General features: G+C 57.3%; 1 protein-coding gene across 1 annotated transcript; it reads right to left on the bottom strand.

The window, feature by feature from the left end:
- Positions 1-16858: 16858 nt before the first annotated feature.
- EFNB1 (ephrin B1) lies at positions 16859-69583 on the bottom strand. Its single transcript, XM_074882627.1, has 5 exons — positions 69322-69583; positions 39008-39285; positions 23663-23755; positions 22545-22673; positions 16859-21635 (listed from the first exon to the last, which is right to left on the bottom strand). The coding sequence occupies exons 1-5, from the start codon at positions 69435-69437 to the stop codon at positions 21247-21249; spliced, it is 1005 nt and encodes a 334-aa protein (XP_074738728.1). The 5' UTR covers positions 69438-69583; the 3' UTR covers positions 16859-21246.
- Positions 69584-119378: the final 49795 nt, after the last annotated feature.

Below are 119378 nucleotides of genomic sequence, written 5' to 3' on the forward strand. Positions count from 1 at the left end.
GGACCCCCCCCGGTTGCAATGCGGTGGCGACGTTGGGCTCAGCTCCCTGGGCAGACCCAGGCGTCTCGCCGGGCACAGGCTCCCACAGCTGCCGTCGGGCGAGAGCCCAAAAGCCAGCCTGCCCCATGCAGAGAGCAAAGCCCGGGACGGTCGGAGCTTCAGGCCTGGCTACCACGGGTAGAGTGTGGGGTTGAGACAATAAAAAAGTAATTCATACAATGAGCAAATTACCAGATCCTTCAATCTAACAGGTCAGACACTCAGATTCCTGTCAAACCTCCCTGTCTTTTAGTTCAGCAGCACAAACTCCTCCAGAAACCCGCTGAGCTCCCTCCTGGCCCCAGCCAGGGTCCTGGTCCCCGGCCAGCACGTCCCCGTCCCCAGAGAGTACTCCAGACTTTCACCCATCAGCTGGTCAGAAACCTTTTCCTGATCTCCAGCTTAAATTAATTCTTCACTAATTTACAACCATTAGATCTTGTGCTGATACTATCACTTAAGGTAAACAGTTTATCTCCCTCCTTGGCATTTTCTCCCCCAAATATGTTTATGAAGAGTCGTTATGTCCTTTCTCAACCTCCATTTGGCGGGGCTGACCAAACCGCTCTCTCTTCATCTCTCGTCTTACGGCAGATATGGTAGATACAGAGCTCGAAATCGGCTATTTCAGCCACAGGCAACTGCCTTCAGCAGCCCCATCTGAGCAAGGTCACGTCCAGAGCTGCTCTGAGCATCACACTGCCCTAGTTCTTCTCTTCACATTTATGTCATTTGCAACTGGGCATCCAATCCAAATGCAAACATACCCCAAACGGCCAGTTCAGTGTACCCAGCTTGGGGTCTTTTCCTCGTGACTGTGTTGCAGAATGAGGGTCTCTGGTTAACAGGGGAGACAGCAGTAGCTGGGGAGGTCCAGGAAGAGATAAAACACTATTAAAAAAACCAAATGATCTAAACGTTAAGGGAGGAAAAACTTAATAAATTAAATGTAAATCTATTTTTATTACATCTGTTCAGATCCTTTAAGGAGCTTTAGGACAGCTGTTCCTATATCCCATTTAATCTTGATGTTATTGTAATGAGCTAAGTCTTGGGGTCTGAGCTGATTGTCTCTCCAGGCAAATTCTTGAGTACCCGTGAAAATGCTGCTCCCAGCCAGGGGCTCGGCGTGTGAGGGGAGCGGGGGTCCCGCCGTGTCCCCGGGCAGCCCTCGGTGAGGGACCTCGGTGAACGCCGGTGCTGAGCATTGCAGGGACCTCGGCGGAGTGAGACTTGGGCCTCCCAGGGCTTTTGGTGGCCGGCAGACCCCCAAGGGGATGGTGCGGAGGGGACACACCGTGCCCGGCTGATGGAGGTGGGCAGCAGAATTGTAGCACTGGGGTGCTGGCAGCCCCCAAAACAATGCCGGCCCCCCGCCAGGACCCGGGGGTGAGCTGCAGCTCGATGCCTGCTCCTCGCAGGCAGGGAGGCAAAGGCAAGAGCCGCACCCCCGCGCCTGCCCCAGCCTGCACGTCGCCGAGGGGGACCCGGAGCCGAGCCCCCCCGGCTGGGCTCTGCCTCCCCCCTCCCGCTGCTCCTCCATCGCCCCTCCCGGGTCTGAGCAGCGGCCACTCCTCTGATTTCCTCGCCCCGAGTTGTCACGTCCCCCTTTGCTCTTCATCTCTTCCCCTTGTTTGCTGGCATAGCTATTACTCTGACATTAGAGGCTTTGTTTTTAATTTCCTAAATTACAGCATAATTTAGGCTAATTATTGCTTTGTCCCTCTGATCTTATTAAACCTTTAATCCCTCGGTGATTCCCCACCCAGAGCAAAGTCTGCTTTTCTCACATTCATTCCTGCACTGGGTCTGCTCTTGCCTCTTGCCTGAGGCAGCCTCACCTCCCAAATCCAGATGCCCTGGATCTTCTCTCCCCGGCGCCCTTCCCTCCAGCGCCACAGGCAGCCCCGCTGCGGGCAGAGAGGGGCTTGAGCACCTCGGGAAGGTTGTGCCATCCTGCCAATATTTCTGTCACTGGAGCTATAAACCTTCCTGGGTTTTAGCTTGCGTGATGTTGTCCTGCTCCTCAGCACTTCGGCAGTCGCACGTCGCACCAAGGAGCTACACAGCATCTGTCTTGTGATGATGGGCAACCACTGGCCCCTCTCCCTCCTGATGGCTTTTAATTACCCCTTCCTGCCCCCCACCCAACTACTACTGATGTCCCATTTGCAGCCCCAAGGCCTGGAAGGCTCCTGTAGGCATCATGTCTCCCAGGCTTCTCTGTGCCGTGGTGTGCAGCATGTGTCCCCCATCCCTCAGCACCCCGCAGCCACCCGAGCCCCCACTCCCTGTGCAGGAGTCCTCAGCAGAGCCCAACATGGGGGTAAGGACCCCACCTCGGCAGCGGGGGGAATCCTTGCTCCCCCAAACCACCACATCTCTTGGGTCCTTGGGTGCTTTCAGCATCTGGGGGGCATTTATCAGCAGAGATAAGCATGGAGCAAATCCCCTGGGAATAGAGCAGGGACTGGGACGGGAGGACCATGTCCTGGGTGGGTGCTCGACACGCTCCCCCCACCTCTCACCTTCTGCCCAGCTCCGCTGAGCCTCCACTCGAAGTGTTTTCACCCACCGGGACTCCTGGCCGGCAGAGCCCAGCGGGGACCGAGCCAGAGCAGAGGGAGGTCCCCAGGGACGGAGACACGGGGACACGTCGGGAGCCAGCGTGCTGCAGGCACTGGGCCACATCGCTCAGGTGATCCACAGACCAATAGAGCCGAGGCGCCAGCCACGAAACGCTCATGTTAATTTTCTTGGGCAAAACGGATTATAGAAATTTACTTTTTATAGCTACAAAGTTGAAGGATTTTCTGACCACAGGCTGCAAAAATCCCCTTAATGAAGCCCCACAGCTCTCCAGGGCTTTAGGAAGAGCTCTGGCCCTCGGCCCCCCTTCTCCACTTGAAGTATTGTTTCTGTCTTCAGTCTCCTGCCAAGAATCTCTTCAACTCTGCAGCTGGATTTGATACAGGGGTGGGGAGAGGAGCTTAATCACAGCAATAAAGAGAGCGGGAGAGAAGCTGTTCTGGGGGAGTCTTTCAAGGAGCGGGGTTTAAAGAGTCCCCGAGAGCAAAGGGGGCTCCCAGATGCACTGCCCAAGCTGGAAAAAAAAACACCCAGAAAGGCCAAACAAAACCTCTCCCAGGCCTTTTCTGCCTCTAATTTATCCCAGTCCCCAGATTAAAAGTAGGTCATTAAAGCGGCTGCAGGGAAGGGGGTGAGGGTAGCACTGCTCGTGTCAATTAAGCGATGGTAAATCACAGCCCCCAGTCTCGGCGGAGGCTCGTGCTGCCTGGAACGGAGCCAAATTTTCAGGCGGGTGCGAGAGGTGCCGTGGTGGCACCAAGCCCCGGGAGAAGGGGCAGGCGGGTGCAGCGTGGCATGGCCAGAGCCAGTGTTCCTCCGGGGAGAGCTGCCAGCACCCACCGTGGCGGACAGGGTGGGAGGAGGACAGGCAGGCCCAGGACTCAACTGGAAGCAGGACAAGGACACGGGGACCCATTTTTGAGGACTGAATTGGTGGCAGGGCTCCGGGGAGAGCTGTGGTCACTGCTGGCTCCGCACCGTTGGTCCCCGCATGGCTCCCATCCAGGAGCCATGCCATCGCTTTGGGCATGGGGATGGGGTGCTGCCCAGGCACCGTGAGAGCCCCCCCAAACCCACTTTGTGGGCTTGGCTTCTTTTATTTCATTATTGTCCTTATTTGTGCAAATTAAAGGTGGCAAGAATAAAAACCTTCCACGTTCAGGCGTAAATAAGTGCAGGGAAGCAGCCGGGTCTGCTCCCATCCACAGGGATTGAATCGGAGCTTCCCCAGAGGCAAGCGGCACAGGCGGCGAGCGGTGGCCAACGTGCCGGCACTCCTGGAGCCCGGAGCAGCCCGGCGCCCTCCCTGCCACAGTCCCTGCAAGTGTTTCCAATTACCATCTCCGGAGAGCCGGCGAGCGCGATCCACCTGCAATTACCAGGCAAAGCGGCTCCGAGTGCGGAGGACAGCAGAGCTCGTGTTGCTCCCGACTCAGCACAAAGAAGCCCTTACATCAACTCAGCAGCCGACGTGCGCTGGAGAGGGGAACAATTATATTTTTATTCTCTCGTTTCGGCACTTATTAACATTCCTTCACACGGCAGCCGAGGGCCGGACCAGAACAGCCAGGAGCTGCAGCGAGGACGGGCACGGAGGCAGATGTCGAGTTTGGTCCAAGCATCTGCTGACAGCCCCTCCGCTGGGCACAGTCCTCACAGGGCCACTGCCGGCATCCCTTGGGCAGGGGGTCTCCCTGCACCCCCCTCCCCGCATGCAACGGCGGGGAAAAACCTCCCTGCCAGGGCTGGGGGAGATTGGGGGATGGCCCTCCCTCTCCCCCCCCATCTCTGCTCCTCCACATCCCTGCCTCCAGAGAGGAAGAGCTCCCTGTGCCTCCTCTTCAGTTCCCAGCAGAGCTTTCCCAACTCCCTCCCTCCTTGTGTGCCGTCACCCGTGATGGGCTTGGGGACAAGAAAGTTTCTCCGCCAGGAGCCCACATGGCCTTGGGAGGCTCTGTGCTGCCCAGACAAAAGCTGCTGTGCAGAATCACAGGATGGGATGAGCGCAGCAAGGAACACGCAGCTTTCCTCGGCAGGGTGCCTGGCACTGCCACTTAATGATTTCCAGGCCCAATTAGCTCCTGCTCTTTGGCTTCGGTGCTGCCAGGCAGGTGGGCCATCACCCAGGGCCAGCAGCACCCAAACCCTGAGCTCAGCTGCCCCACGGCCAAGACAGTCTCTTAGCCAAAAGTCCCTCTCCTGCCCCCAAAATCACAGGGAGAGCACGGCTTCCCTCCCCACAGCCACTCCATCACTCTCTGCCAGCTTTGTGCTGCTTCTCCTGTGATTTGCCTGCATCTGTCCTGCCCTGAGGGTACCGGGCAGCCGGGAGGGACCTGTGCCAGCACCTGGTCCTGGTGCCATCCGTCCTGGAGCGGCAAGCCCGGTGCCGGCAAGAGGGCAGGGTTAGAGGGTGGCAAGAGCACATGGCTGCATCACGTTCATTATCGCCACCAGAGCTTTTATGCTCCGGGAAGGACCGTCACACGTTTACAGCCTGAAAAAGCCAAGAGAGAATGTATTTTCTGTGGTCCCTGTGGTGGGGAATGGCACCTTCCCCACAGGTGGCTCTTGGGAGCAGGGGCTCGCTGGCCGCACGCAGAGCGTGCCACAGCTCTGCTTCGCCTGCAATGAGCAGTCATCGTACAAAACCCCGAAGGGAGAGGAGGGCGGGGGGGTCGGCCCCAGCTCTCTGCTATAAATAATAATAAAAGACCTGTTTGCATCAGCCTTACAAGGGAGTGCAAGTTGGAAGCCATCAGCTGCAGATCACGGAGCCCAGACATGCTTCACAGAGCAGCGGGGAGCGGAGGAGAGGTTGAAATCCCCAGTAACACTAATTACACCAAGCACGAAGTGGCATGGGGCTCAGGAGCTGTCACAGTCTTCCAGGGGCTCCTCCAGGTCTCTTGGCCTCCTCACCACATGCCGCAGCATGCTCTCACCCCGGGCTCCCGCTGAGCTTGGAGATTTGCTGTGAAAGCGGCCGGCTGGGGCTGCTGGGTCTTCCCAGGGGCTTGGGGTCCCGTGGGGGTGGCAGGTCCTCAAGGCACAGCCTGGGAGCTGGAGCCAGCAGCAGAAGGACCAACAGCCCCAATGGCACAGACGGACTGTGTCATGAGGCATCCGAGCAGGAGCATCCCACTCATCACCTCACATGAGGGATGTTGGCGGGGCCTGTTTCCACGCTTACAGGCTTGTTTTGGTCCCAAGCTGGTGGGGACATGGGACAGAAACGTGTCACCATCACGCACCTCCATCAGCCACTGGAATCCTCTGCTAAGGGGAGAATGAGCAGGGCTGTGTCCTTCCCGTACTGCCCCTTCCTTCTCACTCCCTTGAGAGAGAGAGGTCTGAGCAGGGAAGAGAGGCTCAACCCCACAAAAAAGGTTGGGGTGACCCTGTCCTGGGGCACGATTGCCACCAAATCCCCCCTTGGCAGTGACAAGCAGGACCCGGCCCCCCCTCTACCCCAGTGCATGTGCAGGAAGACGGATGGGGTGTGGAGAAGGGGTCTAACCTGTTCCAAACCAGGCTGACTCCCGTCGTCTTCCAGGTGGCCGAGCTGCCAGCCAAGGAGGATGCTGAGAGCTGCGGGACCCTTCTGCTCCTCCCGGAAGGAAACCACCGTTTCACACCAGGCGTGAGCATTTGGAGGCCGAGGAGGAGGAGGAGAGCCATGGGGGCTCGCCGTGCCCACAGCACCCGGTGCCATCTCCCTGTCCCCGCAGCGAGGACTGCAGCCCCTTCCCACCACCATTTCCATCCCCTGCCAGCTGATGGCTTGTCCCGTGGCCAGCGGGACAGAGCTGAGCTGCTGCCTCCAATTAATATTTTATGCCTGCAGCTCGGCCAAGGTGTTCAAGAGAGAGATCTTCAGCTGTCCACGAGCATCTCCCCCACTGCTCCGGCTCCCTGCATCACCCGCTCGCCTCCTGCCATCAGCTTGGGGCTGGAGAAGAGCAGACATGGGGACAGGGAGGATGGAAAGGGCTGTAAATGCTCTCCCACACCTGGAACGATTCAGGGATATCTCTGCCCCCTGAGCCCAAGCACCCCAGCCTGGGGGGTTGCTCCCTGCCTGGCTCTGGGGCCCCTTCAGACCATCCCAGCTGGCGGAGGGGAACCGTGCCCGGGCTCGCCGTCACTAACAATAGCAAGGAAGAGCCGGCTCCCGCTGGCGCCACAAATCCTGGGCAGCCGGGCTCACCACCCACGGCACAAAAGCAATTAAAAGTTGCACACAGAGGCCACGGTGGAGAATGAGGGCATGTAGCCATGTCACTGCTGCAGCATTCACGCCTGTCACACCAGCAGAGCCGGTCCTGGGGGACACAGCCGGCCCAGAGATGCCGGGGAGTGTCGGTGAGGTGCCGGTCTGGTGGTGCTGAGGCCTGGGCAGCTGCATAAGCCAGGCACAGCAGAGCTTCCTCCTCCACCATCCTCTCCATCAGCCGCGGCTCGGGTGGTCCCAGCCCATGAGGCCAGTGACTGGCCTCATCCTCATGGACCATCACATCATCCTTACAGAAAACCCCACTCAGAGGAGCAGAAAGCCAAGCAGCCGGCCAGGGCGATGCACCCCGGTTTGCAACCCGGGTGCGGGAAGCCCTCCCATTTTCCATGTTTGCAGAGGGGGGCCCCGGTCCCCGCAGCACCCCGGCCCCCCGCCTCCCTGCTGCAGCCCATTGTATAAGATGGCCAAGCCGTCAGGCTGCATCTCGTCAGCCCGCGCGGCCGCTTCCCCCCAGGGAGCCGGCGGTGGCAGCTGCCAGCACGCATTAGGCAGCACTGCCTGCGCCCACTGAGGCGGGGAGGGTGCAGGCAGGGGCAGGGCAGGGCAGAGCAGGGAGATGGGGGTCAGGCTCGATTCGCATGGGAGCCCCTTGTTTCCTCCCCATGGAGCATCACCCACCACCCACCCTGCCACCCTCCCGGCCCCAGGGGTGCTGGCGGGGAAGGGGGGTACTGGGGAGCCCCCCAAGGAGAGAGGGAGAGGCAGTGGCGAAGTGGGGCGCATCCCTAGGGACCCCTATCCCCACGGCCTCCACCGCTGGCGCCAGCATCTACCCAGCTGGGACGTTTCACACACGGTGGGGACAAAACGCTGCTCGCCCTGAGACTTCCCAGCATCCCTCCGCCCTCCAAAAAACAACCAACCGACCCAAAAGGAGCTGTTCATGGGAAGTGATGCACCGAATCCCTTTTCCTGCTGGAGGGTTAAAGCAGGTGGGACAGTGTGGGAGAAAAACCCACCGCAGCAGTAACTCTGAAAATAAGTGATTTGGCATTTCCTTCAGCAACCAAATAATAATAAAAGCCGAATCATTCTGAGTTACCCAGAGCAAACAAGAACCACCACAAAAGCGAACGCTGTTGTCTCCATGAGGGTAAACAAACAAATGCGCACTAAATACAGCCAAAGAAAAAGCAAAGTTTATTGGGGGAAGGGAGAGTTATCTTTTAAAAAATATTTCCTATAGCTTAACCTGATCTCCCAGTTTTGACTCCAAAGGCAAAGCCAAAATATTTTATTTTAAAAAAATGTCAAAGTGAGACATTTTTTATACTTTTAAAAATCTATTATTTTGGCCACAAACCCAGAATGTATGAATAGTTTAGGTTGGTCCAAAACTGCATATTTTTGTCAAGCAAAGCATTCATCGGAAATGTTTCACCCCGCTCTGTGAGAAACAAAAGCGGCTGCAGCAAAGCCGCTTCCATCGTTTCGCAGCTGTAAGGGGGGAGCTGGGCAAGGGACCCCCCAGTGCCGGGGCAGTCTATCGTCTGCGCGTCCCTGAGCGAGGAGGTGGGTAGTGACACGGTGACAGGGGCTGGTGGGAAAGTTTAATATATGTGATTTATATGGCAAAAGCATTTTTTTAAAAACCTGTTGGCGGAGGAGGGAGGTGGGATGGGGGACCGGGGCTCCACTGACATGCCCAGCCCGGCTGGCCTTTGCTTTCAGCCCCGGCTTTGTGTGCAGGGAGGCTGGGGGCAGGCAGTGGTGGGGACGTCGCTGCCAGAGGATGGAGTGGGGTCACCCCATCCGCAGCAGAAACAGCCCCGGTGCTGAGTCAGGGTGCTGCAAAGCACCCAGCGAACCCATGGCGGCTAAAAATCACAGGCCCCCACCTTCCCTCAGCGTGCAAATTTTCCTCACCCTGGGGCTCACAAAATCCTCTCAGCGCATCCAGCCACAGTGCAGGCTCAGGCCCGGGGATGGCTGCACTCCCTGAAAAGCCTTTTCGCTCCCATTCCCGCTGCGCACGGGCCCTCTCTGGCTTCACAGAGCAGAAGGAGCGCGGAATGCGGGCAGTGCAGGAGCATCTCGTGGAGGCAGGACACGCTGGGAAACCCACCACCGCTCCTGGGAAGGCTTTTTGGTGGCTGACAAGCCCCCTGGCCCATCCCCAGCTCAACGATGGGGTTGCCAACACCCAAACTGCAGTCACGGGTGGGGTCTTGCTCCCAAAAACCCACCTCCAGCAGCTGGGACTGCCTGGGAAGGTGCAAAACCAACTCTGGCAATGTATAAACCCTGCAGAACATGGGAAAAAAACCATCTTCCTGACCCCCAAGGCTTCGCTGCCTTTGCTTGAGTGGTGAGTGAGATGCTTACACTTGGGTGTTTCATCGGGGAGCAGGATGAGCCCCACCAGCCCTCGGCTGCCCCACGGCCCCCAGGCACTGCACACCCCATGGACACCCATCCCTTCGGCATGCCCGCCAAGGCTGGCTGGGCTCATCTTTCCCTTTTATTAAGAGCTAATTATCCCTCTATTAGTTTGGGGAAGGATAGTGGCGATGTTTGTAAAATCAGCATTCATTAACCCTTTCACCCCAGCCTGGGATTAATTTCCTGCTGACCCCGTGCTGGGCGATGCGCGCCCAGGGGGAGCGTGGCCGGCCCGCAGACAGTGGGGCTTTGTTCGGCCGCGCAGGCTGCGGCTGTTGACGGAGTATCGCCTTACTTGTCGAACGCTCCAGCCCCTCTCCCAGCGTCCAAAAGCAGCAAAGCCCAGCAGGCACCGGGATTATTATTGGAAGTCCGGGGAGGGCGAGGAGAGGCGTCAGGTTTTGGCAAGGCTGCGGCCACGGGTTCGCGGGAGGGAACTCGCCGGTGGGAGCGGGAGGGGTGGGGAGAGAGACGGGCAGAGCTGGGGGGTAGCATGTCACCCTCACACCCCCCTCTGCCTGCCCAGAGCTGCCTTCTCCCACTGGGATGCCGCTCAGCCCTCCCCATCCATCCGCTGGGAAATCTCTTCCCTCACAGCCTGGCTTCACGCCTCAGCCCTCTTCATGGTCCAGCCACTCGCTCTTCGAGGTTCCTCCCCAGGCTGGCCTGTTAAACCCATAATTAATGGCTGACACCTTATTACATTAAGCAGCAGGATGCCAAAGTTCATCATGCATATTTCTTACAAGCTGCTTTTTCTTTAGACCCCGTCAAAAGAGATGCAGGGACGGGAGCTGCCATCTGTGCAAGGTCCCACTGTCCCGGTGCAGAACGGGCATGTGTAACGAGCTGGGCATCAGCCGAGGTCACACAAAAGGTGAAATGGAGCTGCTGTGCTCAGGCACACACCGAGACATCTCTTCTTGGGAGAACAAGCCACGTGGCTTCCTCCACTGCCCTGCCCCGTGCCGTGTCCTCCGCTCCCCATCCGTGCTCAGGGCCGCGGCTGCTGCCAGGCACCGTCTGGCATCCGTCCATCGATTTCTTGGTGGCCCCAAGGCAGCGAGGAAGGTTCCCCAAGGGGTACCACTGCCCCGGAGATGCTGGTTTGGTGGCAGGAAAGGGTGGCCACCAGTGGCCAGCTCCAGTGCCCACAGCTCAGCACCAGGACCACGGCTGCTCTTGCAAGAGCATCGTCCCAGGGGCCGTGAGGGAAATGGCACCTTCTTCCTCGGAAGGAAGTCTGGGCCCAGATTTTCCCATCCAAAATGGGCAGCGCCAGCCTCACCCTCTGCCCCAGAGGGACCCCGGCTTTGCTCATGTAGAAGAGCCCACATCCACAGCCAGAGAAACCCCAAGGGGACAGCAGCTGCACCCCGGCTCCGAGGGGCCGAGCCGCAGGCAGGGCAGTGGGCAGGGCAGCGGGCAGCACTGGGCACAAGCCACCTTCCTGCAGCCTGGGCAGCCCGGGCTGCAGGGCCGGGGCAGCAGGAAGCCTCCTGGCACTTTCCTCTCATTAATGCAAAGGAAAATAAACCCGGCAGGCAGCTGCCTTTCTGCTCTGGGCTCCGATCAACACGCTGCCATTTTACCCGTCATCGGCTCATCTCCCCAGATTTCCCCTCTATCCCCCCACCCTCCATCCATGCCACCATGGCAAAGGATAAAGATCCTGTGGAGAGGAGGGGAAGCCCACCCTGAGCCAGGCCGTGTGCTGGGGGCACAGAGAAGCCCTTTGCCTCCTGCTGCTGGGCAGGCCTGGCACCCCCGGGCATGCCATCCCCTGCCCCATGCCTCAGGGCCAGCCCCACTCCAGCTTCTGGCAGGATTCGGGGCTTTTTCCACCCCACACCAGACACCGGCTGGGCCATGTCCCCACCTGAGGTCCCATGTCCCCGTCCCCACAAGCTGGGTGGAGGAGAGCAAAGCTCCCCCCAGCCCCTGCCCTTTTGAATCGCCGGCTCTCTTTACTTTCTGGCTCAGCTTCCTTACAAAGACCCCAGAGCCACAGCAAGAGCCAATTTCCAGCAGGAACCTGGCGCTGGGCTCACTGGGGAGGATTACACCAGGCTGCAGGAATTAGTGGGGGGAAGCTCGACTGAAACCGAAGCCTCGCTCGGCCCTTCCCAGGGTTGAGGCTGGAGGCAATTGCTGGGCCGGGGACAGGGGCTGCAGGAGACCTGCCAGGCATCGCCCCGAGGCACAGCTCTTTGTCCTGGCTCTGCCCAAATCCCATCCACCCGCTCTGGGCGCAGGCCTTGGGGCTGCGGGAGGGGGCAGGGAAGGCTCACCCGCATTTCTCCATGGGGTGGGATGAAGCAATGGGTGCATGGCTCACACCACCCCCCCAGGACACCTCCACCCTTATCCCCCTGTGCCCCCAGGACAGGTCACTGTGATACAGGCAGAGGTGCAGAGCAACCAAATAAATGGGGTAACCCCCTCGATGGGGTGCCTGGGCTGGCTGAGAGGCAGGATCCCCCCCCAGCTCACGGGGTGGCTGCAGTGCCGACATTTCACATTGACCTCTCATTCCCCTTCAAGACAAGAAAAAGGAAAAGCTCCACATTTCCTTCAGACCGTGTTCCAGCAGCCAGGGGACCCTCTCCAAGGGTTATGTTTCAGTAACATTAAAAGCTTGCACGTAATTAATTTACATTTGCTGTAGAACAATGCTTGCTTTCGTTCCTTTTTTAACAAATGAAAAACTGGATTTGTCACAAAGCTCCCTGTTTTGCCAGGCCTCTCCCCTCTGGAAGAAAACTCCCTCCAGCACCCTCCTGAAGGTCCTTCACCCCTCCCAGCCCTGCCATCCTGGCAGCCCAGCCCCTTCCTCGTGATTGTCCCAAGAAGCTGTTGGCAACCTGGGGGGTCGTGCACGGGAGCCCCAGCACGGCTGCATGGGTCCCGGCTGGTTGGTTCTTCCCTCCCTGCCAGGATACATCCAGGGAAGAGCTGTTTCAGGATGTTGGAAGCCCTGCCAGGGCGACAAGGCTGCAACCATCACCCTGGCTTCGGGCCTGGCTTCGGAGAAAAAACCTTGGCAGCACGTGACGCCTTTCTTAGAGCACTTGAGATCAGCTGGTTTTAGCTACAGAAAACTGCCGGTCCTTTGTGTCGGGCCTGGGCTGGGCTTTTTCTCGTCCCAGATTCGCTCTGCCTTGGGGCATAGATGGCTTCACTAGTGCGGACACTGCTGGCTGCTGCGCATAAACCCAGAGCAAGCGCCGGATCCCGACCCGCTGCCTCGGCATCCTGAGCCACGTCCTCCTCTTCCTCCTCCTCTGCCTTTCCCCTGAGGAGGGCAGAGGCACAGAGCAAACCAGCATCAGCAGCCAACCCCGGGGCAGGGACCACCATCCCGCACACCATCCCCCCTGCCTGTGCGATGGGGTCGGTGACAAATATCCCCCCCTCCCACCCCGGTGCATCGCCGTTGTTGCTCTCACGGCGGAGCCCGTGGGGCTCGTTGCATACCACGACAGCCTAAATGGATCTTCCAGGCTCCTCTCGTGCGAGCGGGGAAACCAGGTGCGGCTGTGTCGGTGGATGCCGCAGAAACCCCGGCTGTGGGAAAAGCCCATCTCCTCGACCAGGGGAACCTGTTAGTTATTTTGGATATACTACAGGGAAAACAAGGGTAAACTTCCCAATCCACGTTCAGCAGCTGGCCCGGCCAAGGTTTATTAAAAGGGATTGCTGTTACACAGCCTCTCACAGGCTGAGGTTTTTCAGATGCTCCCCTTGGAGTGGATATGGAAATGCCGGAGGAGGAGGCTGGGCGTGCTGGGAAAGGCGGCTGTGTCCAAGAAAGGGCTGCAGCGAGGGGGGAAAACGGGGTGTGATAATGGAAAGGGAACTCGGAGCAGCCCTGAAAACAGGGGTTCCACTGCCCCGCTTACCCTCGGCCCAGCCAAGGCCCAGCGCAGCACAGCCGGGATGAGCAGGGGGCTGGGGGGCTCCGTCCCTGCTGCCTCCCGGGGCTGCTGACCCCGTGGCTGTGCAGCTGCTCAGGGCCTTGCAGGCAGGGAAGGTCCAGGGGAGGCAACGCCTTGGCTGTGCTGGAAATAACAGGGCAGTAGGGAGGGTGGGTGCCGTTGCGAGAGCACCCTGCGAGCACCAGCGCCACCAGCACCGCACCAGTGCATGGAGCTGGTGCCACAGGCTCAGTCCCCCCGGTGCTGTTGCCTCCCTTGCTCGCACCCCCCGGCGCGCCGGGACAAACTGGGCACTCCTACATAACCGGAGAGATCAGAATACACCAAAAACATCTGAAAAGCATCAAGTCTCTCCCTGCGGTCTGCTTTCCATTCGGGGAGGTTGCTGCCAGGTTACATGGACCCGCTGGTATGCGAGTCTGTGGCCATGAGGCCAGAGGTGGCCCAGGGAGCTTTTGCTCTGATCTCCGTGGCCGTGACAGCCCGACCCTCCCCTGCAGCCCCGGACGCGGTGAGGTGGGAGGTGTGGGAGGTGATGCTGCAGCCCCCGAGCACGTGTCCGCCCTGCGCCCAGCAGCCTCAGCCGGTGTCCCGGGCACCCTGGGGCTGCTGCTGCTCCGCGCTCCTCAGGCCGGGGCTCAGCCCGAGCCCCCCAGCAGCCCCATCTCAGGTCCAGCCTCATCTCAAACTGCAGCTGGAAGCCCTGCAGACCCGTTAGTCCCTGATCACCCACCACTGGGGTAGGGTGAGCTTCCCGTCACCTAACCAGGTGATGCAGGTGCTTCCCATCGGGGCTGCCCCTTCAGCAGAGCAGGGCAAGCAGAGGTGGGGTCCCCCCCCGGCCGGCTCCTGGTGCACCCCAGCATCCAGCCACTGCAAACGCTCCGGCTTGGCTGACCTGGCAGCCGCATCAGACCCGAGTGGGATCCAGCCAAGGGCGAGTTAATAAACTTGACAGAAAGCTCCTTTATGTTAAATAATTAAAATAACGTATCCAGTCCTGATGGACGTCCAAAAACATCAGCAGCTTTGCAGCTTTAATGAACTTTCCAGATCTGGAGGCTCCCGGGCGAGATCCTGCTGATCCCCCTCGCTGGGAGCAGAGCTGCGCACGCTGGCATGCCCTCGGTTCCCGCGTGCCCGTGGGCACCCACGGCCCCATGTTCCCTCCCTGTCACCCCCAGGGGTGAGGATGCTCCCAAGCAAAGCCCTGCCCAGCCCAGGGGCTTTTGCAGGAACCCCCTTGCATCACGGGTGCAAGCGGGAGGGCAGCGTGGCCACTCCCCCAAGCCTCGTGCAACGGGGATGCTGCAGCTCCGCCACAGCCGTGCCCTGGGGGACCCCTCTCTGCAGCAGCCTTGGGGGGCACCAGGGGACAGCCCGTGACTCTGCCCCACCAGGCCTTGCTGTGGGTGCCCCTGAGCCGGCGCCGGGGGGAACCCACCCTGAGCAGCCCACAAGCTGGGGGGAACCTGCCACGCTCACGCTCCCCAGCTGGGTGCTGGGTTACAGGAACCTGTTAAAGTGCTTTTCTCCTTCTCTGGCAGGTCCGAGCAAGTTTGGCGCTTACAGTTTTACCCTTTGGGCATCAGGGACCAGTGAAGCTGTTCAAAATTAAAAGCATTATTTAATTCACACTGGGATCAAAGCACGCAGAGAAGAAGGATTTTCAACCCAGCAAACCACATATAAGCACGTCTGTCACACCCAAAGGCCCACTCCCCCCACCCTGACCCCGATCCCACAGCCCCTGCTCGCTCCTGCAGACGTCTTGGCACAGTCCCCACGGCTCGGGCCATGCCCCAAGCACCTCTGAACCAACCTGCTGCATTTGATCTCCTCGGCCCACCTTGCCTCTCACCCTCAGCCAAGAAGTTCATCCTCCACCCTCTCATGGTGCCTCAGCATCATTTTTTCTGCCGCCCCCCCCGATCCCATAACCGTGACCCATCCCTTCATGCACCCCGGCAGTAACGGCGTGATCCAGCCCTCCAAGCCCTGATGGGAAGATCTGGATTGATGCAGATGTGGTTTGCACCAGGCAGGCAGAGCTTCGGGCAGGCCACCAGGCAGGCCAGAGGGAAGCTGGCCTTGCTCCCCTCCTCTGGGCACCCTGGGGCACCCCGGGTTTCCCTCTGCCTGGCTGTGGAGGAGGCTCGTTCCTACCAAGACCCTTCCCCATACTCCAGGCTGGAGAGTGAGGCCGTGGTGCCCCAGCCCTGCTCTGCCACACCGGGCCCTGGGATCTGCAGGGAGGGGGCACCCGGAGGCTGCAGCCCCTGCACGGGACCTCGGTGGCCAGCACTCATACTCCCGCATCGTCTTGAGCCCAGGGGAGGTCACACCTTGCTCAGCATCCTGCTCCATCATCTTGCTCCAAAATCCTGGTCCATCATCCTGCTACAAGATCCCGCTCCATCATCCTGCCCCAAAATCCTGCCCCATCATCCTGCTCCAAAAATCCTGCTCCAAAAATCCAGCTCCATTGTCCTGCTCCAAAATCCTGCCCCAAAAATCCTGTTTCAAAATCCTGCTCCAAAAATCCTGGTCCATCATCCTTCTCCAAAATCCTGCTGCTGCATCCTGCTCCACCCCCAGCCCACACCCCACCTGCCATGTCCTGCATCCCACATCCCAGAGCCACACCAGCAATGATGACGACACATAACGGCTCCAGCACCACCCTTCCCTGGGATCTTTCTTCTTTCTTCAGCCACTCCGCATGCCCCGAGCTGCCTCCATGCTACCCGCTGCCCCCAGCAGAGACAATCCTGGGGCCAGGCAGCAGACGCGGCCAAGGGGCTGCCCTCGCCAGGAGCAGGCAGTGAGGGCAGGGGAGCTGGCCCGGCCCGGCAGCAAAGGGGTGTCCAAAGTGCACCAAAATCAGAAGTAATGGGCTCCAGGCCGAGTGACGCGGCTGAAGAAACTCAGCGAGAGTTTCCCACCCACACCCCGCTTCTCACTCTCGCTGTGCCATACTTTATAGCAACGCACAAAAGCTGGTTGTAAAGAGCAAGAGCAATGACTGCGGTGGAGCCCGTTTTGGAGCCAGCTAAAGCACCATCTGTTAAGGATTTATTACCAACCCATTTCCTAAAATGACTTTTTAATAACTTATCAAATGAAGGTACGTTGAGGAATGACTCAGGCACTAGATGGGACGAACCAGCATCGTCCTGCAGCATCCAGAAACAGCTCCTGCGAGGCTCGGCCCGTTCCCCAGGGCAGGAGCAGCCCCTCGAGCTCACCTGGGGGGAGCAGATGGCCTCCGAGGAGCCTCCAGCTGCAGGGACAGTCACAAAACCACAGAATTATTTAGGTTGGAAAAGACCTTTACAATCACCGAGTCCCCAGCCACATCCATCAGGTCCCCAACCGTACCCAGCGCTAAGTCCATCAAGTCGCTGGGGCCACGTGAGGTGTTGCAAGCGTTAAGACCAAAATCTCCACATTTTTAATGCTGACCAAAACAAAGCCAACGGCTCCCTCCGACACCAGCCAGAAAAGCTGACGATGAACAGCGTGAGCTAACTTGTCCCAGATCTCTTCAGACCAGGCTGCGATTTCAAAAGACAACCTGGGGCAGCAAAAAAGCACACGGGAGACAGCCGGGTTTCCATAGGAAAAAAACCCTTTTATTTAACAATATATCAGGTTCCATCACGGCTCCATGGAGTTCAGATGCCACAGAGCTGGTTACCGATGCCGATGATATGCTACTGGGCGGGAGAGCTGGGGAGAAGGTGAAAGGAATCAAAAAGAGGAACATGACACGAAGAAACAAAAGTCTGTGGCGCCGGGGAGTGCGGCCGACGGGACCCCGGTGCCCGGCCCCACCGGAGCCCCACCGGGAGCCGGGGATGATCAACCAGCACGGGGTTGCTGAGCCCCACTCCGGGACGTGCCCCTGCAGCAGCTGGGGGGACCGGACACACCCTGACGAGGTGCTGGCACAGAGGGTCCTCGCTCCCCCCCTGCCATGCCACCGGTGTCCCCCTGCACCACCAAACAGTGCCCAAACGGCGCCCAGTGGCTGCTCCAGGCCCCTCGGCCGAAGCCCCTGTCCCGCGCATCCACATCCGGGCTCCGAGTCCAAATCCAGCTCCCGGCTAATGGCAGCGGAGGATGGACAAGGAAAATCCAGCAGCCCGGATGCTCCGGAGGTGCCAGTGGCCGGGCAGTGGATTGGGGCGGGCAGCAGCCCCGCGGCTGGTTGATCGCATGATGCGGGGGCCGCCCAGGAACACGGGGACTTTCCCCCCTCCTCGCCCTCCATCTCGGGAGGTGACACCGCGGGATGCAGATGTGGTCACAGCTCTGAAATGGGGGAGCGTGCAGGGCGGGGGGTGTGCTGGTGCGCGGCACGGCTGGGAAGGACGGAGGGAGGGAGCACCAGCCCTGCTCCAGCACCCCTAAACCAACCCCCAGGGCCGATATAATGCAGATTCACAGGCAGCTGCCCAGGTCCTGCGAGCAACTGGGGCTACAAGGAGCTCCCATGGGGAAGGGCCAGGCGTGCCGGTGCCACCAGAGATGGTTTGGGTGGGCATGGCCCCCCTGCCGAGGGCAGGGAGCCCCGGCACTGCGCTGCCAGAGGAGTGAATCATCCCCAGCCTGGGCACCAAGCAGAGAACGGGCTATGGAGTGCTTACGGTTGGCTAGTAGAAAATAGGGATAGTTGGGGAAAGGGATCTGCAACAGGAGCAGGTCCACAGGTCTGGGAAAGCAGATCAGGGTCTCAGGACGCAGCACTGAGCTGCACATCCCAAGGTTTGGGGTTTTTTTTTGGTTAAAGATAAAAAAGGAGATCTATTTGATGCTCCTTTTGTTCACCTTGTGTTACTGAGCCTCTTGCCGGGGCTCAGCGAGGGGCCGAAGGCTCTGCCCAGACCCCAGATGGCCAGAAACTCGCTGGGAATGAGCCAGGCCCGATCCTGCCGGGGCTGTGCCGGCAGCGAGGGGCATGAGTGGCCCCCCTGCACCACGCTGGGGGCAGAGCCGGAGCTCCCAGCCTCGCTCTCTGCTTGGGGCCCGCCACATCCTGCATTATATCGAGGGCCTGGCCCCCCCAAAGGGGACTGAACCCCCCTGCAGCCATTCTGCCTGGCAGTGCCCGCACACCAGCACAGCCCCGCGGGGCAGCTCCGGGCTGAGCGCAGTATGACAATGTTTTACACCCGTTCTTGTGGTTAAAATTTCTTTTTTTTTTTTTCTTTTTTTTTTTTTTTTAGTTCTCATTTGTTTTTCTAAGAAAAAGCAACCAGAAAATAATTCAGAGTTTATACAAAACATCTTTACATTATTTCTTCCAAAAAAGACTAGTATTTACACAAACAAAATGAAAAAAAAAAAAAGAAAAAACCAACCAAACTTCAATGCTTTCAATGAAAAGAACCGAAGGGACACACTCCGTTTCAGGACCCAGCAGACCGAGGTGCTCAGCAAAAACCAAGAGTTCAGATTTCACCCTTTCTTCACATATTTACAAGGTTTCTCAGCTGCCCCCAGCAGCAGGAGCGGGGCTGAGCCGCGGCCCGGCTGGGGGATGGTCACAGCGGGAAATCACCCGGCGCCTTCGGTTTGCTTTCGGTACGACCCATGGCCAGACTCCTTCCCTTCTCCTCCAAAACTGAACCAAAACTAAATCATCCCCCAACTGCCTCCTCCATGCCAGCCATCAATGAAGGATGCTTCACCACCACCCCCACCATCTCCACCGCCCAACCAGGGCTCTGGCCACTGCGGAACTGGCAGATTTTACTGATGGAAGAGGGCACCCGTGAGGGAAAAGGGGATTTTCTTTAAGACACGATTTTTCTGTGATTTCTGAGAGCAGACCCCGTGTCCTGGCAGGAAATTTGGGGTCCCAGCTGGGGCAGCCCCAAGTCCTTCCACAGCCCAGGGTGGGCAGCGCTGGCACGGACGCCGTGGGGGAAAAGGGGGGCTGAAAGGTGCTTCGGGGGGGGGGCTGGGGGAGCGGGGAGGAGGGTTGGGCAGAGGGGAGCACCCGGTTTAGGGCCCTGGAAGCCGTCCTCACCTCGGGCTGCCAAGGGCGGGAGGAGAGCTGGGGCAGCCTGCTCTGCTCCAGCCCAAACTCCTGCCTTCACAAAAACCAAAATCCCAAACCAACAACACGAGCCCAGAGGATGCTCCCAGCCAGCTCAGGACTGCAGGCAAACCAGCCCCCCCACTAAAAAGCCTAGCCCTTGGGTTTCTCCTGCTCTGCCCCTCCTGCCTGCTCCTCCTTGGTCAAGGCACTTTTGCAGAGCAGCTCTCTCGCTCTTTGGGCGCTTCCTACCGCGGGTTCCGAGGCTCCAGGGAGCGGCGAGGACAAGCCAGGCCAGGCAGCCCCGTGCCACCGCAAACCCAGCCCGGGGGGGAGCAGCACCGCCCGCCCCACGCTTGCTCCCTGAGCAAAAGCAGCTACTTCTGAAAGGAAAAGAAAGCGAGGAAGGAGAGGGGCGGCCGGCGGCCCCCGGGCTGGGACAGGGCACTGCCAGCCCTGCCGGGCTCGTCCTCCCGGGAAGGATCCTGCCAGGAGAGCCCAAGGCTCAACCCCTTCCACTTTTTGGGCAGGAGATGGGCAAGGCAAGGGCAGGGCAAGCCCAGGCAGCAGGATCCCCGGGAGGTGGCGGGGCTGGGGGACACTCCTGCGACCAGTCCCCGAGGGCAGGGCCCGCAGAGGGGCACCGCGATGTCCCGCTAAACCCAGCCGGCGAAGCCTTGGGCTCAGCTCCCAACCTCGCCAGGCCCGAGGGTCGGCTCCGGGGGGCTCCCAGCCCAGAGCACCGGCCTCCTCCTGGCACCCCCAGCTCCCCCCAGCACCAGCTGCACATCAGGAACGTTTGTTTTCCAGTTTTCCTTTCCAAGGACAGCCACCCGCAGCATCGCCGGCCAGGGAACAGGACTGGGGGCTGCGGCTACCCCCTGCCCTCCTGTCTTTCCCCCTCCAGCTTTGCTTCCAGCAGGCTCAGCCCCAGCCTGACGGAAGATAAAAACCCTCAGCAAAGGCTTTTCTCGGCAGCAGGGGTCGGGGAGAGCTTCCCAGCCGAGGCTGCTGCTCCACGTGGGGCAGGAGGAGCACCCGGACTCTCGCACACTGAATGCTTGAGACATGGTATAGATAAATTTTTTTTTTTTCTTTCTTTCTTTTTATAAAGAGACTAAAACAAGAGTCAACAGCTACGAACACAAAAGTTTAAAAGGGCAGTGGCGGGAGCAGCGGGGTCTGCCCCGCAGCCGGCGGGACGGCGTGCTGGAAGGAGGCGACGGCGTGTGCCCGAAGGCGGCGGGCGGCGGGCCGGAGTGCCGCCTGGAATTCACAAAAATAAAAATGTTACAAAAAAATTAAAATAATTATAATAATAATAATAGTAGTAGTAGTAAATCGGGTTTGCCAGCTTCCTCCCTGCACAGTTGTCTGCATCTTGGCACCTAGGCAAAGCATCCTCCTCCTCCCCACGCGGCTGCTCGCTGCTCCTCCTCGGAGCGAAGCTCCTTGCCGTGGCCCCGGCGTCGCTCCAGGCTCCGGGACGCAAGCGGCAGCTGACGCGGCACCAGGCGCATGGGCACTTCCCGCAAGGACGTGGGGGTGATGCAGGGAAATCCCCAAATGAAAAAAAGGGTGGTTGGTGGAGTCTCCGGGTTTGCCGGTGGTGTCCGAGCGAGCGCAGAAAAGGCATGGCGCCCGCCCCGCCCTGGCCGGCCGCAGTCTGGAGAAGAAGAGGAGGATGCTGAAGGCTCACCCTCGAGTCTCGGGATTACAAAAGCTGAGAACTACAAAACTAAATACAAAGGGGAGAATCAGCGCGCGAGCGTGCGAGCGAGCCATCCGCTCTCCGGCGCCGGACCCCGGCGCTCCCCCACGCCGTGCCGTGGGGTTCGATTCGCTTCCTCCCTCCCGGCGCCAGACCGCCCGTGGGGAGACCCGGGGGGGCGGCGGCTGCCCCCCGCGCTCAGCGCTCCCGTGCTCCTGCGTCGGCGGCTTGCCCAGGCTGCTCCTCACACCTTGTAGTAAATGTTGGCTGGGCTCTGGGGGGGCATCTCCTGGACAATGTAGACGGGGTGCCCGTAGTCCCCGCTCACCTTCTCGTAGTGCGGGCAGTAGTTGTTCTCTGTAGTCCGTAAGGGGATGATGATGTCGCTGGGCTCGGAGCCCGCGTTGCCACTGCATTTCGGGCTGGCCAAGGTGCTGAGGGACAAGGCTGCGGCTCGCTGCTGCGTGTGCTTCCGGTGCCGCTTGCGGATCTTGATCAGGAGGACGACGAGGAAGATGATGATGAGGATGAAGATGACGCAGCCGGCGCCGATCGCCGCGAAGACAGCCACCTTGGAGCTCAAGAAGCCGTCGCTGGGACCTTGGGTCTCCTGGCCGTCCTGGTTGACGGAGCCTGCGAGGCAAGGGGAAGGCGGGGGGAGGGCGGTCAGAGGGCCTGACAGCTTTCTCCCAGGGTGCCTGGGGAGGGGAGCAGCCCCCCCACCTCCAAGGGCATGGCAGCATCTCCCCACCCTCTGACCCATATATCCCGCTTTGGGCAGCGGGCGCTGGGCAGGGCAGGCCCTGGGCAACCGCAGAGGAGGGACCACAAGCCCGCTCCCCCACCCTGTATTGTTGCCCCCCCCCTTTTCCATCCCCCGGCCGATGGAGCAGAGCGTTGCTCGTGGCCGGGTGACGACCGCTCCGGACCCCGGGAGCCTTTGCTCTCCGCGACAGACCTGGATGCTCTGGTGAAAGCGGGCTCTGACACCCGCCTCTGACACCCGCGATATCCGATTACTGACCCCCCGCCGCCTCCTGACCCCCGGGGCTGGGGCAGCCCCAGCCCTGCAAGGGGAGGGCGCTTGGCTGGCTGTACCGGGCGAGAAGAAAAGAGCAACTCTTCCCTACTTCATCTGATTTCACTTTTCTCTCAGCAGGGTCAGGAACTCAGGAAACCACCTTCAAAGGGCTTTCACACTGGCTCAGCTCAAAAACCTGAGGACCTCGCCTCCTCAAGCCCTCTCGGATGTACCGTGAAGAACAGATGGGCAGCGAGGAGGAGGAGGAGGAGGAGGAGGATGAGGAGGAGGAGGAGGAAGAGAGTGCTGAAACAGCACTTCCCTGCAAAACTCCTGCCAGGACATACTGGAGCGGGGAAAACAACCCCAGGCTGTGGGACACAGCGACTGGCACAACGCATCCCTGGGATCCATGCAACAAACCCAGCTCGGAGCAGCTGCCCGGCAACCTCTGGCCCCCCGCCCTGGCAGGCAAGAGACCCCCATCATCCTTCTCCTGGGGTGTCCCTGGCAAAACTCACCCGGCTTGCCGGGCTCCTCCACCGCGGGGACTTTGCTGCGCGGGCTCTGCGTGACGATCTTCACGGTGTTGTCAGACTCCTTGCTCGGCCGACTCGTCGTCAGCTGCTCTGGGATCACCGCGTTCGGGTCTGGGGATGAGAGGGATGAGAAACCTCCATTTAGCCTGGACAGCAGCAGGTCACTCCCCTGCCTAAACAACAATCATCCCCCAAAATCCCAGCCAGCCACCCCCCATGGGGCGCACAGGAGTCACAGGAGCAACGGGAGATGCTGAGAGCAACAGAGCTGCTTCAGGGCTTGTAGGAAGCAGCTTCCCCACCCTAATCCCCCCCCCCTCCCCCGGTTTTTATGTTTTCTGAGCTCCCATGCGTGGGTTGGGGCAAGTTTCTCGCCTGGGCAGCGGGAGGAAGGGGAGGGGAAGGGAGCCTGCCAAGGCTGCAGAGCTGCTGCTTCTGTTTGTTGTAAATATTGGCCCCAAAATGAAAACACAATAATGAAAAGCAGCCACCGGGAGCTGCGCATCCGGGTCGGGGGCTGAAATGAGCCCGGGGCCCGGCTGGGGCTGGGAGGCACCCGGCAGCTTGCGTGGGAGGTGTTGGGGAGCTCCCCCCCCCGAGAAAAGCACGCTCTGCCCCAGCCCTGCCATCGCCGATGGCCTCGGTGTCCCGCTGCCACGTCCTCGCAGCGTGGTGGCCACCGCCACGAGCTGCCAGGACCACTGAGCCCAAACAAGGACGCCTGCCCAGCTCGATCCCCCTCTCTTGGGTGCCCAGCAAGTCCTGGGGGGACTGTTTGTGCCAGCCCCACCCCCCCAACTCCGGGGCGATGCACTTGTGCAGTTCAGGGGTCCCGTGCTGAGTGAGCTTCCCGCCAGGACACCGACCACGAGCTAACACGGGACAATCACTCCATTTTAATCCCAACGCACCAAACATGTGCGAGTGTTGGCAAAAGAAAAAAAGAGAGGGGAAAAAAAAATCCTAAAAAATTAAATTCTGCTGAACTAACCCAGGAGGCCTCTCAGGCTCCAGGGACCAGATCCAGGCACCCCCACCTCCACCACAGCAGGGCTGGGGCCCAGGTTCAGGGCCCAACATTTCGGCGCAGGAGGACTCACCCTGCCCCACTTTCATGACAATCTTCATGGAGCGTGTCTGGCAGACCCCTCCTTCCCGGTTCTCCAGGCCATCCAGCGTCCCATTGGAAGTGGCTGCAAGAAAAGAGACGGAACATCAGGCAGCTTTCCCACAGGCTGGAAGGGCACTGGCAGGCAGGTCCCCGCTGTCCCCCAGCACCACGAGGGACCTGGCAGGAGCTTGGCACCTCCTGACCCCCCCACTGTGGCCACTTCTTCATGCCCCAGCCCGCTGCAAGTGTTTAATACACCAAGTTCTCATTCTCTGCACCTTCGAAAGATGTCTGCGGCGGGAAGGATGGGATCCCTCCAGCCGCCCCTCGCTACCACATCTACACAAGCGAGCCATTCTCCGTGCCTGCACCCTCCTCCCCCTTTAATTCCTGGATAATTTCCTTTGCTCCTTGGTGTATCACAGGAACACATGCATATGCACAGCTTAAATTATACATATATAATTACACACTGTGCCTCAGTGAAGAATGTAAACTCAGAGCCCCAATGGGGTTGAGTGGCTTTAATTGCAGGGCAGAAGTCAGTTAAATTCACATTAACTTTTTGCTTTAGCCGGCACAGATTTTTAAGCCTTTCGATCCTGCCACACGTCTCCCACTGCCACCACGCAGAAACCTACCCACCCACACACCCGCCAGCCCTCCGACATGAGAGAAAAAAAATAACCCAAACCAAAGGATTACAGGATTAAGCACCTAAATGGCAGATTTTGCTAAACATACTCAAAAAACTGGCTTCTGACCCCAAAAGGGCCCTCGTCGCCGGCAGCAGCGAGCACCCAGCGGATGCTGACTCGAGATGGGTGATGGGCTGGGTGGCCCTGGGTTACCAGGCCAGCACCTCCATCCACCACAGCAAACATAAATCACCCTGGTGCTCCACCAAATCCAGGCATTTATTCACCCAGGGAAGCAACAAAACCTGGGAGGAGCACGGCGACGGCACAGGGCCCAAGTGGCGCTTAGGAAAGGCAATGCACTGGAGAATCACGCAGCTGCGGAGATGATTTTACAGAGACAAGGCAGGGAAGCAAAGCAGGACTTGGCCAGCACAGCGTGGCCAACACCTACCCCGAGCCTCAACGCCAAAGCTCAGCCCCAGGGTTTCAGGTTGCCTGCGCAGCCCAAATCCTGCCTCTACCCCACAAAAACTCGGGTTTGGGGAGGGTGGGTGGGGGCAAATCCATCAGACCCCGCTGGGTGTTGGCGTGGAGGTGAAGGGAAGAGGCTGGGTTATGGAACTTGCTTTCTTTTGTGCAGAAGAAAAAGACTTTTTTTCTTTTGCTTCTGCACTCTCCCTCCTGCGGCAGGACCCTTGGGTACCTCAATGAGGACTCGTGCCTGGATCATGCTGTGATGGAGGCTCGAAGTCCATCAGCTCTCTCCAAACGCCTCTGTGCAATCAAGGCTCTCGTGTGAAACACCAGCAAATGTTTTACTAATCAGGATGTCATTGGGCCGTTTGCTGAGTTATCACCTCTCCCGCGGCGGGGTTTTGCCGGCCAGCAGCTCCCTGGATGGAGCCGTACATCCACGCCTCTGGGATTCGCTGGCGGGCGTTTTGACAGGAGCACTGTCAGCACAAATCCCGACACAAACGCCTGGGAAAGTGGAGAAACGCCTCCCTACAGCCTGCACAAGCTCTTTCCACCATGAACCGGAGGCCTGAGCAACAATTCCCCATAAAAACATCTCGGGGAGCGAACTCTGGCAGAAGGCAGAGCAGCCCAGTTCTCCCAGGCCAGAGGCACTGGTCTGGGGAGGAAAAAAGCCAAAACATCCCAGCTCGTGGCCCTGAAGCAGTTCCATGAAGAGCTTCCCAGCACCATGCCGTGGGTTGCTCCATCTCAAATAGACTTCGCCCATTCCCACTGTGGGTAAAAACAGAGCAGTCTGTAAAAAACAGCCTCTGCGAGACCTCGTAAGTCTTATTTATAAGGTAATGACCTAATTAGAGCAAAACAACCTACAGAGTAAGTATGGCTTGAGCGCGGGGAACCAGGAGATCCCACAAAGGTAGAGCACGCAGCAGTAACAGGGGACAGCAGTTCCTCCAAAATAACTATGGAGACGTTGCATTCAGATACGAAAAAAATATTAAAGGTCCAGGACAGAGGAACAGCAGCTGGAGTCTCAGGGACGGACGAGGGGACGCAGCTGAGCATCCTTCCTCCCGCGCCACACACAGGACTTTGTTCGAGAAGTCTCTTCTTGTTCCGAACGCAATCATGATGAGGGGAGAAATTAGCTTGGAAAGGGAACCATGTGAAAAAAATGAAGCAGCTACTCGAGGGAACATAAAAAGGGTAAAACACTTGCAAAAGCCATGGCAATGGTCTCCAATACAGTCTCTTCAAACAAGCTGCCATGCTCCATATAGATCCAAAATGGGCCAAAGCAAAGCAAGATGGTCCACACAGCCGGCTGGGCTTCCAAAAGCCCAAATCCCATCCAAATGGCTAAAAGAGAGAGTACAACCTTTGGCGGGTTTTATATAAACATGTAGGACAGATCGAGGCATTGCTGAGCAGCAGGTCCGGAGGTGGGTGGGGGGCTGTGGGCGGGAGTCCCCACTGACCCACGGGCACAGCGGCACTGCAGGCTCCTCTGCCAGGCTTCACTGCAAAGCTCCGAGATGGAGCTGATCCTTCTGCTCCGTTTCTTGCTTTCAGGGTGGAAGATTTCCCAGCAGAAGGCCACAGGATCGGGCCAGCAGGAGACGCATGATCCGGGAAGCACCCAGGATGGAAGTCCAACACATCCGGGATCCTCGCCGCCGTGCTCGCAGGAGAGTGGCGGAGGCACTGCCACGATCCTCCGCGGCCGATGAAATCCAGCAGCAACAAATGCACAGCAAAACGGGAGAAACGGGTTAAATCCACAAGGCACAACAGCGGGCTGCGGGGCAGTAGCACGAGGCAGAGCTGTGAAACGATGAGGGAAGACAGGCAGGGAGCGGGGGACACCCAGGGGAATCAGAAATGGCAGGTCTCAAACACGGCCGCGATCTAGACAGGCAGCATTTGCAACGTGCAGCTCCAGCGCACCGGCAAGGCTCGATCCGGCCGGCCCCTGGCAACACGCAGTGTCCGGGAGCGTTTTCTTACCCCCTTTCCATTTTGGAGGGACTTAAGAGTTTGGTTGTAGGACCAGGAGAGCAGAAGCAGCCTCTGGACAGATGACTTTTACTCAGGCTTAAAGAGAAGGCAGCCCCCAGCCCCAAGAGCTATTAGATGCCTTTGCCTTAATGAAGCATTAAGCCTCAGGCTGCTGAGTGATGAGGATTTAACGTTGATACCATTAACCATGTAATTGCTTGTCAATTTAGAAGAGATGCTCAGCCTACATGGCAGCACAGGCAGGACCTCCGCTTGCTGGCACGACTCGCCCCGGTCCTCAGGCACGAGACCAGTGAAACGCCAAGTCCCAGCCCAGTGACACACGCCAGCCAACTGGGACAGATGCCTCCGAGAGCCCCAACAACCCCCTTGTTTCCACCTCCAGCAGCAAGCGGAGCCCCGTGCTGTCCCCGGTGCGTCATGCTCTGCTTCCCCACCGCCAGCACTCGGGAGTGTCACTGCAGCTTTTCTTCCTCCCTTAAAAATATTTCAAATGGGAACTTGGGTTTTGGCAGATGGGAGACTCTGGAAGTAATACCTGGCAGGAGATGAAGGCAAGGGTCTCTTAAATGGTCAGCTTTGGACAGAGCGAGACGTTTGCTTTCTCTTCTGGATTCCCTCTAGCAGGACTCCGTTATGATTTGGGCCCCAAAGCACAATTAATGTGCTGAGCCTGTAGCGAATCCAAGTCTCTTTCCTTTTATTATTCTTAATTACTCTTCCATCTGTGCACCACGGCCCTGCTCCAGACCCAGCCAGGCGCTGCGTGGACGCAGCCCGGACGCCCGCCCCGCGATCCCCCTCTCTCGCCCCCAGACCTGTCCACAATTCACGTTTCCATCGTGCAGCACCCACCGGCACCCACCACCGCTCACTGCCGGAGCCTCGGGGTGCCCCCCAGCCTGACCCCCGTCCTGCCGGAGAGGACAGGGCAGTGGGAAGGCACAGACTGACCCTGCTGAGGGGCAGCGGGTGGAGAATGGGCTCAGGTCAGGCACCGCTTGACCAGGACACCCACACCAGGCTGAAAGCCCCGCCGGGCACAGGTAAAGACCCTGAAGAGGTGCTCAGACACTGTGCCAGAAGACTCTCTTTAAAATAAAAATCTAGTTCATGCCACTTCCCTTCTCCTCCAAGACTTTCAAGTTGTTCTACGCACCTTCAGTAGGGGTGTCGCATCAGCAGAGGTGCTGCACCGGCACCCAGCTCTGTCACGGGCACCAGGCTCCTTTCCCCCCCCATCCTGGCCAGGGTTGGCACCCCAGGGGACCCACAGAGCCACTTCCAGGTCACCGAGCAGCACCCGCTTGCTCTGGGGCTGCCCTGAGAGCACAGCTTGCCTTCAGCCCCTTTTCCTCCTTGGCGGAGCTGGGAGGTGGCAGGGGCACGCAGCCCCACTGCACGCAGCCTACGCTCACAGTATCGCCATTATTATTAATATTATTATTTCCTTGCCAGGCCCCGCTGAAGGAAGGCGAGCCCACCACCCCCCCCTCCCCACGCGCACACACACACACACACACACACACGTCACCCCCAAGCCCCTTCCATCAGCTCCAGCACATCGGCTGGGTCGGCTGCCAGAGCAAGGGCAGGGGCTGTGCGGGGGGAGCCGAGCCCCGCGCTGTCACGCTGCCAGCGAGGCCGGCAGCAGCTTTCCAGCCCAGAGGCAGCTGCGCCGGGAAGGGGCCCCTAAAGCCCCAGAAATGTGTGTGCGAGCCAGCCCAGCCCCGTCCCGTCCCTAAACGGCTGCAGGAGGTGCAAGGCTAGGGTTTCACACATCCTCCTGGCAGCCCACGAGCTGCTCCAGCCTCCCAGCCCACTACGGAAAGAGAAACGCGGAGCAGCCGGCTCCCCCCGCACCACTGACCCTGAGGGTGTCCTGGGGTGCAGGGACTGCCCCCTTTCCAGCGTCGGAGGGCACTGCTGGGTCCACACAGCCAGCCAGGATCATTGTCACCGTGCCAACTGGGGTTTCTCTGTCCCCCACGCCTATCCTGACCATGGGTCAGCCTGCAGACGGCCCACGCAGGCCCCTTCTCCCCACCATCCCCTGTGGGCACCACGAGACGACCAGAATGGGCAGGGATCCCCAGACTGCTACCACCATCACCTACTCCCCGTTACCCCAAAAAAACCCCTTCCGGCAGGAAAAAGCTGCTCCCTGCATGGCGACGGCTGTTGCCATGGGGTGGGCAACACGCAGAGATACTTGGAACTGGGGGTAACCACCACGACCTTCCCGCTCTGCCCTGCCAGCTTCCAAAGTGCCCCAAGACCCAAACCTGAGTTTCACCCTCCTTGTTCATTATCTGCATCCTCCTCGGGGTTTACTGTCTCAGGGTCCCACAAACAGCTCAGAAAAATGCAGGTGTTTTCTAGAAAACAGCCTGTCCCAGCACTGCCGGAATGGGGTTTTGAAGTCCGGAATGAGGAACCCTCCTCACGTCCCAGAAATCAGTTCCAGGTTCCCTTTGCCTGCAGCACAGCATCTCCCGAGGTCAGGGGAACCCCCCGAAGGGACGCGCAGCTTGTGTCCTCCCCTCTGCCTCCACGGGGGACGAAGAGGGGTCCCGGCCGGTTATACCCACTGAGCCAAGGACTGCCACACCATCGCGCACTGGGCCACGGCGTGCCAAGGTTCATGGCCGTGCTGCTCCTCCTCCAGCATAGCCCCAAAGCCTTGCACCGCCACCACTTCATGTGCAGAGCGAGGTCTGGGCTCACAGTTTGCCTCCACCGCTCCCTCCAGCTCATGGTGGGGGCCTCGACCCCCCCGGAGCAGCATGGTCCCTACCCAGCTCCCACGGGCACAGTTGCACGGGCCCATGTGCCCAGTTGCCGGCCGACACAAAGGTTCCATTTGTGGCTGTGGTACTGGTCAGGGATTTCAGCTCTCTGACGTGCTACATCTTCCTGGGAAGCGCTGGGGTGTGGCTGGAGGGGATGGGGATGCTAATGCCCACCAGCACCATGCACCCAGCCCTGGAATTGCCTGGCTAAATGGATTTTATATATAAAAATACATAACTCTCCCCGCACCAGCCTCCCTGCCGCAACCTCGGACCAAGTCCTTCCATCAGTGGAGAGCAAGCAGCTACAGCCAAGCCCTGGTGGGTCTCCAAGCAAGGCATGAGGCAACAACCTAATGGTGCTGATTCGGGTTGAATTGGCTATAGTAATTATTTTGCGTTGTTGCAAAATCCTACAAATTTTCCCTGATGGAGGGAGAGCCCGAACCTGGGGCTTCAGTTCCATCCTCCCCACACACCTGGCAAGCAGAGGACGGGCTGCTGGCCACCATGCCCTGGGCAACCTGGCCATCCCAGCCCGCACTTCTTGCTCCAGCAAACGCCTGAAAATCACCAGGTTCCAACATGCTTCTGGAAACAGGAATGAAAACGATAGCACTGGGTCTGGCTGGGATGGAGTTCACCTCCTCCTGGCCAGGGTCAGCCCCTCCCCAGGATAATAAAAACGTTAAATTAGCCCCATCCCTTCTAAAGAGCAGCAGCTACGTTCGCAAAGCACAGCCCTGGCAGTGCCAGTCGGGTTAAGGGGGGGAAGAAGGGAGGACACCATGCACCCACACTCATCCTCATGTGCTGCTGGCCCTAAACGCCAGCCTGGGCCTGGGCAGGGCCCTTTCCTGGGGCGAGGGCAGAACACCAGGCAAACACTGAGGCACCACATGGAAAACGATACTTTAACACAAGTAACGCTTAAGTGAAAACCTAATTTCCCATTAAAACAGCTTTCCGATGGAAAAATTATAACCAATCCTAATTAGCATCATAATTTAAGAGTCACAGCTACATTTCAGGTAATCTCACCAAGGCTGGGAAGCACTTTTTGGTCGCAAGACCGCTGCTTGCTTACTCTCCCACAAGCCCTTTTGCCCCAACACCGCCGAGATGTCCACACAGAAAAACCTTGCAAGGTCCCTGCGTCCCTGTCCTGCGCCGGGGAGCTCGCGCAGCCCCACTTCTCGTGCGGCTCGGGGCAACTGGGGCACTAAATAAAGCCTTTGTCTTCAAGGCCATCCACCCCCTTCCAGAAAAAGAGAAAGGTTATTTGCACAGTCTCTGCAGTAGCCCCATGCAGCTGGTTACAGGTCAGGGAAAAAAGTGCCATGTAATTCTCCACCTGATGCTCTGCCAGAGTCATTTGTGGGCCCCGCTGGGAGCAGGAGAGGAGGAAAGCACTTATTGCGTTTTAACAGGGTGTAAATCTCTTCAGTTAGGTAGCAAAACATCTGCGACTCTGACCGAGAAATCTGCTGTGAAGGGGATGGAGAGGGGGATGGTGCCACCCCGCCGCCGGTGAGGCCGATGCCAACACGGCAAACGGGACACGGAGCCGGCGCTGCCTGATGAGGCCGCGGCGACCGGCGGAGCTTCGGCTACATCCCCGCTGCCCGGGTGCTGGGCTGGAGACAGCGCAGAGGAAAATCAAAGTTATTGGGGAGCAGAGAGGCTGATTAATGTGGAAAACTGCTGGAAGTTCAATCTGCCTGGGAGAGGTCCCAGCCCTCAGCTCCACGACACCCACACGTGGACACAACGGCCTCCAGCAACACCCTGAGTTATAGGATCTGGACTCCAGACGAGGATTTGCCCCCTCGCTGAATGAAAGATGAAGCAAAGAGCCTCTCTGCTCCCCAAGTGAGGGCCGACCCCCATTGCAGAGGGGTGACCCTGCTGCCACCCGCCAGCCCACCGCGGCCGGCTCTCAAGTAGCTGCGTTAACACCCGCGCTGCGCTGCCAGGCGGGATCAAAGAGCAGAGTCATTACACAGCAGCAGCAGAAAAATCATCATTCCTAGGGCAAAGAAACTTCAAATGGCGAGTAAAACCAATTCTCCCCAGAAAGGCAAGCTTTTAAAGGTGCCGCACACAACCTGGGCAGCCCTCCCCAGCACAGCCAGCCTGGGTGAGAGGCGTCCAAAAACACAGGTCATAAGAAATTAAAGAGATGGAAGAGGGCTGCACGTCACAATTCATTAATACGAAACCTGCTCGCACTCTAGCAGGTCTCCTGGGCCAAGCATGGCATTGCTTCTTGAAACCCCCAGCCTGCTCCTGGCCTGACAGCCAGCACCCACCCCAGCACCCACGGCCACCCCGGGCAATCGCCCAAGCAATCCCAGCTTGAAACTGAAGCTTTTCACACCAGGTCAGAGCGGCGCTGGTGCCTGCAAACCTCTTTCCGGCACCCTGGCAGCAAGAAAGCACCATAGGTGCAGGAGCAGGAGGAGATCCCAGGGGAAAAGCCCATGGAAAGGGTCTCGATGAAGAAGTGGTTATTTAAAAAAATACGCCAAGGAAGTAGGTGCCTGCACGTATCTGCTGCACTCCCTCTCCAGCCGCTCCTGTATGCTGGGATTTTTTTTTCAAGTCTTCCTCAAGCTGAAGGCTTCTTTTGCCTTTCAAGCCTCTTACTGGAGGTTTAGTCCAAAAGGCACGAAGTTTTAAGCCCTCCCGGCGTTACAGAGGAAGCCCTCGGAGATGACCATCACTGAGGAGCGGGGTCCATTGTGCACCTGCAGCTCCAGAGGACTCCCCGGGGTCCTGGCGCCGGGGGTGGGGAACTAGGGCTGGGAGGGGAGGAAGAGGAGGGGGGTCAGAGGCACGGCCACGACGTGCACCGCAAAATGCCTGCGGCGTTGGCCCGCTGCTGCAGCTGCAGAGGGAGCAGCTTTTGGGGGATGCAGGCAGGTCAGCAGCCCCCCAGCAGCATGGAGGGGTGCAGGGCAGGATTGCCCAGGCTGCACATCACCTCAGGATGTCACCTCTGGACGCCACCTCGGTTTTCAGAAGCACTGAGGAGTTAAACCTCGTTTATTTTCTACTAACGGGTCAGGTCAGCATTAAAGAAATGCTCTTGGAAATTGCTTCTCCTGGGGAAAAGCGTCCTGGGATGCAGGCAGCCCAACTCCCCAGGCAGACATAACCCGGTGCCCGGCTCCCCGTGGTGGGGAGAGCCCTTGGCCGTGCAAGAGCTGCAGGCAGCTGCCTGCCTGGTGCAGGTAGGGGCCAGGCTGCCCAGCAGGCAGAGAGTTAAGCGGTCCCGGCACCCCAGTTGCAGGCAGGGCCCCCCTCTGCCCAACCCAGGAGCAGATCAAAGCGCTGGGTATTTACCTCCTGGCCGGGTGCAGGACACTGGCCCTTTCTGATAGGGCTTTTCATCCCTATTAGGGCCGTGAAAGGCCGAGCTATGAGATCAGCTGCCAGGGGCTGTCCGGGGACAGTGCTGAGCCGAAAAGGTCAGGAGGGAGGAGGAGAAGAGAAAAGAGGCAGAGGCTTAAGGGACAGGGCTCAACAAAATCGCATTTACTGTGGTCACGGTCTTCAGACAAGCCTCCAAGACAAGGAACCGCGTGTTGTCTAAAGGCCATTATTTGGGTTTGACACGTCCAGCGCCCGGGCTTTGAAGTTGGGAGTGGGACACTGTTAGAGACCTGTTTGTCTCTGGCGCGAGGCCGCCAGCTCCCACGCAGCATCTCCCGTGGGGAGAGGGTCTCCTCCACCCTCTGCCACCAGCTCCCAGCACGATGGGGACGGAGGAGGAAAGCCAGTCCCCCAAACCAGATGGTGATGCCATCACGCTGGCTTTGCTTCACCCAGGCTTTCCGCGTCGCCACAGGGATGTCGCAAGCCGGTGGGACGAGGACAGCGTCGGCCCATTTGGGTGAAGAATGAGGAAGCCGGTTAATTGGGTTTTTATCAGCACAAGTTCATAGCTCTCATCACGGCATCAAACGGCACTTTTGCTTTCAACTCATCTTCACCAAACAAGTTGTGGGACGGAAGATGAGGAGCACATGAAAGTGGCCACATTTAAATGCAATCAGCAAAGAAAGCCAGCAAAAAGCTGGCGGGCTGACAAACCGCCCGGGGGGCTGTGCCTGGCCCACTCCCCGCCCCCCCCAGCACCCATCAGAGACGGGCAGCCAGCGTGGCACTTGCCAGAGCAGAAGGAACCGGGGAGGAAATTATTAAATACCAAAGGCTGCAGAAAGGAGCTCAGGCGGCTCTGCAGACACTCTCACACATGCTGGCATGGGCTAAAGGCTTCCCAAACCAACAGCAGCTATTTCGGAAGCTGGAGGAGTACAGGCAGAAAAGCAAGCACGACAACGTGTCCCAAAAAAAAGAAAGGAGGAGGATTCTGGCAGTTGGCAGTATATAGGTGACCCCCTTCTCCACTCTGAAGCGCAAGCTATAGAAAAATGCTGATGTAGAAAGGCCCAGGGACGAAGCCCACGTCATAGAGGCAGCAATGGTTTACAACAAATAATTCTTGCCAGGTTAAGTCTAATTGCATCTAAAAACAGAAATGCAAGACAAGGGTTTTAAAGAAAGACTCAGGGTAATATATCTGGTCTCGCTGAATCCTGCTGCCAAAAAGCGTTAGATTGGATTACGAACATTATTACATCAAAAATGGATTGAAGGGCTTAAAGACTAACAATAAACAGCGTATGTATTAGATTTATGGGGCAAACATCCACCGGGGCCTCGCTTTTACTTCAGCATTTTCATCAAGAGAGGTCTCTTTGCCTTAGAGAGGCTCACGGGAGAGGTGGGACACTGTGGCCGTGCCCAGGGACTTGGCAGAGGGACAGGCAAGAAATCCTGCCTTGAGAAACACCTCAGGGCTGCCCATCCCACCTGCAAAGAGCTGCCTGGAGAGAAGCGGGGCTTTGCCTGGGAGGGTCTTCGCTCTCCTGCACCCCATCCAACACAGGAAGGGCTGCAGGGACCACCACCACCACGTCCAAGGATGAAACGACTGCGAGGCTGAGGAAAACGTCACCTGAGGCGGGTCCCTGCCAGCCCAGGGTGGCACCAGCACCGCTGGGCCGCATCCAGAGCTCCTGCACGGCGGCAGCTCCTCCTCACACCGCCCCGCTGCCAGGACACGGGGATTAATGCATCTCTATCTAGGCACCTCATTACCAGAGATAGTAAAACTGGAGCAAGTTCAAAGAGTAGCAGCAAACGCAATTAAGAGCTGGAGTGAATTAGGAGGGGAGGTGGAAAGAGCCGAACCTGCGTGGCTGGCTAAGCCGTGGTGGAGCTGGAGCTGCCCACAAGCAGCCCAGGAGTGCAGGCACCAGGGAGGGGGGAGAAGGCTACTTGGGTGGGACGCAGACAGCCAAGAAAGCAGAGAAAATCATCAGAAATTGGTAAAAACCAAGGCCGAGGAGAAATGTTTGTACAGGCAGGCTCCAAGACTTGCAGGCACGAAGCAGGAGCCCCCACCCCACCTCTAGGACAGCACCATTCCAAAACAGTCTTCAGTTTTCCTCCTCACAGAGCCTCCTGCTCCTGCTAGCCCAAAAAGCCATCGGATGGATTATTTTTAAGCACTCGGACACATTCTTCCCTCCCATTTCAGCCATTCACAAGCAACCAACTTCTCTACCAGCTCAGCAGGGACGAAGGGAGGAGTAACTGCATGCCTGCTAATGAGCCAGAAGCACCTTCTACCTCGGTGAGGACAGTGTGAGGGATCCAAACCTCGGTGCTGGCCCAGGGAACGGCTGCAGCACTTGCATCTGCACACAGCTCCGTGAGTACAAGCTACCCCAGCGTCCCCATCGACCTTTCCGCAGCCCGACCACGGCTTTGTGCTTGGCTCAGGAACCCCTGAAAAGGTTTTCTTTTGTGGGCAAAAAGCAAGAATTCATTCCTGTTGGACCTCACCTTCCTACCTCCCACGCAGCACAGCAGGAGGAACCGCCCGGGAGAGCCACCGCCACGGGCTTCCCGCAGCGTGCAGTGGTTCCGCAGGGAGGGGACGGGACGCTGGGGACAGGAGACTCCCACCCAGACACCAAAGGCAGGCAGGGAGGCAGCCGCAGGAGACCAAGGACAGAAGAAACCACAGGCTGCCCTGAATCTAAAATCCTGCCGTGGAGCAAAACACCCAGTTACCAAATTCCCAATTCTTCGCTCTCTCAGGGCCCCGTGTTCCAGGGACGGTGCCCCATGTCCTGCTGAAGCCCCACATCCTCCACCAAACCTCTGTCTCCAGCCTGGACCTGCAGGCAGGAGCTGCCACATCTTGTTCTTTATGAAAAGGCTTCAGAAGCAGCATCACCTTCCCCTGCCCAGCCCTGGGAGAAAAGATGCTTTTAACGAAATCCTGGGGCTGGTGCAGAGGGGCTCGGTGCAAGGCTCCGGCGAGGATGCGGAGAGGCTACGTTCGCTTTCAAAAGCCTTTTTCATTGCTAAGCTGAGGGCCGGGGCCGTGTCCCTCCATGATAAAAGTGGCCCTAAATAAGTCTTGGCATATCCAAGGCGAGGGAGGGGGGAGCAGACCTGAATGGGGAGGGATCCCAGGAAGCTCCCATCAGGCTCCGGCGGGGAGGTTTTCCAGCTGCCTGGGGAAGGTGGGGGGCAAGCGGCACACGTCCTGCTGCCGCCCCGCTCCCCTCCACTTCAGCATCGCTTCCCCCGGCTTAGGGCCGCCAGCGAATGAAAAGGAAGGGGAAAAAAAAACCTTTTGTGTGTCAAGGCAAAGCTTGGGGAGAGGGAGGGGAAGGAGGAAAAAAAAAGGGAAAAAAAAAAAAAAGACAACATGTGGGTGGTCTGCTGGGGAGACTTTTGACTTTGTTTTTTTGGCTATTTTATTTCTTGGCAGAAAGAGCTCCTGGGGCTGCTCGGCAGAGGGTACGGCCAGATCACAGGAGCATCCTCGGCCCACCCAGGGGCCAAAGTTCAGCTGGCAGCGGCCGCTCGCTCCCAGCACCGAGGGGGCTCGCTTCAAAGCGCAGAGGAGTCAAGAGAAATTAAAGTCAGAAACAGTGCGAGGAGGGGGGCAGAGAGCACTGAGGCGGGGGGGGGACCCCACAGGGATGCTCTGAGCACCCCACTCGCCACACGCCTATTCCAGCCCTATCCAGGCTCCGAGATGCTGCTGGGAATAAAAAGGATAAATAGGATTTTTATGGCAGTCTCTGGGGAGATCCCCCTCGCCTTGGAATGAAAGCAGGATTGTGTTACAAATAGAGAAAAAATTTCGAGATAGGGGAGAAGATTCCCACTGCTGGTAGCAGAATGATCTAAAGGAAGGTTGGGCACAAATGTGATGAGTTTAAAAGCCTCAGCCAAACCTCCAACGGGAGCTGCGTTCGTACTCGGCAGCGCGCTGTCAGCTGCTTGTGAAAACACCACCGAAAGCGCCGGGCGGAGGATTGAACTTGAGCAAGAGCTTTCGTATGAAATGCAAAGCAGCTCCTTTTAAAATCTGGGCGATTCAGAGCCTGGTAAAAAAGCCTTCTGCTTGCCCTGCCTGCACCTGCCTGCCAGACCGCGTTGCAATGGGAGCGAGACCCCACGCTTCTCCACCCCGGTGCTTCGTTAGGCTCCTGAGCTCGTTCTGGGGAACTTTTGGGGGGCTATTTGCAGCCCGAGGGTCCTACAGGACATAGCAGAGCGGTGCAAGGCAGGACCCCGCTTTCAGCCCTCATTAACATGATGACTATACTGCTGCTTGAACTTGACCCCTGAGCACAGAGGAGCTGCTGACCGAGTGCTTCAAGCACACAAAAAGCAGACTCCCGGCCACAAATTTAGCCCCTCTCCCCCCTCTTTGCCCACTGCAGGGAAAGTTTGCTGCTGAATTAAGCCTGGCATCAGCCGAGGGACACCAGAAGGGGTGACCTTTCAGGGTCCCAGAGCCACCAGGCTGGTGCCAGCCATGGTTACCCGGGGTGAGGGAGATGGGAGCCCACAGAGGAGCTGTGCCGGGGCTTTTGGCATCGCCAGCCCATCCCCGGGGCGCCTGGGCTTGCAGCCAGCGTCACCTGCACCCCCAAGGGCTGCAAAGCGGGTGACCCCGCTGCCTGTGTCACCCCCCTGCCAGTGACTGCAGGCAGATGGCCCCAGATCGGGCCAGCGAGGGTGACCGAGCGATGGCAACTCTGGGCAGAGACTGGCCTGTGCCAAGCAGTTACTCAGCCCGGCTCAGCCCGCACTCTCCGCCGCGCCGAGCAGGCCGAGCGGGTTGTTGCACCAGGTGCTGGCCGCCATCCCCCCTCCTCCGGCCATGCAGTGCGGGATGCAGGTGACACAAACCCCTGTCAGCCCCTTCCTCACCACCCCTCCGCGCTCAGCCACGCGTTAGGAAGCACTAAGTGAATTTTACCACAAAAGGAAGCCAGGCTGGGTGGAGGGCTGACCTGCCGGAGCCCATCCCAGCTGCTTTCTGCGCCCTGCCTTTACTCAAATTATTCTGCAGCACAACTACAGGCAGCCGCAGCCCCAGCCCCAGGGAGGGCAACCCAAGCTGTGGCCCAGCAATACGGCAGAGCATCTCCTGCCCGCAGAACCGTCGCCACTCCCTCCGAGGGCAAAGATTTGAGGCTAAAAACACATTATTGACCGACTGGAAAGCACCAGCTCCCCCAGCTTGGCGCTCGCCTCGGCTGACCTCTGCGCCAGGCCGCAAGCCCACGGCATGAGCCGTGTGGCCACCATGCCCTTTGCCAGCTGCTCCGCCGTGGGTTGACCCGGGATGCGCTGAGCAAGGAGGAAATAGTGAGGTTGAGGAGAAGATTCATCCACACCAGGGCTGGCACAGGAAAATACAGCCCTGTGCAACAGTCCCCTGCACGCACAGACCACAAGCTCCAAGAAAACTTGTCCCTCCTTCCCTCTCCCCTCTGTGTTATACCAAGAAACAAGAGGAATGGGCCAATGTGCAGAATTCAGACCACATTCAGGCTTCCCGCTGCCGGGGCTGCTCTCAGAGGCCACAGCCAAGAAGGAGGACGAGCACCCCCTCCCTCGGTCACCGTTCCTCCCAACCCCAACTGCCACACCAGCAGCTCACCAGCCCCGAGGCAAACCCCTACAAGAAACACCTCCAGCAAAGATGGCAGCAAAAAATTATCTCCAGCCGTGATGGTGCTCCAGACATGCTGCCCCTCCATGCCAGGGCTGACCCTGGCTTGGGGACACTCCTGCTCCTGGCCGCGGGCAGAGCAGGGGACACAGCACAGCAGCCAGATATGGGCCGGTGACACATTCCTCCCCCTTCTCCCATCCAGCAGGAAATATTTTCCGTACGTGTCAGCTCTTTGCGCTGGCCAAGTCGTGAACAAGCGCCTGGCGACACTCTCCAGGCCTCCGCGGCCCCCCCCCGAGCCGGGGCTGGCGGCGAGGAAGAGGAGGGCAACTCACATGTGATGAAGTAATCCTGCTGCCGCTTGAACTCCAGGCCCATGTAGTTGGGGCTGAACTCCTGAAACTTGATGGTGAAGCGGATCTCCTGCTCGGGCCGGTTGCACGTCACCAGCACGTTGGGATCCATGACGGTGCTGCAGGCATCTGCCTGGTCCTTCTTCACCAGGTACAGCTTGTAGTACTCGTAAGGCTTGGACGGCTCCGCCTTGGGGCAGATAATGTCCAGTTTATCCCCAATCTCCGGGTAGATGACCAGTCCCTTCCCAGTCATGAACCTGGAAGAAAGGAGGGCGAGAGGTCAGCCACAGGCTCAAGCGCCAGCCATGCCAGCCTGTCCCACCCCCCGCAGCGCCCCGCTTTCACACCGTTTATTTTGTGCTTCAACTCTGCTGCTTTCCCTCCACAAGCTGGTTTTTGACACCAAAACAAAGCTCTCCTCTTCCTTCAGCACTGCTGCATGTGCAAGGAGCCAGCGTCAGCTCCCACCAACAAAACCAGGGGCTGGCATGGTTCCATCTCGCTCCCCAGCCCCGCTGCTGCGACGGGGGCGAGCACCTTCCCAAGACCCTTCCCAGACCCTTCCCCAGCCCCCCCCGGAGGAAATGGAGCCTTCCTGCAAAGGGCTGGGGAGCGAGCGGGCTGGAGACACCCTGGCTCTGCCCGACGGCCAGGCAAGGAGCTTCCTGCAGGGACAGGCGATAATTAGGCATGGGGAGAAATCCTGACAATGGGGCGCGGGGAGGGATCCCTTCCACGCCCCGGCTCCCCGAGGTATTCCTGTCCCTAAATGGGAGGGAGGGAAGCATCCTGCAGGACAACTTCTACCAAGCCAGGCTCAACAGCGTGCCCAGGAGCGTGGGAGGACCGGATGGAGAGGAGGCAAAAAGGGAGGAAAGCTATTTGGGGCTGGAAGGCAGGGCATTGCGAAGGGAAGGAAGGCAATATGCTGATAATTAGCATTCAGATTTCATTATTATGGAGCAATACCCTTGATTTTTTTTCTTTTCAGCGTGAAGTTAGAGGATTAGGGCAACCGGGAGGGAAGCAGCAGATCGTCTACTTTGATGTAGGCAACGTAAGGCGTTCTCAATGGAAGATAAGGTGGGAATGGATGTTCTTGCAAAGTTACCTCTGCCGTGACTCCCTCGTGTAATTTGGGCACAGCAAAAACCGAAGTGTGTGCTTTCCCCTCCCGCTCTCGGACATGACCGGGCCCTGCCCATCCCACCCCGGCAGGATGGGGGGACAGGACACCTCCCCGCAGCCAGCGGCTGCAGGCACGGTGGGAGGAAGATCAAACACACAAGCCCAACCTGCTCCGTGGCTCTGGTACAAGTCTTAGCAAGAAGCCATGGAAAGCTGAAACCTGCTCCAGGCCTCCAGCTGCGGGAGCCCCGGCGGATCGGGGCTGGGAGGAGGCAGGCGGAGCCGGAGCCCACGCACACCCCAATGCCCTTGGCAAGGGCTCCAGTGCTGGGTGCCAGCTCTAACAGCAGGAGGGACACGGCCAGGCCAGACAGACAGACACACAGACAGACATCAGCTCGCGGGGTCAGAGGGGGCAGTCCCAGCGCCCACCCTCGCCCAGCCCCAGGAGAGGAGGCAAGGCTCAGGGGGTAGGGCGTCTGTCACCCACATGGCTCCGAATGCGGGAGCTGAATTTGGACGGGTTATCTGCCCCATCCTCCCTGCCTGGCTGTGGCACGGCCTCGGCCATGCCAGCTCCAGCAGCACCCTGAGAGGCACTGCAGCCGTGGGACAGGGGGGTATCACACCAACCCCAGCACCACTGGTTCAGCGGCAGAGGCGGTTCAGCAGCCGTGCCTCTGCCGTGCAAGCTGGAGGGGAAGCGATTCAATTTTGTAAAAGCGATGAATGACCCTTCTTCCAGCAGCCTCATGAGAGAGTCGGAAACTTAACCCCTAAATAGCCCGGGCGGGTGAGATGCTGCCCGGTGCCACCGGCTCAATCCCCGCAGGTTGAGCAGCGCTTTGCCCAAACGCTCCCAAGTAGGTCAGCTGGCCGGCGGCCAACAACCGCTTCCAGAGCCTTGGGAGCGATAAAGGCCTCCCCCACCCATGGCTGGAGCCCTGACGCCATCCCAGGAGCCATGCAGCAGGAGATGCAAAGGAGCCCCTGCCCCTCCCTCCCCCGGCTCAGCCTCCCCGCCCTGCGCCAGCCCGCAGACATGCAGCACAAGTGAACACTTGCACGCTCGTTCACGGGTTCCCACCCCAAGAGGCAGCTGGATCCCACACTCATTTCTCCACGGCTGGGCTGAGTCAGAGGCTTTCTGGCACAGGGCTCCCAAGTGACTCAAATTCCCTCCTCCAGCCCCTGCCAGCTCCCTCCTGCCCAGAAGATGCCAAACAGGAAGCCACAAACAAGTCAAGCAGATGTCTCGCAACGCCAGAGCGGGAGGAGAAGGCTCCTATCCAGCCCCCATCTCCATACCGGCAGGACCTATCACACCTCCTTGGCCAAGCCTTGGCTAACACCTGCAAACCGACCAGTCCACAGGACACCAGCCCGCGCTGACGGCACAGCCGGCTGGGATCAGGTCACGCTGATTTTTAACCAGGGGAAAGGCCATAAAACAGCTGAGAATATCCCAGTGCCACATCCTGCCAGCACTGCTTCATCCCAGAAAAATTCAGAAAGAAGGCTTACGTTTGGTTTATTTGGTCTGAGGATAAAACGACAAGCCGGATTTCTTCTACGAGCGCTCGGTCTCAGCCTCAGAAGCAGGCAGCTTCTGCCTGGGAATTAGCCCAGGAACATTTTCCAGATCTCCTACGTGAACATTGAGCAAGACAGAGCCGGCAGCCCTTCATCATACCGTGGGGGGCTTTTGGGGTGTTCCCTCCGACCGCTGCTCCCTGCCAGACGCATCCCTGCCTGCGCACACACCTTTCACCCTTTTTTCCTCCCATTTCCCTGATTTTTTCTCCTCCGTTTCCCTCTTCTCTAAAAGCAGGGCTGTTCCCAGTCCACAGGCCGGGCAGCACAAGCGGTGGGGATGAACCCCTGAAGCATACACCTTCAAAACCCCTCTCGCTGCTCTTTGAGCTCTCAACCACACATCGAGGTTTTTTTCCCCCCAAAAATTTTGCTTTGTCGCCAGCAGTGCCTTATGACAGCCATCCTAGGGAAGACTGACAATGGTTCCCATCACGTGAGAGGCCAGTTCTCCAGGAAATTCTCCTTTAAAATATAGAAGGTGAAAAGCAACATTTATCACAAGAACACCAGAGAAAAAAGCGTCCAAAAATTGTCGCAAGTCGCCTGTACGCGATATTACAGCAAGTTCTGGGTGCAAGAAATTTTACTTCAGAAGGGCCATTGAAGGCAAAAAAGAATTACACTCCTGACTTGTCTTTACAAGGACACATCTTCAAATTTATCTGAACAGGGAAGAATGAACAGAACTCTTTTTAAATTAATGGGGAAATTCACTGTGCCCTCAGAGCACAGGCTGTAATTTCAGGGGGGGGATCAACTGTATCCTCCACACGTTACAGCTTGATCTCCCCATTTTAAGGCAGGGAGGGGGAAAAAAAAAAGAAAAATCAAAATTCAGCTCAACCTTAACGCTGTAACCAAGACTGACACCTGCACAACAACTCGCTCAGGGACGCAGCCCCAGACACATACTCTATCAGACAACTCAAGTTCAGGTCCAGCAGAGCGGCAGCACAACCAAAACCCCACTTTCTGACCCCGTTCCTGGGACACAAGCAGATCCCTGGCCACCAGCTGCCCCAGCAAGCCCCTTGCAATGGGAGGGGGGCAGACCCACCACCAGTGCCCCACTGGCAAGGGCCCAGCACTTTTGGGGCTAATCCTGCACGGTATGTGCCGGAGCCCTGCTGTGGAGGGCCATGAGCAGGCACCCAGGACCCCAACCTCCCACAGCACCCGGCGGGGTCCCCCCACGCACACACCTTCCCCCCCAAACCACCCTCCTCTACCTCTCCCACCACTTGAGAGGAGGATGGGTGGCTCCAGCTTTTATTTATTTAGCATCAGTACTACCACCAGTTAGCAGCTCGCAGATAACATCTCAGTATCCTTTCTCCTGCTGTCGCAGGTGCTGGGAAAGATTAACTACACCCATTAAAGTTTAAAAAAAAATAAATTTTTTGCCGCTGCTGGGCAGAGCATGCTGGGAGGGGAGTGCTGGCCTCCACTCTGGTTATCACCAGCTTCACCACTTAAAGCCCCTCGAGGTGATTTTTGGGTGGCACCTGTGGTTGCCCACCCGCAGAGCCGTGCTGGCCACCGAGGAGCATCCCCGGGCCAGGCATCCCCCCCTCCACCACCACCCCCCTTGGCCCCCAGCTCCTGGCCCCCGGCTCCCGGCCCCGCAGGTTCCTTGGGAGCGATCAGGTGGCGGCGTCCAATTTCCTCATTGTTTCGGGAGGTGTTTTCTGATGGGAAAGGTGAAAAGGGTATTTGTGAGCCTTGTAAACCGATTCCTCCGAGTTGGGTAAACAAGGGGAGCTCTGTTGGCAGCGGGATGCCGGGATGGCGGAGCAGAGAGACGGGATTAAAGAGCAGCCTCTCCCCTGCCCCGAGTTGGGGGGCCACTGGCAGGGACCCCCCAACCCCCTGCAGACCAGGCAGCCCCCCCCTCACCAGTGCGGAGGGCCAGTCTCCCCTCAGGGCTCCAAAAAGCTCCAGTGCAACCTGACAGAGTGACCCAGGGGCTACAAGTGGGACCTGCCAGGGACTGGGCCAGCGCTCGCTGTCAGAGGCGGCCGCCCTGGCATGACAGAGGCAGTTGGCTGGGAGAGGAAGAGGAATGGGGCGATAAAAGATAATAATCCCTTGAAATACGCAGCGGGGCTGCCCCTGGGTCCAGGGAGGGACTGCAGCTTCGCGGTGCGCCGGCTGCTCCTTCGGTCCAACCCCGACACAGCTGGAGACAGAACCCCCCGACAGCTCGAGGACGACCAGGAAACCTGGTGCAACTGCAGGCAGGGAGATGCCGTCCCGCCACAGAGGAGCACCCACCTCAGCTTCAAGGAGCAGCCACGTGGGAGGGTGGCGGAGCTCCCGGCAAACTGCCTGCCAGGTCACAAGCCCATGGCTTCCTGGGCTGGCTCATGGGACACTGGCCACACCAAGGAGCTCCCCGGGAGTGTCTGCAACCAGCAGACCCCAAAGGGCATCACCCAGGGGTGATCTGCTCCATCCCACCACTGCGAGAATCTCAACAAGCCCAGGAACAAGAGAGAAAACCACACTGGTTTGGTTGGAGCAAGCTCGGGACTCGTGTTGGTCACGGTATCTCCCTCCCCCAGGCACCCCCCCACCCCACGCAGGCTCCTCTTCTCCCTGTGGGCACGCACAGGCTCGCAGGCCAGGTCATGGTTAATCATGGACCAGCCAACACGTTCACAGCAATAGCTGCAAACACAAGCGTCCCGCAGATACGTGGCACCTCTACAAACACCCCAGCAGTCCTCTTCCTTAGGGAGAACATGACCGGTAAATTGCTTGAAAATATAATTTTTTAAAAGAATGGGTTGACACACATTCCAACAACCTCTCTCCCCCCAAGCCCAGGCACTCCTTGCACCACGTCAACTACAAAATTTTTGGGGCAACATCACCTTTCCCCATGCCTAAGGAACACAACACACCTCACTTTATTTCAGGCTTTGCAGAAAACAGAACAACATTTAACAACAATCTTCTCCTTGGAGAAGGTGCTCTAAAGCATTAATACTGACATACATACAAGATGACATATGCTAAATGCTGTTTTCTTCAAAGAAATCCAAAAATAACTGTATCTTACAAGGAGGACATCTACTTCTGGCAGCGAAGGCTGCCGATACCCGGCAGAGCGAGGCACTGCGAGAGGAGGGCAGCGGTAGCTGAGCTGCAGATGGTATTTTCTGGTACGCAGAAGCTGTGTGTTTTTCTGGTGTCTGGGTGGCTGAAGGCCACGATGGCACCGCTCTCCACGCCAACGGGGCATGTGGGGGCTCCCAGCAGGACCAGAGCTCCCGCAAGCCACCACAGACCTCACCAGACAGGAACCCCCTCAGACAAAGGACAAGCAATGGCCCTGCAAGCTAAAGAGATCCAGTAAAACAGCCAAAACTTGGTATACAAACTGGGCGTGTTCTGAAAAAACACTTCCAAAACCTGGGAGAGCTTTGCCGATGCCCAACCGCACGCAAAATTAAACGCCTGCCTCTCTCTGCCTCGTTCTTACTCGCCCTCCTAGGGCACCGCGGGGACTCTTGCTGCCCAGGACACTCGGCTGCCAGCTAGAAGAAAGCCACCCTGTCCCCAAGGAGCCCCCCAGTGCCGCAGAGCCAGGTCACACTCCAGCCATCGGCAGGACCCTCCAGAGCTCACACTCCGACCGTCGCTCCAAAGCTCCTCCGGTGTCACCCAACCACTCCTGCATTTGCCAAAAACTCGTATTTTCACCAAGCAAGAGACATCGATGGGTTGATAGCAAATACCGGGACCTTCCTTGGGTGGCACCTTCACAGCACCGCGGCTGAAGTCAAACAGCAGCAGCGTCAGACCGGGACAACCACAGGGTCCCCCCGCGAGCTTGAACCGAGAGCATCAGACACCCTGTTTCATGGGGACAGGGGCAGCTTTTCCCGGCGATACCCTGGGCTGGAACATCCCGGGGGGTCCCTGCCAGGCCTGCGGCACACTGCAGCCCACCACCCGTCGCCTCTCAAGAGCCAAGGACAACACAGAAATTACATACTTCACCCAAGAGCCCACCTCATCCCAGTACACCATCCCAGCAGCATCCACAGCCCTTCCCAGAAGTAGTGCCCGTGCCTGGAGGCACAGGACCCTTTCTCCTTTTCGACTCCTATTAAATTCTTGGGAACAAAGATATCCCGCAGAAGGAAGTTAATTACAACTTGAATAAAAAGGTTCCCCGCTCTCCTCTGCCTCCCGTCTGTATCTGTCACCTTCTCACTTGTTCAGTCGAGTTATTCGTCACCACAAGAGAGGGTAAATAGGAGCACGCAAATCCCCACACTTTTAGATGCCACTTCTTTTATGTGCTCTTCTATTATTAGTCTCCTTTAAAAAGAGCCTTCGATCTTTTTTTTCTCCCCCTGCTAATCTATGTATAATTATTTTCATTGCCCTTCTGCAGACCTTTTCTATTTCTGCTCCATCCTTCTGGAGCCGAGGTGGTCAGTGCCAAACCCAGCGATTTCAGGTAACTCGGAAAACGGCCTCGTATCTCCTTCACTCCTTTGGCCTCCACTGCTCAAAGAGATATTTTTCAGCTGTTCACAATGGCACCTTCCAGCCCCCCCAGCTCCTCGCCATCCCCAGGCAGGAGGAACTGCTTCTGCTAAGCCCCCATGGCCGCTCTGCGGGGCTGTCCTGTCCCGTCCCCCTCCCAGACACACTCTAAGGCCCTTTTTCCACATCTCAGGTTTAATGAGGCCCATTCAAGCCTCCCAAAGACAAAAGGCCCTTCTCGTTTCCAAACGGATTTACACGACGCATCAGTGAGGCATAAACGAGTCGCCATGGCAACGCGCACCCTGACACCCCCCCCTCCCCAGCACGAGGATGCCATTTTCTAACTCCACTGCTCCCCAAAACCCCTTTGTGGCTTTAATGCCAGCTGTAAGGCTCGTCACAGGCTGGTAAAAACACCCACCCACCCACAAGCGACCCCCCCGGGGTGCCAGCAATGCCATTTTTTGAGATGAAGTTAAAAGATGCTCAAGCCAGCACTCCGCTGGCACAGGCACCCCGGTAAGCTCTGCTCTGTGACCGGACTCCAGGTCGTGGTCAAGCCAGGGTTCAAATTAAGCAGAAGGAAACACCAGCTGCAAGGGGAAAATGACACTAAAATACCTCTCTCTGCCCAAAAAGAGGCGTGATGCTCAACACAGCACAGGCAAGTCCATGCTCAGGTGCCAGCCCCAGCCCCGACTCGGCTCCCAGAGTCTCTCCGCAGGGAAGACGGCGGCTTCAGCCATGCCAGGAGGCCACTCCAACGTTTCATGCAGAGGTTTAGCAGCCACGAGCCACACGTTCAACGCGTCGTACCATGACCCTGTCTAAGCAGCTTCGATAACTAAAGGCCAAGCAAGCGTCCTGGCTGGGAATGAAAGATCCCACCACACCTCTTCAAGCCTTGTTCAGAAGTTGCCCGGTGGCTGCTGTAACTCTGAAGACCAAGCCCTTACAAAACGTAAAGGGGGACGGCCCCATTGTACCTGATCAGCGAATGGAGAAAGACCAGGGAGAAGCTATTTTACCACGAAAACACCCCCAACTGCAGCATCTTTCCACAATGGGGAGCCAGGAGGACCCAGGTTCCTGCTGCAAACCTGCAGCTTGGAGAAGGGTCTGGTCTCCCCTCACAGAATCCCAGAATCATCTCGGTTGGAAAAGCCCTTGAAGCTCCTCCAGTCCAACCATGAACCTCACACTGACCGTTCTCAACTCCACCAGATCCCTCAGCGCTGGGTCAACCCGACTCTTCAACCCCTCCAGGGATGGGGACTCCACCACTTCCTTCCTCCAGCACAGACCCCTCTCCTAGGGGAGAAGGTAACCAGAGCAACACCGAGCAAGATCTGACTCTAAACTTCATGTTTCCACTAGTTTCCACTAGTGGAGGTGCCCTCAGCCAAAAAAGCCACAAACCAAGCAGCAACGTGGTCCCACAGCATGGATTTTGCTTTGACTGTCCCTGCCCCAGCTGCCATGGTGGGGGAAGTCCGGATGAGAGACAACTAGCAGAGGTTACACCAAGGTTATCACCAGCCACAAAGAAACCAAGCAGAAGAGGGTTCCAGCCACCAAGGATGCTGGAGAGAACGGGTCAGCACCCAGGATTCGGACACAGGTGCCCGGCCACACCTCAGCACCCACGGCCGGTGGCTGCCACTGCAGCCAGCAACGTCCCCAACCCCACGGCCACCAGCCAGGGCCGGCCCTGGTGACTCAGAGCCCTCCTGCGCCGCGGCAGGGCTGCGGGAAGGGTTTTCTCCCTGAGTTATCCCCGTAATTACAGTGTGGTGACGGTATGCGCCGCTGGAGAGCGTCCGAGCCCCACACCCCCCCACCAGCCCCACAGGCGGATGGAGATCCACGGCTACAGGTGGACACCAAAGCTCCCAGTCGGGCAGGGAACCTGGGAACAAAGCTCTGCCATTCCCCGTCCCATGTCAAGAAGCCACACGCAGGTGGCGGGGGACAAGTGGGGACCCCCAGCCTGCCGCCGCGCCGGGGCTGAGCGCTGCCAAAGGCCAATGTTTGCCTTTGTCCCCGTGGGGGCTCAGCCAGGATGCCTCCCAGTGCTCATCCGCCACTCAAGGGGATGGCTGCTGACCACCCCAATGCCTTGAGGAGGAGGAGGAAGAGGAGGAGGAAGAGGAGGAGGAAGAGGAGGAGGAAGAGGAGGAGGAAGAGGAGGAGGAAGAGGAGGAGGAAGAGGAGGAGGAAGAGGAGGAGGAAGGCTCAGAGCCCTTGCAGGAGCCAGGCACCAATGCGAGCAGCCATGTGCTGCTCCATCTTCCCGCCTCCACACAGCACCCCGCGCGCTCAGACGTTGCACCCAAACCATGCAAATAAATGATATTAATCCAATCCCTGCGGAGGGGAGGGGAAGGGGGTAAATATATATTAAAAAAAAAAAAAAAAAGAGCTGGTAATTGAGGGAGTTTGGAGGAGATTTAATTGGGGCCAGAGCACTGGCGCAGGCTGCTGCTGCCACCTGCAGCGCTCTCGGCAGCCGGTGGTGTGTGGCTCTGGGGACCCCAGCCCGGGGTGCGGATGCCTTTTTGGTGGAATAAGGAGCATTTGGGGTCCCCCGGGCTCACCCCACGCCCCAGACGCACCCCTGCAAACACATCATTTTCAGCGCAATAAGCAACTCTGCCAGCGACGGAACCAAGGGCTTGGCCAAAAAATAAAGAGGAAAAAAAGTCATATTTTCTCCCTCGAGTAATATCGTCCTGCACCTCCCATCGGAGAAATAAAGACGAGCCGAGTTATCTAATTAATGCTGGCAAGAAGTGGGGAGGCCGGGGGCTGGGGGGAGCTGCCGGCGGCCCACAAAGGCGGCGTGGGGAGCGGTCTCCCCGCCGCCGCCGCCGGCATCTCCCGTCAATGGGGCCCCACGCTGGGAGTGAGGTAAGAGGGGATTCAAAGCGGGGTTTGTCAGGGGTTTTGTTTTTGAAAACGGGGGAGGGGAAGGGGACAGGGCTTGACAAGAGCTGACAGACAACTGAACAAAACCATAAGGGCCATGAATGGCAACACGGCTCTTTAATTGGCGTAGGAATGGAGAGAGAAGTGAGACAATGAGGCGCGGGCAGCGGCGGCGGGGGCCGAGGCGCGGGCAGTGAGCGCTCACCTTCTGCCTGCCCACACCGCTGTTCCCCCAGCCCCGCTGCCCCTCCAGGTTGGCAGCAGGCAGCACCATCTCCCCCCCCCCCCCCCCCCAAAAAACCCCAACCAAAAATACTCCAAGGAAACAGGAAAGCAGAGCCCAGCACCCCAGCAGGCATCTCGATAGCCAGACGGCACCAGAAGCAGCACCCTGAGCGCGGGATGCTGCAGATATTAAACGATCCGACGGAAGCGGGTCGGGTTCCCCGCTCAGCCCCGTGCATTTTTCAGCTTCGCTTCGGTTTGGACGCTCGTGGCCTGGCTGCAGCTCTGCTCATCCGGTGGATAGCGGGGGGGGCCGGGAGGGGGAGAGGCAGGTTAAAAGGGAACAAGGTTGGATCAGCGGGGTTCCCACTCCTTCCCTGACCCCTCCGAAGTAAGACGGAGGAGATTTCATCTCCCGGTTCCAAAGCAAAGAATTACTTTGGCAGGGGACGCGGCGGCGGCTGGGCGCCCACTTGGAAGGGAAAGCGGCAGCAGTAGGAATATGCCCAAGGAACCCAAGAGCGAGACCTCCCCGCCAAGCCCCGCTAATTGTCATGCAGATTAATCCCCAGCCGGGACAGAAAGGAGGCAAACTGCAGCCCTCCACAATGCGGGACCGGGGGGTGCGGGTGAAGGCAGGGGGGGCTCAGCCCATCAGACCTGACACCAACCCCAGTGTTTTCCGAAGAGCCCCCCTCACCCTTCCCACCTCTCACTTTTCCAAGTCGGTTGGAAAAATGAAGAACCGAAAGCAAAGAGCCAAGAGATGAAATTCCAGCCGGCGGTTAGTCCTTGGGCGAGAGGAAGCCTCTTCCTCCCTGTACCCCAGTACCTGACACCCCGACTAACCCTGCACCCCACAAACCCAGTTTGCAGCTGGGAGCCCCAAACCAGGCACCTCCCCACACTCGGGTCCCTGCGGAACCACGGCTGGACATGCTCCTGGACCCTGACCCAGCCAACCCCAAGGGCTGCAAGTTGCTGCTGCTGCATCTCCAGGGGTACAGGAGGGGTCCCCAAATCCTTCAGCTCCCCAAACCCCTCAGCTCCCCACTTCACGCTATGCCAGCCATACGGCCGCCTCCGGAGCAAGGGAGAGGAGCAACCAGTCTCCCCCATTTTCTGGAGCACTTCTACAAAAATAAAGCCCATGCTTGCCCTGGGGAGCAGCAGTGGGGAGGGCCCCCCAGCTTCAGCCAGGACCCTGGGAAGCCCCTGAGAGCCCCCATCCCCGGGGAAACCACCAAGGGCACCCAACAGGTCCCCAGGTGGGCTGGGGCTCAAAGCTCACCCCAGCGAAGCACTGTTGTGGTTTTGAAGGATTAATCCCAACATTAGGAACCAGGCAGGGGAGAAGAGAAAAAAAAAAACAAACCTGCGGATGGTTACCCACAGCCCGGCTGCGGGCTGCCCTGCCCTGCACCGACAGGTCTCCCGGGTTTCGCCAGCCCCTCGGTGTCCCTGGGGAGCAGCGTCACCCCCGGCCGCGCCGCCGTGACTCACTGCCGGGCCCTTTGATCTCCCCGGGGCTCCCAGATGTGGCCAAACGAGTTGGGTCTGGAAGCGCCATCTTCCCAGGCAGCTGCAAACCACCACCCCCTCGGCCCTCGTGTCATTACCAGGAACTCGCTCGACTGCAGCCCGTCTTATAACTTATTAAAACCTTCTTAACCACCCCATTATAACCCAGGGCAGGCGTACAAGCACCCCAAGAGCCGGCCACTACACCGTGCAATAACTGCCCCGGTAACCAGGTCAGGCACACTCCTGAGTCAGCCCTACCACCCTCCCGCCGAACAGGACCTTCAGCCCCACGCCACAGGGGTGGATGGGTCCGGTTTAGGTCTAGGAGAAAAAGCTAAAGATGAGTCACAGGGCCTCAAAACGGTTTTTTATTTCTTTCCCCCCCCCACCCCCCGCCTTCTTCTCCTGCACACAAACTGCAAGCAATCGCCAAAGGCTGGTGAGCAGCTCCCCGAGAAAGTGTGAATCCTCTCTCTACCTCAGGCCATGCTCCCAGGTGTCACTCAGACGGGAATAAAATTGCCCCTTTCTCCCCAAAACCTCTTCCTAGTGCTGCCCACAACCCCTCTTTACTGAGGGGTCCTGTTCAGGCACAAAAGCTGCAATTTTCTACATATCTACAGCCTGCAGCAAAGAGAAAGACCCTCCTAAAGGCTTCACCACTGGAAGGGGCTGGGACCCGCTGTGCTGCCCCCTGCCTGACCCTCCACTGCTCCCAGTTTACCCAGTTCAGGGCTGGTCAGCCCAGCGGCAGCTGAGAGAGGGGCCGGAAGAAAGGCCAGCACAACACAAGAGTGTCAGGTTTAAACCTCTCTTTCGGCAGGAGGAGATCTGGCTCGTACTTGCTTTTATTTTTAGGCCAGATACATGTACGGCTGAACTTTAATAAAATGTACAACCTCCTGCAGGGAACAGGAGAGGGAGAGGAACCAGAAAGCCCAGTGCTGTCTCGGGTGTCACGGACGCTGCCAGACCGGGGGATGTTGGGACTGGGGCTCCTCTCCAGCCCCTTCCCCAGGGACGTCCCCAGGCCCTGCCATGACACACGGCCTCTCCTCCCAGCGGGAGCTTTAACAAGACGCTAAGAAAAGCTTGGGTTTTAAACCTAAAAATAAACCAGCCCTTGGGCCTGGGGAGGAGGAGGAGGAGGAGGGCAGAGCACCCAGCCTGCCGCCCGGCTCCAGCGTCTCCCGTCGCCCGCGGCCGGGGAGCATTCGCAATCCTCCCCCCCCACCCCAAGACGAAAACCTCCGCCTTGCCACCCACGCGCATGGCAGAAAGCTGACGCGATGCCGCAGGAGAGACCAAAGCCTCCCCCCTAAACCACTTCCTCCCCCCTCCTTCACACCCCGTTTTGCTGCCAGATGCGATTCCCCAGAGCCTTTGCTCCCAAAATCCCGCTAGCTCAGGCATTCCCGGCGGCAGCCCTCGCCCCACCGCACGCCATGCCAGCGAGCTGGGGACACGTCCCCGCCATGCTGCCATGCCAGGGGCCCGCGAGGGCTGACGCTGCCAACCCTTTTATCACAAAGCTGCATGCACAGGGGTCTGCTCTGCTCTGGGCACGGCGCTGACACCCCACTGTCCCCCCCCAGCACCCCCCCGGCCGCACAGCGGGCAGAGCCGGGGGTGTTTCAGGGCACTGCAAGGACGAGTGCTGCCTCGGTGGCACGTTTGCTTCCAACCCTGCTCACTTCCAAACCCGCTCGCTCGCAACCCCAGCACAAGCACGCCGAGCGTGCACACACAGGCCAGGACTGTTTTGGGGCATCCACCAGGAAACGGGGTTTATTCACTGTGCCTTAAAAAAATACCCCAAGCAAGGTGCAGAACTGCCCCAGCCCTGCCCTACAGCCCCCAGGGCCTGGGCAGGACTCACCCCCCCGCCCTCCACACAAACCCCACGATCTGCCCTGGCTCATCGAACCCCAAATCACCTCCTGGCACCCTCAGCTCCTCCTTCCCCTCTCCCAGCGCACGAAAGTCCTCCTGAAGGGCTCCAGCCTCCAACCATCCCACTTTACTCTGACAAGCTAAATGCATTTCAGTCTTGCTTTGCATTTAAGAGGTGCTGCTTTTTTTTTTTTTAAACTTATTAAGGAGAAAGTTCAAAACATTTGCAGTGACTGCGACGCACTAATTTGGAACTTACTGTGGTGTCGACATTGCATTAAGTATTTCTGTCAACCGTGAGGACACACCATGTCTATGTAAGAAATTACACTAGCAATTATAGCTAAAGAGGCATGTAAAATTTCAAAAAAAATTTTAATGTATTCAGAAATGATAACTGACATTCTTATTAGGATTAATCTAATTTTAGTAGAGTCATTTATATCCTGCCTCTGGATAAAAAATGAATTTCAATTTTAAAACCTGGATAAAAACTGGCGTTTAAAAAAAAGTACTTTTAGAAGTCACCCTGCATGATTAAGCATGATGATAATACGAAGAAGCTTAACAAAGAGCTTTGCCATTAAAGAAGATATTTGTTAAACAAAACGGAAACAGAGATATTTATCAACGTGAGCAGACTATTTTCAGGCTAACTCACGACCTGGCACAGTCGGGCGTTGCTTGTGGTCGCAGGTTAGGGGAGAGCAAAAGTGCCACTGGATAATGGGGCTGGGCCAGGAAGATGCTCAGGGCCGGAGCAGAGTTTTGCCTCTGGATGAAAAAAAAGTTAGATCGGTTTGGCTTATCGAAAAAAGAAAAACCAAGAGATTTCACACCAAGGCCCTTGGCAAGGAGGAGCTGCAGGAGGCCGGGGCTGCGAGCGCAGCCGGGGCAGAGGGAGGGCATCGCCCACGGCACTCCGGGAGCCGTGCAGCCTCCTCCGCGGCGCTGGCACGGATTAGCTGTCTCGTAGAAAAATGCTCTGTTGGCCTTGTGTGCTGGTCTCGGAACTGTTGCAGCTCGATGGGAATTGATAGTTGGAGTGATAAAGGTCCTGGCAGTCTCCGTTTCCCAGACGCGGACACAAGGAGACTCTTTGCTCCCTTTCCTGACTGACCCAGGGAGGACGCCTTTCCACAGCATCTTTAACAACAACAAAATGACCTCAAAAAGCACGTGTCGCTCATCGGGCCCAGCTACCCCAGGCAAGAAACCAGCTGAGATGCCTCCTCCAACCAGCCACGATGCTCCACGTCCCCCTCCTCCACCCACGGCCACCATGTACCGGGGTACGGCAACTAGAAGATGTTCAGCTGGTCCAGGATGGGGGGGACAGGGAGGCAGGAGAGCCTGTGGGGATGGGACAGGAACGGGGAGCCTGCTCCCAGCCAGGGATGGGACCTGGGGTGCCCAGCACTGAGCTCCTCTCACCCGCAGCCCCCCATTAGAAAGGCATTAAGCACATAAGGCAAGACACTAAGTGATTTAAGAATATGTGGAAGGAATCAAATCCCAAAGAGGGGAAAAAAAAAAGTCCCGGACTGATTATTTTATTTTCTACTGACAGTTTCAGCCACAATGGCCAATAAATCCCGATTACGGATTTTAAAAACGCTTCCTGCAGACACTTGGACCATCAAGGTAATTCTGGGCTCCCATAACTCCTGGTTTATGATGGTCATACATGTCAACTCTTCACAGAGCCCAGCGTTTCAATAAAGATGACCATAAACCCAGATTAGAGATTAAAGGACTGAGTCAGAAGTTTGTCAGAGGAAGAAACAAGTTTCCCTGCAATCGCCTTGCCATTTTTGCCAACTAACAGTTCTGGTTTTTGATGGTTTTACACCAGCAGTAAATTTTCGGGCTGCCAACAGCTCGGTGCGCAAGACAACAACTCAAGGAAGGCGAAGGCGGCAGCGGGGAGGCACAGGGAGGACGCGAGACCAGCCAGGGGCTCAGCCGACAACACGGAGATGAGAAGTGACAGGTCTCTGCGACAGCGCGGGGACGCGGATGCCAGAGCCGACCGACCTTCCCGGTTCTCCCCTCCCAGCCCCCCGACCTGTCAGACTTCTCTCCGGGGAGCGGCATTGTCCTCATTTCTCCTCCTCGCACCTCGGCAGGGTCAGTAGCTGCCAAGCAGAGCACAGGGGAAGGCGACAGGAGACCAGTGACCCCCCCCAACGGGTCCCTGCTGCCGGGCAGGACTGGGGACCCTGGGGCCAATGCGCACCGGGAGCAATCCCAGACCCCCACCACCAGCACCCGCCTCTCACCTCCCAGTTTGTCAAAGCAGCAGCAACAACCGCGATGGAAACGCCTTTTAAACTACAAATGCCGTGCGTTTATTGTGCTCGCGCTTCCTGGATGAATATGCTGCTTCCTTTTAATAAGTGCTCTCTTAGGAGAGGGGAAAGGGAAAAATAAAAAAGCAGCAGAAAGGAAGATGACTCACGGCAAGGCCACGAACACGGGAGAGCTGGGAGACGATGCCCAGGAGGAGGGCTGAGATCAAAAGGATGAAAACAGATCAAACACGCGCCCTCCTCAAGGAGGGGAAAGGTTTGAGGAGCTGCTGAGGGCAGGAGGGTGGGACGGAGCCGTGCCCTCCCAGCTGCCCATGGTTTGCCTGCCTGGGTTGCCAGAAGCCACCTCCTTCCCCAGATTCAGCCACTACTTTCCCATTTTGAACAGGCCTCTCTAATTTGATTTTGTTAACATGGGTTCATGGGGCTGCCCCACACCAGGACGCGGGTGGTTATGAGGATGCGGAGGACCAGTAGGAACTGTGGGTGCACCCAAGAGGAGATCAAAAAATGCCGTTTTCCCCAGCAAATGAAAGAGCCAAGCCCGGAGCTCAGCACGCTGAAGGGGGCCGGTGCCCTTTCTGCCGGTGTCTCTCAAAGTCTATCAAAAAGTCCCATTTACATCAGAATGCCCTTCCAGACATGCTTCAATTTTACTTTTCCCCTTTCATCTCCTTCCATCCTCCCACCCCACCTCGCAGCCCTATTGTACTCGCAGCATCTCGCGCGGCAGAGAGGGCCAAGCGGGCTGCCAGGGTGAAAGAAACGGGAGAGAAAGAAAAAAAGCTTGAAACTAAGGGAGAAGCCGGAATCGCTCCTGGTCGTGCTCCAGCGGGAGCTGTGACCCCCTCTCCTCACCCGCTGCTTGGCGGCTGCCCCGGGGGGACGCTGCTGGCCATGTCCCCACCGTGGGGACAGGGGACTGGGACTCGGGCTGCCCCAGCCTCCGCGGCCGCCCGGGCTTTCTGGTCAGGCTCTGGTAACCACAGATGGTTTTAATGAGCTTTAACAAAAGCCTCAAGGCAAGGGTTGCAGAATTCACAGTCCTGCGCCACTCAGCACCCTCCCCTTGGCACCGCTGCCGTCCCCGGCCGAGCGGCACCCTGCACGTCCCGCTCCCAGCACAGCAGCTACTGGGGGCACTGGAACAGCCCCACAGAGTGCTTTGGGCACAACTGCGCATCCCAGCCGGCAACAAAGCGGATGGAGTTTAAGTCTCTCCCTCTCCAGATCAGTCCTAAAAAATACCAGGGGAGCTGGAATGTTTCCACCCCGTGCCAGGCGCTTCTCTGCCAAAGCCGGGTCCCACCTGCCCTCCTCCAACAATTAGGGTTTAATGAGCTGCTTTCCCCGCCCAGCCCTGGCCCCACCAGCACCACATCCTTGCTAACAAACTTCTGCAAGACCCTTCAAAACAAAAGGCACTTTCCCCGGGTTGGCTGACTTGACATCCAAGCCCAAGAGCGAAATCCACTCCAGGTTACAAGTGCAAATGAGGTTTAACTCTAGTCTAACCTATTAAAGCCCAGCTCTAGCAGTGCACAACCCTGATGCCTTTCACCGGGCTCTGTCCACCTCCCCTGACACGGAGCTTTTCCAGTCCTCCCTTCCTATTGTCAGCGTCTATTTTTAACCCCAAGCATTATTTCTCCCTGCGTGACTTCAGACACTCTCTGAGGACGAGGTGGAATTGCTGAGCTGGTACCAGGCAAAGTGACTCAACTCTCACCTTCAGAAGCACCACGGAAATCGCAGGAGTAGTAAGTTTTCCTCCGTTCACGTTTTCCTTTCCCCTGCCCACCAAGCTTTGTCTGGGGCTAAAAGCAGGGGAAAACTGCAGGGAAGTAAAACCTGTGTCCAGCAGCAACCAACACGCCAGCAAGCCATTTTGCTCTTTTCTTCCCCAGAACCTTTACCAGCTAGATTTACCTCTAGCGCCACTACCTCGGGAAAAATCCTGCATCGACACCCATTGCCGGTGTAAATCAAGGTCAGAACCATAACCTTAAAATAGGCCTTATGAGTCGAGGCTCCGATCTGCCAGGCACGGGGAAAGCAGCTCGATAAATATGCAGAGAGAGGCACACATCCCCGGTGCGAGAGGGAGGAGGTGTTTTCCTCGCGGGGCCCTGGCCGGGCCGAGCGCGCCGGATGACAACGCTTCATTACTCCCTTTCAGCCAGTCCTCCCGGCGCTGCAGAGCAGTAATTAATGAGAAGGTCAGCAGCGAAGCCCTTCAAGAATCTCTACCTTCAGGGGAGTTTATCAAAACAACCCACCATTTGCCGCCTTCTAATTCATAAAGTGGGTAAACCCAACGCCAAACCCTCGGCGAGGCCTCACTGCACGGCCAACGCGTGCGCGGCGTTCGCCAGATATTTGCGTTATTTGGTGTGGAGAACCGATAAATAATCGTTAATAGTATTAAATAATCTAATAATTCAATAAATAATGCTATCAAATAATTGTTACTGGTATTGCTAGCAACAACGCTCTCCGCAAGAAAGCCCGGATGCCAAAAAACGCGGTGTTTACAGCAAAAGCGTAGCGGGGAAGCCGAGCGCAGCGGAGGCGGCCTCCCCCGGCGCGGATCCACAAAGAGCCGCCTGGCGAGCACCGCGCTGCCAAATCTGGATTGCACCCCCGCTCCCGCAGCCCTCGGCGTTCCCCACAACACCCCGGCGCGGGGGCTGGCGGAACCGGGGCAGCCCCAGGCGCAGCTCGCCAGCCAGCCCGCTGCCACGTCCACGCAGGATGGCTGCAGTCACCAGAAAACGCGGTGAAAGCGTTCAGAAATCCGGAGCCGTGGCGGGTTGAGCTGAAACCACTCGGGCCAGCACCGGTTTTTGGGCTGACTCCTGGGTTTTGCTCGCCAGAGCTGGTAGGGTGCAGGAACACACACGGCACCGGCAGCAGCTGGAAACAATTATCCCACCACTCTTGTATCTGTCACCCGCTCCCCGTCCTCGCGTAAGGAAGCCATTCACACTACCAACAAATATCTTTAATAAATGAGGAAAGGTATTCGCACCCCCCTCCCCGACGAGCAGCCGGCAGGGGAGGCTTTCCCAGCAGAGGGCACGGGGTGGGCAAGGTCCCTCCTGCCAGGTCTCAGGCACACGGGGTAAACTGGGCGCACCAGGGATGGGCACCTGTAAGTACCTTACGGAGAAAATACTCTGGGGTAAGAAATACAAAAATTTCCCTGCTCCACCTGCGCGCTGGTATGAAGCCGCGGCGCATTAATGCTTTACTTGCAAGTTTGACGTCCTACAAACCTCCAACAGCTTTAGGGGCATGGAGGAACTCCTGGGAGCACTGCGGGATGGTCCATGTGCCTCCAGCTTCAACCCCCACAGCCTCCAGCCTCAACCCAACGCAACCTCCAGCCTCAACCCATGTGCCTCCAACCTCAAAGAGGAAAAATAAGGAGGAAAGGGCCTTGCCTGGGAGAGCAGGAGCCCGGCGGACGTCGCAGCCCTCGCCCACCCCTGGATGCCCCCACCCCAGGCTGGGGACAGCAGCGGGAGTCCCTGTCACTGGCCCCCATCCCGCAAGGCACCCAGGCACAACATGCAGCCTGCACCCCAAAAGGAGCAAAGCCCAGCCAAAACAGGATGCTAGGCGGGCACTGGTGCCCGGTGACACGACTGGCAAACCCCCAGCCCCACTGACCCGGTGGCACCTTGAAAGGGGGGGGGACACGGACACCTCCACCCACCTCCCCAAGCCTATGGGCTCCATGCGCAGCAAAGGGAGGTGGTTTTGGAAGACTTTCGTGCCTCTCCTGGATGTTATGAAACCAGCCAAGGAGCATGAAACTGCCTGCCGTGGGTGGGAGCACCCAGGGCTATGGGAAGAACTGCAGGATTCCTGCGTGGTATGGGAAAGCACGCGGCGCTCCCCCACCCCGCACACGCCCTGCCAGGGTTGTGGGTTTTTTTTTTTTTTTCTCTTGAGAGAGACCGGGTAAGCACAACCAACCAGCGCAGCCTCCCATGAAGGGGGTAATTAGGGAAGCAGCACCCAAGTCAAGGCAGAGATCAAAAGCATCAAGTGTTAAACCTCCCTGGGATGGCGAACCGCTTCTGGGAAGGGACTCAAGTGGGACCCCCCCTTGCCCCGGCTGTGCGGGATGGTCTCCATCTCCTATTACCAGTAATGAGTTTTTCTGTAGCTCAGACAAGGGGAAAAACGAAAATAAAAATAGGAAAAAGTTATTCTAGTGCAGAAACAGGCACAACGCCACGGTGGGGCAGGATGAAGGGGTGGGGGGGCCTGGAGGCATGGCCACATGATGGACCCTCCTCTCCCTCCACGAACCCCGGCCCAGCACCGCTGCCCTGCCAGGCTATGGCTGTATGGCTGCCCCAATTATTTCAGCAATTAGCTACAGGCAAGGCCCCTCTAACGGAGGGGGTGCAGGGGAGAGCATCCCACCACCAGAGAGGGCACGGATGCGCAGGCGGGGGCGCGCAACCACCCCGCATCCTCGCGGGAGTCACGTGCAAGAAGAATACAAATTTAAAACCAAAGGCAGCTGAAGGGGAAATTCCAGCTGCCTCCAGCTCTTCACACCTCCGAGCGCCTTCCTGAAACCCCAACCCAGCCAGGCGCCCCCACAACTCCACAGCCCCCTCAGGCGGTGGGGACCATGGGGCTCTGCCCAGTGAGAGGGGAGGGGGCTTGGCCCCCCCCCCCCGACATCACCGGGACAGCCCTTCCCCACCTCCTGGGGAAGCATCTCTTCCTCCTCCTCCCACTGCGAGGTAAGCTAGGAACAATGGGATGCACCAGTGCCAGCTGGGGAGGGGATGCTCAGGGACCCCCCACCTGGCTGCCTGGGGACAAGGGATACGCTGGGGGGTGGGACAGGCAACTGCCAAGGCCCCAGATCTTGCTTGGTGCAAGGGGCAGCACCCCATCTTACCAACATGGGGTTGGGGGCGACGTGCCAGAGCTCTGCGACTACAGCAGGAGCCCCCCCAGCTCGCCCCCACCCCAGTGCTTCCCCCAGGAGAGGGGTTGCTGGCTGATGCCTTGGCCAGACCTTCCCCTAATAAAAAAAAAAAAAATAAAGAATTTCTTCTAAAATAATTGGCTAATTGGCCAAGCCCCAGTTCCGTGCTGGGAGTGGATCCCAGGTTCGCTCTTGCATGAAGCGTTTATTAAAGCCCTCAGAGGAGAGGAGGGCAAGGCAGAGCCCGGCAGGCGGGGGGAGCGGGGCGGTGCCCACACCCAGGTGGAAATTTCCCATCGCGCCCAGAGGGAGGAAGCCCAAAAATTAATCCCAGCCATCCCCCGCAGCGCACCTCTGCCCCGGGCAGGCCCTGAGTCAGCCAGGGCGAGCATCACGGCCCCCGCGCCCTCGGGAACGCGCCAGAGGGAGCAGGAGCGCGCGGGGCTGCGAGGATGTGAGAGGGAGGGGGTCCACAGCCCCCCCGTCCCCTCCTCTCCTCCCTTTAATCCCCAGCCCCAAAGCAGAGCCCTTTTAGGGGAAAGTGTAACGCAATACCTGGAAAATTTCTCCCACCCGCTCTCCACTGCCGGCTGCCAAATTTAAAACATATTTGCTGCTCGGCCTTGAAGAAATGTAACCTGCTGCTTAATTCCGACACGTTTATTCTTTGGGGGCAACAAAAAAATTCGCACTGCCGCTGGTGGCTCCTCTCCTTACACCCTGCAGCCCTCGGGGGTGGGAACTGCCAAAAAGCTGCCTGGGAGCCGTCCACCACCAACGCAAGCACCGCAACGCCAGGGATGGGCAAGAAGCTCACTCTGCCCATCCTGCCCTGCCCACGGCACCGGTGCGGGCAGGGCAAGCAGTTTTTTGATGGGTGATTAGGTGCCCTTGAGCCCCGAGCATCAGCTGGGGGTGCCACCGACTTGAAATCCCTTGGAATGTGCAAAGTTCGGCGCAACACAATGCTCCGGAGCGAGGGGAGGGGCAGGGACCACCACCACCCCCCCCCGCCGCAGGGAGAGGACCCCTCCTCAGAGATGGGGTCACCCCATCCTCCCGTCGCCTTGTGGAGCCCCCGGGGAGGGGTCCCCATGCAGCCCCCCAGTCCTCGCCCCACGGCCCAGGCTCCTGGGCTGGAGGAATTTTCCAGCGGGGTTGGGTTTGCGAGGGGAGGCCGGAGCAGTGGAAAGGGGCCGCGGCTGCTCGGGGCTGGGGGAGGGCACAATGTGTTTAGCAGACTGAGCGATCCGACAGGGCCCATTAAAGGAAACAATTTGTAATACAATAATTATTATGTCGTTTCTCTGGACTCTTTCCTAAGCCTCTCTTTAAACAGTTAGAGGCTTGACGTGCCTGTAGAAAGCAGACGTGATCTGTAGGGCTGAGGATGCTTAAGTGCCCACATGTGCCGGGACGAGGCAGACAAGGCGGCCGCTCTCCACGCACTTGCCCAGAGGGTCGGGAGCTCATCCCAGTTTGCTCACAGCCCTTGAGGGGATCACCGGGAACACAGCAGTGCTCCCCAGTTGCAGGGTACCCCCCAAGCATCACCAAACAAGGGGTCCTCTCCCCGCACACTGCTGGGTCTGGAGCTCAAGCTGATGGCAGGGGCCGCATCCTGGCAGCGCGGCCGGGACCCGCAGCTCCTCCAGCTCCGCTTTTATGCTCTGAAGTTCTCGGCCGCACATCTGAAGAAAGCGGCGGTAGCGAACAACAGAGCGAGAGCAAGCAACACAAATCCCCGGGATAATGAGCCCGGAGGAGGGAGACGGTGGGCTCTGTCTGAGGAGGGAGCCGTGCTTTTATTGGAGAGGCCTAAAAGGGCTATAAATCCTCAGATTCAAAGGCGAACTCGAGCTCTTTCAAGTCTGAGGAAGGCCTGGGATGTGTCAGCCGGGAGGACTAACCACGCCGCGTCCCCTGCTGAAGTGGCCTCTTCAGCAAAGCCGCGCTGCAGCCCGGGATATTACACCCAGATCCTTTCCATATGCTGCCCGCCCGGCTGCAGGCAGGGCACACCGGCATCCCCGCCGGCACAGGGGGGAGCCCACCCGGCCAAAAAACGGTTTTAAGGGGGGGGGAAAAACGCCTTTACACCCATTCCCCTTTCCCAATGCACACGGATTATTTGCCCCCCGAAACCCCGGTGGGGGCTGTGGACTTCCCCCTCGCGTTTGGCTGCGATACTACAGCAAGCCCAGACAAAGAACGCCGGAGCCCAGCACCGCCACATCGCCGAGCATCACCGCACCGCCGCCAGACCCGAGGCTGCAAACCCACACACCAGACTGCGCTCGCACGTTTCAGAAACCCATTAAAACGTTAAAATCAGCAGCAAAGAGAAGACGGCGTCGAGTCTCAGCCTTGCCGCTAACGCGTGTGCGACCGCAGACGTTACCCAGCCTTAATGAGAAGGAAAACATGCAAACGCTCAGTGATCAATATTAATGGTGTGAGGGTATTTATAGCTGATAAGACATGAAAACACACTTTGCTTTTTCTGAACGCAGAAGCTGTTGGATGGCAAAAGCCAGGCGGGGCAGACAGTCCCCAAGGCTGGGCTCACGCTGCAAGCCAGGGTGCAAGGAAAGGGACTGCCAGGAAACGGGACGCTCGTGTCCCACCATGGAGCAGAGAGGGACAGGAGTCACCAAAACCAGCCGGAACCCCCCTGGAAGGGAGGGCACCCACCCCAGGCCTTTGCAAAGGAGCAAGATCCAGCACTGCAAGGAGGGTGCTTCCAAAAATCCTTGCCTAACTCCAGTCTGAAGGAGCAGGGACACAGAGCTCGTGCTGCGTCCCCTGCGCATCCCACCTCAGCAAGAGCCAACCCACGTCAAACTGGGCTGACGTGAAGCCTCTCACCGACAGCCCAACGCCGTTGGTGGCTGGGCCAGCACACGCGGCACCCATGGACCGACATGCAGACGCAGCCCTCGGAAAACACTGAGGGAAGTTCACGGCTTGGGCACTGACAAACCTCCCTGCTCTGGTTCCCAACTCAGGCCCCCCGCCCCCCCCCCGGCAGCTCCACTGGCAAATCCCAGTCCCACGGCCTTGGAAAGGGGCAGCAGCCCACCTGGGGAAGGCCGGCTGTGGGGAGGAAAAGGTTATTTCAGAGCTGCCGAGCCAGGGTTATAAATAGCTGGCATTTTTGACGTGCAGCTGCTCGGCGCGGCCGGGACAGCACTGCCACGCCGGCACCTGGGCCAGGCCGGGTCCCCCCCAGAGGCGCCGGCAGGGAGAGCTCACCAAGAAGCCACCGCTCACTAGAACACCGCGAGTAGCCCCCCAAACTTGTCGCCTCCCCCCATCCTCTGGGCCCTCCCCAGGGAGGAGGGTGCTGGAGGCCCCCCAGTCCACCCACCGCTCCCCTCCAGGCATCACCCGCAGCCTCAACAAGGTTTGGCTCCAGCCCCAGAGGGAGAACCCCGCTCCCTGAAAGCGCAGGGGCCACGCAAACCCCACCCCGTGCACAAGTCCAGCCTAACCAAGCAGGATGCTTAGCCCTGGCTTATCCAACTCATCTGGGACCGAGCCTGGACAGGCTGGTGGAGCCAGGAGCGCCAGGATCCCGAGGCTCCAGCCCAGCCATGAGCAGAGCAGCTGTGCTCCAACCGAAGAGGACGCACAAGGGACATGAAAACCCTTCCGGAAGGACACAGGGTGGGCACCGAGGCTCATCGCGAGCAGGCGAAACATCACCCACAGCCCTCCTGCTCGCCGGAGGAGGTTTCTCTGCCAAGCCACCAGCCCCAGAGCGAGGGACGGGGAGGAGAAAAGCGTCGGAAAGCAGCAGGAAGGACCCCAGCTCTTTCGAGGCGAGCACAACAAAAGCCCCGCAGCACGGCCGCCACATTCCTGCCCAGATGTGACGCCCAGATAGCGCCGAGCCCAGAGTCCTCCTCCTGCTCTCCCGATACAAGCAATCATTAATTAGACACAGAATGGATTTCAGCTTTGTTTCTCCCCACCCTGTTTCAGCTGCCAGACTCCAAGTAGCATGTGCTACTGATCGGGACAAGATGTTTTCCCAGCGGACCCCAGCGCTCCTCCGGCAGAGCTGCTTCCCAGCAGCACCGTCACCGCTCTGCCCAGACTGGAGAGTCGCGGGGAAGCTGTGGGGCAGGTGGGACCCCAAAATCCTCCGTGGAATGGAGGGCTCACCCCTACAGCTAAGCCCTCGCCCAGTTTCCAAGGGACAAGCCAAACACCTCCCGACTTGCGTTGTGCGAGGGGCTGCATGTGTATTGTGGCTCTTCGCAACCCCCATGACCTGTACAAACACATGGGGGGCTTGGGGGGGACCCTGCCCCCCCAGTAAAGCTGCACAGGGGGGGAACCTACCCTCCCAGTAAAGCTGCACAAGGGGGGGGGCCCTGCCCTCCCAGTAAAGCCGCACAAGGGTGACCATGCCCTCCCAGTAAAGCCGCACAAGGGTGACCATGCCCTCCCAGTAAAGCCACACAAGGGTGACCATGCCCTCCCAGTAAAGCTGCACAGGAGGACCCTGCCCTCCCAGTAAAGCTGCTGGGGGACACCCGTGCCTCCCCAGCCAGGGCCATGCCATACAAGGGCACATCCCACCCTGCTGTATGCAACCTGTCTGGGCCCGGCTTCCAAAGGAGTAGCTCCAAAACCCAGAAGCGATGCAGGGGCTCAGGTGCGGCGGAGGGCAGCAGCCCCCCACCAGGTCCCTCCCAACCCTCCACCCTCAGAAATGGCACAAAAGGCCCGTCCCGGCCCCGCTGCCACGCGGCCCCGACTAGCTGCAGCAGCTGTTTTGCTCTGGAGAAAGCTCCGGCTCCTTTTACAATCAATCAGCCACCCCATCACGGCTCTTTTTTTCTTTTAAAGGAAGCAGTTAAATCCATTTTATAGAATCCAGTGGTATTTACCCAGCTACTGCAATAGCCGCAGCCCTGCCTTCACTATTTTTTTTTTTTTAATTTAAGTTAATGAAGTCATTCCCAAACGACACGCAATGAGCCCTGGGTGCTGCTTTCCCCCAGGCACAGCAGGAAGGGTAACCTGGCCTCTGCAAGGTGGGCCAGGCACTGAGGTTTCTGCTTTGGGGGGAGCAAAAGCAAGACACCATCACGCTGGGAGGGCACTTGGCTGCTTGGCACCCAGCAAAGGATCCCCCCAGCACCCCTGGAAAGGGCTTCTCCCTGCCAGGGAGAAATTCCAACCGGGACGCAGACAGTCCAGGCTCGCTTAACCCAAACCAGCCTTCGGAGATTAAGCAAAACCCCAGGGCCATCGGATCCCATATGGGACCATCCGTGCCCCCCGCTCCTGGGGAGCCCCCACCTCTCAGCCCCAGGCGCTCCCCAGGAGGAGGGAGTCACCAAAAGCTCTGCAAGCCAAACGCGGCTTTTAATTAAAAATAAGCAGCGTGTTTTCACTATTTCCCAACTCCTTATACTGCAAAGCGCCTCATGCGCCCACTGGTACGGTAATTAAATTACATCTGCTCCGACAAGTGTGAGCCCACCGATGCAGAGCTCCAGGCCAGCCATTCCCCTCGGAAACAGCCTTCCCGCAAGCACTTTGTCCCTCGTAAAAGGCATTAAAAAAGGCAAAGATACGCCAGGCTTCAAACTCAGCGCTTGGAGAATTCAACAGGACACCATAATGTCATTAAAGACAGAATAAAAATACCACAAAGGATTAGACTTTTGTCTGGGGGGGGCGGGGGGGGAGTTTCCCCTCTTCCCCCACCTATTTTTTTTTTTAATTTTGTTTTTAGAAAACTGCTGGGTTGCTCTGCAGAGCTAGCGAGCGAAGCCGAGTAAAACTTTATACAAGGGAAAGAGAGAAAAGCAGAGCCGAAATGACCCGCTCCTCAGAGCCGCGCGGATGATGTGTCCCATTTCCCCCACCTCCTTATTAAAATACTTTCTGGAGAGGCGGATTCCAGCCTGAAATGAATTTTCCAAACCATATTTTATTAGGAATGCTTCCTTTTAACGGTCGGCACAGGAGCCCACCAGGGTCAATATTTCTCCAAAATTACAGCCAAGGGAGTTCAAAATGGATTTAGCCAGAATTTCTCCTGCAATTCCCGGCTGTCCAACAAGAGCACGCTCCCACCAACCCCCCAGCTGAGCAGCAAAAGGGCCGATTAAATCCCCAAAGCACCCTCCAGCCCCCCCAAACCCCCTTCGGACACGATGGAATCAAATTAAAACCACATTGGCTCCCCGAGACCCCTTCTGAGGGGCTCCGCAGACACCCCGGGGAAAGCTTGCTCGAAGGGGATCTAATTTAGCCTGAGCTTGTCCCAAGAGCCCGTTTGTGACAACTAACAACCTTTTATCCAGCAAAAGCATTTCTAGGCCTATTTTCTCCCTTTAAAGACAGAATTATTCACGATAGGAAGACGGCGGCGATTTCTCTGCTGGCTTTTGAACACACACCTAGGAGGCGAAAGGAAACGTCTCCCCGACGCAGCACAGCGCTACAGCTTAAGCCAGTCTTAACTCAATTAGGAAATCATTCCTTCTATCGGCTGTGTTATCAGCATCCCTCTGATCACCACCACGAGATCAGGAACCTGCTGGTGACGCCCTGGTGAAGTTAGAAGCCCATACTTTGTAAGCGCAGCCCCAAGCTGCCCAGGGGAGGAAAGGGCAGAAAAATATTTTCGTTATTTACAGTGACACCAGCAAGGCCAGACGGCCCAACACGCAACGCTTTCTCCTTCTATCTGTTGGAAAATTCCACTTAGCGATGTTATTTTTAAGGGCTTTAGCTCTCTTTACTCTAAAAACAAGAGTTAAAGCTCGGTGGAGCGGGGCAGAGGGCTGGCACAGACATGGCATCGCCCACGGAGCGCTGGAGGAAGGGGCTGGAAAGCCCAAAGTAGGGTGGCGAGAGCGCGTGGGGGGATTTGAATCCAGCCAGCCAGGAGTAAGCCCAGTCTAACAAAGAGCACAGATTTTCCTCAAGCTGGAACCGGACTTTGTAGAGCAGGCGGTTCCCCAGACTAGTTTGGTCAACCCATGTTCGCAGGCAGGAGCAGCCGTGGGGAGGCTCTGCCCCATGCCACACAACCTGCAAAAATGGGGAGGCAGGAGCATTATGGGATAAAAGAACATGAGGGACCCCAAAGACGAGGGTCTGGGATCAGGCCACAGAGTGGGGGCACGGCTGGGCACCCACAGCCCCCGCCACAGCAAACCCCTACCACAGCTCCTGCCCCATCGCTGGGATCCCCCCCAGCGGTGCCGTTTCTGGGTGGGAACGCCGACATTTTGGGCACTTCCCACCATCTCCCATCCCTGGGGGGACCCAGGGCTGGGTGCCCCCGAGCCCCTGCCCCACGCCAGGCACCCACGGGAGCAGCCCCCACGCGGGATGGCACGCACTCTGCGCCGAGGGCGGACAACCACTGCGCTCCAAACTGGGGGAAGAACCAAGAAAACACTTCAAGCTACTCCCAGTGGGGATGGACACCCCCAAACCCACCGCATCTGGGGCTCGGTGCCAGCGCAGGCAGACGGGGAGGGCAGTAGAAAACCCCCCCGGCATGCCCACCGCACCGCCACCGCCTCCTCCCAACTTCCCGGGCCTCAGCAATTTAATAAAAGCTAACACTAATCAAGCGGGTTGGAGTGCCATGGTGTCCCCCCGACCCCACCGAGCCATTTCCACCTCCAGCCGCCCTTTTTCCAACTACAAAAAAAAAAAAAAAAAAAAAAGGTGTTTTCTGGAACCGATTTGCCGCCGCCTCGCCGACATCGCCGCCTCGCCGGCGCAACGGATCGATTCCCGAGGGTAAAGGCTCTTTCTGCTCCCAGCCAAGGGACACAACTCCAAAGGCAAGGAAAGGGAAAAAAAAAAAAAAAAACACACCGAGGAGGAGCACGAACTTACAGGAGCCCTCGTCCCAGAGATTCCAACACGCTGGACTGGAGCTTGGCAGCGTGTGTGCACACGCGGGTGCCTGCAAAGTTGGGGTTTCTTTTTGCCCCCCCCCCCCCAAAAAATAAAAGCGTTTGGTCGGAATATAAGCGTCCAAGCGGGAAGGTTGTCCAAATGGCTTCGGTTCTCCTCAAAAACTCTTTTGGTTTTTGGGTTGGGGTTTTGTTTTTTTGGGGTTTTTTTGGAGAAATGTAGGGGGGGGGGGGAAATCAGGCTAAAAGCAAGACTTTTTTTTTTTTTAAACCGAGAAGGAGCTAAAATCAACAAACACTCCGCGATCTACAAGATAAAACCCAGCCAGAGGGCTACCAAAACCATCCTGACACCACCAGCAGCTCTGCCGAGCACCTTCCACTCCTCCGCCTCTCCTCCTCCTCGCCCTTCATCCCGGCGCGCTGGAAAAGCCCCTTCTCATTGTTCCCGCACCCCAGCCGGGGCAGAGACACGTCCGCAGACATACAACACACACATATATATATATATAATTTAGCTGTATATATAGGCGAGGCAGCGCTGTGGAGGAGCCCCGCCGCCGGCTTTGTTCGGAGCCAGACCGGGGGAGTCCCACCACCGGCCGACCCTCACCGCGGCCCGCTTTTAGAAGAGAAAACCCAGAAGAAAAAAAAAAATAATTAAAAACCAGGTAATAAATCCAACTCTAGCGTCGGCGTGGTAGAAGGGAGCGGCGATCCAGCCCGGCGGCGGCCCCCCCCCCCCCCCCGGCCCCCTCCCGAGCACGGCCAGGCGAGGGGCGGCGGCGCCCGCGGAGACTCCCTCAAATCCCGGGGAGGGGAAAAAAAAAAAAAAAAAAAAAAAAGGTGAAAAAATTAACAATCGTTCAAAATAAAACACATGTGAAAAAATCGAACAGCAATTTAAGGAGAAGAAAAGCTTTAAAAACCAAAAGGATTTTTAAAAATCGGGAAAAAAAACCTTAAAGTAGGTGGGTTTTTTTGGAAAAAAATAAAAAGGGAAAAGCCCGCAGCAGCCAAGCGCGCCCCGGAGCAGGCGAGGGGTCCGTACTCCAGCCGGGGGTCGCTCCTCTCCGTCCGTCGACCTCAGCCTCCAGCCGCTCTTCCCGGTGCCCGCTCCGCTTCCCGGGCGGGGATTTTTTTTTTTTTCCTTAAAAATCTTGCGGTTTTAGTTAAATTTTTTTTTTTGTTCAATTTCCCCGCGTTTAATTTTTTTTTTTTTTGTCTGGAAAAGCAGAGGTGTGGAGGGGGGGGGGGGAGGAGGTGTGAGGCGGGTTCCCCCTCCCCGTTCCCCCGCGCCCCCTCCGCCGCACGTACTTGGGGTTACCGGCGCTCCAGGAGACCGGTTCCAGGCTCTTGGCGAGCGGCGCGGCCAAGCGGCACAGGGCGAGGAGGACGCCCAGCAACCACCGCCCGCCGCGGGGCCGCGCCATCGTCCCTCGGCGGCGGGCCGGGCCGGGCGTCAGGCGCCCATACCGCTTCCCCGCCGCCTTCCTCCGGCTCCCGTCCCGCCGCCGCCGCTGCCGCCGCCGTCCCTTCCCTCACACAGCGGCGCCGCCCGCCGCGACCAGCGCTCTACTCCTCGGCACAGGCAGCGCCACGGGCAGCCCTCGGCGACGCGGCCAATCGCGGAGCGGCGCGGGGGGGGGGCCTTGCGGGGCGGGGACACGCCCACTGGCTCTTCTTAAAGGGACAGCGCACCCTTTTCCCGCCACCCCCCTTCTTTACCCCCGCGCCCCACAATCGGTGACCGGGTAAAGCGCGAGGGGGGGACGGGGGTGGGGACGGGCCGTCGGGGCGCCGACCGGCGCCCCGACGGCCCGTCCCCACCCCCGTGCCCCCCGGCTCTACCCGCCATTCAGCCGCGATCCAACAGCGCCCCCCAGCGGACACCGGCGGCCCCGCCCCTGCCTGAAAATCCTCCCCAAACGCGCCCTTTTGGGGAGTTTTATGAAGTTTTTTCGGCGCTTCCTTGGAGTTTTGTTACGTTCTTTAGAGTTTTTCGGAGTTTTTCGAAGTTTTCTTGTAGCTTTCTTATTTTTTTTTATTTTTTTTGGAGCTTATTGGAGCCTTTTTTTTAATTTTTGGAGGGTTTTTTGAAGGCTTTTTGGAGGTTTTTTGTAGTTTCTTTAATATACTTTAATATATTGTTATATATACTCAATATACTTAATATAGTTAAACTTTTTGGGGAGCTTTTTGGAGGTTTTTTTGAAGCGTTTTTTGAGATTTTTCATATTTTTTGGAGTCTGGGGATTTGGGGGAAAAAAAAAAAAACTAAACAAAACAAATTCCAGAATCAGTGCGCTTTCTATTAAGAAAATTTTTTTAAAACCTCCGGAGTCAGCTTGTTTTCTATTATAAAAATAATAAAAAACCTCTCTGGAGTATTTCTATTAATAAAAAACCCCTCTGGAGTGTTTCTATTAATAAAATTTAAAAAAAAAAAATAAAACCCCCAAACCTCTGGAGTCAGTTCACTTTTTATTAAGAAAATTAAAAAAAAAAAAAACCCAGCCCTCTAGTCAGTTCGCTTTAGCTTACCAAAAAAAAAAAAAAAAACCAAACCAAACCAAACAAACCTTTGGAGTCAGTTTGATTTGTATTAAGAAAGTTTACAAATAAACAACTCTGGACTCACTTCACTTTCTATTACAAAAGTAAACAAAAAAACTCCAGAGTCAGTTCTCTCTCTATTAAGAAAATATAAATTAAAGCTCCTGTCAGTTTCTTTTCTATTACAAAAATTTTAAAAAAACCCTCGGAGTCAGTTCAATTTCTATCAAGAAAATTGAAAAAAAACCTCCAGAGTCAGTTTGCTTCCTATTACAAAAATTTTAAAAAAAACCCCACACTGCTCTGGAGTTGGTTCACTTTTTATTAAGAGAATTAAATAAAAAGCTCCAGTCAGTTTTGCTTTCTATTACAAAAATTGACAAAAACCCGCCTCTGGAGTCAGTTCACCTTCAGCTAAGAAAATATTGGACACCCTCATTTTGCAACACCCCAAGACACATTTTTCTCCGTTCCTTTTTTATTTATTTCCACATTTCTCCGCCGGCACCTTACACTGCAAAACCTGGCTGTCAAATTTGGGTGGAGATTCGTCCGGTTTCGGCATTTTAAAATAAAATCCCGCCGCGGGGTGCAGCGTGGTGCTGCAGCGGTGCGGAGGCTCCCCCGGGCGCTGGGGCTCGCGCTTTCTGGTGGTGCCCTAATTCAAAAGAGATAAAAATACTTGAAGAAAATACAAACAATAAAAAATTTTCATTTTTGGGGAGGGAGGATTGGGGGGGCGGCCTGCTCTGGCCCGGCTGGAGTGAGAAGTGGTACCTGTGCTGCCTGCCCTCCTGCTGCCTGCCCATTCCTCCCTATTCCTGCCCCATCACCTCTGCCGATGACATCACGACCGGTTGCCATGGCGATGCCGGCTCTCCCGGCACAGGCTCAGGTGGGGATCCCTCAGGAGGGGGATGCTCATCGTGGGCGTCCCCTGCGCCCAAACTGCACTTTGGGATCCCTTTGGGATGGGACCCTCTCACCTCGAACCAGTAGAGACCAGTTTGGGCACTGGTACATCCTCGGGATGAGGGGGACCAGCGTGCGAGCACCCGCAGAGTCACCAAAGGTCACCCAGTGCCACTTCACCGGGGTTCAACCCTTCCCAACCCTTCCCAGTGTCGCTCCCACAGCGGGGAACGCCCGCCCAGTAAAGTCACGCAGGGATAAAATCCTGCTTTTCCCGCCCAAGCTCCCCGGGAAGGAAATCGGTGGTATGGAATCAGGGCGATTCCTCAGGTGGTTCTGGGTAAAAAAAAACCAATAAATTGGAAAATGGTTCCCTGCCTCAGCTGCACTGGTGACACCGGTGACGCAGGCTGAGCTCCAGGTGGGAGCAGCTGCAGGGGAGCAGCGACCCCCCATCTTCTCCGAAAATCCTGGGCTTTGGGGGCGACTCTCGTGCTTTCCCAAGGAGCTGGATGCAGGACAGACATCACCAGGAAGCTGTGGCCCTGCTCATGCCCGCCTGCCTGCCCAGGGAGATGGGGAGTCACCTGTCCCGGAGCTTTTTCTGCCCTTCTGCTTCCCCGGCGCACTCCCAGCGTTGGCACCGACGTCCCCGTGCGCTGCACCCGGCCACGGGGCCCTCGCCCAGCCCCTTCCCCGGAGAGCAGGGGAGCGTGCGGGGAGAGAGCACATGGAGAGAGCACAGGGAGCGAGCGCGCACGCAGCTGGGGATACGGGAGCAATTCGGGGCCCGGCCCGTGCTCCCCGCTCCGGCGGCTCTGGCCGCCTTTGATGTCCTGAGCAGGACGGGTTCAATGCCCACGGGTGTCACGAGTTTCCAGGGACTCAGCTCCCGCACAGGCTCCCTCTGCGGCGCCCAGCAGGGTAACGCTGTGCTGGGGTCCCACTCCGGGAGGGGCCTCCAGCCGCCCGCAGACCCGCTGCTCCCCCAGAGTCTTTGCCTACACCGGGGGGGGCCTGCAGGAGGAGAAAGGACATCACTTAATTTCTGAATTCTTCATATTTTTGGGGCCCGGGAGTGAGCACCTTAGCACTTCCCCAGCCCGTAGATCGCGCTGTCCCCTCCCCGCACCATCTGTCCCTGTGTACTCTGGTCTCTCATCTTCTACCTTCCTCTCTTTTACCTCCCTTGAAGCAGAATTTAAAATAATAATACAATTTTGGGGGCTGATCAGGGGGATTGACCACCACCTGCTTCATCCTAAAGGTACGAGGCGAGACAGAAGCTTTTGCCCCTCTTTGGTAAGACCCAGCATCACCCCAATCTCGGCGGTTCTTTGCGTCACCCCCCTCCTCCCGAGCAGCTGCGGCTTGCAGGTTCTTCCCATGCACAATCACACCCTCATCAAATGATGATCCGCATCCCAAAATACATTCCACAGCCACTTCATATTTAAATTACCTGAGAAATTTTACAGCGAAAGAGCAATGGGATAAAACAGAGCAAAAGAAAATTTGGGCTGAACACCAGGAAAAACTGCTTAGTGCTGAAATCTGTTCGGCTGTGGGATGGTTCCCCCAGGGAAGCCTTTGAGTTATTTAAAACTCACCTAAATAAAAATCGGTGGGGAATAAACTTCACTCATCCCACAGGCATGAGCACCGTGCGACTGGGTAGATTTTCGCTCCCCCCACAACTATTTTTTGGGATGAAACAGGTGAGATCTCAGCAGGCCGAACCCACAGAGCACATGTAACCCAAACAGCTCTGCAGAGAGACGCAGCCCCGCGCAGACCGGGGCCAAAATTCATGATTAATCCAACGTTCTTTAAAAAATAAAAAAAAGAAAAACACAGGGATTTTTTGAATCGCTGGGACATCGGATGCGTGGAGATGTCTGACAAGCCTTGTACCTATTAAATAGCAAACAGCCAGGCAAAACGGGTGCCAAAAAGCCAGCACTGCGCTGCTAAATCAGAGGATCAAATTCAGAAATGAAGGTGATGTCAAGGATTTGCCTTCACCGTGATTTATACCATCATTCTTGCGCTCAGGCTCCTGGAAACTTGCACCTTCTGCAGATGTGCTGGCTGATTAAAATGATGCAACACATTCGCTAGCTGTGTAATATGATTTAAATTAAAAAGCCCATATTCTAACTGAAAATCTGCTACGGCTGCCTGCAGCCCTGCCACTGCCTCCGGTGCTTCCCACCTGCCCGGGGTGCCGAGGAGGAGCGGGGGGAGAGGCATGGGGGGACCTGGGGGGCAAGGACCGAGCAGGGAAATGCAGCAACACAAGGCGATCGGGTTCCAGAAGGCACATTTTATGGGGCTGAGAAGTCTACTGCATAATGGTCCGGGGAAGGAAGTATTAAAATCTTTAACCAGTTTTCAGAGACGCGATAATTAAGGTGGTGTAAGCTACAATTGCCTGGAAAAAAACCAAAGGCAAGGAATAAGATTTTTATCACTTCAGAAGTGGCCACTCATGGGTTTGAGGTATTAAAAAAAAAAAAAAAGTGAAGAAAAAAATCCCTGCAAGAAGAAGAAAATACAAAAGGCAACTGAAGAAGAGTCTGGACAGGGGCTGTGGGGATGAAGAGCAGCAGAATTTGGGAGCTGGGAAGTCAGGGAACCTGGTTGAGGAAAGTGCTCAGCATTGTCCCGGCCCGGCCGTTCACCGCTTTAATCAGGCGCTTTAATGGAACTTGAGCACAGGCTTAATGCTTAAGCATCTTCAATGGAGTTGTTCTCTTTCATCAGGACCTCTGGGGAGGAAAGAATATTGGCTTAAATTAATGAGGCCTCAGAAATGGGTGAGAGAGACTGAACTGAGCACTTTACCCTGCGTTCTGCCAGAACTGAGCGGAGGCAGAGACGGCGGCATCCCCAGGGCAGGACAAATCGTTTCCCCCTCTCGCCACGGCGGGAGCAAATTCGTTTCTTTGGCTGTGCCCCGGACGAGGGGGAGAACAGGGAAGCGGAGCTGGTGGGCTGCCAAGAGGGAGGGGGCAGCGACGTCGAAAACTGCATCCCTGGCAGGTGGTTGGCATCGCCTGAAAACACGAAGGGAGGGCGACCCGGGGAGCAAGCGCTTGAGCATCCCGAGGGTACTGAAAGCCCTGAAAGTTCCTGCCAGGAGCAGATCGCCTTGCTCTTCTGAAGAGTGATGGCAAGGGGTGAGAAGTGGTAGGCAGCTATTTTTAGCTCTTTGAACAATATTGTAGAAAACATAATGAAAATGAGTCGAATTGGCTGGAGCATGAGCAGCCCTAAACTGCACGGTAATATAACAGCAAGATGGTGGGAATGTATAATATATATATTTTAAGGTAGCGATCCACTGGTGCAGAGCTTGCTGGAGGAGGCAGGAGGTGGAGTCGGGAGCATCTAACGGGCACTGCAGAGGTCATTCGTTAACATCTTCCTTAATGACCTGGCAGAATGTGTAAACAGCATGTTAATGACCTGGCAGAGATGATAAGCAGCTTGTCGATGAAATTCCCGATGTGCGGGGCTGCGCGTACTTCCACGGTCAGGGGAACATGAAAGGGGCCTAAATGGCTAGAAATGCGCACAGGAAACTTAATGATTTTGTTAGGGGAGGAAAAAAAAAACTAATCAGATCTATCTGGAGTGAGTGATTAAAAACTTGTCGGAGGGGGGAGAGCGGCAGCTCGAGAAAGGCTGTTGGGGACGACAGCAGCGACAGGTCGGGTTTGATATGCAGCTATGCCAGAGCTCTTCTCATCTAGCTCTCCCAGGGAAAACATAAAGTGCATTTTCAGGTCACTGATCCACCAAAAGAAGGAAAATCCCCAAAAAGGAGCAGAAGCTGGAGGAATGGTATGTAAGCCGAGATTTTAAAACACATGGATCTGTTTTCTTTGGACAGGTAGCGGCTCGGGGAAGTCACAACTGCATGCAAATATCCCACACGGTTTTAACACCAAAGGAAAAATGATTGAGGGTGGCAGAAGAACAGAAGGTGACCTCGGGCCGTATCCTACCCAAGGGGAAACTGCCGGGAGCCCAGAGGCCATGCTCTGCACCATGCCGGCGTTGTGCCGGGGCACATGGCTGCCCGGGGCATCGCACCTCGGCTGCTCTCCCGCTTCCTGCAGCCTCTGCCCTTGGCCGGGGCAGCAAATAAAAGTGTTGCCGTCCCCAAGGTCAGATCTACTGTCCCCAAGGTCCATCCCCAGGGCCAGAGCCCGTGTCTGGGCGTGAGAGTGGGTCTCTGCTGCGGCTGGGAGAGGTTGGGAGAAGGCTGTGCCACATCCTCACGCCGCTGCTGCAGGAGGGACCTGGAGAGAGAGGGGCTGGAGGGGCTGAACTCCTCGCCCAGGGTCCCCGCAGGAATCCCAGCACGTACCTACCCGCGCAAGTGCCCCGAACAAGACGGTGATCTCACGTGAATGAGCTAAGAGCTGGCTGGGTCCTGCCAGGATTTACATGGGAGGCTCCAGAGAGTCTGTGTGTACTCACAACCCTCCCGCCACAGCTCTCCCCGAGGGGAGGAGGAGTGGGGCTCCCTTTCCTGCTTCCCCACCCTGCCCTGCCCGCTCTGGCTCCCTGGCAGCGGGCCTGCGCCGGGCGGCCCACGCTGCCTCCCTGGGCGGCTGCATGGCCCCGGGCCAGTGAGCTTCAACACCCTGCACCCCTGAATCTCCATACCCCTGCACCCCTGCATCTCCACACTCCTTCATCCCTGCATCCTTGTACCACTTCTCCCCTGCATCCCTGCATCCCTGCATCCCTGCATTCCTGCATCCCTGCATCCCTGTACTCCGGCATCCCTGCACCCCTGCACCCCACAGCCCATCCCCAACCACCCAGGCAGTCAGGAGGGGACCCCAGTTTCCCACAGGGCACCAAGGCTATAAAACCCTCCCCCTTAGGCAGATCGTGGTGTCATGCTGCCTGCCCCAGCCCTCGCTCCCTGCCCCACCGCGGGTTTTGCCGATGCAGCCCCGGGGAGCCCATGGCAGTGACGTTGCTTTCCCAGCCATGCTGAGACACTGACTCCTGGCACGGAGCGGGACGGGGCGAAAGGCAGAAGAGGAAAGCGGAGAAATGATGCTTTATCTCAGCAATCGCAGAAGGGATAAACTGACATCATGAGTAGTTGCACAGCAGCGTTTCTTTTGTGGGGCTGGTAATTTGTGACAGTGAACATCACTGGAAATATCTTAATTAATGTTTATTTTGATGGCTGTGTAGGTTTGGGGTGACGTGTCCCTGAGACTGGAACGGGGAGGGGGGAAGGGTGGCAGGAAAAAAAAGCAGATTTTTTTTGACTTGCTGCCCAGAACCACAAAAATGCCTTTTAAAGACTCCCTCCCTCGCCCTAACAGGCTCATCAGGAGCAGAGAAGAGATCATGGAAAGAAGAGAGATAGAAAGATAGAAATTCAGAGGAAGGGGGTGAGGGGCAAAGACATGGGAAGGAGACAGACAAACACACACAGAGCAATTTGCATGTTTTATGAGTCTTTGATTTCAGTGTATTTACAACCTCAGTGCTAACACCCTGGTGGGAAGTTCTGGAGATTACTGTATTTACCCTCTATTTTGCTTTACATCTTTATCAAGTGATCTGTCTGTCTCGCCTCCAGCCAGTCGTTTAACGAGCTGCATCTACGGCAGGTACCGGCCCGGTTCAGAGGACCCCCCGTCCGCGCCAGCCTCCGGCAGCCGTTCCCATAACCGGCACCCCGCTGCCCTGCCGCGAGCCGAGGGACGTCCCCACCACCCCCCGGGCACTCGGCAACCCTCTCACCAAGGGTCCCCCGCATCCAGCCTTGTGACGCGGCTGGGAGCCCTTGGGGTGCCGTGGGGTGCTGCATCCGCCCCGCCAACCAGGCCCGGCAATACAGGAGGTTTTGCTGGGATGCTGCTGGAAACACAAAGATAATTGTAGGAAACAGCAGAGATGTTGATGTCTTTTTTTTTTTTTTTTTTCTGGAGGGATCTCATCTCTTTGTTGCTGTCACCGGTTTTGCCCAGTTTCAAACACAAGTGACAGCATTTCTGGGATCAGGCCGGACGGTTTCTGGTTCAGCACAGGGCAAGGGGAGCCCCGAGCCCAAGAGCATTTGGATCCTAAATGGGAGAGATGCTGAGGGTGCAGAAGCTCCTGCCCCACGAGAGCGCCCCAGTCTTCTCCCATTTTTTTCCCGTTTTCCTCCTCTTTAAGCCATTTTCTCCCTGCTGAGTTCCCTGCTGTAATCAGCTGTGCCACAGAAATGGCATGGCTGGTGAGACCAGTGGATACGGCGGGCAGACACACGCCGCCAGCTGCTTTGTGTTCATTCCATATGTGAAATCAGAGAATCATGGAATCCCAGGTTGGAAGGGACCTCAAGGATCAGCTGGTCCAACCTTTCTTGGCAAAAGCCCGGTCTAGACAAGCTGGCCCAGCCCCCTGTCCAGCTGAATCTTAAAAGTGTCCAGTGTTGGGGAATCCACCTCTTCCCTGGAGAGATTATTCCAGTGGCTGATTGTTCTCATTGTGAAAAATTTTCCTCTTGTGTCCATCGGAATCTCCCCAGGAGTAACTCGTACCTGTTACCCCTCGTCTTTTCCATGGCACTCCTTGTAAGAAGGGACTCTCCATCTTCTCTGTAGCCCCCTTGAACTACTGGAACCTGGTGCTGAGGTCTCCCCCCAGCCTTCCCCGTCTCAAGGCTGAACAAACCCAACTCTCTCAGCCTCTCCTTATACAGCTTCCCAGTCCCTTGATCGCCTTTGGGGCCCTTCTCTGGGCCCTCTCCAGCCTGGCCACAGCTTTTTTGTGTAGCGGGGCCCAAACCTGAACACAGGATTCCAGGTGTGGCCTGACGAGCGCTGAGCAGAGTGGGATGATGACTTCTTTATCTCTGCTGGTGATGACCTCGGTGATGCAACCCAGCATCCTGTTGGCATCCAGCTCCAGAGCAACTTCTAGAAACCTCGGTGTGGGAAGCATCTTTTCTACCAAGCACCTTTCTGCTGGGAGAGACAACTTTTGGCAGGAATTTCAAGCCCTGGGTGACTCTGCCATCTCGCCAGAGAGTCCCCATCACCCAGACACAACTGTTTGATATAGAAAGAGCATTTGGCTCACATCGGGTTTTGCAGCACCATCCTTCCAAAAATCACGCCATGACCCCAATTAGCACTCCGGAGAAGCAGATAATGAGTGCGTCTTCTAATGCCCTTTTCAGCATGTTTTCTTAGTACGAATCTTATGATCTGCCTTCCTCAGTCAAGGCGCACCCATAATTCATCCCTTACTCTCCGACCCTCCGAGCGCGCCGAGCTGTGATCAAGGGAAGTTTTTCCGAAGGATTTTGGCTTCTTCTCTTTCTTGGATTTCCCCCAGATAATCGTGATCTTTTTTCCTCAGCTTTAGACACCCACACGCACACAAGAAGAAGGGATGTGCCAAGAGCAGAGCGAGGGCAGTCCTGCACCCGGCAGCGGTTTCTCCCTGCCTGGCAGGGTGTTTTCTACCCAGGCTCTGCCGTTTGAACCGCAGGAGCTGGCTCCAGTTGGCTGCAAACCCCCCCCAGTATCGTTTCCACTCCATAATTGGGCAAGCACTGCTCTTCCTATCAGATCTTCAGCGCAAGCACTAACTAGTGTCTACAAGTCTTCAGTGAATAATAAGGAATATTCAAGGAAAATCTTGTACTTTTTCTCATCTCCTTTCTGCCAGGAAACTCATTTTTTGGGATACCTGTGGGAAGCGAAGGCAGCTGAAGCACAGGCAGCTCACAAGCACGGGCAGTTCTTACATGACTATTCATGGGCAATCTTTGGAATATTTGCTTAAACGCAAAACAGATTTGGAGGAAAAAAAGGAAACCTGCAAGCCTCCGAAAGGCAGCGCCGGGGGAGCGGCACAGCGAGCCTTTGCCGACGACTCCTCGCCGTAATTCTCTGCTGCTGCTAAGCCTCATCTCGGCACTACGGGAAGCTTCTCTGCCAGCTCCTTCAGCTCATTTATATTGCTCCCCCCCACACCCCCGACATTATTTAAATCTTATTCCTTAATAACTCTACAACTAAAAGCAATTAAGGAGTTCAGTGAGCAGCATCCATTTCAGCAGTGCTCTAAAGCATGTCCAGCCCAGATAAGCCCTGCCTGGAAGGCAGCAGGAGGGCAGGGGGAGCCCAGGGGGGTGACTGGCTGTGCCAAGCCCCACTCCACGGGGGGCTTGGGGGGTCCCTCCTGCCCTCCAAGGTGTCCCCAAGCCTTTTGCTCAAGGGATGAATGGGTGGGGGGGGGCATGGCCACACACCCCTTCGCCAGAAGGTGCTGCTCCTCCCATAAAATGATGCTTAAAAGAAAATAAGGAGAGAGAGAAATGGGGTTTTATTTTCCAGTGAAGCAACAGATCGAAAGCAACTGTATCCACGAGGTAGATGGTAATTACTGGCAATAACCTACCTGCTACTGCTGGGAAAGCAATGCTAAGCGAGACACGGGAGGCCAAAGGGGTCCTCAGGAAGAAGGGACAGACACAGACAGGGGCGTTCAGCCCTAAAAAGACACATCCAGCTTCCCATACGGGGCAGCTCAATTAAAAGCCAGTTCATCTGTAAGCCAAAACTGCAGAAGGGATGAAGCAGTGCAGACCTCAGGGACCAGGGCAGCGGGCAGGGACCCCCAGGGCTGGAGGGGTCCCCTTCCCCACCCTCCCCCCACCAAAGGGAGAAGCCTTTGTGCCACTGTGGAGAGCCGATATGGACACAGCCAGATGCCCAAGTGCCCTCGCCAGCATACCCCTCCAGCCCAAACTACTCTACATTCTCTCTGACAAAGGGCTTCTGCTTCCATCTCAGCAGTAATAACCACCGAGGCAGGAGAGATAACCTCTTCCCACGGCATTTTAATGAAGAAGACACCCACTGAGATGCAAACGGCAGCCGCAGCTCACTGCCTGACGATCTTCCTTCCGCCTCGCCTCACGCAGGGATGCGGTTAACCGCCCTGCCGCAGCCGCACGCAGCACCCCGGCAGCAGGGCCGCTGGCTGCAGCGGGCGCTGGCGACTCAGAAAGGGGGCTACAAACCCGGCGTGGCGGGACTTTCGACTCCCCAGAGTAGGGCACCCCCAAAACAGGGCACGGGCGGGAGGGGAGCGGGGCGACAGTGCCCAAAAAGAGGGGAGGATAGCTGCATAAATTAGCAGGAGGCAATTTTCTACTCATCTTCTAATCACCCGCTGCACACGCTGCTCCGCAAAGCTAATAACAAAGCAGGGTGGTTTTAGTCCGTAAGCATGCTTAAACAAAAGAGATACCGGGCTTTTAATGTCAACACATCCCTAATTGCCAGGGAGCAGGTACCTGATCCGGATAAGCCAATGCCAGCTTTCTAGTAACAGGGCTGCGTGCCCCGGGCAGGACCAGCCTCGCAGCGCAGGGCCAAGCACCCGGGGCTGGACCCTGCTCTACCCCTGGTATCCGCAGCCCTCCCTGGGCCTGGCTTATCAGCCCACGCTGGTCTGGGCTGCTTTTCTTTCACAGCCCAGTCTCCAGAATTACTCCTGCCTGCCTCCATCCCCACCAGCGCCGAGATGCCAGCTGCTGTTCTAAGCAACCTTTGCTGAGGGGCAAACGCCATGAATTTTATTTCCTCTGGGGCTCCAGCCCCTGGGAACCCCATCCTGAGAGCTGAAGACCTGCTCCAAGCCACACAAGGATTCCCGATGCGGCTCGGGTGTGCGATACGCAGCTGCAGTGGGTGCTGGCGACCGGCTGTGCGTGGCACGCGGGTGGTTGTGCTGTGCTGGTGGTGCTTCGAAGGACTGTAAAGAGGAGATGGGGAAGGTGTCTGCTGCCAACGTGACCCCGCCGCTCCCTGGGAACTGCTGGTGTTTCCCTGCAGCTCCCTCAGCCTCAACAGACCCCAGCTCAGCAAACCCGCTGCCCCTGCTGATGGGTAAATCTGACTTGTCTCCAAAACCTGGCAGCTATGATGCCAGCCTTCAGTATTGTCTGCAGAAGAATTAAATAAAAATGAGAATGATTTATTGAAATGTTCCAATTTGCACTGAAAACACAAAAGATTTTTCCTCCTGGAAATGTGGTTTGCAGGTGGAGCTTTCTTTAACTGACAAAAAAGTATGAAAGACTATTTTTTGGGGAAAAAACACCCAACCTGACAGCCTAAATATCTATTGGAAAACCATTGCTGGGAAGTTTGGAAAACCCCCTAACAACAAGCACCACAAAGGCTGCCAAACGCTTGGGTTAGAGCTGGCAAATTCACTTCTGGCAGAAAGCCAGCCCCGGCAGAGGGGCTGGGGAGCAGCAGCCTGCCCGTGCCCCCTCCCCAGGGTCCCCAGCACCCACAGTGGGCTCACCCCTAACATGCAGCTGCTGCACCCAGGACACCTGGGTCCCTTCGGTGCTGTCCCCACATCACTTCATCTAGTCGACTGCAGTCACCCCACTGTCAGTACAAACAAGAAGAAAAGCTAAATTGACCAAAACACAGATATTTGGCGCAAAGCTGATGCACCCTCAGCTCTTCTGCACAACCGAGGAGGAGAAACGAAAGCCACGAGCACGCCAAGTCCTTCCTGGTGAAACCAGACCCGGGTTGCAGCATCACTAGGGCTGACACTGTCTCCCCAATGACTCCCTTTTACCTTTTTTTAGGGAAAATCCAGGCTGTCAGAGTGCTTTCCCGGCCGCAGCTGGGGACCGTGGCCCTGAGACTCCCCGCGGCAGGGAGATGCGGCTCCCGCAGAGGAGCCCAGACGGGTGAGGCTCGGTCCTGTCAAAACATTTCAGAATAATAGTCATAAAGCACAGCCAGATCAAAACAAGTTAAAACAGAGCCGCCAAGGTCTGGTCACCTCATAAACTACAGATAAAGCCAGAAAGGCCTCGCTAGAGCAGGTTTGATCTTCCTCCCTTCCTGTATCTCTTTCATAAACATCTTTGGGAGCCACAGGAGAAGAGTCTTATTGATGAAGTCCGAAAACTAACATCCTATGGGTGCTGGGAGAGCCCAGCTAACTATCCCACGCTTAATCCTCCCTGTCCACGGCAGCGCCAACCTCAGCAAATCCTGTCGGCTTTGCAGAACCGCTGGCCATCCCGCCCCAAGGACTCCTCTGTTTACTTTAAGCTGATTCCTGTCAAGCTCCTCACTCAAGAAGAGAGAAAAATTGAAAAAAAAGAGGCCCTTGGGCCAGGGCTTTTCCTCTCAGCTGTCCGAGCTCGGTGGGGTGTTGGTCGAAGGAGCGGGTACCACTGACAGCAGGGGAAGCATCTCAAGGGCTGTTTTCAAGCCCAAGGTGCTTTTTCAAAGCCTCCTCTACCTTCTGCTATTGTTGTGCTGCTGCTCCAAGCAGCTGTTAAAGAAGGAACATCCCTCCTGGACAGCCCGGCTCCTCTTCGGCGAGGCTGAAGCTGTAGAGCAGAGCCCTGAGGAGCACAGCACCTGTCCCCTGAATTTCCAGGCCACTTCGCTCATGCGCCATTTGGGACAGAGACTTGTAAAGTCTCCAGCTTTAGATGCTCCGGGAGGAAAGCAGGGTGAGCACCGAGTCCCGGCAGGGATGGAGTTGTCCCTCGCAGCTCCGCTCCGTGCGCGGTGGCCCCTTGCCCGAGCCTGGCTGCCTGGCGGCAGCTCGCCCGGGCTGGGGCCGGTCTGTCCGCACCCGGCCGTGCTGTAATGCGAGTGCAATTAGTGTAATTAAGCTCAGCTCTTGGAAGACGTTTTTGAGCAGAGAGGTTGCTGTGCAATAGTTGGGTTTTCTAAAAGCTTTCGACAAGGTCACTCAGCAGAGGCTGGTGAGGCAAGAGAGCTGCCCCAGGTTAAATGAGAAGGTCTTGCAGATTAATCACTGGTTAAAGGCAGCAGGCAAGGATTTTGCCTGCTCCTGCGTGGAGAGGACTTACAGCAAGGTCCCACGGGAGCCTGGCCAGGGACCTCCCCTGCTCCCCTCCCAGAAACAATCCGGGAGAGGGGAGAGCGCAGCGAAGCTTGTACGTGGCACCAAATTATTCAGACAGCCAAATCTAATGCTGACACTGAAGAATTGCAGAGAAATGTAATGATCGTGTGAAAGAGGGCAATAAAATGGCAGATGAACTTCACTATTCATAATTGCAAAGTAATGGACATGAAAAGCAATACCCCCTCTGTACACGCACAGCGACGGGCTCTGTATCAGCAATTACTGGTCTTTAAAGAGATCTTGGAGACATTGCAGAGAGCTCTTTGAAGACATCCTTTCAATGATTAGTGAGAGTCAAAAAAGGCAAGTGGAATATTAAGAACTCTTAGAGCCAGAAGAGAGAACAAAAGAGAAAATGTCATTTTTCCTTCATCTGGAGCTGCGGAGCTCCTGCTGCTCGGCTCCGACTGACCCACGCCATAAAAAGAAGAGATGGTGCAGCAAAGCATCGCAACACTGATCAAAGGTTTGGGATAGCACCTGTATGGAGAGAGTTAAAACCAGGACCTCGCAGTCTGGAAAAGAAGATGAAAAGACAAATAACTTAAAATTATAGAGGTTTACAAAAGAGCGAATGGAAAAATTGACAACGCAATCCTTAGAAAACAGCTTTAATGCAAAGGAGTAGAAATACTTTTCCCACAAAGTGGCTTCATTGAATTGTGGGACTCGTCACCACCCTGATCCCTGGGATCCGCTCAGCAGCCTGAAATTGGGCAGCAAGAAAATATAGGATCAGCTCCAGAGAAATCGGGCTGGGCCTCGGGCCATACTGGTGCTCGCACCGAGCGATGAACCTGACCCGAGAGTTTTCCCAGCTCTTCAAGCGGCAGCCGTTCCCTGCCCTGGCAGAGCCCTTTGATGTGCCATGTCTGTTTGACCATCACAATCAAACAACACTTCGAGGTCCAGGAGACAAGAAAGTCACGTCCCACGAGTTCTGCACAGCTTTTCATCGAAGGTGGGGAGCTTACGGGTGAGGGAAAGAAAAGTGAAGACGATCAAGCTGGGCACCACGGTTGAGTCCTTCACCTGGAACCTCCTGAGAAATTTATTCAGCTTTCTAGGGATCCACATGTAAACAGTCTCTAGAGGGTTTTTTTTTCTGAAGCTGGGAATTTGGAGAGGGGGTGTTGCTCTTAAAGCCTTCATCTAGATCCTTTCTTGCAATGCCACACTGGTTTTTAGGAAGTTTCCAGGAAATCCCCAGTCTAAAGCCTTTCTATGTTTAACACAGGTCTGTCTATGACTTGTGTCTAGAATATTTCTACAAATATTCAAGGGCTTCATAGGACTTCCACAATCTGGAACATTTCAAGGAATTGCCTAGAGCTTCACTGACCATCCTCCATCTAGAAACTTCCCAGGAATTTTCCAGTTTTACAGGGAGTTTTCCATCTTTCAGGGGTTTTCTGGTATTTCCTTATCTACAACCCGTCTAGGAGCATCCCAAAGCATTTCAAGAATCCCACAAGGGCTCTCGGGAAATTCCTCAGTCTAGCATCTTTTTATTAAATTCTCCAAATACTTTTCGGAAACTTCCCTATCTAGGCAACCCTCAGTCTAGGACTTTTCTCAGACTTTTCCACGGCTTCCTAGAAATTCCTCAGATGACGACCTTTCCAGTAATTCTCCTGATGATTCCTAATAATTTTATTTCTGCTTTCCAGGACATTTTCACCTGTGCTTCAGGAACACCTTCAATGTTCCAAGGGAATTTCCAAAGGTTTCTTTAGGATTTTACCCCTGTTTTGTGGGAGTTTTCCCAAGCCCTCTGATTTCTGCAGCATGCCCATTGGGGTACCAACCTCCCAGGACCACCTGAGTCAGCGCAGAGGAAGGGAAGTCTTCCATTGCTATCCCACCCCTTTGAGCCATCCCGATGTCCAGATGGGGAATAAAGGTGCAGCATCCCAGAACCTGGCCACGGTGGAGCAGACTTGCTCCACGGATGTCAGTACAGCCCCACCAGCTTGCACCAGCTCTGCATGATGCACGTGTCGGTCAGCCCACAAGCCCTGCAGAGCTGGGAGGGAGCAGGGGGATCATCTCTGCAGCATCCACAACCTGCCCTTGAAGATGGGGTTTGCTCCTCACCTGCCCAAGCAGGGCGGTGGGGTGGGTGGGTGCTCTCTGGGACCTCCCCTGCATGTCCCCAGAGGCTGTGCCGTAGCGAGCAGCCCAGCCCGAGATCCCCGTTGGGTCTGAGGAGGCCGATCTGTCACTGTCAGGCCAAGAGCCGTATTCTGGGATGCGAGCCACTCTTCCGCTCCTTCCCTCATTCATCACCGCCAATTAGCGGGGCGCACATGGTCTGCAGGCACAGGGGTGCTGCGGCAGCCAGCGCTGTCACAGGCGCATGTGGCCAGATGTGAGGAGAGAAGGAAAAACCAAGTTGTGAGCAAGGCAAGATAAATAGCGGTGTTAAGCACTTGGATTACTGCAGAATGCCTCCCAGCCTGGCTGCTCTTGCTGCTCCTGATGCTGTCTGCGGGGTCACCATGGTCAGCCCCCCGCTGAGGTCCCTAGAGGGGCTCAGGGCTCTTTGCAAGCCCCTCTGAGTAGCCTGGAAGCTCAACTTGGGGTTCTTGCTTCAACAAACTCAGCAACCATTGAACCAAGAACCCCCTTGCTTTGCAGCTTTGCTGCAGAACAAGCATCCCCCATGGACTCCTCGGGGAGCTGGGGGGCCACCCAAGGGTCCCCAACACCCACCCTGGTGTGAGGTGACCAACGAGCTCTGCACAACATGGACAGGAGGAGCAGGATCCACAGGACCGGGAAGCTCTCCCCCAGCACAGACCCTGGGGTGCCCACCAGCCCCCCTGCCCAAGGGCTTTGTTGCCCATGAACGGCCCTTTACGGGCATGGAGCAGAAGCGCTGAGGAAAGGCGGGTGCTGCACCCCCAGCACCAGTTTTGGGAACCCCTCCATGTGCACGGGCAGGGTCCTGCCACCGTCCCCCATCCAGCTGCACCCTGCCTGGCCGCTGACTCACGCTGGGTGGGATGGGTGTGCCTCTTCTGCAAATATTTTCTGGAATGAAATAGCCGAGGCCATATTTACTCTGTTTATCTTTCTGACATTATTTATTTCCTACCTGTCGATGGGAGGCTGGGGGACTGTCAGCACCGGGACGGGGCTGAGCGCGTCGCCGGTGCCGTGTTGACTTTGGCAGAGGGAAGGAGAACCCTGGCCAACCTGCACAGGGCAGGATGCAAAGTGCCTCTGCGGTGTGCAGTGAGGATGAGGAGGCAAGGAAGAAGCAGGCAGAGCTGTGGCATCGAGGGGAAGGAGGGCTGGGTCCAGGTCTCCTCAGAGAGGGGCTGCTGGGCTGCGGGAAGAGCATGTGGGCAACAAACACGGGGCAAGATGGAGAAATTGGTCCTGCTGCCCCATTTTGCAGGAATTGGGGCTGCGATGCCCCGGGGAATGCAGGCAGGAATGAGGGCTGGGGCAGCAGAAAGCAGCTCTCCTCCTGCCCCCCGGCTAATTCTGCAGCCAAGTGCTTCGCAGCGATCCCCAAAGGGCGGCGGGGCCAGGGATGGACAGGGGGCAAACGTGGTGCTTTCCTCCTCCACCTTCCTCCTCCTCTTCCTTTCCCACCACCAGACCTGCAGTCTGGGCTTTTTGTTGGCAATAACCCCCTCGATTGCAAAATAACCCAAAGGACCCCAAAAGCAGCACCAGCTCCCTGACCCCGGAGAAGAGCCACCCTCCTGTGCCCAGGGGTTTTGCACGAGCTGCTGGGGACACGGGCGAGGGGTGACACCCACAGCTGGGGCTGGGCTGGGTCAGGCGGAGGGGTGCTGCACCCACAGGACTGACCTGGAGGCACCCGATTGTGCAAGAGGCAGCTTAGAGAGGAACTGGAGGATTTGGATCCTGTTTCTTGGTTAATTCCCCTGACATCCGATCCCTGGGGAGGAAGAGAGGATTCCTCTGCCCCCGTCAGAGGGGACTTAAGAGCTAAAACCGGCGACTAAGCAGAGCTGAAGCATCTGCGTGACGAGCTCTGAGCCTTTCCCAGAGCCCTGACGCTGGGGGTGATGCCTCGGGCTGGGGGTGCAGGATTAGGGTGGGTTCCTGGGGTGATGCACAGCCCCGGCGCTGCCTGCGTGAGGGGGGACGTGGGGGGACAGTCACTGGTGGCCACCCAGCCCTGCTGCTGCCAGGAAACACCCAGCTGTTTAGGAGAGCGGATTTCTAATGAAGCTGAGATCACGTTGCCGTTTAACTTAAGCTAAGGCCATTTTCTCTCTAAATCCTTCCTAATTCCTCTCAGATATTAATTATAGCATATCATACCCAAGCCCCGGGAACGGTAGCTCTTCCTGACATCCCATGCCGAGTGTTTTCCCCGAGGCCCTGTTTGCAGCCAACACTCCTCCGGCTAAATAAGTCCCTGGCCTAATGTGCTGACTTAAATTAGATTTGGACCCTCCATCCCTTCTCCGCTGCTTTCTTCTCATTTCCCTAAACATGCCTCACAGATAAAACAGAAGGGATTTGGAGAGACAGAGCTGGCTGCCTTCTCCAGCTCACTTGGAGCGTGGGATACGGGCTTTGCCAGGGGTCCCTCTCCCAGGGCCAGCCCCTTGCTGCCAGCAGAAGAGCGTGTGATGCAGCTCTGGTGTCACCACTGTCACCCCAGGGGGCTCGGGTGGGCTTTGCAGTTCTTGCTGCAGGGCTGGGGAGGCTGCAGTGAAGCTGTTGTCGGAGCCCTGGGGCACTGTGGGGCTGTCAGGCCCTGAGCAGTCTCACCTGGGACTCCCCTACACCTGCCCCCGACTCCATTTAAGCCCAGCCTGGAGCTCTTAACCTCTTCTCCACCTTGGTGTGGGCATGCCTGTCTCTAGCCCTGCCTCTAGGATGGACCTGAGCCATGAAGGTAACTTATCTCTGGGGTGGGATTGTGGATGCCCATTGTGTCTTGTCCCCTGCTCCAGGGAGACTTCATGGGTGGGCAGGGGCAGGAGGGAGGTGGGCTGCACACACCCCGCAGCGGGGGTGGCTTCTGGGGGGACCCTGCAGCGGTGAGCTCAGCTGGGGTTTTGTGCTGACCTTTGAGCTGAATATTGCTTTCATGAAATCGCAGTTTCAAGGGAAAGAAGGGAGTGCTTGCTCAGCCTCTCTACAAACAGCTCGCGCCCTGCGGACCCTGGAGATCATTCCTCGCAGGCAGATCTCCGGGCAGAGCAGCTCTCCCCTGGTCTGTGCACGGCTCTGGCGGCAGGGAGAGCACCCAAGGGTGCTGGGACCACTCCACAGCCTGAATGACAGCTGGCTGGTACATCCACCATGCCCAGGGTGGGAGATTTGGGGCTGTCATCGCTTCTCTGCTGTATATGCAGATGTGCCGCCTGTTTTGCTGGTGGAGGGGGTGAGGATACACGTGGTGAGCGGAGCAGAAGCTGTTATTGCAGAGCCACTTCCCCGAGCAAACACAAAGACCCTCAGCAGTGCCCTTTGCCCGCAGCCGGTGACCTGTGGGCAGCACATTGCGGCGGCCCAGGCTTTGCGGAGAGCTCTGGGCTGCAGATCCCTCCTCGGGCAGTGATTTACGGTCATGTCTGCCTTGAGCAGGCAGAGACCATCTGCCTGACTGCCCGGGGAGCCCGGCCCCACCTCGCCACCCTGCTGGGACAGGGCTGGGGTGAGGGGCTGCCTCCAGACAGGCTGGAAGGCATGAATCAAACCTTCAGAAATGCCCTTAAAAACCCCACGGCTTGTGGGGGGGGAGCCCCAGGGCCCCCCCAGGCAGGCAGATACATGGTCCTACAGGAGGGCTGGCGGTCAGGCAGGGGCTGCCTGGCCCCTCTCCTGCCCTGGGGATCGGCAGGGTTTTGGGGTGCCCTCAAGGTGGGGGGAGAAGTATGGAGGCATGGCTGTACCCTGTGCTCCCCACAGCATTCCTGAGCAGCTAACCTTGCTCACCTTTGCCCTCCCCTCCCTTCTCCTGGGGAGTGCTTTATTTTCAACAGGGGGTTAGTTAGGGATTTATTTTTTTATCTGTTAATGTTTATGCCACTCTGTGCCCAAGATGGGAAGGGAAGGTCAGAGGCAACTCCTGGCAGGCGAGTCCTGTCCTGCCTTCCCCCAGGATCCCCTGGCCCCATCCTCCTCCCCTCCAGCACCCAGGTTTGGGTTGAGAGCCCCTGGCCAGGCAGAAATTGCCAATTGGTTGGAAACAAGCAGCTAGTTCCCTCTCCCCCAGGTTTTACCGTATCCTGGCTGATTTTGGCCAGGTTTGGGGAGGGGAGGGTCTCCTGCCAGCCTGCCCAGCCCACTGCTGTGCCCGTGCCCTGTCCCTGGGCTGAGGGTGGCAACTGGGAATGGCCTTACCCCTGCCCAGGCAGTTCCTGGGGTGTGCTTGGGGCAGAATCCCTTTCCCCATGGGCTCCCATGTGTGCACCCAGCCTGCCCCCTCCTCACATTGCCCTTGCAGCCTGCCCAACCCCTCATTGCTCATTAACCAACTCTCACACCGAAGAATAATAAGTTGTAAATCACGTCAGCAATCTGCCTGGACTTTAAACACCAGCCCTTGGCGGAGGTGCCCAGGAATCCCATGGTGGGAAGGGGGAGAGTCCCCTGATCATCCCGACTCGGCCTCCTCCGGGCTGGTTTTCCTTGGACTTTTGCATCTTGCAGGTCTGACTTAATCTTGGAGCAAACAGTTGCCGGAGATAAGGAGGCCAGGTGACCCACCAAGCCCCTCTCCCTCCAACCCACACATCACCTTTGTTTTCCCTCTGCCAAGCCCTGCAGGTGTTTGCTCTGAGATCAGCCCCATTGCCCCGGGATGCCGGAGCAGGCAAAGTCTCTGTTGGCTGAGCGGGACCAGCACTCCCAGCTCCATCCTGGTTATCTGTACCATGCCCTCGGCACTGCTGACTGCCCCTTGCCACAACTGTGGGCTCTTTCCCTGGATTTACCCCTGGCCAGCCCAGCCGCAGCATCCGAGCATTTGCGGCCGGGGCAAATGGGGGGAGAAACATGTTCTCTTCCATCTGGGGAGACGAAATCTCTTTCATCTCCTCCTTTACCTCACGCTTGGCACTGGCTCCACCAGCTCAGGGCCTCGCCGCAGCCCTGCCGACGTGGGGTAACTCGTTAAACCGTGATAACGCCATCGCACCGTTTCCGCCCCGGCATTGGCAGAGCTTCCACGGGCACCCGTGACTCAGTCAAATAAATGGGGTGAGGTAAAACAGGGGGGTGGGACTGCTCATAAACCAGCCAACACCTCCCCCACATGTAAGAAAGATGGAAAATGGCAGGATTTCAGAGTCTTTCGTTGAAATTGAGGGGGACAGAACAGGAATTTGTTTCTTGGAGTGAAATAGGGCAAAATGAAATCTCCGCCTGAGATTTTCATTTTTGAATTTTCTCTTTCTCCACCCAAACTCTTCCTTGTCAGGACTGACACAAAGGAGGTTTCAATATCAGTCTCTGGCACAGGGTGCAAAGGACTGTGTGTGGCAGTCCCGCAGAGGATGGACTAGTTTAACATCACCCTTTTATCCCCCTTCAATCAGTGTCCTCTCCCAGGACACCCCATGGGGACCTTCTCCTGCCGTGCCCTTACACAAGGGGCTCCTGCACGCCCTGTCCCACCAGGAGCCGCGGCTGCAGCTCCCAGCATTTGCTGTAGACGTCAGCCCTGTGAAACAAGCTCCTTTTCTAAATTACAACATCCAGGAGACTGGCTGGGACCCCCAGAGGGCAGAGAAAGCAGCCTGGGGCTGGGGACTGCAGGATCCCCCCCTGCTTTACACAGCTCATGGGTGAGGTTTGAGGTGCTCTCCCCTTTGCCGCCCTGTGACGAGGTGCTGCCAGGGCCGCAGCTCACATCGGGTTGGTGTGAGACAAAGGTGAAATTTTGAGGAGCGTCCCAGCGCTGCTGGGATGGGGTAGGCACAAGCAGCTGAGCAAGGGGTATTTTTCCAGGGCACCAAAGTCCCAGGAGCTGCAGGACGGGAGGAGCTGCATCCTCCCCAGCTGCACCCACCCACTTCAGGAGCAGAGTCCAGTCGTGCAAATGTCTCGCAGCGCTGCACCAAAATAAACCCAGTCCCATGTAAGCCCTGCATGGGTTCCTGGGGCCAGGGCATGGCCACAGCAGCCACTTCCCTGCTCACGGAGTGCTTGTGTTCCTGCGGGGCAGTTTAATCAGCTTTACAGGCATGTGAATCTCCTCAACATGGGGTCTCCCCCACGGGTCGGGACCCTGTCAGCAGCGGTGCGGGAAGGACGGCTGCGCTAAATCGTGCGTCCCCACCACACATGCTGCTCTGCTCATCGCCCCTTCCCTCCCCAGCCCCATGCAGCCTCTCGGCCGCCAGGTCACCCCCTCCCAGCTGGGGCTGCCCAAGTGCTTCCAGACACGGTTCAGGGCACCAGGAGCTTCCCTGGTTCCCCCACCGGCAGCGCTGCAAAGGTGGGAAAACAAGACCCTGGCTTGGTTCTGCTTCGGTGGCCAGTCATTGCTGCCGAGCCAGGATCCTGCCTGCAGTGCCAGAGCCCTGCCTGCTGCCCTGCCACGGGCTCATCAGCTTTCTCTCCCCCACTAAAAATCCCTTTTCCAGAGGAGCCTTGCGAAGCACCTCAAGTCCTTGTGTTCACCTATATGTTTATAACAGCTTTGTCCCATGATTAATGTTTCCGAGAATCCTCTGCAGATCTCCTTCACGCTGGGGACGGGACATTTTGGCTATGGCTCCAGATTTCTCTGGATTAGCAATTAAGACATCTTTTCTCACTCTATATCCAACAGAGAGAACTTCTGCTAGACCCATTACTGGTTTCACACAGCATCGTTCTTTGTATGGGAGATATATCCTCTGTAGTATTTTCTCCAAACTTTCCCTGAGGTATTTTTTTAGGGACCACAAGCTTAATTAAAACATTATTCATTATAACTTTAGCACCTAGTAACGCCTCAGAGACTCTGTAATCCCCCTCTGAAAAGTCATGGGAGCAGAATACCAAACAGCTTCAGTGTTGGCTTGGAAGTTATCAAGAAGTGCAGCTGAAATTCCCAGTTCCTGGCTCGATCCACCCGATGCGATGTGCCAGCGTCTGTCCTGCTTCAGCGGTGCTGCTGGGGCAGAACTTCCCTCTGTGGCTCCTTGCAGGCGGGTCCTCGAGCCCCCCCAGACCCCAGCCCCATCCTCAGGGTCTCAGCTGCTTCCCCTGGGCCAGGGCTCCCCTTGCCCCTCTCCATCCAAATCCAGCTGCAAAGCTGGGCAGCGAGAACACCATATCTCAAAAAAACCCAACCAAAAAGGAGTGGAGAAAGGGAAAATAATTGCAAAGAGCAGCTCAGGACAATCAAAACGTGCTTTCCCCATATTTACCATGAGCTTTTGTTTCAGTCATGCCGGTCATTTATTTTTAAATAAGTTTTCCTATCATTAACTTTAATTTCAGGATTTTTGAAACAGAAGAGAACTAAACATTCAGTAAATGGGAGAGTTTTTCTCTTTTTTTGCAGTGAAAAAAAGAAAAAAGTGCTGAACTGTTCATGACAAACTTGATGAATCAGCATTTTTAATAGGATTTTTTTTTTTTTTCCTTGGCCATTTCCCAGCCCGATCTATTTAGTCTAGCAGCTGAGCTGCTTCATCCTTCTGGAGTCTTGGAGGAGCTTGGCCATCTCGGTCACTCTCTGATGTGCTGGTGATTTTGGGAGCCCTCATTGGCAGCAGCAGCTCCCTCGCTCCTGCCCGCAGCTGGGCTGGCTGGCCTTGCCGTCGCACGTACGTTTGCTCTGAAGCAGTCTGGTGCAGAGAAATCCTCTCTCTCTCCTCTGCAGTGTCCTTCCCTCCTTCATTTTTCTTTTATTGCCTGTGGGTTTCTCATGGCTGCACGAATTCCCTCGCAGCCCTTCTCCCTCTGATGTGCTAGAGGACTTTGTTCCCTACCCTTGCCTCAGTCTCACCGTATTCCCCCCTAAGCCACATCTTACAACTGACCTACCATATTTTCTGCTCCTTTCTCTTGCCTTCAGGCAAGCTGGGTTCTCGATGCTGAAAGAAGCCTTTTTAGCTCGTGTCCCTGTAGGCTCCTTGCCTTTCGCATCCCTTCTCTGCCGGTGGAGCTCCAGGGCCACACTCCCCCCTCTCCGGCTGGGCTCGGGCTTCCCGTGTCCTCCCTGCCAGCACTCAAGGTCTCTGCCTTTCCCAAAGCACTGTGGCTCTCGGCACTCCTGCCTGCACCCTGCCCAAGTGCTGCTACCACCACCAAAAGCCGCTGCCGAGATCCTGCCTGAGGGATTTCTGCGCACTGGGATGGTCGCAGTACCCATTAGAGCGTGAGGCCACACTTGGAGGATGCTGGTGAGTGGGAAGGGGGTTCCCGTAGGGGATCCCATCCAGGACCCGCAGCCCCCCTTGGGGTTCCCCCTCACCCCAGCCCACTCAGGCAACAGCCTCCAGCGCTGCAGCAAAGGGTTTGGTAAACAAGGTGAGCACGTCCGATGTGGGGACACGGACCTTTTCCTGCTTCACCGGGGATTTGACTCCTAAGGACACTGGCTCTTAGGAAGTATTTCTTTGCAGAAGGGGTTGTTGGGCGTTGGAATGGGCTGCCCAGGGCAGGGGGGGAGTCCCCATCCCTGGAGGGGTTGAAGAGTCGGGTTGACCCAGCGCTGAGGGATCTGGTGGAGTTGGGAACGGTCAGTGTGAGGTTCATGGTTGGACTGGAGGATCTTCAAGGGCTTTTCCAACCAAGATGATTCTGGGATTCTGTGACACGTGCTGCCCTAATGAGGGGGGCACTGGGAGCAGGAGCGAGGGGGGAGACACCTTCACACACACCCAGGGCAATGCTCTGCGGAGCCACCACCTGCTCCAGAATGGTGCCCCCATCTCCTTCCGGGGTGGAGAGGGACTTACACTGGGTGGCATCTGAACAGGCAGCCTCAATATATCAGGAGAAACGAAGAGACCCCTGGGGTCCTGGCCCTTTCAACAGCCAGATGCAAAATACCCACTCCCGTTACCCAGGTACTTACTCATTTCCAGTTGATTGAAACATAAATACATGTCCTCAGCCTGATGAATCGCTTCTGCTCTGCGCGGCATTTACCTTTGAGGGGAGTGAAAAAGAGAGGAAATGGTTTCCTATGTGCTTTCTACCCAGCTCACTGCACGGAGAGAGCACAGAGCACATGGAAAACATCATTGCTCTGCGGATAAGATACCAATTCACCTTCTAGACCTGCTGGTATGGTCTTAGGAAAGTCATTTATTTCATCCCTTTCTACCTCAGCTTTTTTTTTCACCATTTGTCCTTTCTATTTAGATTTTAAACACTTGTGGCTGGTTTTAACCATTTCTTGCTGGCTGGGGCATTGTTTAATAGCCCTTGTGCCAAAGAGGCAATGAAGACACCACAGAAGAACCCAGCTGGCAAGAATAACCACCAGGACCCTCACCCAACTCCAGTGCTGCTGGGACCTTTTCCCTCCCCGCGGCCCCAGCTCAGAAACACGTGTTCCTGCCCCAAACGCTCTGCCCCAGTGACCCCGGGGAGGGAGGGGACGAGCCTGGAGTGCATTGGGGTGATGAGAGGGACCCTGGCAGGAGAGGGCACGGCTGCCATGATGCTCAGCCCTTTAGCGGGGCTGAATTCCTAGATAACCCCAGGCAGATATACAGCCTGGCTGGAGGGACCTGCCCTCCCTGCTTTGGTGAATTAAAGCAGCCCTGGCAGCTGAAGTGCTGGGACATAAATTAGTGATGGAGATCAGAGATAGGAGCCAGCCCTTGGCTCAGAGGAGCCCAGAGCAGAGAGCTGCAGAAGCTGTGAGTTCCTGTCCTCGATGCGGCAGCAGCGTGGGGATGCTCTTCGCCTGCCCAAAAGCAGCGAATTCCTCGGCAGGCTGGGCGCTCGCTCCCCCACCAGGCATGAGGGGATCGTTAATACCTGCTGACACAGAGGTCATGGGTCAGGCACCAAACCGTCCCGCCGAGCTGGGGGAAGTGGCCTTTGCAGTGACACGCAGCCACCCGAGGCACCACCACCATGCTGGGTGGGGGTGGACTGCCCGGGCTGGGGCCCTGGGACCCCCAGTGCTGGGCTCAGGGTGGTCCCTGGGTGCCAGGCAGGCTCCTGGGAAGGGATGCAACCTGCAGACCTTGGAGAAAAGCAAACTGTGTCTGCCTTTTCTTAAGAGGCCAGGCAACAAGGAGGTAAATGTTTCCTCTGCACATACATACGCCCTTTTTCCCTTGTCCCTTCCTTGCTCACAGACATCTCTCCTTTGCTAAAACCTTCAACCTTTTAGCCAGAAATTTTCCACCACAAGAAACTGTGTGAAAAAATAAAACAATAAGAAAGCCTCTTCAGCCTCTGCCCAGATGTGCTGCTGGCTGGCTGGAGCGCTGAGCTCAGCTCGTCCCGGGTATCACCTGGGGTATCGCCCGGGGCTGCTCAGGTCACCCCACAAGCGTGTGCTCCCCTGAAGGTGTTGGGGCATTTCTGCACCAGGAGAAGCTCCAAGGTCCGGGCAGAGACCCTGCAGGCAAAGGCAGCCTCACGGCTTCGGAGGAGGCAAGTGGGGCTGTAAAACCCCCCTCCCGCCAATGGGATCCCCCCGCACCTCCCGCGTCACCCCGGCTGGCAGCACGTTAATAACCCCTGGCGCCAGGCTCGGGCGAGCGCGTGGGTCACTAATGAGCCCTGACGCTCATTAGCCCCAGCTGCGGGGTTGGGGCCACGCTCCCGGCCACTGTCAGCGGACGTGGCGGGGGGGTGTGTTTGATTAGGGGACCCCGTCCAGCCCCTGTTCCTGCCCGCCACCCCCTATTAGATGAGATGTGAAATAAAAGTGTTTCGGGCATCTCCAGCACCCGCCATTATCGGCCAGGAGCAGGAGAACCCAAGTTTATCTGCCAGCATCTCCGAGCGCTCCCGCTGCCGTGCTGGGTCATAGCGAGGACCCAAGTTATTTACCTGGTCGGAGTGATGAATGTCACTATAATGAACTCAAAATGGAACAGGGTAAAGATTAAAACCAGCCCCCACCTCCCCCAGCTCCGGCCAGCCTCCCCAGCATTATTTTCTTGAGTGCATGAAGCCCAGATAAGAACAAGTTAAATTTATCTTCAAAGAACCCCCAAAAGCGACTCTCTCTTAACCCCCTGCTCCCCGCCTCCCTCCTCATCGGTATAAATCTTCCCCTTATCTGAACTTCCAAGGAGCGGGGCTGGGCAGGGGAAGAAGCGGGAACACAGTGGACTTTTTTAAGCCAAAAAAATCTCTGGTTCGTATTAAAGAGGCAGGATAAAAGAGCGCGAAGGGTCCCGCTGCGAGCATAAATAATGCAGGATGGGCCCTTTGCAGAGATTTACACCGGGCAGTTTTCACAGAGAGACAAAGCCCAAAACAACAACAAGGGAGGCGCGAGGGAGGTTTGTCCCCCATGAAGGGGAGCTGGTGGCTGCGGTGAGGGCAGGCAGCGCAGGCAGCACGGGCAGCACGGGCAGGAGGCAGTGCAGCGGGCAGCTGGGGAAGGGGTCTGCAGGTGGGGTGGGGAGCCTGCGGTGCTGGGCTCAGGCACAGCACCATGTGCTGACCCTGTCCCTCTGCAGGGGGGAGGGACTGGGCGGGGGGAAAGGGGAAGGGAAAAGGAAAGGGAAAAGGGGAACAGGAAGAGAAAAGGGGAAAGGAAAATGGGAAAAGGGGAAGGGGAAGGGGAAAGGGAGGGGAAAAGGGGAAGGAGAAGGGAAAAGGGGGAAGGGAAATAGGAAGGGGAAGGGAAATGGGAAGGGAAAAGGAGAGGGCAAGGGAAAGGGGAAGGAAAAGGAGAAGGAACAATGGGAAAAGGGGAAGGGAAAAGGGAAAGTGGACAGGAAAGGAGAATAGAAAGGGGAAGGGAAAATGGGAAAAGAGGAAGGGAAAAGGGGAAGGGGAAGAGAAAAGGGAGGAGAAAAGGGGAAGGAGAAGGGGGAAGGGGATGTAGTGCCCTGCACTGCAGCACCCACACCTCAATGACCTGCGTCTCGCACGCCGGCACATCCTCACCCCTGCGGATCGGACAAAGGAAACCAGTCAGACACAGCCAGATTCCAGAAAATTATTTTTTCATTTTCTCCTTTATTAGTTTTTTATTAGAGGAAAAAATAAACGTAAGCTGACTCTGCTCAAGTGCAATCTTCACCAGAATATCTCCCGGCTGCACAGAGGCTCCCCTTGGGCTCTGAGCACTGCGGGCCTGGCTGCCCCCCAACCCCATGTCCCCCCCCTCTTCCTCCAGAAAACACCCAGATGTTGGCTCCAGGCTTGGCGAGCTGGGGAAAGGCACATCCCTGCTGCCGGGTGGCACGGGGGGAGGTTCAGGAGGGATGAGGTGGTGTTCTTGGGGCTGCAGGAATGGGGTTTGTCACACAGCCAGTCCCATTCCCCTTTTCCCAGCCCCAGCCGTTGGTCCCTCACTCCTGCACGGGGGACAGGACATCCCTGGGGACATGCAGGGGATGCTGTGGGATGAGCAGCCCCATGTACCTCCACTGGTCCCACAGCCCAGCCCTGCAAGGGGGGAAAAACTGGGCTTTAGGGGCTGTTGGGACCCCCCCAGCACCGCTGCATGGGCAGGGGGTTGGGGGGAGCTTTCCCACACACACACACTGCAGATGCTCTGGGTGGGGATGTCCAGGAGGGCAGATCTAAAGGCAGCCCCCCGAGATCTGCCTGCTGTGGGACCGGCAGATGGGTGAATAAATCCAAGTGGGATGGGAACATCCTGGCCAAGGAATGAGCTCACCGCAGGGTCAGACGCGGCAGAGAACGTAGAGTCTCTTGCCTTGATGCAATCTGGGGAAGACGCAGCCCGATGAGAACTATCAGAAAAAGTCTTTGACCTTCCTGAACTCTTGGAAAGATTGAAGCTGCACCTCCGGCCTGGTGCAGCTGAGGGGGGAGAGAAAAGCACAAGCAGATGGCCCCCGCGGCGGGGGGGTGGGTAGGATCGGCACAGGGGTGCACCCACAGTCCAGACAGGTAGATTGGGTGGTGTGGCCACCTACGGCCACTCTGGCTCTGCCACGGGCAGGACCGGGCTCTGTGGCGATGCGGGGAGCCGGTGCCCTCCCCATTGCCGTCCTTCCCGCAGCGGGAACCGTGACACGCTGCCGCAGGTTCCCTGTGCCGCTCGTGCTGGAGGTGGGGAGGGCTGCCAAGATCCATCGCCCTCCTGTAAAAATGCTCTGGGATCTGGAACCAATTATTCTCTGGGCCCAGGAATTAGCACATTGCAAAAGCAAAATGACTTCAAGAACTTGGAATGGGATCAGTTTTTGCTCAAATTGTCACCTGCTGACCTTGCCCCTACCCTCAGTTCGGGGAGGGGAGGCTGTGGGGCAGCTACACATGGCGTGGATCCCTTTGAGGGCAGGAAAACCCTCACCCGCAATCAGCAACTCCAGACCACGGCTGAGGAAAGGTGTCGGTGCTTGCTCCCCACGTCAGATGAATTTTTCTCATTCCTGGTTGAAGTTCTCCAGAGCTCAGTCCAAGGTGAGAACTGACCCCAGGGCTGCCACGTGTGCCCTCCTCAACGTGGCCCGGCCGGATGCTCGGTCAGTCCCATCCAAAAGCATCTCCAAGTTATCAGCAATGCGTCCCCCCGCCCCCAGCCAGCAGGAAACATCCCTCTGCACCGAGCTGCCGGCAGCACCGGCTCTGCCCGCCTCTGCCGAGCGATCGGAGAAGAGTAACTCAAGTGACTCAAGGAGGCATGAGGAAACCTCGCAGAGCCGTGGTGTTAATCAACAGGTGACTGAGCTGGGGGTTGCTTTTGGAAAAGCGGAGTCTACCTCGAACAGCTGCAGGTGCTTGTGGCGAGCTGCCCGTGCTCATTCTCAACGCTTCTCTTCAGGAGTCATCGACTGTCCCATATTTCTGCTTAAGCCTGCAAGAAAAAAAGTCCTCTCACAGTGATAAATAAAGCAGAAGCCTCTGAAGGGAGTGGGGATAGATCTCAGAAACCCTTCCATGGGTGCAGCCTGCAGCTCAGGCTGTGCCAGCTCTTTCTCGGGGCACAGGGTGGGTCTTTATCCCCTGGACGCAGCGACTGCCAGCGATTCTGGGAATATGATCTCCTGAGCCCAGCAAACACACCACAGCGATGTCTGGGGGGCACAAGGACACCCTGGAGTAGCATGTGGGTGAGATCAGGGATGGCTCCAATGCTCCAATGCCCTCACCCCCACCCGACCACCCACCCCCCTCCTCCTCCTGGCTCCTGGCTCCTGGCTCCAGCTGGAGAGTAATCCTGCTTTTTGCCTTGCGACCGAGCTGAGCAAGCTGGAGAAAATCAACACGGGATTTGCATTAACAGCAGTCGCTACAACAAGATTGCAGCCAAACACAATATTAGAAACTCAGTTTCCCCTCCATCCTTAGTGCTTCCAGATGGAGCCCCTCGTGCAGACCAAAGGGTAGGGGCAAACCCCTCTTTCTGCTCTCAGCACGGACCTTTTCTTCAGCCCCAGGCTCCGGGGGGGGCGAGGACGGACAGATATGTCCTTTGTCCAAGTCCTGAGCCCGATGCCGAAGCAGTGAGGGGACCAGCAGTTTTCCCTGCTTCCAAAGCAACAGATTTATTTCCGCTTACATCAGAGAAACTTAAAAAAAAAAAAAAAAAAAGAGATCAGGATATTCTGTAGTTCCCTCGGGATCTGTATAGGGGAAGACATCCTTGGAATAACATCAGCAGCCCCAGCACCGCCTTCTGAGGCCGGCCAGGAACTGGCCTCTCCGGGCACAAAAATCACTATAGCAGAGTGCTAAAACTATTCATTACCCAGGAGGGAGTCGTCATAATTGAACAGGCCCCAGGTATTAAGTAGGTAGCAAGACCTGGCACAGGCTCCTTGGCTTACACCTAGTCACACACATTTGTGTTTGCCATTAAAGCCTTCAGAGGCAAAGATGTTCCCAAGGAACAGCCAAAACCCGAGCGGCTGGCTCGTCCCCTCACCGCCCTCGGCCAGGAGACCCCCGTCTCACGGAGCTGTCAGCTCGTTTATTTGAGCTGAAGCAGTTCGCCAGCGCTTGGGGCTTTGCCAGGTTGTTTCTGATAAGAAAATAAGTTGCCTTGTGTGGATGCGGGGTGCATGGGGTGCAGCCCTGCCCCAGTAGCACCCGGAACCCCCTGCACCCACCGCTGCCGCTGTCTCCCCCTTCACGGCTGGGAAACCCAAGCTCTGCTCATGTCCTCGTCCTGCGGGAAGCTCATTAAATTCATTTTTGTCCAGACTTTGCATGAGTCCGGCATTGCCTTGGGCAGGGGCTTCTGCTCTTGCCAGCCATCACAACACGAACTGGGTTTCCCTGCTTCCTCCAGGTAGGCTGAGAGCAAGTCACAGGGCTCATCTTTCAGCATGAAGCCAGCTGTGGTTTGTCTCAGGGACAAAAACTCAGGCATAACTGCCACTGAATTCTCCCAGAATTGCAGCAGCACCCATTAGCGCTCGCAGAGGATCACGGGCTCCAATCCTGTACAAAGCACCTTCAGAGAGATATCAAAATCAATGGTTGGACTGGATGATCTTCAACGTCCTTTCCAACCTAGATGATTCCCTGATTCTGTGAAAATCAAATTTAAGCCACAGATGTCTTGCTTTTCACCAGCAGCTTTCCAGCCTTCCTTTACAACCCCGAGCAAGCGGAGGGAAACCATCCCAGCTGCATGCGGAGTGAACGCAGCACATCTGGGCGGAGAGGGCAGGATTGCCGGAGCAGGATGCTGCAGCTGGGTGCTCTGTGCTGGACCCAGAGGGGGCTCAGCATCCCCCCAGCACCGCTGGCACCCAGCCGGGTCCTCCCGGGAAGTGCCATGGCTGTGCACGGCCCAGGGACGGATGGAATCGTTCATGTCCTGCTTAGCCCCAGCCTGTTTCTGGATCACCAGCAGTGTTTCCTGGCCCGCCCAGCCCCTCTGCAGACCGGAGGCAGCTGCAGCCAGAGGAGGGATGTTGGATGGGGGTTCTGTGATGCTCTCCGGACCCGGGCGTGCGGGCGGCCCGAGGAACACAGCCATGTTTATCCTGCTGTGGCTTCCCCGGCCAAAACCCCGCGGGTGAACCCTGCACAGGACACACGGAGAGCTCCAGCTTGCTCGCTGCCGCAATCTCTGTGCATGTGGAGGCCTCGAGCCTCTTCTGCCAGAGAAGGACAGATGTGAGGGCTGCTAAAGGCAGGAATGTTGCTTGGATCCTTCAGCCAGCAAACCCAGGCATGGTTTTATCTGGCAGCAATCTCCAATGCCATGTTTTACGCTGGTGGCATTGTGGAGAGGACCCCAGACCTGTGCCACCAGTCAGAGCTGGCACCTGCAGCACCCGCTGCACCTGCAGCATACTGGGCTCTGCATTTATAAGCAACAAATTTGATCTGGATCTTAAAGAAAAGCCTTTTGTAAAATCTGCCAGACCTGCAGAGAGACAGCGGCATCTCAGGGAGGCCTGGACTCAGAAAGGTGCTGCAGAAAGAGCCTCTGTGCAGGGGTGGCCAAAGGAAGGGGATGCTCTTGGGCCATCGCAGAGCCTTTGCCAGCCCCCAGCCCCATCTCTGAGCCTTTGCCAGCTCCCAAGCCTGTCTCTGAGCCTTGGCCAGCCCCCAGTCCCATCTCTGAATTCCTCTCGGAAAGCTGCGTAGTGGGATCTAGCACAGTACATGGAGCACGAAGTCACGTTCTTCCCATCCTCCCACACAGCTCCCCAGGTGAGACTGCAGCCATCGAGAGTCCCAGAGCATCAGAGACCCCCCGGACTGGTACGGCACTGGTTTATCACTGGTTTCTAGACCAGAACCCAAAGGGCAGCACAAAAACACACACATGGAGCCATGGTGGATCACAGCACAGCCCTGACCTGGATTTGGAGCTGCTAGATGAGAGGCCAAAAGCAGCTGCCCCCCCTTTGCTGTCCCCCACCGCCTCACCCCTCTGTGCCTCCCTCAGGCAAAGGCAGCCGCACCCACCTGCAAGGCCCTGACACGGGCTGATAAGAGCTGATAAGGAGCGTCTCATCCAGACAAGTGTCACAGGGAAAATCGGCTGCCGCAACATGGGATCTGGGAGCATCTCCCATCCAATGAGGCCTCGGGAGGCAAAATCGCAAAGTGGGACACGGCGTCAGGCTCGGACAGGTAGGGCATGTGGCAGCTTTATGTGTTTAAACAGTCATAAAAGCTGGGGTGGGGTAAATTCCCTTTAGAGCAGCAAGGGCAGAGGGCAGCCGCACTCTCCTTGCTCCATGCTGCACCGGAGAGGTGGTGGTAGAGCCCCCAGCACCCCCCTGCCAGGTGCAGAGCAGTTTTTGGCGTACCTCTGGCTGCTCTGCAGCTGGGGTGAGCAGAGAATGGGGCATTTTGGGGAAAAACTGATGGAGTTCCAGGCAGCCAGTGCAGGATGGCCCAGTCCAAAGGCTGCTCTAAGTTACCTAGTGGGGCGGTTTGGACTTGAGTTGGGGCAAGGGTGGCCCCTTCTAGGGAGCTGCTGGGAGTGCTGCAGGTGATGGTGGTGGGGAAACAGCCACAATGCTCCAGCTGGAAACTGCTGCGAGCAACCGCTCATGCTCAGGATCCATTTTTGGGATGCTCTGCATCTTTCTGACTGCCAGGGCAGGGGGGAGCTGGGCTGGGACGCCCAGCGCGACGCAGCTGGTGCTGCCCGGAGGAGGGTGAGAGGAGAGGGGTAGGAGCACAGGGTAGTGCGTGGAAGGGGCAGTGCACTCCCTGCAGATAAGGGAGGGTGTAATGACTAGTTTTACATGCACGGAGATACAAAAAAGCCAAATCGTGGCGGATAATTGCTCCAAAAAACAAAGGGGCGCTTCATATTTCTTGGCTCCCTGACAGAATTAGCACAGCGAGTGTTCCCTGGTTTTCCTTTCATTCTTCTCCAAAAACATCACTTTCCTCGAGGGGGGGGCGAAGGGGAGGGAGTGGGAAAGAAGTGAACATCGCCGGGCCCCCGGCAGCGCATCGCGGCCAGCTGCATGCGGGGAGCGGGGCTCTGCCTGTGCCCCTTCCCAGCTGCTCCCCTCACCCCACCCCCGGCCCTCTCACCCTCTCCCAGCCCCCCATGCATGGGGGGCAGCCGTGCCAGAGCCCACCCGTGGTCCCCAGCCCAGCCTGCCCCACCAGCAGCGCCCACCGCAGAGGTGGTATCTTGGGGCGGCAGCATGCCAGCGGCATGGTCTAATCCGCGAGGCTCGGGGAGGCAAACAGCTGGGGAAGAACCTGGGAGGCTTTTTTCCCAAGCTGGGAGAGCTCTCTGAAGCAGCGTGCCGCTCGCCCCCGTACCCAGGTGTCCTTTGAAAGAGAGCAGGAGGCCCCGGCACCTGGCAAGCCACGGCACGGGCAGCACCGGGGAGTGCCCGCGCGGCAGGGCAGGGCGAGCGGCCGGCGTGCACGGGCAGCCACGGAGCAGGTGGCCAGAAAGGGTGATTTATGACAGGGCTTTGAAGCTCACCTCCCACCAAAGCCCCAGCCTCGAAAAATGAACATTTATAAACATGCAGAACGGTGGTTTTAGCGTTTTGGTGGAAGAAAGGGCACAAAAGGAGGGCGCCGGGCGAGGAATGGGATGGAAAAGTGAAAAGGCAGCGGGGGAAGAGGAGAGGGGCTGTGCTGGTGACCACCACACGCTGCCTGTGAGCGCACAGGTCCAGGGCCACCACCCCAGCCCAGTGTGGCCAGCTCAGCACCCCAAGGTCCTTGAGATCCAGGCTCCTTTTGGCTTTCCTGAATAAATGCACATGTGAAAGCTTTTTATTCATCAGTCCCTGCTCCCCAGGGCTAGTTTAAGGCCACTCAGTGCCACCCTTCTTATGTCCCTGCCACCTGCGAGCCCCGCGGGCATCCACACACCGCAGCAGCCCCGTTGCCCCACCAGGTGCCTCCTCGGTGTACACAGGGCTGGGTGGCAGCAGGGTCCCTGTGGGTGCCAGGAGAAGGGGGAAGAGCCGGGGCTCCCCCCTCACCCCCCGGCAGCCCCTCCAGCCCTGCACCAGCTGAGCAAAGGCTGCAGCTTTTCAGGCCTCCCCATAAAGAGTGTTATTCAGGGCTGGAATTAAAAAGCTTAAGTGTAAAAAAACGCTAAAGGGAGCAGTGGAAGAACCGGATTTTCTTTTATTTGATTTTTTTTTTCTTTTCTGAAGGATGCTGTATTGAGCCGAACATGACAAATATGCCAGGAATGTTTGCCCTCAGGGCCTGGGAGAGCAGGGAAAGGCCCAGAGAAAGGCACCGCTGGCACCTTATCAACATGCCAGCCCCACTGTTTGCCCATAAACAAGTGCCAGCAGCAGGTCCCCGAGGTGGCAGCTGCCCTGGAGCAGGATGCCAGTGGGTGCGGTGGTGCCATGGGGGGGCACATCACCCCAACATCCCTGGGGACCTGCCCTCCGGCTGCACAGCCACCCCTGGGCAAGGGGTAGCCCCATGCCCGAGCCCAGCCTCCTCCTCAGGGGCAGAAGCGACAGAGCCGAGCGGTGGGATGTGCTGTGGGGTGTGCAGCTCCCCGGGATCCATCTCCGTCCCACTCATCGCCGCGGTTTGTACCAGTGTGGTGGGAACAGCGACGGGTTTTAACTCGGAGGCGCTACCGGAGCTGTGGACCCAGCGATGGCTCCATCCCGGGGCAGAGCAGTGGGTAGCAGGGCACGGGCACGGGGCTGGTGCCTGCCAGCTCACAGCCATCCCGGATTAAACACCCAGTGGCGTGTCCCAGGGGTGTGCCAGCATCATGGCCCGTCCTCCCCAACCCTCCTAGGTTCCTCCACCCCATCCCAGCAAAGCCTATCCCAGAGGAACATCCTTCAGGGAAGAGCTTAAAGCCACTTGCTTGGTGCTTCTCAGGATCTTGGTGTTTGCACCAAGGAAAGAGCCGCTGCCAAGCTGCCACATTGCTTCAGAGAACCCCGGCCCAGCTTTGAGGAAGCCATGTGCAGCGAGCTGGGGCCGGGGCTAATTAACAGTCCTCGTTAAAAATATATTGTGGTTGGTTTAAACAAGGTTCCCCCAAGCCAGAGGAAGCCGGTGAGGGACTGCGGAGAGATAGCGAGTGAGCAAGGCGGCCAGGGAGGGGGAGGCGATGCCTGGGTGCATTTATTTCTTTATTTACTTCCATTTCTAAAATAAAATAAAGTGCCTCTCTGTAGCTGTAGGCGCCCTAACGTCTATTAAAGTACCACATAGGAAATTGTAAAGTACAGGAAAACAACCCAATCAGCCTGACCCCTTAACAAACTCCAGCCATAGCCAAAGTTGCAGAGTAAACAAAGCAAAGCCGCCGCCACTGCGCCTCGCCCGGGTGCTGGGACTGCGCTGGACGGCCCCATGGCCCTCGTCCCGGCCCCAAACCGTAGGGCTGCCCCCGGGTACTCACCGAGGGTGCTCCCACGTGCCACCTGCCCAAACTGAGGGATGCTGTGGCTGTGGTGTCACCTCCAGCACTGTCATTGCTCTGGAGAGCACCGCTCCAGGGGCATGGGCTGGGCAGCTGACACTGAATTTTGGGGAGGAGTGGCTGGAGAGCTGCCAGTCAGAGAGGGACCTGGCGGGGCTGACTGATTGATAATGAGCCAGCAGTGTGCCCAGGTGGCCAAGAAGGCCAATGGTATCCTGGCTTGCATCAGCAATAGCGTGGCCAGCAGGGACAGGGAAGGGATCTCACCCCTGTGCTCGGCACTGGTGAGGCCGCCCCTCGATGAGTGGGTTCAGTTTTGGGCCCCTCACTCCAAAAAGGCCATTGAATGACTCGAGCGTGTCCAGAGAAGGGCAACGGAGCTGGTGCAGGGTGTGGAGCACAGGTCTGATGGGGAGCGGCTGAGGGAACTGGGGGGGTTTAGTCTGGAGAAGAGGAGGCTGAGGGGAGACCTCATGGCCCTCTACAACTCCCTGACAGGAGGGTGCAGAGAGGGGGGATGAGTCTCTTGAGCCAAGGAACCAGCGCCAGGACAAGAGGGAATGGCCTCAAGCTGCGCCAGGGCAGGGTCAGACTGGCTCTTAGGAAGGATTTCTTTGCAGAAGGGGTTGTTGGGCATTGGAATGGGCTGCCCAGGGCAGGGGGGGGGTCCGCATCCCTGGAGGAGTTGAAGAGTCGGGTTGACCCAGCGCTGAGGGATCTGGTGGAGTTGGGAACGGTCAGTGTGAGGTTCATGGTTGGACTGGAGGAGCTTCAAGGGCTTTTCCAACCAAGGTGATTCTGGGATTCTGTGAATTCAGCACCTCGCTCAGTGCCGGGGCAGCACGCATGGCCCCTGCACATCCCAGCGAAGGCAGCTGGGCTACGGCATTGCCTGACCACACTCTTCCAAGTTTCCGTGGCCAAGAAGAGGATGATGTTAAATGAGTCAACAGCTGGCCCGAGCGCTGGGGTCAGGAGGGTAATGTTTCCTTCAAAGTCAGATGCTTCCTCTCCTCCTCACTGGGGACGATGATGCTCTGGGCCAGCAGTGGGTCTCGTCTCTCCCAGGCAGGTCAGGATTGGTGCCTCCAAGCCTTGGGGTTTGTTCCAGGCCCTCCAAGCCTGTCTGACACCCACAGAGGGGCACTGGCTCTGCTGCAAGCCATTAGCATCGGTCCCACCGAGGTATCGCTCCGTTTCCCTGGACACTGATAATTCAGCCAGAACCTGAACAATTTTCTGTGCATAATAGCCAGAAATTTGCTCTTAGCGGCAGGCTCTGAAATCAGCATCCCAGCAGAGACAGCCTGGATTAATCAGGCTGGCCACAACTTGGAACAAACCTGCTGATTAAGCCTTGGCAGAGGCGGCGGTGTGTGCTGAGGGCCTTCCCCCGGCCTCCCGCGCAGGCACAGCACGAGGGTTCAGAAATCTTGACGAAGCCATTGCCTGCATTCTCCCGCAGCCGTCTGCCACCAGTGCTGCTGATTCCTGCCCCGTGTTCCCCCACCCTCCACGTCCCCTGTGTCCCCCCGATCCCAGAGCGACAGGGACTGGGCACGCAGGAGGGGACGTGAGGCCGCTGCCCTGGCTCTGCAGCGGAGGGGAGTGTCGGGAGCACAGAGAGAAGGCAGCAGCCCTGATGGAGGGAGGCTGAGCTGTGCAATGAGGCTTGAGGGCGCGGGGGGGGGTGATGTTCCTGATGACCTCCAAACTGTCCCTCAGCCCCCTCTCCTGTCTAGGGACTGGGGGAAACTTTAATCAGGAGTCTCTGCTCACTGGGATTCAAATCACAGGATTTGTGGATGCTGCCCTGATGGATAACGCAGCCGCAGACCCCACCATGAGTGTCCGGGTGCTTGGAGGGAAAAAAAAGGAAAACCTAGCAGGATGTGTGGTGCAAACACCACCATCTCGCGTAGCCCCAAATCCAGGTGCTGCTCTCGTCTCCCTTTCTCTGCTCAAAAACACCCCGACACCAGCTCCTCTCCCTCCAGCCAGCCCCTGCCTGCCAGGAGAACATCAACCATTTTCTGCAGGTTTTTTGGCTGTTGGATGCTGCATTCGGGGCTGGCACCAGCAGCTCGGTGTCTGGTGCTTTCCTGGGGACTCGTGGAGTCACCCACATAGCCCTCTCCAGCCTGACCCCGCTGCCACAGGGACCACACGGAGCTGGGGGGGATGTCAGCACCCTCCTGTGCTACCTGGCTCTATGGAAGGCAGAGGAGCAGCCCCGCGGAGCGGGAGGCAGGACACCTCCTCCATCACCACGCTCTCTCCTCCCGGCGAAGCAGGAGGATGTTTACATGATAGTTTCTGGCTGGTGAAGGACGCACAAAGCCTCGAAAAAATAAAATGAAATTTAAAAAAAAGAAAAAAAAAATCATAAATCCCCTGTTGTTCCCTTCCAGCAGATGGAAAGTAAACACAGCTGTTCTGCTCACCCCGAGCAGCGTCCAAACACCCCGGCCTCGCTGCGGTCCCCACGTGCTGCCTGCACAGCCACATGCCCACAGGCTGGCCCCCACGGGTGTCCTGAGCCCACAGAGCGGGTGGCAGAGGGGACCCCCAGCCCCCCACGCTGGCACTGTCCCCCGGCACCATCCAGAAAGAGGTGCCCATCTGGCGGGTCTGGCCTCTGCTCTTTCCTGGTGGGGAGAAGCGGGTGAGCAGCCCCCCTGGATGGAGGTGCCTGGGGGTGCAGCGTGAGCCAGGGGACAAGGGACCCCTCCCCTGTGTGACCCGGGAACAGAGGAGGGTGTGTGGGGAGAGGACGGGCTGGGGACTACACGGCTGCCCGCGTCCGTGTGGAGGATGGGGTGAAATGGAGGTGAAACATCATGAAATGCTTTTCCGGCTCTAGTCGGGGTCCCGGGACGAGCTGGGAGCTGCCTCTCGGCAGGGACAGGCTGGGGCTCGGTGGGGGGCTGGCTGGGGGGAACCCTGGCACAGCCTGCATGCCCGCTGCACCACCACAACGGCTGGGGTTCCCCATTTTCCTTTCCTTCTTCCTTAATTTTACTGAAGCGGCAGCTCTCGGCAGCAGGGCCTGCTGCAGCTCCCCAACCCGCAGAGGTGTCCCCCCACCCTGTCTGACCCAAAACTGCAGAGAAAAGCAACATTTCCCATATTTATTATACAACATCAGAGCCGGAGCAGAGCCACGAGTGGGAACTGCTTCCCCTGAAGTAACACCCCCGGTTCTGGATTTAAATAAAGCACAAGGATCACTGAACCCCCCCCAAAACAGGCAGAAGGACCAAATCCCCCCGCGATTTGACCTTGGCCGTGACGTGCTTGGTTATAGCAAGTACCCACAGGCCCATCAGCCTGGAGGGGGGTGTTTGTGGCAGGGAGGTGCTTGGGGCAGGGTATTTGGGGGCTACAGGGTGCTCCCAGGCAGGGCAAGGGGGCTTGGGGACTGGAGGGGCTGGCAAGCAGGGCAGGGGGCTGGCAGGCAGGGCAGGGGTTGGGGGGGCTGGGGGGTGGGGCTAGCAGGCAGGGCAGGGGGCTCAGGAACGCCTGTCTGGGCCACTTGCGTGGAGCTCGGCTGTCCTCTAGTGCTCGCCTGGCTCCATGACACGGCGCGTGGGGCGAAGGACTGGCAGGAAAGGCAAGGCAGGGCAGGGCAGGGCAGGGCAGGGCAGGGCAGGGCAAGGAGGGAACCCTGTCCCACCAACACCCACCTCCCGCTTTTCAGCCTCCCACTCCCCATCAACCTCCACATTTTTGGGGGGCTCCGCTGGCTTTTCAGCAGCCCACGCTTTGCCCATCCCTTTTTCTCCACCTCCCACTCGCTCTGGGCCATCTGCCCCTGTTTGACCCAAGTTTCACAGGAGTTTTTTTTACACTCCCGATAAGGTCAGTCTCCCACCATTCCGTGGCCTCCACCCTTCATCACACTCTGTGATGTCACACTCTCTTCAACATGCAATTCCATGGGCCTACCAATACTTTTCAGCCTCCACTTTCTGGCCTCTACCCTCCCCTCTGGCCTCCCACCCCTTTGCAGCCTCCCACCCCCTTTCGGCCTCCACTTTTTCCTGGCCTTTACCCCCCCTCCGGCCTCCCACCCCTTTGCAGCCTCCCACACCCTTTCGGCATCCACTTTTTCCTTGGACTCTACGCCTCCTACTGCCTCACACCCCTTTGCAGCCTCCCACCCCCTTTTGGCCTGCACTTTTTCCCTGGCCTCTAACCCCCCTCCAGCCTCCCACCCCTTTGCAGCCTCCCAACCCCTTTCTGCCTCCACTTTTTTCCTGGCCTCTACCAGCTCTCCGGCCTCCCACCCTTTTGCAGCCTCCAACTCCTTTTCGGCCTCCATTTTTTTCTGGCCTCTACCTGCCCTCCGGCCTCCTACCCCTTTGCAGCCTCCCACCCCCTTTCGGCCTCCACTTTATCCCTGGACTCTACCTCCCCTCTGGCCTCCCAGCCCTTTGCAGCCTCCCACCCCCTTTCGGCCTCCACTTTTTTCCTGGCCTCTACCCGCTCTCTGGCCTCCCACCCCTTTGCAGCCTCCCACCCCTTGTCAGCCTCCACTTTTTTAGGGCTCCTATTTGCCCTCCAGCCTCCCACCTCTTTTTGTCCTGCATGTTTTTCTGACCTCTACTTACCCTCCATTCTCCCACCCCTTTTTTGCCTCCCTCTGTTTTCATCTATTTTTTTTGCCTCTATTTTTCTTTCAGCCTCCCACTGTATTTTTGTCTTTTACCCTTTTCAGCCTCTGCATTTCTTTCCCCATCCCACCCTTTCTCACCTCCTCCCCTTTTGCAGCCTCTATTTTTTCTGACTGCCTTCCATTTTTTGATCTTGAATTCCTTTTCAGCCTCTACCTTTTCTCTTTGTCCAATCTTATTTTGCCTCCATTTCCTTTCCAGCCTCCTTCTCATTTTAGCTTCCATTTCTTTTTCAGCCTTCCTTCTTTTTTCCATCTCCAATCTTTTTTGGCTTCTTCTTTCTTTATTCAGCCTTCCACTCTTTTTCAGCCTCCCACGATTTTTCAGCCTTCCACTCTTTTTTGGCCTCCACTCTTCATTGAACCTTTTCAGCCTCATCCTCCATTTCCCCTTACAATTTTCTCAGCCTCAAACTTTTTTGCCCACCACTCTCTTCTGTTGGCCACCACTTTTTTTTACAACCCTCCCCTTTTACTTGGCTTACTTTTTCAGCCTCCAATCCTTTTTGACCTCCATTTTACTATTCTCCCACTATTTTGGGAGGGTTTTTTTTTTCTCCTGGCCCCACTCTCTCATGGGCGATTGCCCCCACCCCTGCACCCCATCACCCACCCACTGCCCTGGGTGCTCTGGGCTGGTTTGGGGGACCCTGGCCCTGCTCTCCCACCACACTACACCCCTCCCTGCTCCCCTGGGTTTTAGCAGTGGTTGATGGTTTTGGGGAGATCAGCAGCTCAGAGTTTCTGCCAGGGTCTGCGCATGGGAAGGGTGAGGTGCTGCTGCGTACGACAGTGGCGGGATCAATCCTCCCCTGCCTGGAGGCTCTCCTGAGAGGTGAGGGGCCTTTCTCCCTCCCATTGCAGCACCCCACATTCCCCTCATCCCCCTTTTTCCCTCCTGGCACAGTTTTTCACCGTGGCCCAATTCCTGCTGCCATCCTGCCTCGTTTCTAGCTTCCCACTCGGCACTTTCCCCCCAGAATCTCTTCTTTTATTAAATTAGAAGCAAAAAAAGCCCCCACCCTGGGTAGCAGGGAGCACCCAGAGGTGCAGCGGGGTGCGGGGGGAGGACAGGACACGACAACTGCCCCCCCTGCGCGCACGCGTGCCCGGGGGATGCACAAGCGTGTGTGAAGCCTGTGGTGGTACGCGGGGGAGTGGGGGAAACACATACCCCCCCTCCCCTGCGGGGAAACCCCCGGACCCCCCCCCCCCAGCTCCGCTCCGGTCCCCTCTGCGCGGCCGCGGAGCTGCGCGCTCCGGAAAGGCGCCGCCAGGGGGCAGCAGAGCGACGGGGATGGCTCGCGCTGCCCGCAGCAGGCAGGGTGCCCCATCCCTGCCCGCTCTTTGGGGGGGGACACACTCCGCGGGTGTCAGCGAGCGGCTGGTGATAGCCGCTGTCACAGCGAGACCGTCCGCACCCAGGTGACCCCCTGACACGCACCCTGGGCTGGGGCTGGCAGCGACCAGCAGGGCCCGAAAGTGGCAACTGAGATGGGCAAGCGTGGCCAGAAAGGTGAGGAAAGGGAAATTTTGGGGAGAAAGGGCTGTCTCTGTGCTTTGAAAAGCAGCTGGTGAGCGGCTGTGACCGGTGACTGCCGGCACGCGGCCAGGGGAGGATGCGCTGGTCAAGTCAGGTGGTGAGATCTTCTCTCCTTCCTCGTCAGCTCATCAGGACCTGCCGCTCCTAACGAGGGCTTCTTCATCTGTAACCACTGATGAAAATCAAAGGGAAATGAGTAGCCACCAGTGGCTGAGGTACCACCTTCCCTCCTATGTCCAGGCGTTGACCTGCCCTGGCCCGGCCGTGGCTGAGGAGAGTCCCTCACTCCAGGGTTCCTTCGTGCCAGCGGGATGAGCATCCCCGGGTGGGAGATGTGGGTCTGTCGGGCTGGTTTGGGGCTGGGTGCTGAATCCAATACGCATACAGGGCCTCCCCCTCTCCCACCCCCGCCGTCTTCAAAGCCAGCGACCTGGCAGTGGTTCTGAAACCCGGGGCAGAGCCTCCATGCCACAGCTTGGCATGCAGCTCAAAGGCTCAATTAGCAACATCTGCTTTTGTGGGCTGTAAAAACCCTCTCGCTGCTCCCCTCCCTCGCTCCGAGCGCTCGCAGCTGGGAGCAGCATGGGGCTGCAGCCAGCCTGGCCAGGGGAGCTCCACTGGGCAGCCACAGAGGCTTGTCCCTGGCTGGGTAGCTGCCCCGCCGCCGTGCCGTGCCGTGTCACACCGTGTCACCTCTGCCACCACTCTCCTGACCCCTCAGATCCAGGGTATGATTGCAGCTGGGGGTGGGGGCAGCAGGCTGGGGGGGACAATGGGGTGACAGAGCATGAAGCAGAGACCTGGCAAGTGGAGCAAACCTGGCGAAGCATGTGCATCCTGCTCTCTTCCAGGAGATGGTAAAGAAACATGAGGAAAGGAATGAAAAAGGCCCGGGGTGGAGGTCTGCAGGGAGAGCGGAGAGTGCTGCATCCCACCCCAGTCCCACTCCTCTCTGAAGTGGGGCTCCCTGGCCCATACTGGGGCACAGGGTGGTAGGACCCAGGGTGGGATGAACACAAATTGGCGTTAGCAGAGAGAGGACCCCTGCTCTGAGGGCAGTGAGCTCCGTGCTGTCTGTCCATCCCCACTCCTCCCTCCGGGAGATGCCAGGCTGGGCAGAGAGAACCATCCTGTGCAGCCGGCAGAGCTGGGTCCCAGCGGCTCCAGGGTGCTGGGCTGAGATGCTGCCAGCAAAGCCGTGGGGCGGGCAGGAGGGAGAGGCACCAGCAAGGGTCAGATCAGCCTTTCTGCTGCAAATATCAGACAGAAACCAAAATTCAATCCTCCCTCATCAATAACACAAGAAAAAGACCCAGGGAGAGGGCAGGGAATGAGGCAGATAATGGGGAGCTCCGCCGTACCCTCCTCTCCAGCCTGGTGCAGCACTGCTGTGGCACGACACGAGTGCGTGAGACCTCGGGCAGTTGGTGAATCCGCTTCACCACAGGCCCTTGTTAAGAGGCCACCATTACAGCTTCCCTTCTGGGAGCACTGGTAGAGTCCCGTTGTCACTAAAATGGGATAAAAGAACTTATGGACACCAGTGTGATGTAGATAAGCAGACACTGCTTTATTAACGGCCGGGTGCGCAGAGGAGTCGTCTCACCAACAATGCACGCCTAACTCGTGTAGCACACTGATTATATCGGGTACAGTCATACGTATTAATCAAGTTCTCATACATAAACATGCTAATTCCTGTAACTTATTTTCTTATTCCCACCTCTTTCTGTTCATGCGCACTTGAGTCCTGAAATGAGTTGGGGGCTCCTTTTGTGACCACCATGGCCTACTGACCTAAAAGAAAGACCCTCCAATGTCCTTGACCCAAGGACTTTGGCTCACATTGCGATTTTAACATGCTTCAAGGCCCTTTCACAATGGAACTTTTAGAACACCTGGTCTACAGGGCAATAAATCGTCCTGACCGAAGAGTCTAACGATGGTACCTCGTTGTGAGTTTTATTCTTTGTCTAGAAATCCGGTTAATGATTATCACTAGTCTATGTGGCCTTAGCCTGGGACTTTAAGAAGGACTTTGTAGCAGCATAATTGGTTGTATAGTTAGACTTAATCGTTCCTTATTTAAATCAAAATCATTAAAAATCATTAAAATCAGGTCAAATTAATAACAAATCAGTAACACTGTGGGTTCTCTCGTGATTGAGACAGCAGCTGCGACCTGCACCCAGCAGCTCCCCTCTATCGCCGGGAGGAGCAGGATGCGAACGTGGCCATTCCCAGCTTCCTCCCGTGGAGACGGGGCTGTGCCCAGAGGTGATGTGGTGGCACCAGCTGTGGGACCTGATGAGAAAACCAGCCGGTGCCCCGGAGGCAAGCTGAGAGCCCCCGCCACCACCCATTGTTTGGGAGCTGAAGCAATAGGAGCCCTTGCCCAAGGAGCTGGGAGCCTGGCAGGTCTGGCCAGCAACCCGGCGATGTGGTCTGAAGGCTTTCCCAGGGGGGCCGTAGAGAAGCAGGGCTGGACGCTGTTGACATCATCCCGGGTATGTCTCGAAACGCGGCCAAGCGGCGCCGCACAAGGGCCACCGAGGTCGGGAGGGCACGGAGCCAGCCCAGGGGGTTGAGGATTTGTGAATGAGAGCAGTACGGGCAGCACCAGTGGGGGTGAGGCGGTGGGGATCCCCTCCTCGGAGAGGGGGTCCCTGAGCCCTCTCCTTGCAGGCAGCCGTCCCTGCACAGCCCAGTGAGAGCAAGTGGGTCCCGTGGGCAACATCGGGCCGGGGACTACTGAGGTCTGAGACCAGAGTGGGAAACCCTGGGCACCCAGGCACGGCTCGCCCGCCTTTCCCAGTCTCATTGCCAAAAGGTCCAGGATGTACATCTACTTCTTCCCCACCTTCTGGCTGTTATTTCTCTGACTGCACGTGATTTATCTGCTGCCAGAGCAAGGGCTGCCGCGGCTGGGGAGCTCTCAGGGCCTCTCACTGTATGAAGCAACCTCAGCAGCATTCTGGCAGCAGCAAAGCATCCCACACCGGGGGCATTGCTTCGGAGACTCCCAGAAGCCCTGGCAGTGCCTGCCTGAGCTGCAGGGTCCCTCCCCTCCCCGGCTGGGGGCTGGTGAGCCGCAGGGCCGGCCTGGTCTGTCGCTGCACTGCAAACGAGCTGTGGGATGGCGAGGCAAGGCTCACTCTGGCTCGGCATGTGGACCCCATCGCACACATGCCTCTGCACCCAGCCGGTGGTTGGGAAGGGCTACACCAGACTGGGTGCAGGGAAACCTTTGCTTTCTGTGATTAAACTCAGCTGGAGAAGAGACAGAGCCTGGCTGGCTGCTCCGGGGCCTGAGCCACCAAGAGAAGAGCGTAGCCTTGTGTGCCCTGGCTCCTCTGAGAGCCCGCGTTTGGTGTGGCCCCAGAGGAGAGCCCAGATTTGGGAAGTCACTGCCAGCCCCTGCCCGCAGCCAGAGGGATCATGGGGGCTTGACCCAGGAGCAGTCCCAGCCCCTCTCATCCCCGTGCGTCCTGCAGCCAAGCCTCCAAACCGCGGGGCTCTGTGCTCTACCCTGCCAGGGCTCCGTATAAGGTCTGGGCTCACTCAGGATTGTGTTCACATCCATACAGAATCACAGAATCCCAGAATTATCTGGGTTGGAAATGCCCTTGAAGCTCCTCCAGGCCAACCATGAACCTCACACTGACCGTTCTCAACTCCACCAGATCCCTCAGCACTGGGTCAACCCGACTCTTCAACCCCTCCAGGGATGGGGACTCCCCCCCTGCCCTGGGCAGCCCATTCCAACGCCCAACAACCCCTTCTGCAAAGAAATCCTTCCGAAGAGCCAGTCTGACCCTGCCCTGGCGCAGCTTGAGGCCATTCCCTCTTGTCCTGGTGCTTGTTCCTTGGCTCAAGAGACTCATCCCCCCTCTCTGCACCCTCCTTTCAGGGAGTTGTAGAGGGCCATGAGGTCTCCCCTCAGCCTCCTCTTCTCCAGACTAAACCCCCCCAGTTCCCTCAGCCGCTCCCCATCACACCTGTGCTCCAGACCCTGCACCAGCTCCATTGCCCTTCTCTGGACACGCTCGAGTCATTCAATGGCCTTTTTGGAGTGAGGGGCCCAAAACTGAACCCACTCATCGAGGGGTGGCCTCAGCAGTGCTGAGCCCAGGGATGAGATCCCTTCCCTGTCCCTGCTGGCCACGCTATTGCTGATGCAAGCCAGGATACCATTGGCCTTCTTGGCCACCTGGGCACACTGCTGTCTCCTGTTCACCCATAAAAGAGCCCATCACAAAGACCGGGCCAAGCCCTGTCAGCCACAGCATGTGGTGAGAAAACACTGGCCTGGTGCTGGTGGGGACTTCCTGGCTGGCTCATCCCACCCGAGGGGCGGCTTGATTAGTCAGCCAGCTGATTAGCATCAGGTAATGACGGAAACTCTGCAAATCCCTGCAGGTGAAGCCTCCTGAGCACCAAGCTGCCCAAGCAGCCCATCCGAGGAGCCCTGGTTGTGAGCGCCAGCCCATCCACCTGTTTGTTCTTGGTGTTAAGAAAAACATCAAAAAACCACGTTGCCCTTTGAATACCTGCAGCAGCAAGAAATGGAGAGACACCGGAGGACGGCTGAGCAAATGAACCCGTTCTCTCGTGAAGGGCCATGTGTAAGCTGCTGTTTTTGCAGTGCGGGAGCAGGGGGTGGGAGGAGCAGTTAATGTTTTCCCAGCGAGGGGAAACTCCCAGGTGGAAATAGCATTGCGCCCTGGAAACGGAGCCCTTCTCCAAACAGGGCAGGGCTTGTGTGGCCTCATCGCAGCTGGGGACTCCATGGCAGAGAACCGTTCCCGACGGCAACGGGAGCGATGAGCTCGCAGCAAAGCCTGGCCTGAGTGCACAGGGAAGCTGAGCCCAGCCTCACAGCGTGTGCCTGCACGGGTGGGCTCCCCATAAAGCTTTCCCTGTGCCCTCCCTGCTGCCCGTCCTTCTGCCTGCATTCTGCCCACGAGTACCCACTGGCCCCGAGTGCAGGGAAGGAGCAGGAGTGCAGGGGCAGGGAGAAAGCAGAGTCCTCTGGGGTGGGGAAAAAGCTGAACTAAGATGGGAACAGCGGGGCTCTGATATGCAGGAAATAAGAGAGAAAAGGCTTGAAAGAGGCTTAAAGAGCAGCTCCCCGCTGATGACAGAAGGAAGATGTGTGCTGCTGACAAAGAGAAGCCAAGGTGCTGGGTTTATCTGGCAGCCAGGTAGCCTCAGGCTACTAAACCCACCACTGGGCCTGTGGGACTCGTCCCTCACCCTGCTCTGAGCCTCCCGGCACGCAGAGCCCTGGGAGGGAAGGAGCTGCCTGCAGCAGCCAGGGCCAAAGACAGCAAAAAACAGGGTGTGCGAGGCTTCGAGGGGCTCTGTTGTTAGCTCAGGTCTTCTTAGGCCTGACCACACACTGTGCTGCTGGCCGCCTGCCTGTCTCCCTGAGACCTTTTGGATTTGCACAGTATAAAACTTAACTCCCACCCCAGGTTGGAAGAGCAGGACCTGAGGGTGAGGAGGTGAAAGCTCTGGGGCCACACAGCCCGTCACAAGTATGAAAGACCAAACGGGAGTCCTGAGGCTGCTGGGTCCTGGCTTTAGAGAGCCGAGGTCCCCGCCAGCGTGCCCAGAGCCTGTACTGGGTGTGCTCAGGCTGTGTGAATTTTTCCCTATGTACCTGGAGCCTGGTGCCTTGGTTTCCCATCAGAAAGCAGGATGCTCAGCTCTGCCAGGCAGGCTGGGGCTCCATTCCCGGCAGGAAGGAGCGGTGAGGCATTTCTGCCTGAGGTATCAGAACTGTTTCATTGCAAATACAGTATTTCGGTCCAGAATAATGTCTCCGGTGTCCCAACCCTCAGTATGACCCTGTGTGCAGGCACTGGTAGTCCCAGGAAACCCCACCAGAGGAGGTTCTCCCAGCTATTCCAGCCTCTCACAGAATCCCAGAATCATCTTGGTTGGAAAAGCCCTTGAAGCTCCTCCAGGCCAACCATGAACCTCACACTGACCGTTCTCAACTCCACCAGATCCCTCAGCGCTGGGTCAACCCGACTCTTCAACCCCTCCAGGGATGGCGACTCCCCCCCTGCCCTGGGCAGCCCATTCCAACTCCCAACAACCCCTTCTGCAAAGAAATACTTCCTAAGAGCCAGTCTGACCCTGCCCTGGCGCAGCTTGAGGCCATTCCCTCTTGGCCTGGCGCTGGTTCCTTGGCTCAAGAGACTCATCCCCCCTCTCTGCACCCTCCTTTCAGGCAGTTGTAGAGGGCCATGAGGTCTCCCCTCAGCCTCCTCTTCTCCAGACTAAACCCCCCCAGTTCCCTCAGCCGCTCCCCATCAGACCTGTGCTCCAGACCCTGCACCAGCTCCGTTGCCCTTCTCTGGACACGCTCGAGTCATTCAATGGCCTTTTTGGAGTGAGGGGCCCAAAACTGAACCCACTCATCGAGGGGCGGCCTCAGCAGTGCTGAGCCCAGGGATGAGATCCCTTCCCTGTCCCTGCTGGCAATGCTAGTGCTGATTCTCTCCTCCCAGCCAAGCCCCCAGCACGCTGGAGGGGCAAGGAGGGACGGGGTGGAAAAGCCAGAGGGAAGCTGCCTCCTGAGCTCTACCCAGTGCTCCGGGAGCCGCAGGTGTCTGTGCCACGGCTCGGAGGAGTTCAGTCTCCACCCCAGGTTGCGCTTTTCCTTATATCACTTTCAGTGATGTTCAACATTTGTTCGTTCCGGCTGTAAAACCTCTCCTGGCTCTACCCCAGATATTTTCTCACCTCAGTGCCTCAGCCAGCACAGAGATAACTGTTGGAGTATGTGCTGCTCAGACACGTTGGCCTTCATCATTAAGGTGCTCTTTGTTGCGGGCGTACGGAGGGGTGGGAGCTCAGCCCCTGAGATGCTTTTGCTGATGTGGAGAGGGGTCGGTGGCCTGCGCCCCGTGGTGCAGGGCCCTGTGTGAGGAGGAGGAGGAGGGTGGCTTTAAACAGGAGCGGGGACCCAAGTGGTCGCTGTAGCAAAGCAAAATCTTGATCGGCTGGCCTGGGCCTGGGCATTTGGGATCCGGAGTGTCGTGGGCGGGGGGATTGCCACATGTTGCGCTCGTGTTAGAGCAGAGCTGAGCTGACAGCCCCCCTGGGCGTGCACAAACACCGTGAGCTCCCCCCTCCCGCCGGGCTCACTCTCCTCTCCTCTCAAACAGGAGAAAGGGTAAAGCCTCCAGCGACTCCCCGTGCCTGCAGGTTCCCACCCGGGCCAGCCTGAGGGAGCCCGGACAACCAGCCCCAGCACCTCTGCCACTGAAGGGCTGTCGCAG

Source organism: Strix uralensis, chromosome 13 (assembly GCF_047716275.1).
Source record: "Strix uralensis isolate ZFMK-TIS-50842 chromosome 13, bStrUra1, whole genome shotgun sequence".
NCBI classification, from domain to species: domain Eukaryota; kingdom Metazoa; phylum Chordata; class Aves; order Strigiformes; family Strigidae; genus Strix; species Strix uralensis.

Excerpts from the sequence above, each read along its gene's own strand:
- EFNB1 (XM_074882627.1), bottom strand. The coding sequence starts at position 69,437 with ATGGCGCGGCCCCGCGGCGGGCGGTGGTTGCTGGGCGTCCTCCTCGCC. Across the intron at positions 39,286-69,321 it reads TGGAGCGCCGGTAACCCCAA|GTTCATGACTGGGAAGGGAC; the intron begins GTACGTGCGGCG and ends CCTTTCTTCCAG. Across the intron at positions 23,756-39,007 it reads GCAGGATTACTTCATCACAT|CCACTTCCAATGGGACGCTG; the intron begins GTGAGTTGCCCT and ends CTTTTCTTGCAG.